Source organism: Vigna angularis, chromosome 3 (assembly GCF_016808095.1).
Source record: "Vigna angularis cultivar LongXiaoDou No.4 chromosome 3, ASM1680809v1, whole genome shotgun sequence".
In the NCBI taxonomy this organism is placed as follows: domain Eukaryota; kingdom Viridiplantae; phylum Streptophyta; class Magnoliopsida; order Fabales; family Fabaceae; genus Vigna; species Vigna angularis.
This window is the reverse complement of record NC_068972.1, coordinates 1-117,843: the sequence shown is the minus strand read 5'-3', so window position 1 is coordinate 117,843 and position 117,843 is coordinate 1. Positions and strand designations below refer to the sequence as shown.

Below are 117,843 nucleotides of genomic sequence, written 5' to 3'. Positions count from 1 at the left end.
TTTATCATTGTTTGTTTTTTATTCTTTACTTAATTTGACATGTTTAATGAAGTTTTTTTTGGTTATTAATTAAAATATAATAGTTAAATTACACATATTTACTTGTTGGATTTAATTTGGTGAACCAATCAAATTTTTAGTATAAGCTAATTTGATTTTCTGGTTAATATTAAAACAAACAATTTTAGGTATTTCATTATGTATTTTCATATATTTTATCTTGCATCCAATAAATTTTGTATTTATGTGAAATTTAGAATGTAGATTTTGTATTTTTGATGCACAATTCTAAATTTATTTATTTTTTATATCTTTTTAACTCTAAAAATTTAATTCTTTTTAATAATTTCATCAATTATTTATTATTTTTAAACATCTTCAATATCTTAAAATGTGTTTTTAGTAAAAGTTTATTTATTTATTATAATATTTTTTAAAATAGTTACAAAAATAATTAACTTTTTTATCATAAACAATTATTTTAATTTACAAAATAATTAAATTTAGTTTAAAGTAATTATTATTTGAAAATGTAAAATTGAATATATATATATATATATATATATATATATATATATATATATGTATATGTAGAAAAAATGAATTATCTTTTTATGAGTGTAAATAGATAAGATATGATTAAGAAAGTTATAAAAATTGTTTATTTTTATAATTTTTTTATAAAAATTATTTTAGGATTTATTAATATGTTTATTTTAATAATTAAAATTTATTTTATAATTTAATAACAATATATTTTCTTATACCAATTAATTGTATCATAAATAAAAATTCAAATGGAATAATTAATTCGAGTGATAAATTGTTTGGCTTTTATTTATCTTCTTATAGTAGTATTTCCCCATCACTAATAGTTCTTTTCTCCCTAGTCTCGTTTAATTTGACATTTGATATTGGAATGTATAATTTAGAACACAATTTATATTCTGAATTATACATTGTAAAAATTATTTTTTATTTTATATTTTAAAATATGTCATCTTAAGAATAAAATAATTATATTTCACACATTACATAAAAATTTATAAAATGCATGTTAAAATTGGCAAGATGAAAAAAAATTACCACATTAAAAATGACAACTACAAATAATTTAAAACAACAACATAGTATCAATTTCAAGAACCACAGTCCCATAAAGTTTTGGGCGCGTGTTTGAGAGAGATAAAAGGGATTTCAAGTCTTTGCTTAATACAGTTGAGAATAGAGGAAAACTGAGGGGTCAGTGCAAGATGGAGTTGGATGCTGATGATTTCTTCAGAGACGAGGAAGACCAGGCCGAAGCTCAAGATTCGCTCCTTGTAAATTGCTTTCTCTCTCTCTCTCTCTCTTCTTTTTTCCCTTTCTTTTATGTTCTGTTCTGTTGAAATGTCAACTAAGAAGAAACCCTTTTACCAGGAAGGTGAATTGAGCAAAGAATATGTGGTTTACCTGGTTGATGCTTCACCTAAAATGTTCAACACTCTTTTTACCACGGTTACTTTTCTTCTCCATTTATTACTATTCATTTATTTCCTTTATTCTTTTAGCTTTCTTGCCTATGAGAAACTGACTATCCATGGCTATAGCAGCAAGAACACCAGAAACTTGAATCTCATTTTCACATTGCCATCTCTTGTATATCACAAACATTAAAGACTCAGATCATTACCAGATCTTACGACCAAGTTGCCATATGCTTCTTCAATACTGTAAGTTTTAAGTTTTTGCTCACCCCTTCTTGCTTCTTGCGCAGTAGAGTGGGGAAAAACCTTAAGTAAGGCAGCATTGTCACAAAATTTGGTTTTATTCTTGTGGTATAAATTACAAATTAGAAGACCAGGTTTCTGATTTTCAGTTTTATAAATCTTAAAGGCCAATTAGAGTTATTTTTTCTCCTTGTTACCTCAGTAATATGTGATGGCAATAATGAAATCCTTCATTGCGCATATTACAAAGGTTAAACTCTAATTCAGTGTACCTAGTTTTGCAATCTCTTATTTAGTTTTGTTATTTCAGAGGGAGAAGAAAAATTTACAAGATTTAAAGAGTGTTTTTGTATTTAATGTTCCTGAAAGAGAGTTTCTAGACAGGCCAACAGCAAGGCTCATAAAAGAATTTGACCAGTTGGAAGGTAAGATTTTGGGCTTTCCAGTTCTGGTGGTGGATATAGAGAATCATTTTGGTGGACCTTATTTATACTAAACTATCTTGTAGTAATTTTCTTTTCATAAGAGATGCCATTGAACTTGGTGTAGTATTCTTGTTAAATTTGTAATTTTTTGTCACATCAAGCACAGACTAGATGATTAAAGATTTGGCTTGCTGACTAACTGGTTTTCAAACTTACGTGAATGATATTGTACAAACATGGGCAAAGGATTGTTTACCTGATGCAAATTTCCTTCTTTTGAAGTTTTGTTACTTCTGAAGCTGCTTGTTCCTGTTATACTTTTTTTTAATCTGTAACCAGGGTTTGAAATTTTTTTGGATAAATATAATAGTGTTGTTCTGACTCTGATGACTGGCAGAGTAAATTAGAGAGAGGATGCGACTTAGAAGAAAAAGTAAAGCAGTGAATTTAATTAAACCTATGATTACATTGGTTATGTCTGCTAATAACTCATAATACACACACATTATAAGTGTATATGTTTTATCTTTTTCAATCCTTATAAGCTTTATGTAATGCTTTTGTAAGTTTCTGAACTGCTATGTAGTGTATGATGTGGAGTATGCATTTAGTAGGATTAATTTCTGATTCAGATTCTGTCTTGTTTTGTGTATTATGTAATATATAATTCTGAGGCTATTGTTTGTTTCAATCTTCTCTAGAGTCATTTTCGAAATACATAGGAAGTCAGCATGGAATTGTGTCTGATACTCGAGAAAATTCTCTGTACAATGCTATCTGGGCAGCTCAGGCACTTCTTTGTAAAGGGTATTATATTGGCTATGGACACACACTACACAGATTTTTTTCACGTTATTATTGGTTACTGATAATTGGAAACATTTATACCAGGTCAGCAAAGACAGTTGACAAACGCATACTTCTGTTCACAAATGATGATGATCCTTTTGGTAGTATCAAAGGGGCTGCAAAATCAGATATGATAAGAATGACCCTGCAGAGAGCTAAAGTACCCATTAACATATGCTTTTGTTTATAGCATAGATGGTAAAACCATAAGGTTTGAAGAATGCTAGTGGTTCATAATTACTTTTTTTGGTTTGTTAAGGATGCACAGGATCTTGGAATTTCTATTGAAATTCTTCCCTTGAGTTGCCCCGATGCAGTGTTCAAAATATCTCAATTCTATGCTGTATGTTTGCACATTTATGATATATATTTGTTATGCTTCCCCCTCCCCAGATTTCTTCTGTAAAGTGATCCTGATTATATCATTTTTCCATGCTTACTTGTCAATTGTATGCCTTTTAGGATTTGATTGGGTTGGAAGGAGATGATCTTGTTGACTTTATGCCAGAAGCAGGAAAGAAGTAAGACCTATTATTTATGATATTCTCTGACTTATTCCTCTCGTGTCATTGAAATTGGGCATTGTAGTTTTACTGGTATGCTTCTGAAACATTGAGTTTCAGGCACATAAATTGTTGCTTAGTTGGGGTAGTGAACTTGAACTTTTTTCCTGTATTTTGTTCATATTAATAGTTTACTTTTCATAAGCTTATAAATTACAGATATGTCAGCAAATGGTCTTAAGCAGTTGCACAATTCTGGTTCTGATTTCTGTTTTGTTTTGCAATGCATCTGTGTTGGAGTTGGGTTATTGTAATAAGTTATGCTGAATATATAAAATAAAAAGGTAACCTAACATCATTAAGAGGAGAGTAAAGGGCCCTGGATGAATCAAGGCAACAACCAGGAGGGTACATTTCCTACCGGTTGTTGTTTTATTTTCAGTCAGTGTTAGAAACTTGTATACATTCTTTTCAATTCAATTTAAGGTTTAGTCTTAAGGGGTGGGGGGATGGGGGTAATTTAGGTTGAGTTTTAGTTTTGGGAGGTTCTTGTGCGGGAGGGTCCTGAAATTCAACAACATTGTAATGATCCGATTGTGACTTATATATCAAATATAAGTCAAAGAGGGGATATATTGTGATAGGATAGAAGTTGGTAATGGAAGCTTGGAGCAGAGTTATGGGATCCATGACATTGGACTCAGGTTGAGAGGAACACAACCAACTTACAACCCATTACCATGCCCTGATCCAACGCTGAGCACATTTCTCTAGTAAACTATGGATCCACTTGGATTGAAACAACTGCGTACAGTAGGGGCAACAGGATAGAGGAGTGTGTAACCTATCATACCAGTGGTACATATATGGAGGGACACAGACATGTGTTTTCTATGTGCCCAACAGTTTGGAGATTTTCTCTGGTGTTTGGAATGACAATTTAGAGTATGGTGGAAGAAGAAGAGAACTATTACAAGGAGAATATAGGGGACAAAGGAGCAGAAAAAAGAGAGGATATAGAAATGTAGTTAGTGGTGATGGAGCACCACCTATTGGATTTAGTACTCAATGGGGGGCTTTACTCAGCCAAACACTCTGAGTTGTAAGGAGTAGTGGCAAAGAAGACTGTAGTAGTGATGGTTGACAGTGGACCATTCCTAGCTTCACCTCAAATGACTTAGCTATGGTTCTGAAGATACTCATTGAGTGGACTCTTGAATTTACTGTCAGATTGAGTGATGGACATTAGAAGTCAAGTGGGCTTTGTAAGCAACTAGAGGGGATTGTAGTGGTTGAAGAATTTCACCTACTTCCTTGTGTCAGCATGGAAATTCTATTGGGAATTTCATGGCTGGTGACATTGGGAGACATGAAGGTAAATTGGAAGGCTCTCTCTCAAAATAATGATGACCTTTAATCAGCACAGTAGACATGGCTGAATGGGTTTCCTTCTTAAGATAGGAACCAGGTATCTCCAAAAGCCTTACTGAAGCAGCATGAGCTAATTTTTCAAGGGCTTTAGATTTCCTTCTTAATGTTTCCTGATTCAATAAGATAAGTTTTCAGGGTTCTCCTTCCATATATTCTCCTTCAATATATTTTCCCGTTTCTTTCTGTTCATTTTTGTTCCCTGTTAAAAACCTTGCTTTCTTATAAACACCAACATATTTTTATTAAGATTGTGATGTTGAGCAACTAATAGTTAAAAGATATATTAACATTAGAAGTTATTGTTTATTTAAGCACAATTCAATTTAAGTCTCGTTTTTTTCTATTTTTGTGTTTCAAATTCAGATTGGAGGATATGAAAAGTCAGTTAAGGAAACGCATGTTTACGAAACGCATCGTCAAAAGACTTAAATTCACCATAGTTAATGGGATATCCATAGAACTTAATTCTTATGCTTTAGTTCGTCACACTGAGCCAGGTAAGAATTTCATGTTACTTTCTATCTTATAAAAGCTATTATTTTGTCTTGTGTAACCTCTGCAAGATTTTGCATTGGTCCTTTCTAAGTTTTTAACTTGGAAATTCATACCATATAAACTTACTGCTTTAGAAGCTATTTTTTTCATAATTCATTTCATTGTTCTAGTGTTTTGTTATGTCCCATGTGACCTTGCAAGCTTTTCCATTGGTTCCTTTAGTTTTTAACTTGGAAAATTATAGCTTATACATATTCAGCTTATCTTAAATTAATGACACTCCATGCTTTTGATGTGTAGGAGCTGTCACATGGCTTGATTCTGTTACTAATCGTCCTTTGAAGGTGATTAATTTTATAATCTAAATTTGAAAATAGTCTATTTTCCATGGAATGATATAATGTTACAATTTAAATTCGAGAATTTACTCATCTTGTTCTTTTTGTAGAATTTATATAACAATGAAATGATGTTCTCTATTGAAATTGGACATGATCCTTGTATCCATAACTATTGTATATGATTGCCAAGAAAGATATAAATGAGTCTATCATGGAAACTGGATCAGAAGACTTAAAGAAGATGAAGTTTACAGAGATAAAAGAGACAACACCATATATTTCCGTCAATGAAAAGTATTACAGAAACAATAACTCTGACTCTTCGAGGGTCCAGCATCCTCCCACATATATTTTTTTCCTCCCCTTTTTGTCTAGATCCCAAAAGTATTTATACAAACCTCTCTTATTCTTTATCTAGCTCTACTGACATGGTGACTGACTCCTAACTACTTGTAATTCCGTCACATAGCTCAAGTACCATTTCCCTTATTTCTTCTTTCACAAACCTTTGTAGTAGGAGGACGTATCCTATCAGTCTACATACTAAAATTTATTTGTAGACTATTGTCATTACTTTGGAGAAAGAATGTGTTAGGTTTCTTGATGACAAGAAGCCGAAAAACGTTCAGTTTCCACCCACAAACAACAGTGTTGACAATCTCAGCACTGGAAAACAATCTTATTAATCCAACACACACAGTACATGATTACAACCAAGGGAAAATGTTTCCCTTCACACAGGATGTCTCTAGACTTGTCCAGCCTCTTCAATTTACAGAAAACTAGTCTTCTAAAAGACACCATCCTACCTATATATAGTCTTCCCACTAAGGGGACTACAACCACCCAAACCACCTAACAACCTATGTTTTATTTTTAATCACCTTCCTCCTAACATAGACCCTCCTATTCCTATCAGAATGTGTATGGACTTTTTTGACTTCCTGGTAGTTTCTTACTGCAAATAAATTGCAGCTTCATTTTTCTTATTGTTAGTGTTCTAAATTAGTTTTTTCTTTACACATACCTCTACCCACAATTTTGTGGCCATCATCAACCTCAACCGAATCTGGACTTGTATCCATTACTGGTAACTGGAGTTTGATCACAAATTCTGTAGAAATAAAGTTGAGTTGCCCCACAGTCAATTAATACCACGTCAAACCGTGCAGTGATAATTGTGTTTCCTACTGCTCCTCCTTTGCAATTCCTTGCTCTGTATCCCACTCTTGCTCTTCTTGTCCTTCTAATAACATCATGACTTTGAGTTGCTTGTTATTACAAACATGATTTAAACAATATTTTTCATCACAATGAAAACACTTTCCCTTTTTAATATTTTCTTGAAGTTCTGATTGCATCGGCACTCTAAAATTTCCTCTGCTAGTATCCATTCTTTTGTTCCTCTGCTGCCTTAGCTACAGCTATATTTTCCGCTTCTATAGTGTGGGCTTTATTTATCATTTCTGAAAGATTTTCTGTTTTGTACAATTTCAATTCTCCTTTAATCTCCTCCAGCAACCTATTTGGAAAAAATTCTCATCAAATACTGTTCATCCAAGCCCTTAATAATTCTTGCAAATCATTCAAATCGAGTGATGAATTCATTAACTGACTTCTCCTACTTTAGAGCCCAGGATGACTCAAAGGATCTCCCATCAGGACTGGTCGAAACCTCTGGATGAGTGCATTCTTTAAACCAACCTAAAATTGGCTTGCAATGCTTATTTCCTACCACTAAAACCAAGTTAAAGCAATTCCTTCCATTTTCTCTGTTTCTTGCTATTAGAAGGTGGGTTTAAGCCTAACTCAACCCCGCAAAACCGGCTTGTAGGGTGAGGTTTGCACCCATTTATAAAGTATGAATTGGCCTTATCTCTAGTCGATGTGGGACTTCCAACACACCCCCTTCACGCCGAGGTATAGACATCTTGTGCGTGATAGTAGAAATTGGGTGGTCCGATAACGGCCCGATAGCGGGTGGAATAGAAGAATAGAATCTCCACATAGAACTCGCTAAGATAGGCTCTAACCATGGCTCTGATATCATATTAGAAGGTGGGTTTAAGCCTAACTCAACCCCACAAAACCGGCTTGTAGGGTGAGGTTTGCACCCACTTATAAAGTATGAATTGGCCTTATCTCTAGTCGATGTGGGACTTCCAACACTTGCGTTCCTCTCAATCAGAAATATCTTTCCACTTTACCTATCCATCCCATAGCATCTTCTCCCTCCGAAACTGGAATATTCAGCTTCCTTCACTTATTGCAACTCTTAATTCCCACATGCTCTTGACCTACTAGCTCCTCTTGTGCAATCTCAGTTGAAACCCCCTGACTCGTACTTAACTGCATTCATTTTTTCTGTTTCCCTCACTCTCTAATCTGTCAACAATCATTTTCAATCAGGCCATGCGTAAATTCTATTGCGCAAGACTGGCTTCCCAATTTGCATCCATTTGTGTCCATCTTGCATCTGAGATTTTTTTGAAGCTCTTTGGTAACTGAAACCCGTTTTCTATGGTCTCCAATTGTTAAATAGTGGACTTTAAGTCTAACTCAACCCCACAAAACCGACTTGTAAGGTGAGGTTTATGCCCACTTATATACTCTAAATTGGTCTTATCTTTAATTGATGTGAGACTTACAACACCCCTCTCACGCCGAGGTATATATATCTCGAGTGTGGAACCAGACATTAAAAGATAATCCGATAGTGGGTGGAACAATATGTCCAACAAACACAAATCTCGTTAGGTATAGACTCTAACAATGACTCTGATACTATATTAAGAAGTGAAACTTTAAGCCTAACTCAGGTATAGACTCTAACACCGGTTTGTGAGGTAAGGTTTGTACCAATTTATATATTCTAAATTGGTCTTATCTCTAATTGATGTGGGACTTCCAACACCAATGCTCTCAGTCTTGTAGTCAACATTAATACCCAGAGCCCAGAAAGAGCTATGACACCAGTTTATAGAAACTGTGTCAGAAGACTTAAGGAAGATGAAGTTTACAGAGATAAAAGAGACAAAACTGTAAATTTCCTTCAATGGAAAGTAGTATAGAAAGAACAAATGTGGCTCTTCGAGGGTCAAGTATCCTCTCAGTATTTTTCCTCCCTTTTTCTCTATACCCCTAAAAGTATTTTTACAAACCTCTCTTATTCTTTAGCTAACTTTACTGGCATGGTAACGGACTCCCAACTAATTGTAATTACATTATATAGCTCTATTCCCACTTCCCTTATTTTTCTCTCATTAAACTTTGTAATAGGAGGTTGTATCCTATTAGTCTTTGTAAAATTTATTTGTAGAATATAATCACTACTTTCGAGAAAGAATGTCTATAGACTTTTTCTATGACTTCCTGGTAGTTTCATGAAAATCAAGCTACTGCAATTAAATTTCCGCCTTATTTTTCTTGTTGCTAGTGTTCTATAATCATTCCCTTTTTTTTATATGATTTTATCTATGGAATAACAACGTTGTTGAATTCCCATTGGTTATATTCTTTTTGTCAAACCATAATGCTTAGTGCTCTTAGAGCTGTATAAGACAATTGTAAACTGGTTTGATGGTGCAGATTGAAAGAACTTTCATATGTGCTGATACTGGTGCAGTGGTGGAAAAACCTACTAGACAGTTTTTACCTTATAAAAAGTATGCATTTTATACTTCCATTTATTTTTAATTTTTATGTTTGGATAATTTTCTTCACTTCAATTTTTTCTATTTGGATTTGATTTGAGAAAGAATATTAACTGTACTATATGGGGCATTGCTATCGTTGCTGAGAATAGGAGTTTTTGGAATCTGAATCATAGCCAATTACTTGTTCTGGGACAAATCTGTCATTGAAGGAGGATATGAGATGGTTTTGTTTAGTTTCTGAAAATATAGGGGTGAATAATATCATTGTAATGAAAATAAGGTGGCCTTTTCTGTAAAGCTAAGTGAAAATATACTACCAATTGAAAAATGAAAAATAGAAAAGGGATCAAACGATATCGAGGTCTACCTAATCCTAGTTGGTTGTGAAAAAGTTGGTGTTTTTTTACTTAATTTCTGGAAATTATCTTCTTGTGGTTCTTTTGTTTTTAAACTATTTAAAATTGAGACCATAATTTTAGAAAAGGTGGAAGTTTTTTTGTAGTTTGAAATGGATGCAGAGTTGCAGCTTTGAAAGGGGATTAGATAAACCAATCACATTGACTTGACATTTCTATATGCATGCCTGTAAAAATACTTCAGATGCCCTTATTCTATTTCTTGAGGCCCTGTTGTTTCCTTTTCTTTCTAATTATAATTTTATTTATTTTTTCAGCCAGAATATTACATTTTCGATGGAGCAACTATCTGAAATTAAAAGAATTTCAACTGGACAGCTTAATCTTTTAGGGTTCAAGCCACTGAGTAGCTTGAGAGATTATTACAACTTGAAGCCATCGAGTTTCCTTTATCCTAGTCATGAGGTTACTGGTTTTTGTCTCATATGAACTGTTTATGGCATCTTTAGTTATGGATAATGTTGGATTTTAAATGTAACTTTTGTGCTTGGTTTTTGTGAACTCTGTGACTTTATGACAGAAAGAGTACACAAGCTGAGCATATATATGCTCTAAAGAGGTTAAAAAAAAACATAACATTTTAGGTTCCTGGGTTTGAAACCTAACTAAGAACACTAACAATAGGTAGAAATAGTAATGAAAGAATGATTTTTTCTATTATTCACAGTAAAAGAACTCTCTTTACAAAGAATGGTTGGAAGCATAACCTCCCTGGTTAGGAGCATAACCTCTTTCTGCAGGCTAAAATCCTGTCTTACAACAAATTCACTCAATAATCCCCCTATACAGAACCCACTCCCTATTTATAAAGTTTCTCTTCCCCTTCTCACTAACTAACTAACTAACTAACTAACTAACTAACTAACTGTCAAATAACTCTTCCCTCCTAACCGCCCTCTCATTTTCTTTTCCTTCTATCCTAAACCCATTATAACCTAGCACCTTATATCCTATCATAACAGAAAACAGAAAAGTTAACATCCAGTTGAATAACTGAATGTTTAACATGTACATCTCTAGAAGGGGTTGTTGAATTTGACTCTTAGCATGTATTTGTCTTTGTTCTAGACGTCCAAATTATTATGGGGTGTGTTTAGATCTCATCTGCAAGAGATATGATCAATGTAGTCCTTGTAGGATTTAAGCAAGTTCTCACTTTTCAGAAATTGGGCTTAAGGCTGATCAGCCTCACAAATTTGGTTAGTAAGGTAACAACTGCTCGAGCTTTATCAGGGCTACGTTGGTCATATCCCTATTTGATGTGTGATTTCTGTAGAATGGGATGTTTTTTCATTGGACATAGATCATGTGCGTTCTTCATCTTGCCATTGGGAATCTTGTTTTGATGCAAGTTGTTTTTATGACTTTGCTACCAATTAATTGCTCTCATCAAATGGATGCATACAGTGTCCCTTTTACAGATAAAAAAGTATTTTTATCTAGTAGTCTATTGGTATTTTTCGAAATGGTGGCATGTATAATAGTTGCACCAAATCAATCTTACATGCTTCTCTAGTTTGTATGTTTATCCCTTTTTCTATTTCATAGTATTCTTCTGTGATGCCTTTTTGCTTTGCAGGGTACAGACAGCAGCATGTGCATCTTCATTGCTCTTCATAGGTCCATGATACAACTCAACCGGTATCCTTGATTCATTGTCTTTAAGGATTTTTTTAATTGCACTTTCATGTCTACATCAACATCTTTATTCTTTGTTTTTGGCGATTATGAGAATTTAATATCTTAAATAATGTAGTCTGATTCTAAGTGCGTTCCAATTGGGTATCTGCATTTTCTTTTTCTTAAAATGTTACTTGTTATCAAATTAGAGTTTGAAGTGGTAGCATTTTGAATCAAATTCTACATTGAGAAATCTTTGGTATTTATGAGGCAGTTGCATGAATGTTAATTGGAAAAGGGAAAGAGAGGGATTTGTCAAAGCTGCAACTGAAATCTAGTTAGGTAGTGTGTGACAAAAACAAGTGACAAATATTATATATTAACTAAGCATCCTCTTGTAATACTACTAAGTTTTATTACATGATTGATATAGTAGTTTGTATGGTTGTAACATGACTGATGTTAAATGACACTTGCATATGCTAATAATTACCAATCAAAGTAATTATCTGATTTTTCTTTCAGTTTTGCTGTTGCTTTTAGTGGTAGTTCTTCTCGCCCTCAATTAGTTGCTCTCATTGCACAGGTACAATATGTTCAATGCTAGAAATTTGGCATTATAATGAATGATTGCTTTCTTGGCTTAAAAGCTGATGTGACGTAGCTGTTTGATGGCTTTGTCTCTAAACTTCTGAATAATTTTAGAGCTCCATTTTGTTGTATAATTGTCTTGCATTCTTTTCTGTACTCATATTTTCCTGATCATTGATCTTTATACTTATGCTCAAGATTTCTTTTAACCGGATCATGTGACACGAGATCCGAATTTGGTTTCACACACAATTCAAGCTGTGTTTTTTGTTAGAATTGTGATTGTGAGTGCGATATGAATGATACAACACTGAGAAAACCTAGTTCAATCACGGAAAACTAATTTGTAAGAGAACTTTCTAGGCTTTATAATTTTTATTTGTTATCTTTAATCGAGACTGAATCACCACCTTTAAGGCTGACAATTAGCGCTGCACCAAGAGAGTCCCAACTGAGATGGGCTAGTGATGACCACCGTCAAGGTGATTTTCCAACATTTCCCGTCATGCCCAGGCTACAAGCTTGTAGTGTTGCGCATACTTGTAAAACTAACTTAACCCTATAAAAGTAACTTATAAAGTGAGAATTACCCATGTTTTGTAGCCTATATTTAAGCCATATTTCTAGCTAGGACTAAATCACCATCCTCAAGGTTGCAATTAAGACAACCCTAGAGAGTCCACAAATAGGATGGGCTAGGGTTTATGGCAATTAAGACGACTTTACAATACCTTTGCAAAGTTGTAACTTCTGAAGAAGTTGTTTCACTCACGAGGTCACATGTGGTGAGGGTCATGGCGTGGTAGTATGCCTTTTCATTGGAACTCTAGAAAACATTTTGCTGTATACTCCTTCATGAAATGAGATTACTTTTTTAAAACCATATTTGTCAGAAATAAATTGCTTGTCCTTATGGACAATCTGCCCTATGTCTGGCCTTCATATGTCAATTAGGTTACCAATCAACCTGTAATATCCTTAGGATCAAAATAGGATGTGGTGGTTAGGTACAAGCTTCCATCTGTGTATATGATTTGGCTCATTCTAAATATTCAGAACATACATGGCCTGCCTTTGCTGAGCTACTTCAATTCAAAGAAAATCTCTGTTGTTTGAGGCATTCAATGCCATCATGATCATCACATGCAATCATTATGTTATCAATATAAACAATTGAGTAAATGCAAAGATTGGAAGAACATATACAAAGCACAGTGGTCCGCTTCACTTTGAATCGTTCCAAACTCCTGAATTAACACAATTTTAACCTATTCTAAAAGGATCTCAATAAAATTTTTGCAATCAATACAATCTAACCGTAATCTCAGCTATTCATTTAATGTGCTTGTATGGAATTCTTACCTCATGTATGATTATTAGGAAGAAGTTATTCAATCAGGTAGTCAGATTGAGCCACCCGGAATGCACATGATTTATCTTCCATATTCTGATGACATCAGACTTGTTGAAGAGGTAGAAAATTGCAATATTTTGACTTTGTTTAAACTTTAAATGTCTAAAACAGTGAAAATTTTAAATATGAAACTGTTATCTTGGTGGGTATGATTTTTACAGCGTTATTCTGATACAAGCGGGATGGTGACTAAAGCAAGTAGTGATCAAATAAAAAGGGCAGCTGATTTAATTAAGCGTGTTGACTTGAAAGATTTTTCTGTATGCCAATTTACCAACCCTGGTAAGCCTCTTCTCCCTTCCTCTGGCTTACTCCCTCTCCTTGCTGTTTGGCAATTCTGCATATACATCTAGTAAGCTTCATTGGTTTTATAGTAATTTATTCTCTCATCTAGAAACACTCACCTTGACTGAATTATAGACAGTTTACTTAAAGATACAGGATTAAGCATGCTGGTGATTTCTATATGAAGGCTGGTTGACAACGAATAAAAGTAGCAGTGTTACTCAAGATTTCTCCAAATATAATATTCATTAGCTTATGTTTTTTAAATGTTACCAGACTTTCAATATAAATGATGTAATGATGTATATATTGAAGAGTTTATTCCTGAACCTGATATATTGCATCAAAAGGTTATTCTTATTTGGTGGGGTTGTTTACCTTGATCAAATGAAGCCACTTTTCTATATCTTAAAAACCTATTTTTTTTGGAAAGATCAGTTTGTTCAATGAATCATAAAGTTGTTTTTGGTAATCTTTTTATCTCACCCGCTTTTCTTACTTGGGCCTCAGTTGGTTTCTCCTTGCATGACCAAAGGCAAAAATCTCTCATCCTTTTTAACCCATCCCATCTACCCCAACATTTTCATCTCTTCCAACTCTGATAGATTATTATTATTATTTTTTTTGAAAAGCATTGCATTTATACACTTCATTCCATTAGCTTTACCCAATAATTAGACCTTTTGTTGATATTTTACTCAATGAAATCAATAAATTGTGGAAATATATTAACTTCATAATAACGTTTTACTGTTTTTTGTCTGTTTACTTATTTTTGATTTTATTCCTTGATAGTGTATGATGATTAGCTACTTGCAGTATGTGTCTTGTTCTACTTCTAATTATTATTCCCATTTGACACAAGAAAAGATATAGTGATTCCTGATGGTAAAAAATAAGCTTTTTTCATCTTCAGCCTTGCAAAGACACTATGCTGTACTGCAGGCATTAGCATTGGAAGAGGATGATGTTCCAGAAATGAAAGATGAAACATTACCTGACGAAGAAGGCTTGGCCAGGTAAGCTCTAGTTATTCATAATAAATTGAGCATTTTGTTGAGTCTAAATAGCAGACCGTAAAATGAAACTGAAAGAAAGTATATCTGTTCTGTCCTCTTTGACCTTTCATCTATTTGCTGATGAAGAGTTTAGTTTGAATTGATAATCCTCCTGCTTGTGTGTTACCTGCAGACCAGGAGTGGTGAGGGCAGTGGAAGAATTCAAAACCTCGGTATATGGGGAAAATTATGATGAGGAGAATGAGCATGGCATTGGGAAGCCAACTGAAGCCTCAAAGAAACGAAAAGCAATGGTAGAGTTTGCAACTACAGAGTGTAAACAATATGACTGGGGCGAGCTTGCTGACACTGGAAAGGTAATCCTTGGAAGTTTTTTCATGCAGTGCATATTTGTGGAAATTTTGATCAAATTTTGGATAAGCAGGTGTGCTTAAGCCTCAGCCAATTTTACATCGAACATACCTAGTTACCTACCTTCGAAATCCAAGCAATGATTTTGTCGTAGGTGTTTCAGTTGCAATACAAGCTATGGAATAAACAGGCAAACTGTACTGGACAAACCATATAGTTATACCTAAACTAGCTTTCAGTTATACCTAAACTGACAAACTTCTATTGATAACAATCGCAAAAATTACATTAACATAATTTTTATTTGTAATGATCAAATACTTCAAATAAGGAAATAAAAATATGTTGAAATGAGTAGGAAGATTTTAAGGATTTTTTTGCTAATCATTAGTAAAGATATTGGGGATATTTTTATTCTGATAATCCTCTATTTACAACACCCCCCTCAAGGTTGTTGTTTCCTTATTTGATATTTTTTTGTCAAAGAATTTGTCTTCTTCCTCACTGGGTTTGTTCAATCCCATTTTGGGGCTTCATCATTTGGATCTTGAGCATCCTCCACAGACAAATATGGTAATGGTAAAAATGAAAGCTCTTTTTGCTTCAACTGTTTGCTCCCATGAAGTGGGCAGCTGAAAAGAAAAATATTCTGATTCATTAAAGGTGACATTTCCATTTATATTCACCTTCTCTAAATTTCTAAAAACTTCTAAAACTTTTACAAATTAATTTGCTTTCTAATTTCTTTAAGCTTTCTAAGTTACCCCCTTTGTATATCTTCTTTATTCTTCCTAAATCTTGTTCTTCTTATATTCCATGATGCTTATAAGGTCCTCATCGGTATAAGATTCAAGAAACTTAGTCATTGATTCAATCATTATTCTAAAATTGATCAAGTTTCTCCTTATAGGCTTTCATACAAGACATTAAAGAAAAAAAAACACAAAACAAAGACATAATAGAGAGAACTCATTTAGCAGAAGAACCAAAAAAATTATATTACTCAAATCAGAGCCAAAGGAGATGTCACCTTCACTTGGAATGGGTTTAAGAGGTCTTGACAACCCTATCAGTGGCAATGGCGAGTGAGCGTTGCCAGAGGTACGTGTTCTACACAAGTTGAACGGTGTAACTGGCAGTGTTGTTATTACAATGTGATGTGAGGTGCACCTTTCTAACCCACTACTAACCACAGTAACGAACAGAGGATTTGGCTGCTATTAATATGATGAAATTTGGACATGGTGTTGGTTGCTATATTGGGGGGCGAGATATGACCGTGACTTAAGATTGATGTACTGTTAAATAGAAACGAGGAGTGACTACTTGTAATAAAGCACAGGCTAATATGAGTTGACTAGAACTTAGATTACCAAACCCTGGACACAATCTTCCTATAGATGGAGAGCCACTTGCCTGGCCTTTTCTAGCCTCTTCTTCCTGCTTACCTAGCTTTTGTCTTAGTGACTGTTCTTTTCTAGGTCTTTTACTAATAAAATGAAACAGTTCCTTTCACCAATTCCAGTGGAAATAGGGCTCCCAATATTTGGAGCTTTGCTACCAATTTGATCTGTGTAAGGAAATAACAAATTATTTTATTAAAGATTAAATATATTTTTTGTCTCTAAACTATTAACTAAAATTGTATTTTATTCCTGTTCCAAAGTATATACCAATTTCGTTCCTACACTTTATAAAAAAATGTTTCTACACTTCATAAAAAAATGTCTTCGGCACTAGAGTCTTCCTCACCTCCCTTTAACTCTCTATCTCTCTCCTCACTACAACTCTCTTTTTGGTGGTGACTTGATTGAGGGCGGGTGTTTAGGGTTTAGGATGCCTTGTGTCTGGTCTGCACCTCCAACGACAAGGTGATTATGACTCAAAGTTGTAACGAAGTTTTAATTATGGCTCAAAGTTACCATACCTTATACGGACAAAGATGTTAGTCACACTTCAAATTTGAGTTTCTGGTATCAGATGGCTATCAGTTTAGGGGGTTGTAATAATGGCTTAAAATTTTCATTTGCAGTGCTGCTCTTTCTTTTAACTTTCAAAATTGCTGATGTGGAATCATTTGATATTTTTTTGCAGTTAAAGGATTTGACTGTGGTGGAGTTGAAATATTATCTTACCGCACATAATCTTCCTGTTTCCGGAAAGAAGGAGGCTATAATTAGCCGAATATTAAGTCACATGGGAAAATGAGGAAGGGGCCAAAGTTTTCATTAATGATTTTGCAACGTGGATAACTAGAACCTAAGACTCTTGGCCACAAGGTCTGCTAAAGTTAATGTTTTGATATCTTATTCGTGAACCTATGTGGATAAAGGGGTTAGCTATACATGGTATTAGGGTATGTAGTAGCATGGTTTACCGGTTGAAGACATAGTCTGTGTTAGACATCCAACCCTGTTTTGGTTAAATTGCTAGCATTCCAGTTATGATTCATAACCCAATTAGCGTAATTATAGACCAGGAAATGACAAAAAATCTGGCTATTAGTGAATTTTTCCGTTGTCTGATTTATAATAGCAATATTTTATACTCATTTTGCTTGTGAAGAGGTTCAGAGATCTCTAAAAGATGAATAAACATAAAAAGGGGGTACATTGCGATATTGTTGATATGGATGGATTACTTAGTGGGATTGAAGTTTTAAAACGTGTTTTCTGTTCATGCTCTGCATTATACTTTGTCTACCATTCTCCTCCTTGTGAGTGTAAGCCATTATTGCTGAATAAAATCTATCCATTGTCTTAAAAAGAAAGACAAAATAGAAAAATCTACCAAAAAGAAAGCTTTACAACGATTGGATCAAAATTGTGAAGATCAAGTACAGATATATGAATTGACCTGTCTGGTTAATAAAAACAAATTAGTGGACAAATTAAAAATAGAAAAGAAATATTACTGGATAAAATCCCTAATGTACACAAAATAATAGTCAAAAGTTTTTTATTTGTCTTTCACCTAAAACCATTAATAACCAGAAAACACGATAAAATATATTTAATTTTTTTTATAACTTTCTAATTACCACATCTAATATTGACTATTTTTTTTATAAAACTTTTATAAATATATGTTTGTATGTGTGTTGAATTGAGATTTTCACTTAATTACTTTTTATTTAGTTAATTAGAATACGAGACTTTATTCGAAATTAATTAAATTCTATATAGCTTATCCAATTAAAAAATGTCAAAAAAATAAAATATAAGATAAAGAAATAAACACCTTTATGAAAATTTTAAAAAGCATATATTAATTTTATCTATAAATAATACGAAGTGATCTATGAGGATAATATTTCATAATTTTCATTTTTATTTTAATAACACCCAAAAAAAGTAGCTTTTGGCTGGAAAAGTTCTATTTGTCCATCAAACGAGTTCTACACAGTTCAATGATATTACATCCTTATCAAGTGACAGATAGACTCAAGGCAGCTTGACTTCATAACCCAGTCAGCACCATTATAGACAAGGAAAATGCAAATCAAAATGGTGGCTATTACAAAGTGTATTTCTCCTTTGCCCAATTTATAACATCAGTGGGTTATACTCATTTTGCTCAAGACGTTCAGAGCTACATGGAACTACAGCTAAGTATTAAAGAATTAAAGGTCAGGCTTCTGTCTCAACTCTACTAACCACTGAAATAGTAATCGACAAGAAACTTTTGTTTCAAAAAAGGACTTGGCCTTGTGTGGCTTTGGTAGGTGTTGGGTATTTGGAGTGTTTAAATTAAAATGTAAATAACAAGGAAAAATATAACTAACAGGGTAAAATACAAATGACAGAAAAGCAAATAAAATTCTTATTCTTTTCATTTCTCTTGTTTCAAGCAACCCCTGGATGAACTACATAATATAATCTAAAGACTTGGATATACAGATAAGGAAAAGATCTCCAGCTAAAAAGAAAAGGACGGTAGTATCCCTTTACCCTGTACATGTAAAAATATAAGATAAATTATGTCATTTTGCACACACACCCGAGGTTTAATGAAATTATGTTCCGTATGTATTTACATGGCTACATCTCTCTATCCTTATAACTGCATAAAAAAATATCAAGTGACATGTGTTAATGGGTAGTATATAACTTTGTTTTGTTATATAAATTGAGAGAGATTTATTTGGGGAGAGACAAATGAAAATTTGTTAAACCTTAGGATGTGAGTGTATTCCTGAAATAGGGAATGCAGCCAAATAGTCCTTCTTCTAAATAAAGAGAATGATGGTTGACATAAAAGATATGTACTGTGGGCATTTTCGTTAAGGTTCTGCTCTAAGTAGTGGTGGTTACTGCTCAACGACATTTGATGGGTCTTTTTTGGGGGTCGATGGTTTTAACTCCGACATGGAATTAAGGAAGAGGCAAACTACAGAGCAATCATCAACCTTAGAAGTGGGAAGCTTGGTTTTCCATGCCTGAACAGCTGCGTCAACCAGTATTCGAGCCGCTGAAGAGCGTGGACTAGACGACACAATGGACACAACTTCTTCGTTTGATAAAACATCCCATACCTAAAGAGATTTGAAAGTATGTGCATGATAACACAAGAATGTGGATCATATATATTTGTGTTTGACAAAAGAAAAAAGGAGGTAAGCGTTACCCCATCTGTGGCTAACACAACAAATTGATCCCTGTGATTGAGGCGGTGATAAGAGAGATCAGGAACAGAGATGAGTCCAAAGTCCTTGAGACAAAAATCTCCAAAAGATCTTGACATGGCAAGCCCGGGGGAGTCAACATTGGGAAGCCATAATCTATAAATCCCCGGTTCATTTTGAAGGGCGAACACTCTTCCCTTACAAATCCTTATCCTCTCTGCTTCCCCTGATGAATAAAAAACAGTAAGACAAGAAAAATATCCAGCATTGTATTGGACACAAATAAAGACGTGGGTAAGAGAGAGGTACTTGGAAGATCAGGCTTAAGGTCAGTGGTCAGCTGAATGGCAATAAGGGAACCATTGCGGTCATGAGTAGCCAATACAGCTCTGGAGTCACCCACATTAGCAATAAGAAGGTCGTGGCCCTTAAAGGATGGAGGGAGGGAGGGATGAATGAACGAAAATTGAAGAAGGTGGCAGATAATGTGAAGTGATGGGATGGGATGGGATGGGATGCGATGTGATACTCACCTGCTTGAGCAAGGTAACAGCCGTGGAGCCACTAGAGGAGCAATCGATTTGATTGTGAATTCTGAGGTCTCTGTCCATGATCTTCGAAGCTCTGATAAAAGATTGTCTGAGCGTCGCAATTTCAGTTGGGGCAATGGTACAAGGTTCCAAGTCGTTGTTCATGGATGTGTTAAAGAAATTGCGATAACTGTAGGTGCTGTCAGGATTTGAGGAATTCCACTGAGCCATGAGCTTTAAAGGAAAGGAATCCCTGAGTTTCTTTGCAACCAAATGACCATAAGGTCCGTGGCCATCGAAGACACCGCATAAAACGGTGCCGTCGTTCGAACAGAAGTTCTCCCAAACAAGCATTGCATCCTGGTTGATCCCTCCGTAGCCTTTTCTGCAGTACAAGGAAGCAATCTGCGATGAACCGTTCAAGAACAATCTCCCAGGAACTCTGTGAACCCGCATTTCAATCCTATGATCCGACAATTCTGTTGGACTCCACAAGCGGTCATCACATGCATCCGATGGTGCCCCCGCGACGGAGAGGCAAGATCCCATTCCCACAGATTCCGAGCCAACACACCACTTCTCCAGGCTACTTCCTTCCTAATCCTAACGAACGAAGCAAGAGAAACAAGTCAATGCAGCGTGAATCTCCTCAGCATTTGATGCCATCCCCTACTGCTACTCTCTCCCTCCCTTTTACAATTATAGGAATTGAACGAAGATAAAGATCCTTATCCAGCTAAAACTACAAAGTTAGTTACATAGTTGGTTAGTTTGTTGTATCTTTCTCGGATAATTCTTCTTTTTTTTTTACTATTTTTTTCTTTTTCTAATTTCCAATATATAATTTATATTATAATTGAAATTCATAATAACTAGTCAAATTTAAAATAAAAAAAAAACTAAGTCTTTTTATATGTTTGTGGTCATGAATGTCAAGAATGTGAATCCCAACAAACATTTTAAGAAAAAAAATATTAAACAAGGTTAGTAGGAGAACCAGTAAAATCTAAAATTCTTTACAAAACTATAAATAATTATAAGTGAAATTTGTGAAAGGAGAGACACTTCTTTAATTACTATATTAAAGGTATCTTTTTATTCTGCGACTAATTAGGTAAAGAAAATAGACATTTACCATTTTTTTATATTTATTTATATGTTTTAATCTTTTAATGTGGTGTTCAAATATAGTAGTGTCAAAAAGTCGATAAGTTTAGCACTTAGCTGTAGGGGATGGCGTTCAAGTGTTAGGTTTGTGCGAAGAATGGCACTCAACGGCAAGGATGTGTCGCTCACCGCCAATATTTATAGTTTTCTCTCTTTACTTTTTCTCTCTTTGACTTTTTTTATTTCCCTTAAGGATTGGATGATACTTTATGATATGTTTAATATGCTTTATGAAATGTTATTAAGGATTTTGAATGAGGTTGATGTATGTATCAAGGTGTGATTGAATAAGAATTTCTAAAGAGAAATTTTAAGTGGTTATATTAAGTATTGTTTGTACAAATGTAGGAAGCTCAATCTTATGGGTTTTTTAACACTCTAATGGTAATTTATTTTCAATTAGAGAGAAGTGATGTTTGTGGTAAGAGTAGCAGAAAGTCCTAGTCTAAGTGTTCCATTATGGTCTAAGAAGCGAAATAGATTAATCTTGTGTGTGGTAAGGTGAAACTCATTGATCATGACTCTGCAGAGCAATAATGGTCACCACAAATAACTCGACATTCATATTTTATCCGGATGGTCAGGTCTAGGTTAATGATATGTTTAGGATGTTTGTTTAATTTGATATGAAATGTGATGTATGATGAATTCCGATATTTTTTCTGTTATTTTTAACATTATCTTACCCTTTTGTGTTTTTTGTTTTTCTTTTTTATGCATGTTTGGTATCTTTTACAATGATTATCTGGTTGGTATGAGTAGATACAGATGATATATTGGTGGAGTAAGCATTGGAAATGATGGAACAAATACGTAATTTACTTAGAATAAATCTTTTGTATAGTTATCTATTGAGAAAAACTTTATGTACGTCTCTTCCTCTTTTGGATTTATAAATATAAAAAATATGTATGGTTATCTAAATAACTATATGATATTTTATATATTTTCTTAACTCATTTTTGTGATAATCCTTATTAGTATTTATATTATTTAAATAAGATATTACTTCTAATAATATTTTGTTTAATTACTTATGTTATTTATAATTATATTTTCCCTATGTACATTTTGTAAACGTATCTTATTTAATATTATTTATCTAGACTATTATATGAAAAGATTATTTTTTTAGTATATACATTTTGTTTTTAATTCTATCCTTTAAAAATAAATATTTTATCAATTTTAATTTTTAAATAACCGACTTTTTAAATTTAACCGTTTTTCTCGATTTAATCATTTTTTTCTTCTAAAACTTAACTATTTTTTAAACGAAAATAGCCCTTCATAATACTAAAATTATCCACCAAAAAAATAAAAAAAGGTTACCTATAATAAAATTGTAAAGCTTATTTAAATTTAGTTGTATAATTATAATAATAAATATATTATTTTTTGTTATCATAAAAAATAATAAAATTAAAATTATTTTTTATGTTATATATAATTATTTAATGTTATATATAATTAATTTTTGTCAGTATAGTGTCTCCAATCTCTTCCCTTTTAACTTTCCGATATTATTTCTAGTTTGCTTAGTGATCTGAATCTACCTCTTCTTACTTGATTATTCAATGTTATTTATTATTCAGCTTATTTCTTAATCTAATTTTGAATATGATTCCTTTTGGCAAATAAATATAAACTACATTTATATTTTTTTTTACCTATCACTTTTACAATTTGAAGATATTATTATTTTTTAATTACACTCTTAATATAATTAAATGGAGAAAAAAAGACAAGTTATGATAAAAGAAAGAAAATGAAATGATAAATAAATATGTATGTTTTAATTTTTTTTTATCTTTTTAATTAGAATTAAATATGTTTTTAATTCGAAAGAATTTTATTTTTCGTCATCTTTCAAAATATACTTTAATCTTTTTTCTATAATAAATTATAATTATAATTTTTCGTGACTTTAAATTTAATCTGATATGGCTAAATTTAATCTGACGTGGCTAAAGTGCCACGTCACTTTTTTTTTTTTCTGAAACTTGGTGTTCGCGTTTTCAGGCTGTGAGACTTTTCTCTCTTATTTATGTCCATCATCCTCTTCAATGCCTGCTACCACCACCTTTCTACGAATCGCGATTTCAAGAAGGGAAAATAGGTTTCAAGAAGGGAAAATAGGTTTTCTCTTAGCAGCGTGAACTTGTGCCATGGCGGAAGAGGAAGAAACTCTTTCTGTGTTGCATGACGAAAAAGCCCTACCCGGATGCACCTCCAAAGCGCCGCCTTCTCCGAACAACTAGAATCACTAGTTCTTCACTCAGCGCCACCCGCAAGTCAAGATTCTAGATGTTCGTCACCACCAAAACCATAATTGCCAAGAAATCCTCTTTTTCTCAAGGTTAGGTGGTCTGCAAGCAAGGAGCAACAGAGAAATTGGGGAAAAGAAAAATGGTCTAAGGTTTTTTCTCGAGTTATGAAAAGAGATATGGGGTTTATTATGGTTTGTGATTACATGATGTATATGGAAGGAGAGGAACCCCTTTGCAAGACCCGTCAATACAGATGCTCAGAACTAAAAAATTAATCAGTTGTTAACAAATTTGTATCAAAAGATAAAATTGGTTCATCCTTGATGTTATGTCATATTTGGTCATTGAATCAGTTCAAGATTAAATCTTTTTTTCTATTTTTTCCTGTTTTTCTCTCTCTTTCTGCATCATCTAAAGTTTCATTTTTTTTTAAATAACTGGGTATGCCTTGAACGATATAGAGAGACTTGATTTGTGAAACTGTACAATGGATATAGGAGTGTGAGTACTGGTTTGTTTTTTCTTTTTTGTTAGAATTTCTTGTTTTTTTTTTCTGGGTGGGTACAAATCAGAGTATGCAAATGTCAATCGAATCCTCGTTTCCCAGATTAGCACTTTTGAGATGGTGTTTTGTCGGAAAATTTAATAATGGTTGAGTTTAAAATTGCTGGGTCAGATGTATAGTATCTGTCTGCAACTAAAAGGTTTGAAAATCAATGGCATAAATGCATAATGCCTCCCCTGGTTTATCACTTCTCTTTCATTTTCTTATTTTACGCCTTTTATCTCTCTTATTTTGCTTTCGTTTTCTTTGTCCTTTTTTGGATTAATTTTCTGATATAACCAATCCCTTTGAAAGTAACTCCTGCAAAAGTGATTCATGAGGACATCAGACTTTCTTAAAACAGTAGAGGTTTTCTCAGTCTTCAAAAGTTTCGTTTTATGGTAAATATTAAGAACCGTCTAAAATTATGTTTAATATGTAAATATCAATAAAATAAGTTTAACATAATATTCACTTCCAATATATTCTATTAAAGAAATGTTGAACTTCAAAATTCAATGCTACATTATACGTAAACAAATACACGCAGCTGGGATGTTTACCAAATAATGGATGTAAGAGGGGTTATCCTCCAAACAAAATTTTTGGTGCTATTCTCCAAACAGAATTAAACTTCCACCTAAATAACCCGTGAAATAAAGGTTTGCATTACAAACCAGTACAAGTTGGGGTGAAACTCTAATTCTAAATAGAAAACTAAACACAGAGAATAAGCTTCCGTGTATCAGGTAAATCAAAGGTTTCTTAAGAGTACAAAAGAAACACAGGAAATAAACAGTCTCCAAAAAATACTCTGTTCAACAGACACACAAGCTATTCTCACCAGCACCTTGTTCTTTTTGCCAGCTGATAACAGGAGAACTTTCCCATCCACTATATCCGCAGCTTCAATCCTCTTACCTTCACTGTCCCCTCTGCTATTATTTAAGTAAAGCCCCCTTGCTTCAACAACCTCTTTGCCGCAAACTTACTCTCGAATAAACCAGAAGAGACCGAAAGATCCACCAATGACAGATTCAAAACCGCTTCATAAGCCAAAGACTTTGGAGACAACCAAATAGCACCATCCTCAGACTTTCCAAACTTGGTACCATCACTCTTCAAATGAAGAGGAAATGTTAAGCCATATGCATCTTTCACGTACAATATCTTCCTAATCAATTCAGTCCCAGCAGTTATATTACCCCACTGATCACTACCCCCAATCTGAACATACAACATTTCTCTCAAGCATTGTATCGAACAGGTTCCGTGCATCTCTGGTAGCGTCACCGAACCAAACACGGTGGCGCACCTCCTCCCAGCCCAAGGCATCGTCAGCGACACCGCACGTCGCCAGGGTCATCGCCGGCCATCGCGAAAGCTCTCCTCTCCTGGCTTTTCTTTGCGCGCGAGAGGGAGACACCCTTCTCCTCCGTGACGCGTCCTCACCGTCACTAGCAAGGTCAGCCACCACTGACGCCTCCAGCGAGGAAATCCCGCCCTTCACGACGACTCAACCTCTCAACCACAAACCCTAACAGCTTGACGCATCCTCAACCGTTAGTGGAAGACGCTGTCGGCAACTTCCCAAAGACGCATGACCTTTGCTTCCCTTCCTCTCAACAACGACTCGATGGTCATCACCTCCGTTGCTGACGATGGGTTCTCTTTCCCTTTATTCTCTATTTTGATTGGATCGGTATGAGTTTATAAGGTATGTGTACTAATAATGACCTCTTTGTGGTTGCAAATGTAGAAGATGGTGCGAAACAAGGATTAAATGGTCTGATGACGATTAAAATAACATAGGTTTGAGATGAATAAGAGAGAAGTCTCACGGCCTAAACAGCCAGTCACTTTTAAAAAAAAGAAAAAACGATGAAAAATTATATTTTTGTTAAGGAAAAAAATTAAAATATATCAAAAAGTTAAAAAAGAAAAAGGCTAAAAACAAATTCTGTTTAGAGATTAAAAACATATTTAACTCTTTTAATTATTATTATTAAAATTTAAGAATAACCTAAATGATTTTTTAATAATTTGAACACTGGAGTACAACACAGATTTTCACTCAAATGCATATTTTTTATTTATCAAATTAGAAAAGGAGAATTTATTTCCATACATTTAAATTAGTATGGAATATCAAAGCTAGGCCTTTAAAGTAAGATTTTTGGTGGGGAGCTGGGTTTTGAGGAAATGTCTTTGAGGAAATAAATCTACATATTTCAGTGTGGTGCCATAAACAAATATGTATATGCTTTCTATATTGTATTGAATTGAATGTCCACTCCACTACAGGGGTTGGGGCCTTGTCTGTACGATAAAGATGTCTTTTCCAACAAGACATCCTTCCACATCCTGTGGGCAACCGAACTTTCTCTCCAGGAAAAACCCAACTGCACAAAGGCGTTGACCAAGTTGTCTACGGAAAGCCGAGTCAACTGTCAGTGGTTTCTTGCTGTAATCAACGGTCAAACGGATAACCTCCCCATCTGCAGGCCCTGCACCTCGTACCAGCAATTCCTCACTCAAGTTAGCAAAAGCTAGGGTTTGCACTTGCCCGTCAAATTTACCCGATGATAAACGCCATGGTGTACCCCTTGTTCCAGAAGCCAGAGTTTCACCAAGGCCAGAAGCAATCTCAGCCTCCACACAATTATTATCCTGATTTGTTGGGCTCACAGTATGCAGTACAAATGATAGATCTGGTGAAAGCATTTCTTGGATCAGAACTGCCATTGAAGCTTCCATCTGAGGAACACCAGCAGCACGCCGGCTCAACACTGCTCTCCGAGTGTACAGTGAAGCCCATACTTTGCTAACGGCATTTGCAAAAACTGTTGGATTGGAAGGACTAACATTGGGTATTGATTCATAAAGTCCAGCTGCTGACATTCCAGCTAAGTCCTCAACGTTGGCACTGGATCGAACAATTAAATGTGCATTGCTTGGGAATATTTTCCCAATGCTTTCAATGATGTCTTTTGGTAGGTTGAGGGAAAAAATTAATTCCTGGAGTTGATGGCACAGATCATCAAGTTCACCACCCTCTTTTGCTGTTTCTATCTTTTCCAGGATAGACCTGAATGCTTCGGTGGAGTTACTCCTCTCTAGCTCCAATTCCATCGATCCAAATGGTAAAACTGCCCCAGAAGGAACTCGAAACGAGGCGGGAACTCCCTGATCACTGTAAACTGTAATTCAAAAATCAGACTTCAGAAATGTGATTTACCAAAAAAATAGTTGTTAGTTATTAAATTGTTAACTTGTCTATGATTCTGATAACCGCAATTAACACCGCATGTAAATCTTCCAAATCGTCACAATCAATAATCTTCTAAGATCTCATTTAATTGACAATGTATGGTTCAACATAAGCACTTCAATCTATTTGAATATAAGAACATAAAGCAAAGCCGTAAGGGAGAGAAAAATTCAGAGACATGAGTTTTGCAGAAAAATGCAGCTGATATATTCACTAATGAGTCTTAACACAATGCACATTTGCATGCATACACATCAGTATTTGCCCATCCCCAATTACTGGATAAAAATATTAAACCTTTTTTATGAAGTAGAAGAATTCGTTTAGAGGAAAAGAGTAAAGAGTCAGACTAGAAAACATCCTCCAGAATATAGGGGAAAAAAATATAACATCAATTTAAAGATGAACAAGATTTAAAGCATTGTTTCAGTACAGTTCTCTAATGGTCTTGAGCTGACCAGTTTCAAAACATCTTGAGCTGGAATATCTTTCTTCATGACTATTAGTGAACCAGAGAGGGCGTCTTAAACAGGGACAATGTATTATTCCATAATGAATATATCATCAGAAAGATAAAATATGGCACTACTTGAGTTAAAGTTACTCGTTCCAATATCAATGGTCAGACATAGTTATGCAACTCGTTGCTTTTATTGAATCTTAACTTTTTGTTTGTGGTGCCAACATAGTAATATAATAGCACTACCATTTTCAGTTAAAAAAATCTCACCTTTATCAGAAACTTCAGACAGTGATGATAAGCGACCACATGCAGCAGCCTTTGCACCTGATGTCTGTATTTCTGCATCAGGAAGCAAGATAACTCCGCCAGAAGAAGCACCCTTGATCTGAAAAGAATAATTATTCATCAGAGGTAAATTTTATGAAGATTTAAGACAATGGTAATTGAATAAATGCCAGGCTTATAAAAATCATTTCTGTGAATAATAAGAGTTAGATTGATATGACATGTGGTAAGCAAGAAAGAGGTGATACTTCTGAGTTCTGAGAACAAGGCAAAGACAAGCAAAGGTCTGCAGTAGTCTGACTGGTCATCAAGGGATTAAGGGGACAGTTTAGATGGAGGAAAAAGGGAGTACAGCTGTGGCAGGGTAAGTTGTAAGTGTTTCTTACAACAAGACTCGTAGGTTGGGACTGGAACATCAGTTGTTAGATTCAAGGACTATTTTCTTACTTTTAAAACTTTTTTCAAATTAACATTTTGAAACAATGTATTTTGTTTTGTTCTAAAAAAGTTCCTTAAACTGTTTTGAAAGATAGTTTTTATAAAAAAAATGTCCAGTTTTCAGAAGAGAGTAAATAGTTTTTCATAAGAATACCTCATTCATTTTTACCAACCTGTAATTTATCTCTAAAATATCAACAAAACCCAAAAAAAGTGAATAATTTATCATCCTCTACCTGATCAAAATTGGAGATTCTATTAGAAGAAAAAGAAGGAACTTCAACTCCAGAAACATAGTCATCAGAAGAACTTCTAATGGAAGAATTGTCATTCGTGTCCACTAAAGAGGATAACTTCAGATTAACACCAGCGGTTGATGCTTCCAACCTGAAAAGTTAAATTGAAGCAGGAAAAGAGAAAATTGAAACCATTATACCATTAGATCTTGCTCAAAAGATCATGTCAAATACAAAAATATATGGTTCAGTTTTGAAAACAATTAATAATGGATGTGAAAATTGTCTGAAAATATAACCTTATATATGACCCAATCAGCCTTTGTATATCAGCAACATTTTCTTCATCTTCACATGTGACAAAGACGACTTTTTCCTGTAATAAAGAATAGGAGTACGAATGTCATATTGTAGATATTCAAACATCAAAATCATTAATCGGATACTTAAAAAAAAGACTGGCCTGCCGTGCCCTAACACCAAGATGAGACAAGTGAGGAAGTTCTTGCTGAAGTATAACTCCCACTATGTTCCTCCCAGCAGCTGTTACCTGCCAGTGTAATGAACTTATAAATATTAATATTTTAATATTTACATATACTCTCAAATACAAATATATATGTAGCTACCTCTTCGTCACCATCAGCTTTGTTAACTACTAGGATAATAGGTCCTTCCACTGATGGTAGTGAACCAGGAACAATTCTTTCAACCTAGCTCAAAGAAACCCAATTTCGTGTTAGTCAAGAATGAGAGGATATCACTACCCTAGTTAGTATCCATTTATTTTATTTTTTTTCTTGTTTTTCCCCAACTTGCAGTCTTCTGTTTGATAATTAATAGTATGAAATTACTTGATCTCGTGGATTTCTTTATTGTCTTAAACCATGTGTCCGGTTCCTATTAGTGCTTTATCGCTTTCATGGACTTTATCATCCAGAGAGTGAAGTTTGAGATGTTTTTACCCATGATGGGTGATGAAAGACTATGGAATGAAGGATCTGGAGAGATATGATATCTGTCTTTCGATTCAATTACTTCAACACAAATATGCTATACGCTGCAAGTGGTCTTTGCAGTAAAAAAATATCTTGATGGTCAAGTACTGATGTATGAAAGAACATACACCATAATATTTGTGACATGAAGTTATGCTGGATTACCATTTAAGCTCTATGTTGCAGATGTTCTAGTAGAAGGATAAATTCCCTTTTAAGATATTTACGCAAGGGATGAATTACTTCTGTAAATGCAATAAGGATTTTCTATAAAAGTTTTCTCTCTCATACTCAGAAGAACACAGTAAATATTATAATAACATTGTCCATAATATTTCCAAAAGCAACTTGGTAGTGGTACCTGAACCAATTTTCCCAAAGCATCTCCTGGAACAAGAACATCCCAACCTTGAGAACCAAGGGTACTTCTAACAGCTTTTAGAAGAAGCGTAGATAGTTTTGAAACCTGGAAAATCACACTTAAAATGTACAGCAGAAAAGTCAGATAATAAGTATCTTCATAATATACTCCTTGAGTTTGGTAATGAAATCTGTAGTTGAGGAATAAACATGAAGAAAAATCACAGATAATGGTGAAAAAGCTTTAGACCGTATTTCCTGAAACTTTCTCTGACCAAATTTGCAAAGGACAATGTACCCGAAAGAGAAATATGAAGGACAATGCATTAACATACCCAGCTCGAATCTCAGCTTCTGTATATGTGCTGACACTGTTTTCAGGTATTCCAAGAGCTTTACCTAGTATCTGCAACATTTAAAATGACAAGTTTGTGTATTTCAAGATATATGCATTTAAAATGAAGAGGAGTCCAACTGTGAAAACTAAACAGTACCAGCATCACGAGACATAAATTATTTAACTTTGAGACGAAGGAAGAACTACAATCAAAATTTCTATCTCTAAATTGAATTTCACTCATGTTCTGATTCCTTTCTGGCTAAAGGTTGTATAATAATTATTTCAAAAATATTTATAGGTCACACATCACAACTATTAAGGGTGTTATTAAGACTAACAAACTGTGCTTATTTAATTATTTATTTTTTTCACTGAAAGGACTTTTTAAATTTGTGCACTCACTGGTCTTCGTTGCATCTTGGCTTCATTTTATATCATATTTCTTTAGTATCCTTTTGCATCAGGCATTGAAATTGCAGGCCACTAAAATCATCATCATAATAATACTTTCTAACCTGGACTTTCTGTGGGAATATCTTAAGAAGTTCTTCAGTATATTCATCAGTTAGCCTCTTTGATCTATCAAGTGTAGCTTTCAGTCTCAATGTCCAAATTGTCTTGCCATCTTCATTTCCTGAAATAAAAGGAGTACATTTAACATGAAAATTATTCAACACTGTCTACAATGATTTTTAAAAACAATAGAGAAGGGACCCAAGAGAAGGCCTTCATGTTACCTTCTCTTTCATGAAGGCCTCTTTTACTCCAGGCAATGAGTTCATTTTCAATAGCACCACACTCTTCTGGCTTCCAACCAGATAACTTCAGCTGGTGGATTCCAATTATAAGGGCTCCAAGTGGATCAGTCCACAAGTTTACATTTTTTGACTGCACATTTGCTGCCAGCCAACTAGCACCTCCCATAACTTCAAGCTCGTTGAGAAATCTATTAATGTGTTTAGAAGTTAATGTGATACCAATAGAAAGATCTTGTTATACAATCTACAAGTAGCTGTTGGCTGGAAAATTTCCATATGTCCATCAAAGAAGTTCTACGCAGTTCAATGATACTACATCCTTATCAAGTAGCTTGACTTCACTGCATCATTATATTTTACCCTTATTTTTTGCCCTTTTAAAGTATTTAGATGATTTACGGTCTAATAAACATCTATCTTAGTGCAGAGTATTATGCACTATATTCTAGTATCATCTACTACTGTCTAAGTAGTTAAAAGTACTCCATGCCCTTCATAACATGTGTCCTTCGTATATTTCATAAAAAGTCATTCAACTTATTAGTATCTGACAATTTTACAAAATTTAATAAGAACAAGGTAGGACAAAAACCTGCTTAAAAGAACAAATGAGTAATCCTCAAGGCCAATCTCACAGAGGCGCCACTGTACCTCCCCAAAAAAGATGAGAATCAAAAGATGTTCCATCATTCTTTATAAAGAAAATCAGATGCAAAGTCTGGCTAAATGATTGAATTAAACTAGTGTCACCTTTTGACGCATAGCTATTGCAGAATCTGGAGCATCATTCCTGAGGCCACTTTCAAGACCCTTTACAATATTTTCTCTCAGAACATTTAAAGATTCCATTGTTTTAAATAAAAGTTTAATTACATCTTCTGTTGCAGCAGTTGATACTGCTACAGTATCCATATTCTGGAAAATTTACAAAACATTGTCCCTTATCAGTAGATGCCACTATCAGAACAACTGAGAACCACAGTCATATAAATAGGATAAATGCTACAGTACAAGCACCATTATATAGACTGGTCAGATTACTTCTGCATACTATCAATTTACACTCCTAAATCTTATGATAAGCCTTGAAAGAACCACACTACAAAAGTTAGCCATTACAGTAGAAGAGTCCAAGACCTTATCCCATACCTCCAATGTGGACTAGAGTACCATAACTTACTATTGGATCCCAACATCCCATCATGGTCTACTACCCAGGGCCTTTTGATTCTCAGGCAAAAACTAAAATGTCAGTATTAGTACACGCATTGTTCATTTGCAGTTGAAATACATGGTGTAAAGTTTTGATTAAAGTTGATAGGAACCTAATATCGTTTATTACAAAGTGAGGAAGTACTCCCCAATTTACAAATTTCAACACAAACACTGCAGAGTTCAGAGGGTCTGCACCTCCCGCCAATGCCCAAAAGATCCTATTTCCTCACTAATTGACATGTCCTTCCCTTGCATATTCTTTTTCTTATTTATATGAAAAATAACTTATTTTTCTAACTACTTAATTACATCCTTAGTCCTCCATCAATTGTGCACTTTTGTCCCCCAATGGTTTCTCCTGCTTAAAATCATGTCCCTCCACCCTAGCTTCATTGAATATTTAAGTCATTCCTTATGCTGTTCATTGCTATCATAAAAACAATCAAGTATTGTCAACATGACAATTGAGTTAATACAGTTAGAGCTCCATTTTAGGTTATTTGGGTAATGTGCAGGTTGTCGCATCAACTAATTTTGTTAAATATTAGATGAAATCAAGATGAAAGGACCTGATTGTGAATGGAAGAAAGCTTGAGAGCCACTTATCACAATTGAAGCCCAAGAGACCAAAGCCCAACAATTGTAAAAATGGAATTAATCATTTCCCGAGTATCTCATCTCCCAACAAGCTAACTCACTAACAACTACTTATTCTACCATGATTTAGCTGACATCTTATTCCATAATTAGTTTATTCTAGTGGCAAACATTGACACCAAATCAAGAAATATAAATGCAAGAAAATCAAAACAGGCAAATTTACCTTTTTGCACTCCAAGAATGAATTAAGTGCTGAAATGCCATATTCATCCATAGATTCATGAATTGATTCTAGCTGTTCAGCAAGACTGCGTGCAACATGACGAAGCCATCCGTGAAAGCATCAAATTATGATTTTCCAGTAATAGTATAATACAAGTTTAAATGATTTGAATATATCCTTGAAATTTAGTACACTATGTTCAATCAAAAGTGTACAATCCTGATTTTTCAGTCACTAATTAACACAAACCCAAATTATTTGAAAATATCCTGGAAATGTAGTATACTTCATTGCTGGCTCCCCTCAGCCACCCTGACCCCCAACCCCTGTCAAACTACTGCAGGATTCACAAGAGATGACAAGCCTTCGCACAAGAAGCTTTAGTCTAGTGACCTTGCTAGGAACAGGCCTACAGGTTCTATAGTCTAAAGCAGCTTCTCTACATGTGAAGTGTACGACACTCCCCATGCTCTATAATGTAGGAGATTAATTCATTTAATCACCATTTTTTTATTGGAGCCTCTACTGCAAGTTGCTTCCAACGAAATTGAACATGGGAACTCATAAAATGAGAAACTATTACATAGTGTTAATCGGTTGATTTTCTGACTTAAGGAAAATCAGATTACTTCATAATGAATGCTTTGCTGCCAACAGTAAAAGTTCATGCAGTTTCATGATCAGTCTATTGGTTAACAGCCTAATTGTGTATTCTAATGATGGGGGAGTTTTCAAGAGAAAACTACATAATGTTTAAATTATAAAAAGACAAATTGACGTGAAGACGAAGCCAAAACTTCTGCATATTCATATCAAACCTGCCAGCATTGAAGAAGTCTTTGAGTTCTAGATGAAATATTTTGAATTCCTTTACAAACGGTTCACTGTATTCTCCAGGGTTTTTCGTGATTTTAGCAAGCATAGCTTCTGTAGCAACCAAATCTTCAGGCCCAGCATTTCGGTGAAGCTTGTTTTGTATTGTATGCTTAATTTGTAACTGGACAATAAACAATACAGATAACAGTTGACCTATTATTAACATTGAAAAGCAATGAGATTTCATACTTTATGTACTATGAGGAGAACAACCTTGAGGTCATGTGGGATGTCATTTCGATGAGCAATATCTCTAATTCGAGTAAGAGGTACAGATGCAGTGAATTCTGCCTTGAAAGATGGCAGACATGGATGAATCTTTCGGATGACTAGAACTTCCTGTGTGTTAATGAAAATATGGTAAATGAAATAAATAAGGGTTAAACTTTTCTGAACAGAAGGATATAAAAAAGGTGGCAAATGTAAAGAAATATTATATCAAGTTTTCAACAACACTTTTAAACAATAATTTCCAATTCCCGGACGTTTAACATTGAATGTATGTCAGACAATTTAAAGGAAATGGCTGAACTAAGCAAATAATTTAAATTAGAACAACTGCTACAAAAGTTTAAAACAAAAAAGACAAGGAAAATATTAAGAAGATATGAAACTAATTGACTGAATTTTGAACTATAATGCTATCTTCAAAAAATATAAATAAGGGTTTGTTTGAATAAACTTCTCCATAAATGCTTTTAAGAGAAGAAAACAAGAAAATTGAAATAAATTTCTACAGAAGTTGAGACTAACTTAAGTACAAGTAAAAAGACAGATTTAAAAAAAAAAAGATAAGAGATAATTTATGCATAAATTTATTTGAACTTCTAGAAAAGTTTATATAACTTTTTCATCTCATTTTTTTCTCCTATGTTTATCTAAACAAGCCTTAAGGCCAAAACACACTATATACTGCAATGTAGAACCTATGACATAAATAACCACCCTCGTATAACTTTTGTTAAACATCAGCAACATCTATAATGCAATCAGGACCACATGATCCAATGTCAAAAGTAATAATAGATCACCTGTGGAGATATATCCTTCCGAGTAGTGTGTCGCTCTAGTTCCCGAAATATAAGCCTTGAAATCTCAGCATGCCTATTGGGGCGGTGGTGACCTCCATCTTCAAAACAAGATATTTGCCCCGTGTTTATCCACTGCACAGATAATGTAAGAAGGGCTCAGAAGATGGTAAAAGAAGAGCATCGATGATTGAATGAAAAAGAAAGAACAAGACCTTGAGATAGATAGCTGAGTACAAGAGAGCCTCCAAGCGATCTTCGCCTTGCAGACCTTCAGCTATAATATCACGTACGATATCAAGCTTCAAAGTGAAAATTATGGATAAAGTTAATATGCTGATTAAGAAGTAAAGGTACTGGTTTCTAAAGAAGGCACTGAGGGAAGAGAGTATTATTATGAACTGAAGTACCTTTCTCCACCAATTCCTAGCGTTTTGGTCGGCTTGAACCAATTTGAGAGGCAAGCCATGAAGACCTGAAGTGTCCCATTTGCTCTGTGTTTCATGGGTTCGATGCTCGTTGGATCGCATGAAAGAAATAGGTTTACCTTGCCACTGACCTACAAAGGGACTTGGCTCTGCCTCTTCAGAAACAGAAGAAGCAGCAGCATCGTATGCATTACCTACCTCCTCCTGTAGTTGTGGTTGTTCATCCAAAGGGTGCAGCTCCAAATTTTCTTGGGTTGCGTCCCATGTAGCGACGGTGGCAAAATGACCTGCCACGGGCAACTTCAAGTCTCTGTTTTCCCCCGCTTCCCAGACCAAAGTCGAGTCCTTTTTTACAGTGACGAATTTAAACTGAATGTGATCGGTCCCTTTAAATTCCAAGTGACACACCCATCCATTTTCGGTCCAGTTCAAGGGAACACTCTTGTTCCATGATCCTAATTCCTTGGCGGATCCTCGGATGACAACGTGATCGCCAAATTGAACTTGGTGATCTAATCGAACTTGCAGACGAACTTTGCGGTCCATGGAGACGGAAGAAGGATTGTCGTTTCCTTCTTCTTGTTCTTGGTCCCTGGCATTGATGGAAGTAGTCAGTCGGAAGGAGTAAGCAATAAAAATGAAGCATTAGAGAGAGAGAGAGAGAGAGAGAGAGAGAGAGAGAGAGAATGACCTGGTTTGAGTTTGAGGGGAGGAGAGAGCGGAGAGGGACGGAGGCAACCGGTGATGTAGAGAGCGCAGCGGAGGGAGCGAGGGAAGAATGAATCTGAGATGGGTTTTGTAGGAAGAAGTGGAAGTGGAGGGATGGGCACACACACAGAAGCATGGGCGGATGGTAGACGCATACACACGCAGAGAATCCATTACGTAACACTAACTTCTATTCTTCTTCTTCTTCTTCCTTCTCTTCTTCCTCTATACTCAACTCCCAGCCAAGATCAAGAAGATGATATTTTGGAATGTGAGCATTACACACGTGCATACCCATTCCCTCTCAACTCCTTAACACGTGCCTCCAAACACTTTATTAAATTTCCCTAAATATCCTTCCCTTCCACGGCTCAAACATATCTCCTTATCATCAACACTGCAACTGGTGTCCCAAGAAGACAACACGAGATGGGATGGGAGCTAAATTTATTCTAAATCTTCATTACAAATATTCCTACCACATAAATAAATGCTTTTAATATTAAATAAGAAAATAATAAAGGTTTCCAACATGTTCTAATACCATAAACATGATAAAACTATCTACTTTTATTAGATTGGTCCCTTGTGTCTTGCTATATCTTCAAGAAACTAATTGTCATGTATTAAAAAAATTAATATATTTTAAAGACATTACAGAAAAATTAAGGAGATAATCCAGATTTGAACATAGAGATTAAATTAATAATGAATACAATTTATTTTGGTAAAAATGTTAAGTGCTAATAGTTTTATTGTTTTATTGAAATATATTTATTTTATTTTTTAGTTCTCTTTTTGAATTTCTTTTAAGTTTTTTTTCATCCTTTCCCCTCTTCTTTCACTACCTCCTTCTCTTTTCTCCTTCTCTCCCACACCACTTTCCATCCCTTTTTCTAGTCCTCCCCTACACACCAAACGATATTACCTTCATGTTACAATTTTAAATAAAATTATGATTTAATTAAGTAAAAACATATTAAATATTTATCTTCAAATATCACATTATTAATTGGAGTTATATTAAAATGAATATCCCGTAGAGAGAGAGAGAGAACAAATTGATTAATAATGAGTTTTATATGAGGTTTCAAAAATGTTTAATTGATTTGTAATGATGTCTTGACTATCTTCAAGATGTTAGAAATACTAAGTTTTAACTAATTATGACTGCCTTGAAGATGTTAGAAATACTAAGTTTTAACTAATTATTGAATTATTATGTAAAATGTTTGTTTTCATTTTAATTGATTAAAAATAACAGTAACAATTTTTTAAAATAAATGAATTTTGTCTTCATTTCGCAATGTAAGAGTGCAATTCAAAACTTTGATTGGTAAAATATGAAAGGTCAAGATGCATTCTTGGAAAGCAAATGATCTTAATATGTGAAAATAAAAAACAATAAGCCTTCAAGAATCTGGTTTTTGGTTTAACATTTATAATTTGTACTTATATTTTAATTTAAAAAATTACTTACAATTTAAGATACTATTTAGTATAAGAGTCTTAAACAAAAGCTTCACATCCTCCACCGAAATTTCTTTATAAATCTCACATGATAAACTTAAAGAATCTGACTGCGACAAGCTCAAATTACAATACAAACGCTTTTTAGATAATAGTTATTTAAAAAATCAATTTTAAAACAATTTCTAATTAGTAAATAATATATAAATTACGCTGATAACATATCAAAACTAAATTTGAACAGTTCTCCTATATCATACTGAATTCTATTGAGATGAGCTGTATAAACAACAATAATTAAAACTAAATTAATATTTTACAATAAACTAACGTTAAGAAAAAAATTAAGTGACACAAAATTTAAAGAATATTTAACAAACGGTGAAACTAGAGAGCAATGCATAATTTACCCTTGATGTATCGAAAAAGAGAAGGATTTTGATGCGTTTCTCTCGTAACCAGGTAGATTTTGTTCACCTAATACCATCCAATCAAGTGTTATAGTACATGAGCATGACAAGCAAGGTTTCTATTGCACCGTAGCGAACTGCTTTGTTGAGAATCTAAGTAAACAACATTACAACTGAAATTTAAACCTCCCTGCCTTAATATGGAAAATGCAAATGAACCTCATAGAAGCAGACAGATACCATGGATACTAAAGCTAAACAAACAACGTTAAGGTTGCACAGCCTCCAAAAGTTTCTCATAAACTTGTCTAGCAGTCAAATCCTCCACCTGAAACAGTCGTCAAATGTGAAAATAATTACAAAGTGACAATCTTATAGGAGGGAAACAAGAATAATTAAATCACTGGAATTGATACGATTATTCAGAATAGAATCGTTTGGAAAGAAGCCCAAATTCATATCAATGTGAATGCTTCGATTTGTTATACTTGATAATAATGTAACTCACCACAAGTAGCTTTGATTTGTTATTCCATCCTCTCTGAAGAGTCATCTGACTCAATCTCAAACCCAAAACCTATGTAAAAAATGTGTAGCGGAAAGTTGTCAGTGCTACAGTTGTCTTCGACCAAAGGGAAAGATTGAGCAAAGAGACAAAATAACATAAAAGGGTCAACAAAAAGTCCTGAGAGTTTAAGGAGGATCATGTGTAGTGTAGACAATAGGCAGCCCTGAAGAAAGGCCACCTTTACAACCAGATCCCGTGACCACAGAGTCACAAGGTAACAACCAAAACTCACACCCAATAAAAAGAGAAACAAAGAGGGTTTTAAAAATACCTTTCCCATAAATTCCAAAAGTTCGTTGTTGGCCTCTCCACGGGCAGCAGGAGCAGCAACAGTGACTCGAACATCATCAGCATTTACTCCTGATACAGCAAAAACAATCTAAATCTAATCCTCAAGATTCAACCGGGATTTTATTACGAAATTATATGACATTCCACAGCAAATGTACTGCAAGCATTGCATTATATAGAATAAGTTACAACTCTATGTTACAATGTGAACGAAAAGGTTTTTCGCATTTATTCTTAAATTTCTCATTTTACCTAACCTTTCTTTATACTTTTTGTTCCAATTTCATTTACTCTTCTCAATTAAGGCCTCCAAAACATCACTGTTCATAATACCATAATGTTTCTTAATCCATCCATGAAAATATGAGAGGGTAGGAAGCATAGAAATATGGAAGCACATGGGGTTTTGAAAAAGATAATGAATGAGAGATTTGCATATGCAGTCCGAAAAGCAGAGAAAGGGTAATGACAGAGAAAGTGGGATGTGGAGCGTGTGTAGATGAAATTACAAGGGAAGAGAAAGGGTACTGGTGATTGCTGAACGTTGTGCACGATCTTCAACTTCTATAGCAACCTGGACAAGTCCTCCTTCAAGCTGCGATATACAAGGTGGAACGGGGGCATCCTGTGGGTTGGTTTCGGCAGCAACAGTGCTGAGGGCACCATCAAGGACGTAGATGAGAGAGGAAGATTCGAAATCGTGGTCAGCGCGATAACAAACGAAAAGACCACAGCCCATACAGTTCATGCGGTATTGTTTCTCCAATTTGCCCTCGCCTCTCTTTAGGAGAACTTTTCCGGCGTGGTGAACGTTGAATCGGGCGAGATGTTTGGTTTTGTCGAGTACATAAGATTTGTCGGTTTTCCTTTTGGGCATTTTCTGCAATTGGGTATCTTCGCGTGGAAGAAAGAGGAATTGAGACAGGGATATGAAACGGAGAAATTGAGAAATTGAGAAATTGAGAAATTGAGAAATTGAGAAATTGAGAAATTGAGAATGGAAGAAACGAACCAGTGATGAGGACATGGGAAGCGCAGTGTTTACAGTAATAAACGAAGAGATCGGAGTGTGGACCCTCCGGAGCCGCATCCTCGCTTGAGTACGTGTGCGTTGTTCTCTTCGGCATCTCTCTTCCGCTAACCACCGCCGCCGCCGCCGCCTTAGCCTTCGTAACTAAGAGTTAATAATGAATTTCCTGGGCCTTGCCCGCCAATTTTATTTGGGCCAGGCCTTGCCCACTAATTATATATTATTCTCTTTGCTGGAGGCCGCCAAAAACATTTCAAGATTTATCAGATTTCAGTCTTGTATGTAACTGAAATAATAAATGCGTGTAATGTTTCAATGAATTGAAATAATCTTTGTTGTAAGTAAATCTTGTCGTCCTTCCTACGTTTTTTTACTAAAGTAATGTATTTTTTTTAATTTACCAAAATATATAACTTTTAACAATATTACATATACGAGTAAGTCAAAGTTACAATAAAATATTATAATAAAATTATATTAAAATGGTATGATTTTATTATAAAAAAATTATGTTAATATGATAAACTAAAATTATATCACTTTAACACGATTTTAGTAAAATGTATTGAGTTAAAGTTGTGTTACACTAAAATGACTTTACTTTTAAAATGTTTTATATTAAAATCGTATCATTTTATCATAATTATTTCGCAATATAGTCATAAAAAAAAGAATTTCATATTGATGTAATGGATCTTTTTTGGACACCAAAAGTCACTATTATTTTTTAGAGATGGTAAATGTGAGGATGGGACAAATGGGTTGACTATTTCATTATATTGTTGTTATATTCAATATAAAACTGTATTCACATCCATCCTTATATATAATAAGATATAGAGTTTTTTTTTTGGTTACGTTAGTGCTTGCTTGTCTACCTCTTTAACATTTAAAATATTAATAAAATAATTTTAAAAAATAATAAATAAAACATAAAATCATGTATATAATGTTAAAAGAATGTATATTTTCTTTTTTCATATCAAAAGTATTACAAATAGAAATTATAATCATATGAATATTAAATCATAATTAAATAAAAATCAAATAATCATTAAGTTAAGCTACCATGTAATATAAAGTTTTTAAATTATCTAATAGAATAAAGATATTTTAGTGATTAAAAGTGAGATGATAAAATAACGAGGATGAATTTATATGTATATATTTAGTACAATCTCCGTAGTTAAATATTCAATAATTTATAAAATTGGATATATTCAAACAACGCGCAAATATATGTATGACCTTTATATACATGAAAATACATGTATGACCTTTATATACATGAAAATACTTAATTTAATCTCACAAAATCGGTTTGTAAGGTGAGATTTGCACACTTATCTTTAGTCAATGTGAAACTTTCAAGATATCTTCTCACGTCGATATATAGACATTAATGAATGGTCCGATAACAGCTTGATAAGAGGTGGAAGAATATACCTAACAAACAACAAATATTGTTAGAATATACTTTAAATATAGCTTTGATACTATGTTAAGAAAATAACTTTAAGTTTAATTCAATTCACACAACTGGCTTCTTAACACTCTCAATTACATCATTTTATATGATCTTTATAACAAATATTAATTTCTTTTAAAGTTAAAAATTGAAATTAGTTTTTTTTTTCAAAATTTTGGACCAATTTTAACTTTCTATTTTTAAAATTGTTTAATTTAATCTTTTTAACCAAATTTTATTAAGTTTATTTAATATTTGAATAAAATTAGATAACTAAATTAGATAAAAAAATTTAAAATGTATTATTTCTAATTTGTAGTAAAAAATAAAAATATATTTAACCTTTCATTAATATATTTTCATATAAAAAATACACTAACAGTTAGTTAGAAATTATTGTCGGAAAAATATGTTTAAAAACTACGTTTGTATCAAGGGAACTAATGATGAAATATCCTTTCACAAGTAGAACATATCATGAAATGGAACAAAATTTCTATTCCATTATTTATCATAAAAAGAAACAGATGAATTGTAAACTTTTAATAATATACTATCCTTATGTTAATTAGTTAAATAATAATTTAGTAACATAAAATTTACAAAGATAAAAATTTCTCTTCAATTAAATACATCCCAAATAACACGGAAAAAATCTTCCATCGCCACCTCTCATCAATCCAAGTGTGATTTTCAAAATAATAATCATTAAAGTCAACAAATCATGATATAAATGTCATTGAATAAAAGTTTTTCTGTTTTTTTAGACTTTCAACTTAAAAGACAAAGTTTTATTTAAATTTTAAGTAAATAGTTATAATAATTTTAATTCTGATTGAGAAACATATTTAACCTTAGATAAATTACCATGAGTTTTTAAATTTATAAAGAAAAAGTAAAGGGCAACAAATAAAAGATTTTTTTCAAACTTAATTGTATATTAAGATTGACTTTCTCTTTAACAAACTATACAGCCAATTAATAAAGATCAAATACGTGTTTAAATATCATAATTATTGACAAAGTTTAAACAAAATTAGTATATTAAAAGAATTTAAAAAACAGTGAAATTAATTTTTTTTTTTGTATTAAGACTGTGAATTTTTTCTTATTGTATTAAACATTATATCTGACAATACTTATTGTTATTTACTATTAAATTCTTAACCGAGGTTGAATACTTTTTTTTAAAGAAGTCGTATTTTTCAACAAAAACAGTTTAAAAATAAAATATGAATGAAAGGGTTAATTAAACTAATATTTATAGATATTGAGGTTTATTTAACAATTAAGTATAAAACTAATTATATGTATTCATTAGATATCAATCACTAAAGTAAATAAGTAAAATGGTTTACAAAATAAAGCTGGATTAACTTAATGTAAATTGAAAACACACGTGCATTGCAAGTGTAAAAGTACAAAATGAAAATCTTGTTTAATTAGTAAGTGTATTTTCTTATATATTTTAATTTTACTTTCTATTTAGGTAATGTATGGTTTTGAAAATAAAATAAAAATATGAATTTTCTTATTTCCAAAGTATATTACTTTTCTTTACTATATTCTGACATAATCTTATAAATTTATCGTCATTAATTGTTATATAAAGTAATTTTTAATAATTCGTAGAAAATTTAAGCACGTGTAATTTTTTTATAATTACCTTTTATTTAATAATAGTTTATTAATGTATAAATTCAATTTAAAAGTATTATGCTTATTAAAGTCAACTAATACAGAGGATCTTTGTTGGAGAATTTATATATATAGACACACACAATTAATGTCTAATTTAACAAATGATTTTTTAAATTTTAATATATTTTATATATTAGACACTTCTAATTTTTTTTATATATTTATATAAAGGTTGTAGTACCTTAAAATATTTATATGATAGTTAATATTATATAAGAAAAATATTACTATATGTTTATATTAACAAAATTAATGAAGAAATACTGTTCAAAATTTAACAAAAAACATATGTGAAAAAAATGGTTATATAAGTATTTTATTAACAAATAAATACATTATTTTCATATAAAAATATAGGTTTAGTTAATTTCAAAGTCTTTATAAATTTAGGTATATTTTCAATTAATCTTCATAATTTTTATATTTTCCAAACTATTATCGTTTAATTTGTTTGTTTATGTGACTACGATGTCAGCTATTCATTTTGATTAACTATCTCTATTCCTTAAAGAATATGAGATCGAGGTACTATAAAATAGTATTTCCTCTAATCCAAAGTGAAAAGTGAATTTTATTATTTTTAATAAAATCTTATTGAATAACAAGAAACCTTAACACTATAATTCAATACATTTTTAATTAAAATAATAAAAATAATTTGTTATTCTACATTAACAATAATATCATTTTATATTAACCAAAAAAATTATACGTGAAAACAAAAAAAAAAACAAGATAACATAACAAAATAAAATTTATCACAAAAAATTAAATAGTATAAACTCGATTTACATATATGAAAACTTATTAAAACAAAAAGATTTAATACAAATTAAAAATACTCAAATTTGCAGGAACATAAACCTTAATTAAGACAAAAATATATCATGTTTTGATTTTTTTTTTCTTTCAGTTTTTACAGTATTTGTTTTTGAAAGAAAAAAGGCACTAAATGTGAAAAACAATTAGAGAACTTTTTTTAGTCTAAATAACAAATATATCGATTGTAATTAACTATATTACATGAAGTACTTTAAAAAAATAGTTAAATATGTGAAGATATTTAAAGAGTTTTATCAAAACATTAAATAAAAAGATGAATGTAATGGAATTATATTATGAAAAAATAACTCTGACTTTATTTAGTAATAAATAATTAAGCATATATATATATATATATATATATATATATATATATATATATATATATATATATATATATATATATATATATATATATATATATATATATATATATATATATATATATATATAAGAGAATGCATTTTTACCATGTATTAATTATTGGAATGTACATGGAGTGAATAGTGAATAGATAATCTTAGAATGGAATGCAATGTAGGAGTAGGCAGCCAAACACATAAGGTTGTAAGTTTGAAACAAACATAAAGATCCATAGAAATTAACAACTGAGATACTCTGCACACACTTCTACCACTCCTTTCAATCTCCAATGTTTCTTTTGTCCTTGCATTCCACACCATATACATTATCTTTTATATATACTTCATTTATACATCATTCACAATTTTATTTCAACCACAGACACTGTCTATCATTATAATTATTACTATATTTTATACACTTCTAAGAGGTAATTAGAGGGACTACCTCTCTTATTTGCTTCTTCTCCCAAACGTACTCTTTTCAATATCATATCATGTATTGCTGCTGCAGGATCTTCAATTATTTTTCCCTTTTCTCTTCAGAGCTCCAACACCAAGTCTGCATTATAATCAAAAGTCTCGGTCATTGTATACGTATATATTTGAGAAGTAATTAATGGTATTTGTAATTAATTGCACACTTACAATCGGCATCTGTTTTGATCCAGTGCTCCTTATTGTCAGATGAATCTTCACAGCCAAGAGCAAAGTGGAATGGATTTGGTTGGATCTTATAATATTGTCGCATGATGTTTTCCTTTGACAGTGTTCTTTTCGGGTGTATCAGTATATCTTCCTCTCCATGCACCACCTCGTTCATTGTTTTCTTCTTGTTCTCGTTCTTTTGGTATTTATCACACTTGTGTGCACCCGTACAATTTTCAGGGTGAACTTTTCTGTGAAACATATGCAGAATCTGCGACCAACAACTAAATATTAATTTTTACCGCGAGTCCCAGCTAAAAGCTGTTGCTTAAGAAAGTATAGAGGAAATACAGCATAATAACATACGTGTGAAGAAGAGAAAGAAGAATGTGAAAGTGCACCTTATGCAGTTTTCTCTCAGCCGAAGCAGAATCAACAGGTTGTGCAGCAGCAGTGGCCGAGGAGGAGCTTCGGGAAGAAGTGTGAAGCATTCTTTTCTTGAGCTTTTTTTTCATGAGATGCATGGCAGATTTGTCTGCTTCCCTCTCACCTCTCTTGTTATCATCCTTATTATTTCCTCCAATGCTCTCCTCCGCCAGCTTGGTTCGCTGGAACAGCTCGCCGAGGGACGTTCTGTGCTCCTTCTGCTTTGCCACAGCCACGGTTGTGGTTTCTGACAACTCAATTGCCGATCCAAACAGATATCCCTGAAGTGGGCAAACGGCACTTCCATTCCCATTTGATTCTCCACCTTCCAACAACGGCTTCCCGCTCAGCGTTATTATGCTTCCATGGCTGCTTCTCCCATTGCTCACATGGCTGTTTCTCCCACACGACGACTCATCATCCGCTCCCAGAACTTTCTCCAGCTCATCGTTTATCAGCTTCAGTTCGTTCTCAGTCACTTCGTCTTCCTTTTCAGTTATGTTCTCCACAGATATGGCAAATGTCGGCGTCGTCGATGGATCGCTAACGACTTGGTCCGAACCCAGAGTTCCAATTGCCAGGAACCCGTGGAAGAGCTCGTACATGGCACCCGCCGAATCTTCCTCGTACTCATCGTCTTCGACAGCAGCGAAAGATTTTCTTATGGTCTGCTCTTTCTGACTTTGTTTGACATGTTTGTAATTCCCGAAGCTTCCTTTGGGATTGGGGTAGTTGTGTTCATCATCACAAGTCCCTTAACAAAAAAACGAGATGAAATAATTAATTAAAGTAGAACTGAAAATTATAGCCGAATGATACAACATACGATGAAAGTTACCGATGAGCAAGTCTTTAAAGGGTTCGGCGGTATTCTGACGAAATTTTCTGTGCATCCACCCAAGTAACTGGAGCAAAGAAATGCATGAAGTGGCTAAGAAAAGAATAAGAAATTCATATAGCTAGAATTCATATTGATGTTTACTCACCTTCATCGTTTGTTTGGGGAGAGAAAGAAATGATGTATTCCACAAGATTTTCCACGGAGGTTGCTGAGTATGTGTATGTGGAGTTTGGAAGAGAGATAAAAGGAGAAAAACAAAGAGATAGATACAAGATTGTTTGTTATTCTATGTCAAGATTCACGTAACATTATGGGTTGTGGGGTCCTAAACAAATTTAATCCGATCATGTGGAAGGTGGACATAACTGTGAGGCTCTCATAATAATTCATATATCTATCAATGTTTGGTCATATATAAGTAAAATTCAGTTTGCGATTGATTTCTGTTGAGCCCAGTAGTGACCAAATGCCTCCCCTTTTCCATTTTAACTTCACAATGCATGCATATATATATTTATGTGTCTCAGACCCACCCAACCCATGCATTATTATTTCTATCATATAATTAAGGAACTGAATCAATCTCTCTCTCTCTCTCTCTCTCTCTTCCTTCCGACACATAACTTTTAACACTATCTGCCTAGCTCCATCTTCTTCACCTTCAACTACTTACCCACTTAAACCACCCAACATCAACTTTTCAAAACTACCATTACTTCTCTTTTTAAACATCTACCATTCCTATTCATCTACTCCTTATCCTTATGTTCTTTTCTAAACATTTTTTTTTAATTCAGCAATAGCTTAATATAATACTTAATATTTAAATTACATCTTCTCCTAACAATATATATTATCACCTTAAGAAACCTCATGATCTTATCTTAAATATAAAAACCTAATTTGTTTAAATTTCCACACATAAATATATTACTGACTTTAATTTTTTTTAAATGTGAAACTATAATCTTTGATTCTCTTATTAAATTTCAATTGATATGTTAATTAGTGTAGCATATTTATTCGTATCTTAAAATTATTATTTATAAAAAAGTACAGCACTACAATAAAGTAAAATTTACGTTTTAAACGCTATAAAATTTTATGAATATTACGTAATTTATGTGAATTTTCAATTCGAAAATTGTGTATTAGAGATTAAGTGTGTTCCTTTGTGAAGTTGTAGCACAAATATTTTGGAAATCAGATCTCAAAAGTTGGAGAAGAGTAAAAAATAAAGCATTTTTAAAATATATATATATATATATATATATATATATATTTGATAGCTTATGTAATTTCTTAAAGTATACTAAATTTTAATTGACAAAAATATTCTCATATAAGGATATTTGATTTAGATTTTTTTTATTTTTTATTTTAACTTAAAATTAAAAATTATTAAAATATTCTGTGTATAAAGTATGTCTTTTTGATGAATATAATTTTTTTATCAACTAAAATTAGGTATAAGAGGTTATATAAATTACCAAACCATATATATATATATATATATATATATATATGTATATATATAATTTATAGTGTATTATTATTAAAATGTTTTCGTAGAAAACAGATATAAACTTCTATAATTGGTAAATTAAAATGGCTATCATACGTTTTATTATATAAATAAAATTTATTTTGTATATAAAAAATATATTATCAAGTAGTTATAATTTAAGTTTATTTTAAAAGTAATTTTATTGAATACGGTTGTTACTATGATAAGATGAAGTTGAAACCATTGTTAATTTACTGTAACGTAATTAATGAAAGTATGAGAGATGGATGAAGATCATAATTGGAGATCTTAAATCACCTTTTAATTTCTTCTTTATATCACTTACCGACAAGATGGTCACAATGAATTAATGACAGCAGATATTTGCTTAATTGTGTCCTGAGAAGGGGTTCATGATGTCTTTGCAAATAATTTGATTGACCCATATGCTTTGTCATTATAATTAATGTTACTGTTTTTGTAAGTTTGCAAGCTTAAAAATATATTTGTGCTTCAAAGTAATCTTAAAATATCCAAAGTCCCATGAAAACAAAAATTAATATATAAATGAAGGAAATAAAGTCTTTATTTTGAAAATGCTTAGTGTGACATCCGGGCACTGAGACGAGGGCGGAGAGTGACGCCGGTGCAAGAGGCATGGTGCAGGGGTACAGACTTGGAGCGCCTCCTGGCATGCTTCGAGTGGAAGGGGTACATGGACGAATCGAACATATACCGGAATGAGAGGGATCTAGAGATTGTGTAGGTATGAGACTATACAGTTGAAGGATAGCTTAAAGGAATTGATTTGACTACTCATATCACCAAATGCATTTGCTTTTCGGTAGCCTAACTTATAAGAACTCCATGGTTAAGTGTGCTTAGCCTAGAATAATTCTAGAAAAAGGGAAGATAGAGGGACGATTATAAATTTATTTAAAGTGTAAAAATTAAAATTAATAATTTATAATTTCAAATAATTTGATATGATATTTATGTTTTATATTTTTTTATTTATTTTTTAATAAATTTTTATATAATGACAAATGATTGATAAATTTTAGAATATCAAAATATATATATATATATATATATATATATGAAATATCAAAATTTTTAATAATATCTAATATTTATTTTAAACATCAACCAAACGAAACACTAAACCCTTATAATGTTAGCTAAAATATGTCTCAACAAAATTTGTTTTGAAAAATAACATAAACTAGTATTTTTTGAATTTTTTAATTGTTCAATTTAATATTCAAATAATAAAATCAAAATTCAATAAACTTATTATTTTATTCAAATAAAATATTTAAAATATTAAAAAATAAATTAAAACAATTCAAATTTAATGTATTTTAATTTTTTTAAATTTGTGAAACTTTATATTAAAATTCAAAGTTAGAAAATACGAGAACAACTTTTTATATTTTAAATTTTAGTTTGTATAAATTATTTATTTAATTTTTAGCAAATATGTTATTTTAAAATAAAATAAGCAAAGTAAGTGTTAGTTTATTGAAAGTATAGAGATTGAAGGGTGACATTTATTAATAAAATAAGGAATGTTAAGAAACTAGAGACTCGAACAGATATTCTATCAGAAAATAGGAGAGATATGCTTCTTTCTTAATCTAAATTTGTGAGTGTGAATTTTCTAGCATGGGAGATGATAAATAGTTTATCCATATATTTATATGATAGCAACTTGTCATAATGAGTAAAAAAAAAAGAGATTATAGTGAATATTAATTTTAAAGAACGAGTTTGAATTTCAAAGTGTATAACTATACTTATAAATACACATAAGATGGGGGTGACATAGATTTGTACTTGAGAAGGGTGAATTAAATATGAATCGATATTCAATAAATTTATCCAATTTTAATGATAGAAAAAAAAATTAAATGATACTAATCTCTTTTAATATTTATTTTTCTATCAACGTATATTTAGTGGGTATTCATAATTAAACTGTTAAAAAAAATAACAAAAAGTTATTCAAAAGATTGATAATTAATTAAAACTATTTTTTTAAAATTAATTTATATATTTTTTAATAGGAGACTGAAACTGTGAAACTAGTTCAAATAAACTAAATTTAATTATTTAAAATTTATTAAGTTATCTATTAATTTTTTTGTTATACGTTGTAAGAAAGAAGAAATATATAAGGAAGAATATTCAAATTTATTGTATTGAAGTTTTAGATGAGAGATGATATTAATTTTTTATATAGGTTAAACTTGTTTGAAATTCAAGTGTGAGTCAAATATTGGATAGAAATGAGTAACTAGTATAAAGATGAAAGACCCATTAATCTATAGTCTTAAGGTTTTTGGTAAAGAGTAGTGTGGATCCTTTATATAATTGGACTTACATCTCATTGGTGTTTGTATTTCCTCTGTGAACCTCCTCCTTGATAGACCCAACAGTGGTATATTTAGGTAAGCAAGTTCCGTTAAGATGAACGACGATTGGAAAAGACTACTCGTGATTGTGGTTGGTTGGAAATGCTTCCGTTACAAGGAACTCACCTTGAGGGGGAGATTGTTGGGAATCCAAGTGTTTGGATAGAATTAACCCATAGCCTTAAGATTTTTGATAAAAAGTGGTGTCAATCCTTTATATAGTTAAACTCAGATCTCATTGATGTTTGTATCTTACATGTGAACCTCCTTTTTGATAGACTCAACAGAACTCATGTAATACTATTGCTGAATCTTCCAACAAATATTTTTCTAAAATGCCATCACATATCCTAAATTTGTGAAACACAAATTTTTACAAAGTCTAAGAATTATTTTTGTAAGTTTAACTTTTGCATTGAATCTAAGTTGATTATCGAGACAAATTTTTAATTATGATGTCGTAAATAAATCTTTAGAAAGAAATTTACAATTTTCTTTTATATATATATATATATATATAAACTCTCATAATATTAACTAATGTTCTATTATTTTTGTTTTACAATGAACGTCAAACACTTGTAACTCGTCACTTTCATCATAAACATTTTTTTATAAAATTTTCCAAAAATATTGAGAGAAATAGGTAAACAAATATACCTTTTCTTTATGTTGTAAACTGTAACTGAACTAAATACATATATAAATGTGCAACTTTAGGAGTTGAATAATAAAATAATAAATTCTATTATTAAAATAATAAAAATGATTTTAGGTAAAGTTTTGGAAGAAGGAATTCCATGAAAAAGGTGATGTGGTAGAATAGAATAGGGAAGCATGGGTTGGGTAGCTTCATTCTATTCAATTGTATGCTATTGTTTACATATGATTGAAGTGTAGTGAAATGCCCTAAAATTCGCTCCAACTTTATGCAGAGAAAAACATGTATGCATATTAAAGACAACCATAATAAACATCCGCAAAACATCATTTAACTCCTAATTTCTTAACCTGTACCTATCAGTCAACGCTCATTTTCAAACCAGACATTAATATTTCCACATATACTACCTAAGCTCTCCATATATTTGCTTTAACCTCCACGTACAAGGTTGTCACATTTTTTTTACCAGAGAGGTATAATTTATTTCTTTTATTATTAAAATAGACAAAATTTTAAAAATTTATGAATAATAAAGAATTTTTTTCTCCCAAACGCGTGTTTTATTTAATCTGTTTTTCATTGACTAAAGTTTTGCTTTCAGACATTTTTCTTTTTCTTTTATTAAAATTGTGCTTAGATACATAATTTTAATTTATTTAATATATTTATTTTAAATTATGCTTCTAATATTCCCTTTTTATGAAACATTTATGAAATTTATTTTCCTTCCCTTTTTAACTCATTCATCCACACAGGTGGAAGAAGTCTTTCATTCCTTCTCTTGTGATTCAAAACACAGGTTTTTATATTTATTTCATTCTTAATCCAAAATACAAAGGGCCGATAAAAGAATCCAAATTCGATCAAGATAACACAATAATCGCTCAGAAAAAAGTCTACCACAAGTCCCTAGCAATGCTATTAATTTGATCATGCATGTTATAGAAGACTAATAATTCTGTTGACATCCATTTCCCCATGGAATCTGCACTTTGGCTTAAGGAGATACCACTTAAAACAGGTATTAAATTTTCCAACTTGACTGTAATTCTACCAGAACACAGGTGAGTGCTATAAGGTTTAGGTTCAGTATGATAAAAAAAAAGGTTACCGAGGTTCTCTTAAGAATAGTCGAACAAAAATTTCCATAAAGCAGGAGTTTCTTCTCAATCTAAACAAGTTAATAGAAGAAAATGACCATGACCAACAAAATACACAAGAACCACCACCTCAAGCAATTGGAAGCTCACCACAGTCGCTGATGGTCACGTTTTTTCTAGGACGGTCACCCCTATCTGTCTCCTGGGATTCGATCAACCTAACAATGTCCATGCCTTCCAAAACTTGGCCAAATACAACATGTCTCTGATCCAACCATGGTGTCTGCCAATTCATCAAATCAATTGATTATATCAAAACCAAGGAACAGAAACAATTTCAGATAAGTAGACATTAAGAGTTTTCTAACATTCCATCATATTAGTAAAATTTTAGATTGTTGACACCATGTGGTTCTTTTAATTATAATTTATAATCAATGCTGTCAGGATCACCAGCTAAACCGTGAATAGATCGATTTCAAGACCTTATAAATCTGCTCCCTAGCTGGATCATTACTAAAATCCATCAGTGGGACCGTTGTAGTAGGATTGGAGCAAGATTGTGGGATCAGACTTCATTCTGATCGTGCGAAGCCAATTCGCCTGAATGCATTTTAACCTTTCTTTCATCCCTGAATCAGTTTGTTCTCTCTCAGTATCAGACCTAAGAACCTTACACGGTCCACCCCATTCTCTCTGTCTCTTGGTCACTCCCTCCCATCTCTCTCAATCTCTAGGTTCTGATTTATGAATTTGTTTGCTGCTGTGCAATCAGACTTGCTACGAGTGTGCGTCCTGTCTATCCTGCAATCAGATCTCTAAGTCTCTCAAGTCTCAACCCTCTCTCTCTCTGCTGTGTATCAGCTGCACCTATTGATGAATTTGGTGTTCAAATGCTTGGGAAAGTGCCGATGAGATTAAACAGATGCAGCTGAGGACGCGTAGGAGCATGATTTTTCAGCAAACCTCATGTAATATCTAAGTGACTACTGCGACTAGTTTTGGATGTTAGGGATTTAAGGTTATGAAATTTCAGTTTTAAGTCTGCTTTGGTGTTGTCATTTATAATTTTCTTTTCCATTTAGGTATCAGTATAGATGTATAACTTTACATTTTGGTAGGATCCCACGATCCTACATTTTATGATCTTGCATCCCCCTCTTGATCCTAAGTAGAATGGTAACCTTGACAACCTTGATTATAATACATCTAAAATTGCTATTTTCTATATTTGGGTTTTACACAGATGAAATAAATTATTTTTAACATAATTTCACAGAATAATATGCAAAAATTATACGTAAAAATTGCCAACAAAGTTAGAAGTTGATACGAGTTGCAGAACAACCGTGTTTGTTTTGTAAAGGCAGGAATCTTAAAAGTTAAAAAAAGTCTTCGTGTTAGAAATGTAGCACAGCTGTTCATTGAAAGACAGCATTATGGCTCAAACTTATCTGCCTAGGCGTGATGGGTTGGTGTTTCATTAGAAGAAGAACATGAATAATTTGAAATATAGAAGAGCAATATACCTTGACAGTGCATATAAAAAACTGACTCCCATTTGTGTTGGGACCTGCATTTGCCATGCTAACAACTCCGGGTCCAGTATGAGACACTGGAGATATTGTAGATATGAGTATCATTAATATATATTTACAATATCAATAATATGCGGGGAGATGGAGGAATCTAATTAGAAGAAGTTGCAGGGGCATTTGTTTAATAATAAGAATAAGAAAAGGTTGGAAAAAGAAAGGCAGGTGAAATTATTTGGTGTTTAGAAATTGAAAGCAGGAAGGGGAAATGAATGTAAAGTGGGAAGTAAGGAAGTGAGGAACTGACAAATAAAATTCTCATCTTTGAAAGTGCGACCATATATACTCTTGCCTCCAGTTCCCTGAAATATATGATAGTTAGAAAATAAATAGAATGGGAAAATGGGAAAGAGAATAAAGATAGAGAGATCGGGAGATAGATAGATAGATACATACATTTCCTTTGTCAAAATCGCCCCCTTGAATCATGAAATCCTTGATAACACGATGGAAGGCAGAGCCCTTATACCCAAAGCCCTTCTCTCCGGTGCAGAGGGCACGGAAGTTCTCGGCTGTTTGGGGAACATCGTCGCCGTACAGTCCAATGACAACCCTTCCGACAAGCTTCCCAACTGGATTTCCGATACTAATGTCGAAGAATACTTTCTGAGTCACTTTAGCCTGAACACTTGCGTCCTCCCCCGAAGAAGAACTCGCCCGAACCCTCAAACCCCTTCCAACTTCCCTTTCTTTCACACTCAATGTCACTCCATGACAACCGCCAAACCCAGACGCCGGCGTCCTAAACTTGAGATTATTACAATTAGGGTTAGGGAGGTGCAAACCTTTGATATCTCCAAAATTTGACTGACAACACAAACACAAACGAATCACATCGTAAATAATAAATACTAATAATAAGAAGAATAAGAATGTTGATTTGATCTAAGAGAATAGTAGGGATTACCAGTCTGAATGTGGTAGTCGAAGATGCAAATGCAGCTGCCATGGATTGAGTCTGCAACTGCCACTGCCACTTCCAATCTAACAACAGATATATTACTATCTCAAACTCTACTCCGTCACCACACGAATTACTATCCTATCCCTCCAATCCAATTCATCCCATCCTCTTAAAAAAACTATAATATTACTTCTACAACTTTACAATTTTAATTAATTTTAAGATTAAATATGTTTTTAATTTTCAAATTATTTCTAAAAATTGTATTTAAGATTAAATACTAAAATCAAACACATTAGCAATTATATCAACCATTGAATTTCAAACAAAATTAATGATCTTAAAACTTACAAAAGTTATAATTTTATTCATTGTATTAAAATCGAAATACTGTTAATTATTATAGAAAAATTATTATTTATCCGACCAAATATATCCAATTTACCCTCTGCAAATATATAATTTCATTTTTGTTTAATGGCTTAGTTTTAAAAACTTTTATTCTAGTCCTGTTAATCCAATATTCTATTTTTGTTCCTTTCAGTTATCGTCGTTGAAATTCTTTTGAAAAGAAAATAATTAATAACCTGTTTGATTGATAAATACATGTATGAAGTTTTTGAATTATTAGTGTAACTGTATGTTTAGATTTTGACAACTAATAGTTAAAAGATAATTGAAAAACTAAAGAATATTCAAATATTCAATCTCTCCCTTGACCAATTTACAGAGTCATGCAGTCATACGCTCACTCTGTAATATCATCATCCACACAATTAAATTCATTGGATACTGTACTGTCTCTATAGTGCATACATTATTTCCTGTATTGCATTAGCAATCTGTATACACTTGAAAACAAATACTCAAATCATGTTCATTCTGCTTGGTAATGTTATGCCTGCCCTCTTCAGAAGTTCAACAGAAGCCTCTTTTGCCTTCAAAATAACTTCTTCCTGTCATCATGGACAATACAAATTAAACTTCTCCGGCCACGAGTAATGAAAAAAGACGAAACACTAGGCCAATTGAAACATAATTGATAAGAACTCTATATGTTTTTTTTTTGTACGTTTGTCAAGTTCAAGAAGAAAGTAAAGGAAAAGGAGTTGTAAGAAATACTTATCTCAAGGCATGCAAAGTAGGAGATAGCGGAAGCCTTTCTTATGTTTTATAGTTTCTTTAAAAAGAATAAAACAATTCTTTAAAACATAAAAAAAAAAATCAAGAGCAATTATATGTTAAAAATGATTAGATTTATAATAAATTAAATTTGGTTTTAATTAATTAAAATGATTTTTGTATATTTATCCATTTTTCACTCACCCAGATGAATGGAGTTTTAATTTTTCATTTTCCATTTATCTTTTTTTTTTCATTCTATTTTCTTTCTTTCCTTCTTCAAGTAAAGTGTTAGTTCATTAAGTCAATTAATATTATTGAATGGATTCTCAATCTAATATAGAATCGATTCACATTCTACATAAGAAAAACTATCCAAGATAATACCTCGTCCACGTGTATAATCTTCTTGTTCTTCATTATCCACACGCCATTGCACATGACAGATATCACATTTTCTGATCGCATGGAATACACTATGCTGGAAATGCTGCACATTGTGTAAACAGTAAATGTATTAACTTGAAAAGGTCTTTGAATGGTGTGATAGTAGCCAGCCAAGATTGCAACAGAAAGGAACTTTCGCTGCATGGCGTTACAATGGTTTTATGTAATGCATGATCATCACATTATTTCATAAGCGCACAAGATCACAATCTAGGATGTGCAGATAACACACGAGAATCAATTCTATCCCACGCGATGAAATCATGAAAAGTAGAATTATTTATTACCTCGCCTTCGTCATAAAAAAAAATTGATTGCTTCTGATAAAACTAATCCAAACACCGGTCAGCTAATTCAAAAGAATTCAATAAAAGGTCTGTATAATTAACAGAAGTACCAATTATGTAATGGGTTCGTACCAGTCATGAACAGGAACCATAGGCCAAGAGGAAGGATTGACTACAACAATGTCCGCCTATTGAATGACAATCACAAAACTGTCAGCTTCGGTCCCATCAAGAAAATATAAAAAAGAGGAATGATATTAAACACTCAATAATAATCATTTTTTTCTTCCCTTATCACATCATACCACCCATAATTTCGATATTTTTCTCTTTTTTCATTCTTTCACTAGATGTCTATTAACATCTGGCGACTCCAGGTATTATTTCTCTAGCAAATAATCTACTTTACCATCAACAGAAGATTTGGTGTTAAACAAAGTTAGAAAGATATTGCAGAAGCATTGACCAGGGAGGTCAATATAACATTTGTCCAATTGAATGTAATAAGTTTCCCGCAAGATTTTTATATTTTCTTTCCTTACGTTGTTTTCTTTTTCACCTTAGTCCATATGATATTTTAAAAATTTCCTATTTATTTTCATTGTTAACTAGTTTGCAAAAACGAAATGTGGTAATTATCAACAGATATAAAAAATGTCATGTTTCAACTGTGCTTTATGCAAATACAAAGAACTATCCCCACACCACAACTCTCTACTTCGAATTCAAAGGTCTACAGTATAATCTGTGTCCAACAAAAGAGAATCCCGCATTTAGTCCCAATTAAAAGGGGAAGATTTCAACAAAAAGAAAAAAGTTAGCCGGGGAAGAAAAAATCATAATAATTACACTTTACGAATGACGTGAACCAATACCAACCTTTTTCCCAACCTCAAGAGAACCTAGTTCGTCATCCCACAATACCGACTTTGCACCATTAACTGTAACCATTCTAAGAATAGTTTCAGCGGGCAATGCTGTTGGATCTGTGGTTCCATTAGCATAAACTTCCCGTCCTTTATTAATTAGAGAAGCTAGGTACATTTCATCAACTGCAAATACAATTTAGAAATGAAAATTTCAATCCACTCAAAGTGTACATTTTCCATGCGGCTAGAGACTCCCACTATTTCACGTTCAGGTGAGGGTTTGGTGTTCATAATCTTAGATGAACCTGCCCTGCCTTAGGAGGGTAGGTTGCTTCTGTGGTCTATTTAATACTATATTGAAAATAAAAGTTCTTCACATAAGTAAATACAAATTCTTCACATAACAAATTGAATTTGCATACTTGAGCTTGTTGAATCTTGTGCAATTAAATTTGCATACTTCCTTCTGTGGTCTATTAAATGCGGAATTGTTGAATCTAGTGCAATTATAAAGCAAGTAAAAAAGAATTCAAAAGTTTAGAGTTCAGATGAACCGATGCTCATGCGATTGTTTGATGGGGCCCCATCAGTTCCCAGAGAGACACAAACGCCAGCATCAAGCATCTCCCTTACAGGTGCAAATCCAAGCATTCGCATTGCAGCAGCAGGACAGTGGGACACTTTGACCCCTGATCTTGAAAGAAGAGATATCTGAAAAAATATTATGCAGGAATAATTACTGTTTATCACACTAACTCGAGGAATAAACAGTCATGGGTGTTTTCTTGCATACCAGCATCACCCAAAATTGAACTCACCACATGTTAGATAATAATAGAAACTTAAGAACTGAATTAGGTTTTGTTGAAAGGGTATAATCATGTTTAAAGGGGCAAAAATTTACCTCGTTATTATCAAGCCAAACTGAGTGAGCTGCTAGCAGATTGCTTTGAAGGAAATCTATCTTGTCCAAGTATGTAACAGTTCCGTGATCTACTTTGTGAACATCCCTGACTAGTTGGTTCTCATACGGTATCTCTGCAACATGCTAACAGTTTTGTATGTCAGGTGAGGACATTGGCGCATAAGTATTGTGCTGGCTAGTTTAATACACCACTTTCTAGTATGAATAAAAAATAAGTGGTATTGATTTAGAACTCCTCCCATTATTATATAGGCCATTTTGAATAATCAAATTAATATTGTTGATGAAAACAGCCCCACCCAACTCGATCTAAAGTTAGAGAATGAAGTTTTGGTTATGTTGTTCTTGTTTTTCCGCAAAATGTTTGTAGAAAAGAAAAGGAGTGGGTACCATGTGTATTCCAGTTTTTAGTTGTGTTGCAGCATCTCTTGTTTCGATAAGCAAGCGAGGAGTAGAGTTCATGATTTGTCGTATTCCGAACCAGATTCTGATGCGACCATGGGCTGTGTTGTGGTACTTGTCATAATTGTCCTTTTGAGACTGCATATCAGAAGAAAGTAAGAGTAAAGTCATTTGTGAAAAGAAATGGATTCGTAAAGACTTTGTTGGAGATATACTTTTCTCCTTTTTTGTAATATCTAGTTTGTTTCTTTTTGGTTAATAGTTTCTGAACAACTATATGTATTTATTGTAGTAACAGTTGTAGTTAGTTCCTAGTACTACTGAACAAGCATGCATTATGCAATACTCCTTTGTCCATATACACGGGCCTCGGTAAGCAGTTCACTCACTTTTGTAATTTTCACTAATCATAATACTTGTCGGTTTCAATATGTTATTCATAGCTAGTTGATACTCTTTCTTAGCTTCTGCTAAATCTATCCTTTTTTATCCTGTGTTTTCCATAGATCCTAACTTCTAATTCTGAACCGTACCAAACACATCGTACCACGTTGTCCTCTCAATACTCACTCTATGCAGACTCACTCTAAGTCTGGTATCGTTCAAATCAGGGTTATTCCATCTCTCCTTGTTGCCAATGTAGAACCAAAGAGTGTCAAAATTGCCTTACAGGATACAAAGTGGTTTGGTGCTATGCAAGATGAACTTCTTGCTCTTGAATAGAAGAATACCCAGTCTTTAGTTCCTCTTCCTCCTAATTTTTATACTATTGGTTGTAAACGGGTGTTCTGTGTTATGGGAAACCCAAATGGGATTAGTTGCCAGGGGTTTCAATTTACAATATGGTTTCAACTTTAATGAGAGTCTATCTTCAGTTATAAAACCTGACTCCTTTTGCAATATTCTATTTTCTGTTGTTGCTTACAAGCGGTCTTTGTTTCAGTTACATGTTAACAATGTCTTTCTTGATGAAGAGGTTTACATGACTAAACCTCCAGGTTTTTGAAGATAAAGATACTTCTTTGGTTTGTCAGCTTCACAAAACTATCTTACTGCAATTTGATTTCAGAGATGGTAAGTGTGCTTGGTTTTAAAGACGGAAAATGCGATCTATTCTTATTTACATATTCTCAGCAAAAATTGTACTGTCCAATTACTTGTTTATATTGATGGCATCGTAATAACAGGAAACTTCACATCCCTAGTTCAGCATCTTATTCATAATTTGGACTGTCTTTTCTCTCACTAGGGGCCTCAGATTATTTTCTTGGCATTGAAGTGCGCTCATACTCCAATCCAATGACACTCCTGTTATGGCACAAACAAAATATATCAAGGATTTTCTTGTCCAGACAAAGCCTATATCTTCTCCTGTGTTTTTTGGTTTAAACTCTCAAAACAGGGTGCAGATTTTCTTCTTATCCCATCTTTCTCTAGGTATGTTGTTGGTGCTCTTCTAGCCAAGCATCTCGTTGTGCAGATCAATGGACCGTTTACTAACCAAGCCGCTTTTACCAACAAGAGTTCTTTTTCTTAGATCCAAGCTCAATGTGGTTGAGTTGCCTATTGTTTCACATCCACCTTGAGCTTGTGGGGAGTGTTAGAGATAAACTTCTCTATGGTTTTAGTAATATCTCAACTATTTCTTTTAGTTAACAGTTTCTGAACAGCTACTGTTATTATTGTAGTTTGTTACAACCATCCATCCATTGTGCAATATATATATATATATATATATATATATATTGGCTTTGGTAAGAAGTTGGTTCACTTTTGTAATCATCACTGAATAATAAATCATATTAGTTGGGAGTTTGAATAGAGAGAGACCTGAATGCATTGATCCGTGGTACGAGTGGCCCAGGATGGAGGCAAACCGTGGCCAGAGTCCATGGTGGACTGGGTTAAACAAGCTCGCAGACCCAGTAAACTGACTGCTCTAGCCATTTCAGACACATGTTGACCCCCAGCTTCAGCAAAACAGGTTACGCCGGAGTGAATGAGCTCGATCCCGCAAAGCAAAGTAGAGAGGTAAGAATCGTGTTGGGTCATGTTGGATTCGTAGGGCCAGATGCGGTGATGCAACCAGGTCATCAAGTCCACATCATCGGCTATGCCTCTAGCGAGTTGTTGGGAACTATGGACGTGGGTGTTAATAAATCCTGTCACTCTACTGCTTTAGATTATTTAAATTTTCATTTCATTTCATAGCAATATCAAACAGAAAAAAGGAAAGAGAGAGCGAGAACCAGGGAGTAAGATGTGGCCGGTGAGATCGAGGATGTGGTGGGCCACATCAGAAAATTCAGCAAGAATTTGTGCAGATTGTCCAATAGCTTTGATTCTATCTCCTTCGATCACGATTCCCCCGTCCCTAAACACTCGCTGCTCCTCGTCCATGGTTATGATCATACCACCGTGCAGCACACTCACCACCTCCCTCTCTCTCTCCATCTCCACCGCCCCTTTCTCCTCTCTTGGTTACTTTACTCTACAAATGTATACTTATTTTATACTTTTTCTTCTTGAATCAGTATCTTCAAAGTCAAGGCGGGGGGTTATCTAATAATTTAAGGACTAAAATATATTAATTACCATATACACAAATATTATGGTATTAGTGAGAGAAAAATAGAAACATGTTTTGTAAATTAAATTAAAATAAGAATTTAAAATAGTAAATAAAAGTCCTATATCGAAAGGGTTAGAGGTAATATAATTTTTTTGACAAAAATAAAAAGAATTAAATTGTAGATGAGTTCAGTTTAAAACTAAACTATCATCAATTAAGAGGAAAATAAGGATTAATATTACAGGAGACGAAAAGAAAAGAAATAGTTTGAGGTATGTGGGTGGAGGATGTGGTGTCTTCCTTCATGACCTCCTCCGAGGCATGGAGGCAGCATTACCGGCAAAGAAATCATCAATCAAAAGCTCAATGTCGTCTGGGTGGTACTTGATATACTTGTCGATGTGTCTGGTTGATTCAAGATGTTGTTTGAATCTTCCAACGAAGGAGCGGTAGGCGGGGATGACCAAAGAGGAGATGGAAACTCTGAGTTCCGACTGCAGTTGTTGATCGCTCACCATCCAACAACTCTGACACTTGTGTATCTCTTCAAACATCCGATTGAAGCATTTGAACCTTTCCTTCACGAGCTGTTTGGAGACCTTATTCCCAGTCCCCTGCTGTAGCCCCTCCGGCTTCAGGCACTGCAGCACCTTAGTCCACGTTTCCCTCTGATAACACTTGTGGTACAACCTCAGACCCGACTGCCTCCTCCTGCACCAGTTGTCACCCATCAGCTCGTGAAGCTCCTCACACCCTTTCACCTTCTGCACTACGTATCTCCCGTTGTTCATCAGAAAAAAATACCTCAGAGCATCGTCCCTGTACAACTGTGATTTCCTTTCCACATTTGCATCCAAAAGATCCATTATGCTCATCAACTGCACTGCAAAACCCGAATTCTTCCGCTTCTCTACATCTTCCACTTCGTTCACCTCCTTCTCATTTATCCTTTCTCCTTGTTCAAACACTTCCTCCAACGTATCCTTGTACTCGCATGCATATTTTAGATAGTTCATTACATACCGAGTCAAGGGGTGCACTGCACCGTTCGGAACAGGAATCCTTTCGTTGTCGTTCTTGATCGAGTTCTTCAGATCACAAAACATGGCCATAATAGCCTCTACTATCATGTCCCTTGCGGTGCCTGCCTCATACGCCAGCTCCTTAGCTCCCGACTCCAGGTAGGAACCTCCGATAACGTCTTCCCTCAGGGTCTCGTACATATCTAGAAATTTGAAAAGTTTCTCAGTGGTCCATTTTGTTAGAACAGCACACTGTGCAAAGTTGAGCAAATGGACGATGACTTGTCGTGCAAGATCGCAGAACAAGTTTTGAGAAATGGAGGGATGATCGGGGAAGATGGATTTATAAAGTTTTCTTTCAGACTTGAAAAGCACGGTGGTGCAGTGCCAAACCACTTGATTCCACGTTGCAATTTCAGCTTCAAGGGATTCCCATGACATTTTACACAAATCTTCCATCCTGGTGTTCCCGAATCCAAATGTTTGGAGCGTGGTTCTGAAAGCAGTTCGCCTGAAACTAGCAAAAACCAAGTAGCACTCGATGTGGTAGCCGGCTGAGATCATGGCAGTGGCGATCTTGTTCAAAGTAGAAATCTTTTGCGGAGAGAAATCAAAGGGGTCTTGGGTGTGGTGATCTTGCTGTGGTGGTCTAGGGGAGGGAGACTCGGGAACAGAAGAAAGGTATGAAGGAGAATTAAAAGAGAAGGATTTGTTGGGTGGTTTAGATTTGGGGTCGTCGTGTAGAAGATGAGAAAGATGTTTCTCTAGTAGGGACATTGCTTTTTCTAGGACGAAGGCGATCTGGTCCAACTCCTCCTGGAAGGCAATCACAGTAGAAGAGGAGGAAGAAGAAGATGATAAGGAAGCCGAAGCAGCGGAGATGCGATCCACCATGGCTAGGAATTGCAAGAGGGACATGTCCTCGTCTTCTGCCTCCTCATCCTCCCAAACAAAATTGCTCCTCCCGCTGCTGTATCTATCCACCATACGCTCCAACTCTTTGGCCAGCTCAGGGACGCCATCTGCAGGAGAAACATCTTCCACCTCATTCATTCGTGATGACATCTCCATCGCCTCTTCACATTAACGTTCAATTTCAGTGTTTATTGTTATCATATGAATTGCACAGGGGGTTCGGGCGGGAAAACCCCAGATTCCACCTCACGGGATGAACCAAGTAATTCATCTTTCCTCATTATTTTCTTCATTTCACTGCAATCTCCTAATGTAACTTTCTATTCTCTTCTATTCTATATTTTGTTTCCTTTTACTTTTTAGCTATTTTGGTGGAGCTGCCTCGCTAGCTCTGTCTTGACCGCTGATCCAAATGGGAACAAGGCACGGCATTCCGTTTTTTCGGCTTCGCTTCTGTCCAATCTATTCTTTTCTCATCTATATCTTTCCCTCGTTTTCCTCTCAACACTTTCACTTCTTTTATTTTAATATACGTATCTTAGTTATTTTATTACCCTACACAATTATCTTCACATATTTCCTCTTTTTTTTTATCCCAAAGGAAATTTTATTATATGCTTCACTTATTTGAATTGGAATTTTTAAATTCCATAAACTTGGAATTTTAATTTCTCGAGTATCGTTGTATCAACCCAGTTCCCCAAATATCAGAGTTATGTAGGTCTTAACTCTCTAATTATCTCACCAGTCAACGTCACTTAATTTGATGGAAGCGTTAAAATAACAGAATCTATTAAAATATGGGAAATTAGGAGCGCATACTTAAAACACCCAAAGACCAAAATAAAATTAAAGGTAGTTTTTAAGAAAATAATAATTCTGAAATGAGAAAATTTAGGATATTTCTGGTTTTAATAAAAGTATTTAATAATACATAGGATCCAACCCAGCCCAATTAAATCGAAAGCCCCTGGGTGTTTCTTCTGGCAGTGGCGGAAGTGTGAAAGTGGAACCACTAACTTAACTTGTACGCGCATAACCAAAGGACCCAACTCTCTTCTTTCTTCTTCTTCTCCTTACAACCACTTTGTTACGCAAATTCATTCTTTCTTTCTTCCTTCCAACTGTACAATCTGTTTGGTTTTGTCTAGGATTGAATTGGAAGATGAGGCTTTGACTGATTGGTTGATTGACTGTGTCTGCGCGTCACTGAAGAGGAAACTGGAATGGGTTGCTTTTCTTGTTTCGATTCGAGGGAAGACGAGAAGCTGAATCCCAACCCTCACCAGGAAAACCATCATCATCTTCATCATCATCACGATCATGATCTTAATCCCCCTATCCCCTCTCGTATTTCCAGACTGCCCTCTGCCTCTGGTAAGTTCTTTTTCCTCTTCTTATTTTTTATGCAAAATATTTAATCCCAATACTCTGCTTGATCTGATCTGACGAACCAGATTGAAATCAGATCCCATGTTAGTTTTTGCTACCTTCCCCGACTCATCCCATCACATCACATCACGCATCATTTTCTCTATATCCTAATTTCTTATTGAATTCTAGTATTCGGCACACACTTCTTTCTTCTTAATATGATTTTGCTTAATTTCCATTGTATAGCCGGAGCAGACAAGCTACGCTCATCTAGCAATGGCAATGGTAACAATGGTGACTCCAAAAGGGAATTGGCTGCTCTCAAGGACGGACCTGCTGTACAAATTGCCGCACAGACTTTCACTTTCCGTGAACTGGCAGCCGCCACCAAAAATTTCAGGCCCCAATCCTTTTTGGGGGAAGGTGGTTTCGGAAGGGTTTACAAGGGCCGCCTTGAAACCACTGGTCAGGTAATCTTTCTTTCTGTTCTGTTAATCCTCTGTCCACCTTGTTATATTCAATACTTAGGTCACCTTTCACTTCTCACTAACTCCTCACTTGTTTTCCTTTACCTCTACAGGCTGTGGCTGTTAAACAGTTAGACAGAAACGGTCTTCAGGGCAACCGGGAATTCCTCGTGGAGGTTCTCATGCTCAGTCTTCTACACCACCCTAATCTTGTCAATCTCATTGGATACTGTGCGGACGGGGACCAACGCCTCTTAGTTTATGAGTTTATGCCATTGGGATCATTGGAAGACCACCTTCATGGTATTCTTCTTTTCTACTCCTCCCATTTCAATCGTTACAATTTTTTTTTTTTAATTTTAGTTCAGTATTTGATGGCTAGTATTCTCTGTTAGAAATATCCGGGTCACCAAGCTCAGTGGCTAATGCTTTTCCAAACTGTGAAATTCTCATTAGTATCTGTGCTGTCTTTATGCGATAGTACTAATACTTGGGAGGATAAGATTATATGTATGGTTTAGGATTTCTTACCAAAGACGTACGCACCCATGTTACATGATCTAACTCCTGTAATCAAATTATGCTTTAATCTAAATTACCACTGTATATTTTCCAATACAGCAAAGTATAATTTGATGCTTTAAATCGATTATCTGTACTGAAATTAAAACCAGTAGTAGTCAGTGCATTATAGGACATACTTGGCTTTTCTATCTTAGAATCTTGTTTCTCTTTGCAAGGTAACCTTGGATATGTTCTTGTGCATTTGTCCTCTATAGTATGTGTTTAATTTTCTTTCATACGTATTTATAAAGAAAAATTCTCTTTTGGTGATTTGAACTACACACATTTTTTTTTTTGTGTGGAGCTTATTATGGTGATAAAGAATTGTGCGTAGAGATAGAGTTTTGCCCTTTCACAGGAACACAGATGCTGCTATGATCATCATATTATGTGCTCTGGGTTATTATTTCCCATGCTTTACCTCTATAAAGTATAGAGGTTGTAGCTGTTAAAAATTGTTGATTTTCCATTTCACTGTCGTGAAAGTTTATAAATCCCACATTAGAATCTCATACTTTCAATGTGGGACTCAAATCTTAGACCTTGCAATTGGATCTTAACATCGGACCATGCTCTGCAGCCCTGGTAACACTTACTAGGCTAAGGCGAACATTGCAGTGTCGATATCACTACCCATACCAATTTGGTGGAACCCACTGAGGTTCTGCCATGTTGTTAGGGTTTTGATAGACCAACAAATCTCCAATATTTCAAATGCCTAAATTGTTATTATTGTTCAGTTATGGTTCCTCTCTTTTTGTTGAAGAGGCAACCTAGAACAGGGAGCTAAATCTTGTCCAAATAAGGAAATAAGATAAGTCAATAATCCTATCTAGAATAAGAAAACACTAAGATATTATTTAAGTAATTCACTCATTCAATAAGATATCATTCTTGTAAAATAAACACTTCACAAACTCAATAGATTTCTGCTTAAGTTGTTTTATCTATTTCTATCGTTTAAATGTTTTACGTAGAGCATTATGTATCATGTATAGGAAATGATATTTTGTTTTTCAAGATGTATGCTTAAGTTGTTTTATCTATTTCTAGTTAAAAAAAATCATAGATCACTATTTATCATCTATATGAAATGATATATATAGGGAAGAATTTTATTTTATTTTTGTCTTGGAATCTTATGATTTGATACAAATTATGATTCATTATTTAAAAATTAGCTTTCAAATTCATGAGTGGAATCTCAATTAGATAACCTTGTTTGAGTGTATTTTCCTTATTTATTTGCTGCTGTGTCCGTTGTTTTCTGGTTCTGCCTTCCTTTAAGTACACTGGGTCTAAAAACCAGTTGACAATTTAGGATTTGGAACCTAAACATTAACTTTACTTCTAGGTTGAAGGAAAATAATATAAAGGAAGGTAAATATTTAATATTCATTATGGTCTCAAATTGCGAGATATCATAGAATAGCAGACTGTGTCTAAATGACTAATGAAACTTTCACACTATAAATTTAACGAGAAGGATGGAGGAAAGCATCTTCTACACATTCAAGGTGCTGCTTTGGCCTCTTCAAGAGAGACATAGATAAAAGAATTAAGTTGTCACACTAGAGTTTATTTTTCACCATGGACCATGGATATGCTATAAAGTGGTTCTGGCTGTTCAAATATGAAGCCTTTTGTAATAAAGCCAAGCCATCCAAGTGTTTGGACTATCTTTCCATGTTATTGCTAACTATGGAAAAGGAATGTGATACATGTGATGATCTGATAACCATTATATAGTCTGCTAGAAATGTTTCCATTTTGCTTTGTGATCATCTTATATGCCTTCTAATTATTGATTAGCATCTCGGAACTTTGGTTAGAGAGGAGAATAAATGGCTCGTCTTTTACATCACCGCTTTCTTAGACAATGTAATTCTGTTGATTTAAAAAAAAATGTTATTTATGGACTTGAGTGCAGATCTTCCCCCGGAGAAGGAACCATTGGATTGGAACACTAGGATGAAAATAGCTGCTGGGGCAGCAAAAGGATTGGAATACCTTCACGACAAGGCAAATCCTCCTGTCATTTATAGAGATTTCAAATCGTCTAATATATTACTTGACGAAGATTATCATCCAAAGCTTTCAGACTTTGGGCTTGCAAAGCTCGGACCAGTTGGTGACAAATCACACGTGTCCACCCGTGTCATGGGAACTTATGGCTATTGTGCCCCAGAATATGCTATGACTGGACAGCTGACTGTGAAGTCTGATGTATATAGTTTTGGGGTAGTCTTCTTGGAGCTGATTACTGGGCGTAAAGCCATTGACAGCACTCGACCCCATGGAGAACAAAACCTTGTCACATGGGTGGGTAGTCGTCCAATCCTTCGTTGTCTTTATTAGTTTGGCTTGCATTACATTAACTTATGCATAGTTAACAGCAGGGTAGTAATGTAATGATGGTTTTATGTATGTTGGATCAGGCACGTCCACTGTTCAATGACCGCAGAAAGTTTCCAAAGTTAGCAGATCCAGAGCTACATGGACGGTATCCCATGCGGGGTCTTTACCAAGCTCTAGCAGTGGCATCAATGTGCATTCAGGAACAGGCCGCAGCGCGTCCTCTCATTGGGGATGTGGTGACAGCCCTTTCTTTTCTAGCGAACCAGGCATATGACCATAAGGGAGGTGGTGATGATAAAAGGAACAGAGATGATCAGGGTGGAAGAATATTGAAAAATGACCAAGGTGGAGGATCTGGAAGGAGATGGGATTTGGAAGGGTGTGAGAAAGATGAGTCCCCACGTGAAACTGCAAGGATGTTAAACAACAGGGATCTTGATAGAGAACGTGCGGTGGCTGAAGCAAAGATGTGGGGAGAGAATTGGAGAGAGAAAAGACGACAAAGTGCGCAGGGCAGTTTTGATGGTTCTAACGCCTAGGCTCTCTTCACATTGTACTATTCACATCACCCTCTTCTGTGTCGCTTGGCTAAGCATGCCCACGCAATGCCAGCCACTGAAAGCCATTCACCGGATTCTACTCCTTTTAGAATCTGTTTTGCGGCCATTCCTTACCGTCCATGCCTCCGACCAAAATCTTTCCGAAATCACTTAGCTTTCTTTTATGTATCTTTCATTTACCTCCTGCTCACGAATACATTGGAGTTGGACTTGGAAAGTGTATATTATTTGTTACAAGTAGGAGGTTAAGGTATTTTTGATAATGGTGCAAGGACAGAAATGTTTTTTCCAACTCATTTACTCTTTCTTAGCTAAAATACGAGAATCCAAGTTTCCCTCTTATGTCTCTGCTCTTCCCTGCTCTAAGCAATAAACTTTTATACCACTAGAATGCAATTTTCTTTATTTAACAAGGAAAATTTATTTAAAAGGAGTTATGAGTAATGATTCATAGACAATCAATATCTTTTTAATATCTAAAACTTTTGTTGTATTTAAATATTTTTAATTGTTTATGATTGATTATATAAAAATTATTCGATATGCACAATGTGAGAAAGGAGAAAAGACTCCACACTTTTTAAAGTGAAAAACTTTTTTTAACGTCGTTATTTCTCATTCTTTTCGTTGTTTCTCGTCATCTCTAACTCTTTTAACGATGATTCACATACAAACATTGTTTTTTGTTTTTGTGCTCAAACTTTTAACGATTATTCAATTATATAATCATCGTTAAATGTCAAATCTTGATTTTTCCACGACGGTCTCCAAATAATCATCATTGAAAACTTTTTCTTGATTACAAAATTGCTACCACGACTTTTCTTACAACAATAATTTTACATTTTTCATTGATTGATGATGTAGAAAGTGATTTTGTTATTAATATCATGATCTTTCTATGATTTAATAATAATAAGTAAACTAAAAAATATAAAATTATATGTATAGTGCAACAAAAATAATATATCTTGTCTTTCTAACTCACATTCTTAGTTTCTTTCTCATTGAAAGATTAAAAAATGTTACTTAATTGGATATTATAATAGAAAAAAAAAGTTATAAAGATGAAATTTTATTCCAAAAGATAATAAAGTGATTTTAAAGATGAATTAACATTTTTATTAAATCTCAATTGGAGGATACCAAGTCAAAGTTAATTTAAATATATATTTTTTCTTAATCCTTATAAATATTTTTTAAAAATAAAATTATGACGTTAAAATATAATATGATAAAATATAATGAATACAAGATAGAAGGAAACATATTAGGAATTAGTTAGAAGTTGATTAGGAATTAGTTAGAAGTTGATTAGCGGGTTGTGTTGCCTTTATAGAAGGTAGAGATTGTGTAACAGGATAACTTTTGAATAATTCTTTATGTATAGACATGAGGTTGTTCCTTTGAGAGTTAGGTGTTGTAACAGTGTATTTTTTGATTCCAGAATAATACAGTTTTGTTTCTCAGTTATCTGGTTGTGTGTGTTGTTTTAAGTGATAAATAGGTTTTTTGATCAAAGAAGTCTATCAATTTGACAAACTTAAGGTATGATGATTGAAATTGTGAAAATGAAATGTAATTCAAAAATTGAAAGAAATGAAAAATGATTCCAAAAACAATTTCTAATTCCTCCATATTGGAAATTTATTTTAATATATTTAATAATTTCAAAAATAATTTAAATACATATTTTTCTTTTAATCCTGTATTATGTATTTTAAAGAAAAAAAATATGAGAAAACTACTCCTAGTAAGTAATTGAGCTGAAAATGTTGTTTCAATAAATTCGATTAAAACACTTCTATGATGAAATAATCATTTTACACAAAATGACGAAATTTCTCTCAACAAGAAATATATAACAAACATTAAAACTATATTTATGAAATAAGAAAGAAATAATAATAATGTGATGGTAAGGAAAGATAAAAAAACGTGTTGTGCATGAATTGAAAGATTATTGCACATGTAATGAAATATGATAAATAGAGGGTAAGTGGTAGAGATAGAGTTATAAGAGAGAATGGAAGAGAAATACAAATACCCAAGTCTGGAAATATCGGAGAAGACCCCAAAATCCGGTGTTTGGTATGTTATATTGAATCGTCCATCACGACGGAACGCTCTCTCCCATGATTTCTTCATCCACTTCCCCAAGGCCCTCTGTGCCCTCGATCACGACCCCGACGTTAAGGTCATCGTCTTATCGGCCGCTGGCAACCACTTCTGCTCCGGCATCGACCTCTCCATTTTGGGATCAACCGCATCCAATTCGGGTTCCGGCGAGGCCCTCCGCCGACAGATCATGGCGATGCAAGATGCCGTCACTGCCCTTGAACGGTGCCGGAAGCCTGTGATTGCGAGTATCCACGGAGCGTGCATCGGTGGTGGAATTGACATCGTCACTGCGTGTGACATCAGGATGTGCACGAAGGAGGCGTTTTTTTCCGTTAAAGAAGTGGATTTGGCCCTGGCGGCTGATCTGGGAACTCTTCAGAGGCTACCCCTTATTGTGGGGTTCGGCAACGCCATGGAACTGGCTTTGACCGGTCGCACCTTCACCGGTGAGGAGGCTAAGGAATTAGGTCTCGTTTCTCGCGTTTTCGACTCCAAACATCACCTCGATCAGGCCGTCATGGATCTCGCTCAAGGTTCCTTCCTCCCCTTCAATCTTCAATGAAATATCTGTCTAACCTAACCAAATGCAGCACCACTCATTCATCCATTCCTTCCTTCTTTCCATTTGCACTAATGACTAATACTTACACTATTTGCATACGACTCAGTAGTAATTCTTATTCTTAAAAGTAATTGACTTATTGTTGGACTTAATCACTTGAATTTCAACTATGGACAGCAATTGCCATCAAGTCTCCCCTTGCTGTTGTTGGGACAAAAATGGTGCTGCTTAAAAGTAGGGACTTAACCGTGGATCAGGGGTTGGATTATGTGGCAACCTTGAATTCTGCCAGATTGTTATCCTCTGACTTAACTGAAGCAGTGACGGCACAGAAACAGAAACGCAAGCCAGTATTTTCCAAGCTCTGAATCATGGTATGATGCATTTGGATTTGAACACCACTTATCATATTTATACTACTCAACTCATCCATATTGCAGCTTACACTATACCCTGTCCATTCTCTGTCATATTGCTCGCATTCTTCATATATGTTTGGTTTCAAATTCTCTTATGAGTACATGAAAAATGTATTACCACATCATCTCATTTCTGTGTCTGCATAGCACTGCAATTAACCTCAAATTAATTCACTTTATACTCTTTGTGGGACTTCACAATTACATGCCTCCCCTTATAATGAAACACAAAAAGCTAATTTAGCCAAAGAAAACTTATTTGCCTGCCTTTGAAGTTGTGACAGCCTAAAAGGTTTGTCTTCTTCCCTTAACCGAGTGTGAAAAAAGTTTATCTATTTTAATTAACTTTTTTATTTGATACTTAAAGTTTTTTATTTTTTAAATATTTTTTTTCTCATTTAATTTTTTGGTCGTGACTATTATTCTTGTTTTGATATGTTATCAATATTATTTTATATTAATTACACAACTTTTTATTTCTTAAGAGGAAAGAAAATTAGATGATGAATAAAATAACAATTACATCCAATTAATAAAAGAAAATTGAACTGTAACTCAATTGAAAATATAAAAATTATGAGTATCTAATGACAAAAGATTAATAAATACTATATTAAAAATGGTGTTGAAACCAATTATATATATATATATATATATATATATATATATATATATATATGATCATATTATATAAGTGTAATCTTTACAAAATATTATGTTGTTTTTAATTTTATAGAAAATTGTAAATTCTATTGAACCCCTAAATTTTGTTAAGTTAAAAAAAATTATATTTTTTAATTGAACCCCTAAATGAAATTGGGTGAGTGATCATTTAATGTGGCAATGTAAATACAACATTACAAAACTAAACAATAAGAAAAATGAAGTTTTAGAACATTTGTTTTAGAATTTTTATAAAAATAATTAGGACTGTAGAGATCTATTTTTATTGTATCCAAGATTGTAGTGTTGTGTTTGAGACTGCAAAATCAAATGTTCATGTTATTTCCCTTGATGGTAAAATCAGATGAAAGGGATTCAATGGAAAAAAAAATGTAAAAATGTTTGTATGTTTCCATTGAAATATGTTCATATAGCATCAATAAACTTGTCCATAACACTGAAATATATTCCTAATTGCCACTTATAATAAGTCATGTTTTTTGGCAGTTTAATATTATCAAATTTACCAAATCCACTTTTAGCTTTCCAAATCTTACATTTAGTCATTGTATGACAATCCTTTATCTCTTATGAATTTACGAGAATTTTCATCACCATCTAAGGATTGCAAGTCATCGTCAACGTCTACTCCAAAATCATCCAAACTTCAATAGTCCAAATAGAAATCGGCCACCATCATAATCAAACTTTTCAAATGTTCTCCAAATTTCCAATTGTAGCGAATAGAAATCGGCCACCACCATAATCAAACTTTTCAAATGTTCTCCAAATTTCCAATTGTAGCGAATACAGAATGTTTTTTTAACTCGGAAGAAACCTTCTTTTATTTAACCAACCTTGGCTTCAAAATAATGCAAATACATATTAAATTCCACCAAAACACTCTATCACATAATCACGTCATCTTACCAAGGGCCAACTTTGTACCATTCTAAAGAAAATTGTAACAAAATTGAGTTCAAATAAAATATGGGGAAAAAATTGAATATATAATCTAAATATAAACCAAAAAATAATAGGAATTCAAGTAAAAATATCTAAATTTAAAAAGAATTTCAAATTTAATTTTGTCACTATTTATTTCTTGTGTAAAAGCACGGAAAGGTAACAATAATGAAGGTTAGTAATGGAAATAAGTTGAGACAGCGTCTACTTGCTACCTCGTACCTCCATGTTATTCTTTCCTAAGTATCCTAAAAAAAAAGTACCTGTGAGTTTTTTATTATTACAAATAGATAGTTTTATATTATATATGCATAAATATATATATATATATATATATATATATATATATATTTTAAATTTCAAATAAAATTATTTAAAACATCTTGAAAATATTAATTTAGATAAACTAATTACTTTTTAACTATAATTTTATCTGTACTTGATAAAATGTTAGTACAGATAAATTGATCTTTCTAAAAAAAAATTAAATAAGTTGTGAAAAATATAAATTTTAAAATATAAATTTTTTACAAAATAATTTCAGTGTCATAGGTCAATATAAAAAATAAAAATATGTGAAGTGAAATTTTAAATGATTTTTCTACCCTCTATATTTTTTACACTAATAATTGTATTTTCATCCTTAAACTTTTTTTAAAAGATATTCAAATATAATTTACTAGTAAGTGGTACAAGTATTATACTATCTATATCTAGATATATATTATTTGTAAAAAATTAAAATTAAAATTTAATTTATATTTTATTAAATTTAATTTAATTACAATTAAAATTAATTTATATTTTATTAAGTTAAATTTAATTAAAATTAAATTTTAATTTATATTATATTATATATTTTTATAATTTTATTTTAAAAATTTATAAAATATTAATTTTTAAATATTCATAAATATTTTTAGGTTTTAAAATATTCAATGGATAACGAAACTGGATTAGATACTCATACTTATGTATCAAGTAAGAATAATCAATTTATATATATATATATATATATATATATATATATATATATATATATATATATATATATATATATATATATATATATATATATATATATATATATATTAATACGTTTGAAAAATATAAAAACTTATAACCACGGATAAAATAAAAGATTTTAGTATATGTCTAATTTGTTTTGGTTATCTTGTCCTATTGATCAACCTAGTAGACTAGAAAAAGATGGATTTGTCAACTTAATTTTTTTGTTTAAATTAAACTATGTATATTATATATAGATATAACAAAATTAAAAAAAAAATCTGTCATTCCAATAACAAAATTTTAAAAGAAAAAAAAATGACAGTGAACCCACTTTGACTAACTATGCAAGGTAGGCCTTCACTCTTTGTCAAAAGTAAATAGGTCAGATTAATTTATTATGTTTATCCTAAGGTAATATGATAATGAAAATAATGATCGGTTAAGTAAACAGTTTAAGAAAATGCAAAATAAAATAAATGAATACTTATATATATATATATAGATGTAGATATAAATATATGATAATAAGTTTATTCTTCTAGATAGTTAAATAACGAAATAGTAGGTTTTGTATGTAAACTTTTATCTCTTTATGTAAACTTTTATCTCTTTTACAAAGTTGTTCTTAACTTAGTAAATTCATCTTTTGATTATTGTTATAAAATATTCTTCTTCGAAAAGTCATCTTCTACGTATGACCTTTGGGAAGTTGTTAGTCACTGAGAAACAAAGAGATATCATTTGTTATTTGTATTGCGTATATCCTAGTAGACATGAGAATTACCTTAAATGTTTTTCACAAACATAAGTTAGAAAATTAATACAATTTTTTTTATTTAAATTTTAAAATTTGTTTTTTAAAAGTTGAAATGGTTTATATTTTCAAACTGTAGTATTCCACCACACGTGAATACAAAAGGCAGAAAACTCAAATTCTTTCACATAACAAAGAAGAGAAATATTTTTTTGGTAACCCACCAATTACTTGATAACCTTCTTTTAGGATGTGTTTATTCTAAGTGCTAAATTTGAAAGACTGAGAAATGATGGAAACGAAGGAAAAGAGAGAGAAAAGATAAGTTATTTATATTAAATAGATTTTTTTAATGATTTGATTGATACAATATATTCAAAAATAAAAAAATGATATTTATGAAATGATTAAATTATTTTATTATAATAAGTAATTTTAATTAATATAGTTTTAATATTAATTTATAAATTTACTTTTACTATTATTATTATTTTAATTCTCTAATACTAACAGTAGTAATATCATAAATTATATGTTGTTATTTATTTTAATTTTATAATAATTATAATTATTATAATTTTTAATTTTTATTATTAATAACTTATTTTTTTATATAAATGTATTATTATTATTATTTATTAATGAATATTTTTATTAATATTAATATATTATTTTTAAATTTTTTATTATTAATAAAAAATTTATTAAATTATTATTATTATTCTTGTATTTTTTTTTTTACTTATTAGTATTATTATATTGTGTTATATAATTAACTATGGTAAGTTATATAAGTAACAATAACTGATTTTATGTATAACGTAACATGTAATGTAATTTGTAAATTTGAAATTTGGAGATTTTAGCGTGTAACTTGAATGGATAAATGTGTAATATAATAAAGTCACCTTTTTTTCTTTCTTCTTGTCATTGACAAATACGAAAAGTGTATACTGCATTTATTCTTTCTGTTCAGAATCCATCTTTTTAAACAAACAGCATTCATAACTATATGGTCATTAAAAAATTAATTTTTTGTATAAAGAAAAAAATAATAATTATAGAATGGATATACAAATTTATTGGACGTGGAAGTATAATGAGGTGGCAATAGATATGTAAATGGAGCAAGATTTGTTCTAAAAGTAATAAAAGACAAGGTTCTTTTAAAAAAAAAAGTTCAGCATAACTCAGTGAATTTTGTTTTTTAAAATTAAGGATTAAATATTATTTTCTTAACTTTTAAAAATTAATCTATTGTTAAAATTTTGAATTAATTTAATTTTTTATTTTTAAAATTGTATGAATTTAATTTTTGTAATTAAATTTTATTAAGATATTTAAGGTTGAATTGTGTTCTTAATTAATATTAAAAAAATATCATATAAACAACTTAAATATAAATATATTTAAATTATTAAATAAATTTTACAAAATTTAATTAAAAAATTTAATTTTTAAAATTATAAAATTTAATTTAATTAAAATTAAAAAAAAAATCTAATTTTAATTAAAGTTAAAAAAAACATATTTCATCATAAAATTAAAATAAAAATAACATCAAAGAAGGAGTTAGAATGAGGTGTGGGACCAAAAGGAGGTTATTGAGAGTAAATAACTTGGAATTCACGTCAGGGAACACGTTTTGTTGACCAAAAAATAAAATGAAAGTCTTATTTTTCTTTGTTCCCTTCAGGAATCATGGTCTGGTCTTCTATTCTCGAAACTACTCTGAACTTGATATTTTGTTTTCTTTTGTAAACGGTCAAACATTTCGGGGGTGATTTCGCCCACACTATTATATCTCCAATTATACACTCTCATTGACCATACAAAACCATGCCAATGCAAATTTAGTTCAGACGTTAAAAACATTTATTTAATTATATATTTGTTAATTAAATGCAGGATGTGTTGGAATGTAGGAGAAGGATTAGGTTTGATAAAGAAATTGTGTCGAAAAGCGGGAGAGAAAAGGAAAAAGCCAAGAAGGAAAGAAGGAAAGAAAGAAAGAAAGAAACAGTAATAAGAGTTTGTTAATTGGATTTGGAATTTCGGAGCTCAGCTCAGCTCAACTTGTTATGCAGTTACCTCCTTCACTGACTTACCATTCATTCATCAGACGCAGGGATAGATAGATAGAGAGAGAGAGCGAAGCCACGGTTCTCTGATCCATTCCTTTGCGTAAAAGATGAAGAGGTCTCTGAGAAAGTTGGGAGTTCTGACGTTAGAGAAGCATCACCACCACCGTGACCGCTCTAACATTCTGCCTTTGTCCCAGTTAGAGGACCTCGCTCAGGCTACCCAGGTTTTTCTTTTCTTTCCTTTCAATTTTAATTTTAGGGTTCAATTTCTAATTCATATTCATACTCAACTCTTTTTCCACTTCAGGACATGGAAGACATGAGAGACTGCTACGATAGCTTGCTTTCCGCGGCTGCCGCGGCTGCCAATAGTGCTTATGGTATCTCCTGTTCCTGTTCCTTTCTATTTTTTATTTATTTATTTTAAGACAGATCAATTATGGAAACTTTCTTCTCTTCCAGAATTCTCAGAATCCTTGGGAGAATTGGGCTCTTGCCTTCTTCAGAACACCGCCTTGCATGACGATGAAGAAAGCGGTACTATGCTCTTATCTCTCCTACACTACAAAACTCACTCATCATACCCAACTACCAACTAACTTTCTCTTTCTCTTCCTATTTTCCATTTGATGCGCTCATGCAGGCAAAGTTCTCATAATGCTCGGTAAAATGCAGTTTCAACTCCAGAAGCTCATTGATAAATATGTCAGTCCCTACTCATTCACTACTAACCTAAATCTTCAACAATCTCTCTCTTTGCTTTTCTAATCCTTTTTCCCTTTTTGTAATTTCAGCGCTCTCATATTACCCAGACAATTACCGTTCCCTCGGATTCTCTTCTGAATGAACTTCGAATTGTTGAGGTTTCTTCTATCTAATCCAATCTTTATCTCCTCCATTCATATTTGGACTACCCTTCTGTATTTGCTTCCTATTATTACCACCCTTTTTAACTCCCTTACAGTACGCCCATCAACACAATTATTTCAATTATTCAAACAAGATTCCTAGCTTCTTTTTTTATTCCGACAAATTTAATATGTTAGTTTTATCTTAGTGGGTACTCCCACCTCCGACCACCTTTCTCTACCTTACCTCCAACCCAACCTTATTTCCCCAACAACATTCCTCGCTTATTTGTCAACTTTACCATATCTTGCTCTATCCTTTTTGCAAATGATTATTTATTATTTTTTTTCCTTCACGTTGAAACAGGAGATGAAGCGACATTGTGACGAAAAAAGGTTTGGCGTGTTGTATTGGATATAATTGTCTTTGAATGTGATTCGCGCCTTATCTTTTCGGTCTATAATCTGCAGAGTTGCATACGAGTCCATGTTAACAAGATATAGAGAAAGAGGTAGGTCTAGAAGCGGAAGAGCAGAGACTATTTCCTTGCAGCAGTTACAAATTGCTCGTGATGAATATGATGAGGAGGCCACCTTATTTGTTTTCCGCTTGAAATCTCTGAAGCAAGGTCAATCGTGGAGCCTTCTAACACAGGCAGCACGTCACCATGCAGCTCAGGTTTTACTTATTCCCAATATTTACTTTTCAGTGTGGGAGAATTATTCATTTTTAATGTTTCTTTCCTTTGATACTGCCTCCTTTATCCCCCGAAACAGTTGTGTTTCTTCAAGACAGCAGTTAAATCTCTTGAGACAGCAGAGCCGCACGTAAAATTAGTAACAGAACAACATCACATTGATTACCACTTCATTGGTATTGAAGGGGAGGATGAGGATGATGACGAAGATGAAGATGAAAATGAAGATGGTGACAGCCATGATGAGAATGATGATGGGGAGCTGAGTTTTGACTATACACAAAATGAACACGAGCAAGATGTTTCTACATTAGACAACTCAAAGAAGGTGACTACCTTTCGAAACTAGAAAAATTAGTAATGTTTTTTAACGTCTTTTGAATATTTCAATCACATTGAGAAATGAACACGAGCAAGATGTTTCTACATTAGACAACTCAAACTACCTTTCGAAACTAGAAAAAGTAGTAATTTTTTTAACGTCTTTTTCATATTTCAATCACATTGAGAAATGAACATTACCATGATTGAGCAACCATTCCAGCAAACCTGCATCAATATGAGTAGGAATTCATTGAGAACACAAGTAGTGATAGATGTCGGGTGTGATGATGGGAAGTAGGCCCCCTATCCACCTTACATCCCACCTAAACCTCTCACGGAATTTCGTATTCCTCCTGCTATACACTCCCCATATTCTCTCCCCTCTCTTTATTTTCATTCCTAGCAGTTGTGGTTTTAAAGCCTAAGTGATGTTCTTATGTGCAGGAACTTTTCATCTGTAATATTGTTTTCAAATGTAATTGTGTGAACAACTAATTCAGTTTGGATGAAAACTGGAAGGGTGGATTAAGAACTAAGAAAATCCAGAATATAACCTGGAATATCAATATCTCTTGTCTATCCATATAGTTTATATGAAAGTTGTACACTAACCTTATGATTTTCAATTTTTTGGATCATATCCATACTTCTGATTTTAATTTTTGTCTATAAAAAGCTTAGATTGGCCTAATTACTCTCTTTTTGAAATGTTGAGTCATGCATGCTTCTTCAACCCATAAAAGCAAAGGGAAGGAAAAACAAAAACCTCACTGGATTTAGGACTGGAAATACTACACAGGTTGATATATATGACCCAAGTGGAGGCCTCTTGATGCATTTGAAACGAGATTAGTTAATTTCCTTATAATCTAAAATTTTTGAACTCTTATAAATATGCGTGTTGTTTATTGTGTAGGAAAACTTGGATAAGCTTCGCAGGAATTCATTCTCCTTTAGGGTTAGGTCAGCGAGCCAATCTGCCCCACTTTTAGCTGATAATAAATGTGATTCTAGAGAAAGGCTGAGTAAGATGCGGCCCACTTTATCACGGAAGTTCAATTCATATGTGCTGCCTACACCAGTTGATGCAAAGAGTTCCGTATCTCCGACGTCAAGTAAGCAAGTACCTTCCAAAATAAAGGCAAATTTAGATGAGCCTATGAAGAATTTGTATCATTCATCCCCACTGGAACAGAAAAAATATGGAAAAACTTTTGGAGATGGGGCATTTTCTGGTCCGAATGTTAGGACTGTGCAGTCTGTAGTCAAGGAGAGTAATACCAATACTGCTACCACTAGATTGCCACCTCCTTCAATTGATGGTAATTTATCCTCAAATCATGACTTTGTTACTGCTTACTCTAAAAAGATTAAAAGACAAGCCTTTTCTGGTCCATTGGTAAGTAATGCTTGGCCAACCAAGCCTGTTTCTATAGAGAGTGTCCAGTTGTTTTCTGGACCTCTTTTACGGACATCAATTCCTCAGTTTCCATCATCATCATCTCCAAAAGTATCTCCTAGTGCTTCTCCCCCTCTTTCATCTTCACCAAAAATAAATGAGCTTCATGAACTTCCTAGGCCTCCAACCATTTCCGCATCCAATTCTAAGCTTTTAGGTTTGGTGGGTCATTCAGGTCCATTGGTGTCCCGAGGTCCCCAGCTTTCTGCTCGAAATAATTTGGTTACATCAAATGCAGCATCTCCATTGCCAATGCCTCCTTCAGCAATGGCTCGAAGTTTCTCCATACCTTCTAGCAGTGCTAAAGTTACAGCATTAGATGGGTCAAGACCTCCAGAAGACCCTAACAGATCATCAATATCCGAGTATGTTGATTCTCCTCCTCCGTTGTACATTGCTTCATCTACTAGTTAGCCATCATGAGACGGCTGTCAGACTGTTGCTCGGGTTGCCTTGTCTGGAGGTAATATTTAAAATGGACTATTTTTGTTTAATTACTTGTTTTTTGTTTTCACGGTTAAAGTAAGTATTTGTTATTAATTATTGAATGTAATTGAAGTTTCATGTTAAATTGAAAAGTCTACTTGGTTTCAAGAGAAATAATATGGACACGAGGGTTATCACTCAATCCCATATATTAAGTTCATGGAAAGCCCTATATTTATTATGCTCTTTCATAGACACCTCTTCACATACTAGAAATGTGAATTGGCATTGAATCTATTCGAAGTGCAAGCACGGGATCTTTAAGCTGTTTGAATTGGTAGAAAGGATTTAAATTAAATGACATTAATTATGTTGTTTGAATTTCTTAAAACCAAATGCTAGCGGGCACCTCTAGGGTGTTTGATTAAAGAAGGAAAAGTATAAATATTTAATGAACTCAAAAACATGTATTATACAGAAATTTTGAAAACGTAATAACATTTTGTACTTGATTTGTCAAGTATTTATAAGCCTTTAATAGGGTGAAAAGTAGATGTTCCTTAACCATTGTTCAAAGGGTACTATTTACCAATACGCTTCTTAAAACTAAAAATAATGGAATGGAACATGACGGATTCTATGTCATCCTATTCAACCAATACTCTGAATTTTCTTCACCCTCTTGATTCCCCTCCTCCCAAACTTTGGGTTGGACGAGGCCTCTGAAACAACAGAATAGAATCTCTATTCAAATTAGTTACTCCCAGTCCATTCTTTTTCATCCCAATTTGTAGAAGCCTGCATGGTATGTTTTTACACATTTAAAACCAAAATTGGCTTACTATGCTCGTAGTATAAATAATCCTATAAGCAAAATTTGTTTAACCCAGTTTATTTCTTGATTTCAGGGATGTACATGCTTATATTAATAATATTCAATGACCCAGGTATGGCACTTAAGCAGATTAACTGTTTTTAAGAAGGTATGCTCTATTCAATATCGTGAGGGTCAAGTTTTGTTTCTCATAGTTTGGTACGGTTGCAAATCTGTAAATATTCCTTTATAATTCTTTTTCTGTCGTTATTATTGTTAATTCACCCAGCAATGGGGGCGATTATTCAATTTTTAATTTTTAGTGAAATAAATGACTATGTATTGAGCTGTGGAATTTTTCTTTTAAGCAAGCTATTTAATGCGAGAAAGTTCACTTTAGGGCGAAAAGTGACAAATCATTCTAAATCTTACTACAATACCCTCTTAATCTTTTTAATTACAACACTATTCAATTTTAAGGAACCATTGGAGTATTCACATTCAATTTATATTTTTTCACTAGAAACTTTGGTCAAAAGCTCTCTTGAAACCCCGGTAATGCCACTGCCAATTGCTATGTTTGGATTCTTTATTCTTTATTTAAGGTTATTTTGGAGAAACTACATGTGTAAATTGTTTTACTCATTTCTTTCTCCCAATAAATACATGTGTAAAATAGTGTAAGGGTTAAGGTATGCTAGGGGGGAAATATGTTATTGAAATTTTAACTATAAGAAAAAAAATTACAGTCCCTAGAATTAAATGCAAAGATATTTTTTAAATAGCATCAATAAATGGAACTATGGAAGTTGGAATCTGTTAATATTTGAGTTTTTCATATTAAAGGAAAACTAAGTCTCCAATAGTCACACATTGATCTTAGGCACCAAATTGTGTTGCGTAAAACATCTCACGCTCTACTACATGATCACGCTGTCAAAGGTCCTGCACTGAATAATAATTTTTTGGAAGAACACAAACTTCTTAATGAGTAACGATTTCAAAATTTTAATCCAGATTGCTTATCTCTTTACTTATTTATTTTGTTTTGCCTTATGGGTAGTAGAATGAAAAAGTTTGTAGGATTTGGTGCAACAATTTAACGTATCAATTTCCTTGTTAGTAATATTGTCACATCAATAGGGGCTTATACAATGAAAATATAACATGTATGCAATCCTGAATGAGAACGGGACAGGTATAACTAGCGTTTTCGGTTAAAAAATGTCTCATTATTTATCTTTTTTTATACTTACAATATTCATAGATATTCACGATAATGTTTTATTTTGTTTCTCCATTTTAAATTAAATTATTTAAAACAAGTTTTCCAAATATAAATTAAATAACAAAATTAATGTAAATTGTAATATAAACAAATTTAATGAAAAAAAAAATTAATTACAATAATTTTTTTAAAAGAATTAGTATTTTAAAAAATAGCATCAATCTCGTGATTCTAAATAAAAAATATAATTTTATAAAATTAAATTTTGAATAATTAATCAATAGTTAATATTTCTATTACTAATAATTTTATTTATTAAAAAATATTTGAATAGAAATTATTAACAATATTTAAATATTAATATTATTTAAATATTAAAAAGTAGTTATGGTTATTGTTTACTTAAGAATCAGCAATTCACGTTTTTTCCATTATCAATGATATTTAAAAATATTATTTTTCAATTTTTCTTTCATAATTTAGCAAATATTTAATGTATATGAAAGTTTTGTAACATTTTCATCGTTAATTTCTTTCTATAATTATTTGATAATAATATGTGACTACTTATAAAAATTTAACCAGTACAGCCTATAAAAACTTTCAATACAATACATAAATTTAATTAATTTAATTACAAAGTGATATTTCAATTGTTTTATAATGTACTTATATACTTCAATCATCAAAATAGAACTAACATTGTGTTCACTTTCAGGAATTCACTGAAAGTAATTAATGTTTCTTTTAATTGATTTGAGAGTAATTAATTTAAAGTGATTATTTGCGTGAGAGAGATGATGATCATCACCAACATGAGCCGATGAGAAGCAAAAAACCAGCTCAGCAAGTGGGAATTTACAAAAGTGGCCCTCTGCTTTTTTTTAGACAATGAATCTTTTCTTGGTTTTTTAGAATTCATTCCATTGACGTTAACCATTTTAGCTTTTGAAGAATCGATTCATATTTGTAGAAACGATTCATATTTGTAGAATCGATTATGTGTTGGTGATCTTGTCGAAGAACTGATTTCATGTTTGCAAGATCGTTTTTGTGGTGTTACTGATGTTGGAGAACGAATTCCCATATGATGAGAACCGATTTTGTTTGGTTGAGAAACAGTTTTGGCTGCGTTGTTCACGTCAGAACTGATTTTGGATTGCATGGAATGGACGGAAACAAGTGGACTCGGAAATGGATTCTTGGACTGGTTTTCTTGGAGGACAGATATGTAACTTCCTTTATTTATTAAAACATTTTGTCCATTAAATCTTTCACAAATTTTAATAAATTTTTACTTTAAATTCATTTATTTTCACTTCTACATTCCTAAAAATAAACAACACCACGGTAGTTTTCCTATCTCCTCTTTCACACTGTATCAAATTCATCTTAGATGTACAAAGCCTGTACAAAATACCAATACAAAATTTATAGCATAATTAATTTTATTGATGAATCTTAAGCATTGTTTTCTTTTTTCAACACCTCAATAATTTCTTCTAAAAATATAATAAAGTTCTCTTCCTCAAAAAAACATGAAATAGATACATTGAAAATAGATGCTAATTATTAAATGCATATTAATATAAAGGAAATAATTCTTTTTATTTTCATAAATACAATAAAGAAAATATGTCAGTGATTCCTTAATACAAATTAAATGTATCTATCATCAAATTAACTTGAGTAGTAAATTTAAAATAAAATAAAAAATTCAAATCATCTTTATCTCATTCTTCTTCAACGAATGAGGAATTTAAAGTAGGAATTGTTAATTTATTATCTTTAGTGTAATTTTAGTTGAATAATTATAACGTAATAAGGAAATGGAGGAAAATGATATAAAATTAGTAACGGTTATTGAATTTTAAAAGGAAAAAGAAAAGAGTGGACCAAAATGGTGAGTGACAAGCATTGACATTGAAGCAGTACTAGTAGAAGTACTGACCGACTAACCAGGAGTGAACAGACATCAATTTGCAAAGGGTAAAGGGGAAAGAGAGATGGAGCGGAAATGGAGCAGTGAATCTGGGAATGTGATGTCGTCGCCATCACACTCACGTAATGGCCATTCTCGTTCTTCCTCCCTCACCCTCACTGCAACTGGAATTTCAACCGTCAAAAGGACTCAGAATGTTGCTGCCAAAGCCGCTGCTCAGCGCCTCGCTCAGGTCATGGCTTCTCAAACTGCCGACGACGACGAAGACGACGACGACGGCGAAGATCTAGGTTTTCGCTACACTGCTCCCCCGCCTCTATCTCTCTCCAGGAACTCTGCTAAGTCCACTGCCGCTCTCAGATCGCCATCTCCTGCCGCGGTCCGATTCTTCCCATTCCACTCCACAGTTATCCCATCCATCATTAACTGACTTCCTTTCCTTATTCACCTCCTAACTTAATCAGGTACCTCGAAACCTCCCGGAAGAATCAATGTATCTTCGCGCACCAGCACCAGCACCAGCACCAACTCCACCTGCTACTAACAGACCACCGCTAAGCCTCAAGACTCCAGCTCCTGTTCCTTCCTTAGACCCTCCCATCCTTAATAGTAAGCCCAAAGATAAAAGGTAAATTCTCATTCCCTTCGCATTTCTTCCCGTTTACGTCATATCTTATTCTATAACTAATAGATTCATACATTGCGTACCCCTTCTCACATTGTTTTTTCATACTGCCGCTTCCTTTTATGTGAGTGTGTGTATAATAATGCCTGCCTGTCCACTCCCTAAACTACAATTACAATTCCGGATTCCATTAAATTTACAGGTTTCCGTTTGATACTGGATTCGTTCTACCAAAAGATTCAGGACATCAGCGTGAGGCTTCTGTACTTCGCGATGAGGTTAATTACCTCTCTTTCCAATTTTTTTTTTCATGTTTCTAACTTTCAATGAAACAGAATTCAACGTGTTAATTTCTGAGGCCCACGCCCTTCTAAATTCACTTAAACAAATCTCTGCTCTACCTGCAGGTTGATATGCTGCAGGAAGAGAATGAAATTATTCTAGACAAGGTACTACGGTCGACTTTGTTTTGAACTCACATCATTCGTAAGTATTCAAGCGTTTCTACCATGCAGCTTAGACTCGAGGAAGAGAGATGCAAGGAATCAGAGGCCAGAATTAGGGAGCTTGAGAAGCAGGTGCTTTCTTTTTTTAATTTTTGGTATACAGTACTCTAGTTTCCACACTTGATAATGGCCTTCTGAGTTGTTGTCTCCTTGTTCTTGGTTGATACATTAAGAGTCCCTAATTCATACTTGCTTATTACACTGCTTCTGATTAAGAATTCCCTGTTGCTTTTGATTTCAGATTCTGTCTATTGTTTAGCATAAATCACCATTTTTACCACGCTGGATTGGGTTGTATTTGTGCACCTAGTTGGTTATTGTAATCTACTAAGCTTTACTGGAAGAATGTGACCTTAGTAGTAACTACCTTTAGTCCATGTTTTAAGAGTTTCTCTCTAGTTAATTGAACTTTCCTTTTTAGTTTTGAAATTTTATTACTTGGCTTAGATATTTATGTTTATACATGAGCGTATGTGTCAACGAGATTTCTTTCATGTGCAGTTTATAATTTTTCATCTGACTTTGTAGGTTGCTTCCCTCGGAGAAGGTGTATCTTTGGAAGCCAAACTCTTGAGCAGGTGTGTGAGTTAAAGTTAAAACTGTTGCAAATGGGTTTTCATTCGCTTAGTACGGTGTATGACATTCCCTTATTACTGAATTGCAGAAAGGAAGCAGCATTGCGTCAAAGAGAGGTAGTGTGGTGGTAATAAATTGAACTCTTGAGTTGCATGTTGTACAAACTCTGAACATAGTTGATTTATACCATCAAGGGGAATCAAGATATTGTTTAGCAAAATAGTTTGGTATTCGATTTCTTGCTTAATCCCCTTGTGAAGAATTCTTTCAGCAAAGCTTTTTATTTCACAGGCTGCACTTAAGAATGCCAAAGGCTCAAAGGATGGAGTTGATAAGGAAATCACATCTCTACAGGCTGAAATTGAGGTGAATATGCCACTTTTTTAACATTCTCAACACAGGCTGCTATATGTGTTTAATTTTTTTCTTCTGAAACAGAATGCAAAAGTTGAGACTGAGGCTGCAGTGAAACAGCTTAATGGAGCTGAATCTGAAGTAAAAGCTCTTCGATCAATGACTCAAAGAATGATATTAACTCAGAAAGAAATGGTACATATTTCCACGGTAGTAGGAGTTCATTGGTATTTGTGAATTACTTAGAAAACTTGTTATATATAATTACTTTCTTGTCAGGAAGAAGTTGTTCTAAAGAGGTGTTGGCTTGCTCGTTATTGGGGTTTAGCTGCAAAATATGGTACGCTACTGTCTGTTTTAACTTTTCTTTTCTTTTGGGAGAAGCATTATTGTATTTCTTGTGGACATGACTATTGAGTCATTTTATTATCAATTTGTTCTATATGTCAATCACTTTTGACAGAACCTGAATAAGCTTTCACAGCTCTTTATTATAGTTCTTTCAGAATTTATGCATGTTAGTATTATCATTAATCAATAGAGTGATGTTAAGTTAACACATTGGTATGTAGCTACAAAATAAACCAAGCTATATCGTCCTTTTTTTGCTTTTCTTCTGGTGAGAGGCAAAAACATCTCAACTGCACTGGAATACATTACTGAAGCTTTTAATGAGTTTTATAATTTTTGTATGATTGCATGCATATTGAACTATACTTTGTCTATATATCAAGTTTGAATTCAGCTGATCTAGATAAGTGAGTAATTCCATGTAGTGTAACTTCTTCCATGGTTATAGGCATCTGTGCAGATGTTGCAGTTTCGAAGTATGAACTTTGGTCATCCTTAGCCCCTCTTCCATTTGAGGTCGTTGTTTCTGCTGGACAAAAGGCAAAGGAGGAATGCTGGGAAAAAGGCATGAAATAAAGATTTGGACTGTACAGTTCATATTAGTTTGCTGCATAGTAGGGCAAATCTATGCTCTATGTTATATATTTTCTTTACAGTGATGATTTTCATTACGTGAATTCCAGAGATGATTGTTATGATTTTAAACAGGTGATGATGATGCAATCGAGAAGAGGAGCAAACTTGTTCCTGACTTAAATGATCTTACTGGCGAAGGAAATATCGAAAGTATGCTTTCTGTTGAAATGGGATTGAAAGAGCTTGCTTCTTTAAAGGTTTTCAGAAATATTTTACATGACTTAAATATATTGTTATGGGAAATTCAGTCATCTTAGTAACTTTTGTTACCTTTCTCTATAAGGTTGAGGATGCAATTGTGCAAGCATTAGCTCAACAGCGGCGTCCAAATTCTGCTCGACAATTAGTATCAGGTATGTATTGTTACTGCTATCACTATTCTTGTTATCTTGTGCTTACATAACTCTTGAATGATAGATTGAAGAGAAGCATTTTAAAAACCACTAAAACACATTTTGCTGAAAGATTAACACAAGTTAGCTCTTGAATAAATGTCATTAGATTGACATATTTTGTATCATCATTAGATCGAACACTCTTAATAAACTTTCCATATTGATTTTAAAAAGAGGGAGGAAATAGACAAATATTCAACAAACCTTATATTTATTCTTCAAAAGACAATCACGTCACACAAGTACAGTCATCAATTGATCTCACAAACCACATAGCCCCGTGTGTAGAGTCATTAATAGGTCACCACACATAAGAATGCACAAGTTCAAAAGTGCATGACTTTTATTGCGACCAGGAGGAAATGTTGCATTATGGTGTTTTTGAATGAAGAAATAAGGACTTAGCATGGTGAAGCTTCAGAGTTTGCTTGTTGACTAGAAGACAACACCATTTTCCAAGTACACCATCAATCTTCATACGCTAAAAGAAGTAGCACCTACTCTGCTCTCTAGCAGGTCCAATCTTCTTTCCCCCAAGAAGGTCCTAGAAGACACAATGAAAACGGAAAATGGTCAATACACAATTGAAATTTTGTGTGAGCCAATGTATATGGATAAGATTGCTAGTCAATTCGGGAACATGCAAAACTTTGTGCAAGAATTGGGATGACTAGAGTTTCAGAAAATCATAAGAACCATAAAAAAATCAGGAATACTATTTGGGAAAATATTGATCTGCTGCTAACTTAAGACCATTCTTGTTAAGTAGCCAATAAAAGCTTTATATTTACAGCACAACATCAATAAGAAACTGTAACATCTAATTATATAGTAATTATTGAAATATAACATTTAATTAAAGACTATGACAGCCTAACAGAAAGATTTGTGTTGTGCAATTGTAATTTCTAACTAAAAATAATTATCACAACATAAAGGGTATGAAATTTCGCAATTTGCCAAAAAGTAGCTAATGTTTAGCCATAGTGTTGGTTAAGATATCAACCTCTTTAAGAGCTGCATAAATATACGGAAGAGGGGTAACTTGGCTAGCTAAGGCTTCTCTTATATAATGACAATCTATTTCTATATATTTGGTGCATTTATGAAACATGAGATTTGTTGCAACTTGAGTGGAACTTGTATTATCAACATAAAGAATAGGATCAGATAGAAAAAAAGCCAAACCTCCAGTAAAAGATTGTGCGACCACATTCTCAGATCATGTAGATGACATAGCAAAATATCTAGGTTCAGTCGAAGATTTGTATTTTGTTTCTTACATTCCCATGAAGTATGCATCTCCTAAAAAATATGCACCACCATGCAGTAGAATTTGGCAACCAACCCAATCAACACCATTGTAAGCCTAGGTTGTAAAGATTTCCTCTAAGGAAAAAATCCCGCACATCATGGTGAGGAGTAGGCTATTCAAGGAAGAGTGGTTACAAAAGTTGGGGCTAGGATAAAAGAAAAGAATTCAAGAAGAAAATAATGAATACGAAATAAGGATAACCAAAAGAAAGATTAAGGAGCTTGTGGAGTTGCTAATAAAATCCAGTTACATAATTAGATTAGAGAATCGATTGTTCTTGGGTGGAAATTTGGTGACTTGGAGAAGTAAGAAACAAATGTATGAATTTTTTGAATTCCATCGTATTTCCAATCATTGGAAAAAAGGTTGTTATGTTGGCCATAAGGTTTGAAGCTTTTGGAATCAAAATATCTTGGTTGAGAAAATTGGGCAAATTTCAAGATCTAAATTCACATTTTAAGATGGTATTAGAATCCTTCCTTAATCCGTTAAAAAATGGTCATCCACCATCCTATTCATGTACCATAGAGCTGGACATGACGGGGTGCATTGGGAAAAACCCAAGTTCCACATTGGATAAAGATAGGACCAAAATACAATATATACGTTGGGGAAACCCACACTTTGTAAATTTTGTAGGATTAAATTGGGTCTAAACCCATGTTCTAAGAAAGAATAAGAACTAAGAGTCCCCAAGCACAAAAAGCCAGAGAGCATCATGTTCTGTACCATTTCAGGGTGAGGGTGTTTGGGTTTAGTGAAGGTATAGAAATTGGCAAGAAAGTAGCACTAGAGACACCCATTGTAAGCAACCCTTGTTTATTTCCAGGTAGTGTGGGGCACAGACAGAAATAATGTGTACTAGCGGTAACCATTACCAGTTTATGTCTCAGTCATTAGTCAAGGGAATTCTCGTTGTTGATGTTCTCTTAGTTCTCACTTCTTGAGAGCTTATGGGTATTGGAGTATAGTTTTGCTCCTGTTATAAATAAACCTTTCTTTTCTGTCAAGTTTTGACTACCGTCCTCTGTAACTATTTTTGTTCCAGATTGTTAGGATCAGATGCATTCTGTCCGAGTCTCTCTAGAATATATAGCTAATTTCATCATTCTTGTACTTTGGCTTTTTTTTCCCCTATAATACAATGCAGTTTCTTTTTATTCTATTTATAAACATTAAATCTGTCATATTAAAATCCGGCATTCTTATGTACTAATAACATTCTGTACATTTTTTACCATTGCCAGATATTAAATCACCGGGGGACCCTAAGTTCATGGAAGCCTTTGGTAAGTTTTCTCCCCCCTACTATTAGCTGAAATAGCTACGCATTGCCCCTTTTGTGCAAAAATGCAAATGACAAGTTAAAGCCATGCTAAATATCTTAGTTTTTATGTAGAGTTAAGTCCAGAGGAGTCTGAAGATGTTCTTTTCAAGGAGGTATTCTGTTCTCTTATGAACTATTTATGCTCTTTATCACATTATCAGCTTCTTGAAATGTTTGTATATTACACTGTATTTTATTTCTTCGCTATGAGAAGGCATGCTTTTCTAGATTCTAGATTACACCATTCTTTGATTTTAATTTTTGTAGCATGTACTTTTTAATTATTCACCTCCTCATAATGTTAGTGGCTTGCATCTAGTTTGGATCTGTAAGCAGTGAAGATGACATTTACTCTCACGGTCTCTGTTTTACTAGAAATGTGTGCTTTGTATTAGTGAAACATGCTGCCTTCTATGTGAATTTACTCTTCGTGGACAGGCTTGGCTGACATATTTTTGGAGAAGAGCCAAGGTTCATGGTATAGAGGAGGACAGAGCCAAAGAACGTCTTCAGTTTTGGATTGGTCGGAGTGGGCATTCACCTACATCACATGATGCTGTTGATGGTAGCGTTTAGAATTTTTGTTTTAATTAATTACTATGTAGTACACGTGGATGTTTCAATCTAGTATTTTACTATTTGGTTTCTGAAGGGGAAAAATCTCATGCACATTGAAAATTATCACTGTTAGAAATAGCAAAAGAGCAATTTAACATGGCCTAACAGCTCTTGCCTTCATCAACGGGAATATCTTAAAAGTATTTATTATCTCAAGTAAGATTGCAAGTTTTGTGGATTAACTTCAGAGTACCCTTCTCATTACAAGACCCAATCTTCGGGTTGGGTGATATCTTCTTTCTTTACATGACCCTTTATAGAAAAGGACCATGACTTCGTTCATTAACGACACTAGTGAGTTTTACTTATCCAACTAACTTACCCCTCCTTATGGTAGTGAAGTTCTCCAAGAGTTAAGGACATTCCAATAGCTTTTGCAATGTACCTCTAAATTTCCACTCACTTTACATTAGTTTGGAAATTTGAATTGTTCTCCTATAGTTTCGTAGAAAATTGTCCTGTTATTGTCACCGGTAAAATATTTCTTGAGTCAATGCCTTGCTACTAATCACGTGGTACATGTTGAATTACACTCATTACATGCAACAAGTCTCAGCTGGTAGGCCTAGAGTCTAGATTGGTTAATGACAAGGTAGGGGGAGAGTCTTCTTTGTTTACGTGTTTATAATGGAGCGTGCTTATTTCGGACACATCAAAATGCTCATTGTGCTTGAAAATTTGATGTATTGCAGTTCCAATTGTCTATCTAGTGTGTTTTCATGTCCCATACCATGAACCGAAAACATAGCTAACTGTTCCTTTCTCGTGCCTTCTGTTTTTTATACCCAATTATTTTTCGTGCCTTTTCTCCTATTGTGTCAGTCTTCACGTAAGCACATAATAAATATGCTTTGATTTTTCCTCCATTGACAATGTTGGCTAAGGGATCAATTCTTGCTTAGTATTATTGAGAAAATTAGCTCTCTATTACATACGTGGATTTTTCAAATTCCAGTTGAGCAAGGACTTTCGGAGCTGAGGAAACTGGGGATTGAACATCGACTATGGGAAGCATCCAGAAAGGAGGTTGATCAAGAATTAACTATTGCACGAAAGTGGACTTAACTGTAAAGGTGTGCTTAATTTGCTTGAGAGATTTGCTGATTTATGCATATGAATTGTGAATTTTATCTTCTGGAGAGTGTCACCTTCCACTGTGTTTAAATGAGTTTATTCTTTCTGTTAGCTCCAGGTATAGTGACTGTTATTGTGACTGATTGAATTTAGGAACGGATGAAGTAATCGCTCTCCTTTTCCACTTTTGATGGCATAATTAGCAGTGATAACCTGTCAGAATAATAATCAAAGAAAACCTCATCTATAGGTGAAGGGTATTAGAAAATAATACGACAAAAAGGTAAGAAAGATGTAAACATGAAACTAATATTATATCTTATTTCACTTGCTAAAATCAAGAGTACAGGGCTTAAAAGCCGACAGTTCACGTAACAAACCAAGAAAAGAGCATCAAGTGAATGCTTTACATATCATATCTCCTCCACTGCCACCACTTGCCCCCACCCCTTCTGCACAAGCTTTTCTATCTATAAGAGCTTCCAGATGTTTCTCCTCACAGACATACAAATTAGTATAAGAAAAGCTTGGTTGGTTAATGGTTGGGTAATAAACCATTTTTCCTTTTTCTCCACCTTCCATTCCTTTTCTTAACCTATTATAGAAGCATACATCGACGCTGGGGATTTCATTTTAGTTTATCAAAACTAGTTTTAATTCCGTGCGTAGCGGGTTGATGTTTGTTTATATCTTTATTAAAAAGGATTTAGAAATTGTGAAAAATAAATAATTATTTATAATTAAGTTTTAAATATAATCAACATGAAAAATGATTTTTAGCTTTAGAATGTCAATATGTATTTAAAAATATAAATAATAGACTTTATAAAAATATATATACACGTACAAAAATATAAAGAAGATTATCTAATTATATAAAAGATATACATAAACATATAACCATGTAGAGTAGATTTGTTAAGAATATAAATCATTGTATGAATAAATTGATTTAATGTGTATTGTTAGACTTATATAATTAATGCATTGATAAAGTCGTTTAATGTGTTGTTAGAATTATCTAATCAATATCACTTGTTTATTATGTATTGTTAAACTTGTCTAATCAATACATAGACAAATTTGTCTAATATATATTCTAAGACTCGTATAATCATAGAATGGAAAGGGTCATCTACTTTGTATTAATAGACTCGTCAAATAAGTACATGAATAAAGTTTCCTAATGTATGTTGTTATATTTGTCTAATTGGGGTGTTGTTATGTGTTGTGAATTTAGTAGAAGCGGGGGTACACTAGAAATATTTGTTTTCGCAGACGAGTTGTAAAATTTATAATTTCACGGGGGTGCGTCAGTAGAAAAATAATTAAATGATTTAATTGTGAAAATTTATTTATTTAATTATTTGTGAATTTTTAATTAATTGTTGGGTAATGAATTTGGTTGACTTATAAAGGTTATTGTGAAATATGTATGGTTGTGATGGTATGAATGTAGGAGCAAGTGTTTTATTATTTCCTTGGAATTTTGTCGAACGAATAATGTTCGTATTGCGATACAATAGATTATTAGGTCTTTGTGGAGATAGAGATTGAGTGTCACCCTACCTTGCGCACAAGGAATGAGAGGGTTGGATGTCTCGTCCAATGACTTTGACTCGTGTTGAGTATAGTGCTTGGTGGGTGCGTCTAACTAAAGTTTTTACTCATAAGTCCTTGAAGATTCGGGGAGATAAGTCTGAAGTTGCGATAGAAGACAGCTCGAATCGTCCTATTTTGGTAAACAGATTTGGTATGAAAAAATTCAAAGAAACAACATAGGCTTGTATATATACTCTGACTCATGTAATATTTTTTTATATAATTCTCATTAGTGTGTGGACAATTCCGTCTAATATATATTGTTAGACTTATGTAGATTTTTTTGCTATATTTGTCTTATTAGTGTATGGATAAACTCGTCTAATGTGTATTGTCAAACTCGTTTAATATGTATTGTTAGATTTGTCTAATTGGTACATTTACATACTTGTATTACTAGACTCTTTTAATAAATGTATATTCATACTTCTGTAATGAGTATCTTAAAAATACATAGTAAAATCTCTAAAAATATAAAGGATATGTATAAATATGTGCAGTAGAGTCGTTAAATATATAAAGTAGTGTATGAATAATCTGGTGTAATGTGTAATGTTAAATTCGTGTAATATGTGTTGTTAGACTCGTCTAATCAATATATAGACACACTTGTCTAATGTTTAAGCATATAATGGATAGAGTCATCTAATGTGTATTAATAAACTTGTATAATATTGGTATAAATAGACTTATCTAATGTATATTGTTAGAGTTGTCTAATTCTTGTATAGATAAAACTAAGAATGAAAACATAGCATAAAAATATATTTTTATTTTTAGGACAAATAAGTTTAAAATTAAAATAAAAAGATAAATGACTAAAATAACTTTTTAGTATATTGGTTTAAAAACAAGTAAAATGGATAAAATAGTGAAATAATTTTGGAGAAATTTTTTATATGACATGGTAAACAAATTATATATATATATATATATAAAGAATTAATACTTTATATACTTTTATTCTTTAGTTATTTATTAAATGATGATGTAATTAGAAATTATAAAAAGGTAAAATTAAGAATAAAAAATATTATAAAAATGTATTTCCATTTTTAAGACAAATAAATTTAAAATTAAAATAGATAAAAGAATAAAATAGCTTATATGCACATGTGTCAAAAAAATAAATATAAATAAAAAAGGTAAATTAACCATGTCAAATGACCAATAATTTTTACTAATTAATTAGGTATGAATAACTCTCTAATGTGTATTGTAAGATTCATTTGGCTAGGAAATGGACAAACTTGTCTAATGTATATTAATAAAGTTCTCTAATTTTGTGTGTAAAATGTCTTGTTTAATGTATATGGTTAAAGTCATCTAATAAATATGAGTTATTTGTATAATTAATACATCAATAGACTCATATAATTTTTTGATATACTCATCTAATCAATGTATTTCTAGACTTATTTAATAATTTTTTTATTGTCCAATCCATGTATGAAATGAGACATATAATATTTTTTTGTTATAATCATCTAATCAGTGTATGAACAGTCTTGTCTAATGTTTATTGTTAAACTCGTGTAAATAAAACATAATCTAAAAAGATAAGATTCTTAGGTGTAAAAGTCGATTATACATAAAGAAATGGGTTAGCACCTTACAACGCTTACTTTTAATTAAATATGGGTAGTTGGTATAATTTTTAAAATGTTTAACTTTTTCCAAAAATAATAAAAAATAAGTACAAAAAGAATTAGAAATATCTTTTTGGTTTGACAATAATTAATCATAGCTTCTACATATTCGAAATGAGAAATCATGATTATCTATTAAGAAACTATTTGAAAATAATTTTGGAAAATAATTTAATTGTTTAAAAGTGAATCAACAAATAATGATCTCACTCTTAGTCTTACGTGTTTCCATTCATAATAAAAAAATAAAGAATCAAATAGTTCTTAAAGAAAAAGTTATTTCTTTGAAAATATTGATGATTTTAGTTTTCAAAAATTTTGTATTTTTTTATGATTGAAAAAAATAAAAGTATTAATTAATAAAACGCTACAGTACCCATGTCTTTAAAAACATATTCTAATCACTTTAAATTAGCGTGTCTAAGGATAAAATTATAAAAGGAAAGATATTAGAAATTATAAAAAAGATAAATTAATAATGAAAAAATAGTGTAAAAAAATAATATTTTAAATATAAAATATTTTTTAATAATAAATATATTGAAAGTGTATAAGAAAACATAAAAAAGTAATTATTTATGTATTTTGAAAATGAAGTAACTTTTAAAAGAATTTTTAAGGATGGATATCATGGATTAAATTGATTAATAAAATAATTCCATCTTTAAACATAGCTCATATTTTAAATTTGTGAGGTTAATAGTACTATTTAATAACTAAAATAATAATATATTAAATATTAAATAATAGAATTGAAATATATTTTCACTTTACAGCAAATCAGTTCAATATAAGTTAAAATAACTCTTTAGAGAGACAATTTTTGATATGACAGTAACAATATGTATTATTAATAAACATATATTATTGTTTTAAATAATATTCTTTTAAAAAATAAAATTAAAATATATATTTTTTTAAATTTAACTTTTTTAAATGATCAAATAATTACAAAGCATAAAAAGATAAAAATAAAAATAAAAATTAGTATAAAAGAAATAATTAAGTGCTTTATATATAAATTATTTTTTAATAATTTAATAAATAATTAGAAATTATAAAATGATAAAATTAAGAATGAAAAAAATAATATAGAAAAATTTAATACTTTAAATATAATTTATTATTTATTAATAAACATATTCATATACGTTAAAAATACTTTTACAGTTGAAATGTCTTTATTAATATATATTAAAAAAGTAATTCTTTTTTATTTTAAAAAACAACAAATTTTTAAAATAGCTTTTAGATATGTGTATATCGTTTATTATATTAATTAATAAAAATACATATCATTTATTATATTAATTAATAATAGAATTCTAACTTTAGTCATAATTAAAGTTTTAGAAAAAGATATAAAGATTTAAGAAATGAAAAAATAGTAATACTATTTAAATACTAAAATAATAATTTATTCAGAAATAAAATAAATAAAAAAAGTAAAATAACTCTTAAAGACTTGTGACAGAAAAAATAAATACGAATAAAAAAGTAAATTAAGTTGAAATAGTAAAAGAGTAAATTAAATTAAAATATATTTTCATTTTTAAGATAAATCATTTTAAAAATAAAATAATAAAATAACTTGTATATACAATAAAATAAATATAAATAGAAAAATTAATAACATCAAATAAATTTTCTAATATCTTCTTTATCTTTTATAAGTTATTATTTTAAAATCCTATATATATTTTGTAATACAAAAGGTACTTGTATTAATAAAATATAATTTTTTTATAACTTTCATAATTTGTAAAAAATATAAATATAAATTCAAAAAGTAGAAAACTATACACTATGTTAATAAAAGATACTCATTTAAATATATTTTCTACTATATCTTATCATTATTTAATTGGTATTTTACTTATGTTGATTATAGGATAAAATTAAAAGTTATTATTTTAACTCTTTATTTTATTATACCTTATTATTTTATCCTAATATTATTATATATATATATATGTATATATATATTAATGTAATTTTTCTTTTTAAAAATAATAATTACTACTTTTTTAATATTATTTTAAATTATATTAAGAATAATGATACTTTGACAACAACTTTCTAATAATATTTTAATATCATTATAAGTCATTCTATGATTGGTACAAAATTACGTTACAATCAATAATAATAATCATAAACACTAACATAGACCAATCACAAAATGACACATAAAATGATGTTAAAATATTATAAAAAAAATGTTGTTAAAAGTATCGTTATCCTTATCTTAATTCGTCCCACGAATTTGGGGTTATACGATCTGCGCATAAACCGAGGTTAGATGTGTGCTCTGATGCAGCCGAAAATGGTCCATAAAGAAGTGCTTGTGGCTCCTCATGCTCTTCATGATGATCATCATCTTCTAAACTCGAAAGTTTGTGGAGAGCTACTCCAGCAAATAGAAAACAATACCTAGACAAAGATGGCCAAATATTAAAGAAGACCCTGTGAACCATAGGAACAAATAAATTATGAACCATTCATGAAAATGAAAATGAATCTAAATATGAAATGTCATCCCTGGGAAAGATTCGTATATTAACATAGCAGTAAGAGAGAGAGGAGCAGTAGTACAAATGTGTGTAAAATCCTAAAATGGCAGTAATAAACCACAAAAATAATGGCATATCCATAAAGGAAAACAAAGGGGGAACAAGTGTGGCAGTCATCCTCTAGATGACATCCTGTGATAAATAACAGTAACCCAATTATCTACAGGACTTCAACTGTTATGTACACTGCATTCTGATTGCTCTTGCGCTATAATTTATCAGCGATTCTCCCTAAAGCATCTGCAAGCTTATCAAGCACGGCAACCAAATTACTACCATTGATTTTCCGCTGCTCACGATCCAACTGGAAATTTATATTCTGCGCTTCAAGTTGAGCACTTAGCATCTTGCCATTTCTTTCTAAGACATCAATTAAATGAATTTGCAAAGTTTCCTCCCCTCCGTCAGTTGATAATCGCTTCCTTTTCCGCTCTCCTTGAGAGGTAGAACCCATTTCTGGATTTGGAGTAGACTGTTTCTCGTTAGTCACACCTACGGAAAAAGAGAACGTTTAAACAAATTAAATGTATAGTCAAAAATCAGTTAAGTCCTCAATGTTATCATTGTTAAACCAGTAACTTTATTTCTAAGTTTATTATAAGAAGCTAAAGCTAAAAGGTTTAAAATCACACAATCGGTGCTTGTGGCTGGGAGGCAGTTATCTGATCATCTTAGGCTATTTCACGGAGCTCAAGGAACGATTTTATCCAGGAATTTGCTAATTATGAATAGCATGCCTCTGAAACATTAACAGTTCAAGAGTACCATATGAGGCATGTAAAGAATTTGGACCTTTCAAAAAATTTCTCGGCAGAATTTAATATCCAATGACTTGTGGAGGAGCGAAGGAGTTATAAAGTGCATTATTGTGCGATTATACAAGTTGACATCATTTACCTATACGTGACGAACCTTGATCTAATTCATATTGTACATATGCATGATTTATATGCCAGCTTTCCAAAAAAAAATCTGAACCATCCTAAGTAAGCAATCATACGTTGGATGATTATCCCCCAAAAAGTGGACACGAGTAAATGATACTTAGCACAAGAAATAATTATATATTGGCATTATTGAAATTCCAAATTCAGAAATAGGAAACTGAAAAGCAACCAATCAACTCTATTCTAAGGCTGTTGCAGGAATCAGAAACAGCAGCAGAAACAAAAGCAGTGGTCTAGATATTGAACAAGGTAGCTGTAGCAAGGTGCATTAATTGTCTAGGTAATGTGAACCAAGTCACAGTTAAATCATGACGTTTTACGCTTTTAAGTAGAAAGACTTGTGTCCTGACTATCAGCTAAGCATAGTGGTGAGTGTTCAATTTAACAATTGGTATCATAGTTAAGATCATGAGTTTAATTCTAAATGGAATAATTGTTCAGGGAGAGATTATTGCAAGTTGTACAATTATTCCATGGCATAGGATTGGATAGGTGAACCGAGTCACAATCAAATAGTTTGATTCCAATTAGAAAAATTGTTGAGGGAGAGATTGTTGCAGGATATATCAATTGTATTGTGAAATAGGTTACTTAGGTAAAGTGGAATCAAATTGTGACATTCGATTGTTACATTCTTAAGTAGTATCATGCATGATTGTTTACCACTCAATCCAACAGTAGCAAGCTGCGACACATGAATTTTAGTTGATTGACTCAAGGTCTAAAAGCCTCGTGTTCATTATATTTTGGAGATAAAGTAAAGGTCATTGAAGTAACTTCCATGTGTTCGGGTTTGTCATTAAGTGCGGTATAACTTACTTAAACATGCATTAGTAATTAGAATTAGAGCCCACACGTCATAATTGGTTAAATGAGAAAGTTGTCCTAAGAACTACACATAGAAGCCTAATCAAATTAAATATTAAGACTGTTTTGAAAAAAAAATAAGTACTTCAAACAAACAAAAAATAGATAGCAAGATGAATTATAAACTTCTACAAGTTAAAATCAACTTATACATCAGTTTTGAAAAAAAAAACTAGATGAGGAAACTTCTAGAGAAGTTAAAATGAGTTTAACTTGTGAAAAAGTTGGAAACATTTAACGTTTTTATTTTCTTCTATAAATAATTTATTAAAAAGTTCTCCAAACACAGTTCGAATTTAACTAAACATAATTCCACGACTAAATGATATTACTAACAATATCATTTGATTTGAGTCTTAAATCTTAAGAAGGTACATGTGATTTTCAATCAATTATGACATACATTATGAACTCAGCATGTTTGCGAAATGGATATTCTCATTTGAAAATGACTTAATTTCACTGTTAGTCTCATACCTGAATCTATGTGTGACTTTGGTCCTCTATTTATTTTAATTGCTCACATTTAGTCATCATTGTTTTTAGGCTAAGTCTCTCACTTCAAAATTTCTATTCAATAATTAACCGAAATGTAATAGAGGCATAACATGGCATTAATTTCCAGTGGCAATGTTTTGATTCCCCTGTTTTCATCTCCTTTCCTACATATTTCAGATATCCAAATCACTTCCCTTAGAAACACCAACAACATCTTGGGACTCTCAAGGTTGGCTTAAAGGTAAAGTTGGAAGAGAAGGTGGGAGATGTTGTGCGTTCATCTCTCCCTACTAACAAAACACTACTAACTAATATTGCCGATCTAAAATAAACAACAACATCGGGTCCATCTTCACCATCAAGCGTCAAATTCCACCACTTTAGAACATGTGCAGCCTCCTGAAATTTGTCAGTTAACTTCCCAATTGATACAAGTTGGTCTAAAACATATTGGTAGTTAACTTCTCAATGGATGCAAGTTGGTCAAAAACATAGTTATGGATGGGTTCAAAAGCATCTCAATGTCCTTTTCCTTGTCAAGGTTCTTGTTGCACTTTTTAGCATGTCGGAGATCTTGTCTGTAGCAATGCTGACAATGCTAATCGGCCAACCACCAAGCTGGTGCTTTGACATTAAGGAGCGGTTTGTAGGTGGAGTCTTGAACCATACAATTATTTATATTGCTAGAAATAATTTTTGATGGAGAAAACTGAAGGGAAAGGTTGAGATTAATCTAAGGGCTACAAATTTTGGTGCATGGTAGACCATCTATCATGTTATGACTAGAAGTCATCTAAAATCAACTGATGAACTTAGCTATCTCATTTAGCTTCTCCAAAAGCTAAAGTGCATAAGTTGGTTTGAACTTACGAAAGAAACTCGATTCACTTTACATTCTTTATTCTCTTCCACGTGCTTATGGAGAATATCAATCAAACAAGTCTAAAAGTCAGCTATTTTAAAATAAGCTTAGATTTCACTAATTAAGTTGTATCCGTAAAAAATAAGCTGATTAAAAACTAGGGAGAGAAAAATGATTCCTATACTAAACCAAAATTATATTTAAGCCTTTAGGAAATCAGAAGCAATAACACAAATGTGATAAAGCAGTTGTGAAAGCTGTGTGGTATTATATTGAACATTACCTTCCCCTTGGCATCCACGGAGGAGTGGTTGATATTGCTTTTACGTAAAGGAGAAGAAAATATGCTGGCAATGGTCCAGACAGCAATCAAACAATGTGACGTGCTTATAGTTTTTCCATGTTTAAAAGAGACAGACGTGTAACAGTAGCACAGCAATATCATTGGTAGAAGAAAAAGACAAGAAGCGAGCAAGCAAGTAAAGAAGATAGATGACAAAGTGGCAAAAACAAGATAGTAGAGTATGAGTGGAGTGCAGAAAAGGCAAAAGGAATAAAATCACGTACGAGAAATTAGAAAACATGGAATGGAATAAAATTTAAACCTGATATAGGAATGGGAGCAGGGAAGTCCCTGTTGGAGGGCGGAAAAATGTCCTTCTTCTCGGGACTGGCAGAGACTTCATCTTGTTCGAAATCTGAAAACAAACCATCCTCAACAGGGACGCTCCGATTACTATCGTAGAGGTGAGGCTCCTCAGGCTCAGCAGGGGCAGAGGCAGGGGCAGGGGCTGAGGCTGAGGAAGGGGCAGGTGCATACCCTCTTTTGGTGTCCATGTCCATGCGCATGTCCTTGCACACCGTTACTGTCATTGAAGGAGGCGATGAAAGAGCGAGAGCCAACGCCGGACCTTGGGAGCCTGAATCGAGAATATCATAAACTTCCTTGTCAAAAAATCCGGGCAATTTCCGGTCTCTCCTTAAATCGTTTCTCATGACCCAAAAGGAATCCGACTCCTCTCTTATCTGAGATTCCCATTCTTTGATCTTCTTGTAGTCTCCGGCCAAATTGCTCCACCTTTTCCGGCACTGAACCGGACCTCTGTTGACTCCATGCTTTCTGCAGTAGGAAGAGACCGATGCCCATTTGGGCTCCACCTGACCCGACCCTAATGGCAATCCGGCCGTTCGGCCCCTCCTGAACTTGTTTTCAGCGTCTCTCTTTCCCTGTATCAGAACCAGAATTTCTTGCCTCGTCCACCGAGGCAGTCTCGGCGCTTTCCCTCCCTCGTCTCCACCCTCACCCCGAACATCCACGCAATCAACTGGGTTCGGATTCCTATTCGAATTCGTATTCGTATTCTGACCCAGGGACAATTCCTGCTCTAAAGCCATCAACTGGCCCGACCCTCTTTTTCTTTTTCTTTTTCTTCGGCACGTGTCTCCTTTTCGGATGTCCGTTACGCCGTTAGGAGAGTAGGTCACCTCATCTCTCCGTAACTAAGCACCAAGGCACAGAAATGGAGGAAATAGGCGTGTTGGTTTTGCGGCTTTTCAGACTGCAGCAGTATTTGTTTGTTATTTTTTCAATATTTATATGTGCCTGTATACTACACTAAACAAACAGCTTATTGACCCTTGACTACCAAATAAAAGCTTATTGACCCTAACCATTTTAAAAGGGTCTATATTATTATTTATAGCAATTGCCTCCTATATATTAAATTTAATCTCTACTTTTTTTTTCTTTTCTATTCTTTTATTTTTCCTCTTCATGCTACTTTTAGTTTAATATTTATTTTGGTTCCTTTATTAGTTGTTTTATTTAAAATTGTCCTTTTATTTTTTAGATATTTTAAACGTCTTTTTTTTAAATGATTTAATTTGATTTCTTTTTCTAACGACGTCTAAAGCGCACGTAATGTTGAATTAAATTTACTCAACCTTAATTAATTGCATCACTATCATGAATGTCAATAATATGCTTAGAATATTTTTTTTAAGTGTTTTTGACCTATATGAAGATTGAGAAAATTATAAGAAAGAATATGATTTTAAAAGAAATGTAAAGATTACACACATTTATCTAACAAACTTGTATGTTTAAAATAGTTTTTTTATTAATGAGAATTCAAGAGGAGAAATGTGTTATTTCATATGAAGTGGTTGATCTTAATGGAATAATATCAAACCAAAGATCAAATAGGATCAATAATTCATCTTTAAAATCACTTTTGCTATTCTCCTTATTGAAATTATTGTAAATAGAATTGAAAACCTAGTTCTTTTAACCTTCAACTAAGGGAGTGAAAAAGTATTATAAATATGAACATTTGTCCATGGGAGACTTCAACTAGAAGGTTTAGTTTGTTATGGGAAATGAAAAATGAATATTTAATCACTTAAACCTTAATTAGAGACCCGTTTTAATATATTTGATAATCTCACATTGTGTAAGAACGACAACTAAAAATAATTTAAATATTTTTCATCTTTCAATCCACACAAAAATTGTATGGAACTTCGAAGTTCAAAATAAACAATAGCTTAACATTTTTAATTATTTATAATAATTATAAAAAGATTATATGTTTTGGTGTATATTTTTTTAATTTTTACTTTTTAAGTATTTTTTAAAACTCATTTTTAAAAGCTGAAGACTTTGGAGAGGCGTGTATCTTTCAAGATATGACTTTAATTTATCTATTTTAATCTTAACTTGACAAAGAATATGGGCCAAGATATCTGACCATAATAACATAAGATGAAACCACACTTTGAACATAGTTAACATACCTAAGTAGTGTATTAAAACTGACATGCATGATCCAGCCAAAATTAGGCCTAAGTTTGTCCAATAATAAATTTAGATTCTACTAATATATTTAATTGATATTATAGTAGAGAAGATTGATATTATTATATTTATTTATTGTATTTATAACCTTTATTTTGGTTATTATTCCTTGTAACAAAAATACACTTAGACAGAAGATTCGGTAGTTATTTTTGTAATTTTTATTTTGATTGTTATTTTTTGTAACTCAAATATTTTTAATTATTAGAAGATACACTATTTGTAACTTAGTTATCTATAAATAAAATATTGACTCCCACATTTACAAAATCAATTTTAATCTAAAAAATAATTGTAAACTTTTGAGTCAATAAAAAATTTAATTTCTTTTTTCAATTTAAACCAGATAGTTTATTTTGCCGAACACAACTTATAATGAAATAAACTATCTACACAATAAAATAATTAAATTACTGTATAAGTTAATAATATTTTTTATTTAAATATCATTACAATAATGAATTTTTTGTACAATAAGTTAAGGAAAAAAGTAAACATACATATGCTGGCATCTCTTTCCACTTAGAATACGTGTTTTTACAAATTTAAATAAACAAAATAAAGTTGTCTCCCTTCTTTCCTTAATATCTATCGATTCGGATAATATTTTGTAAAAATATTTTATTGACAATATTTTAACATCTGATTTATATTAATGTTTTTCATTATCATTATTATTAATTATAAAATAATTTTAAATCAATGATTTATATTAATATTTATCATTATCATTATTATTAATTATAAAATAATTTTAAATCAATTACATAATAACAGAATTATAAAAAATATTGAAATATCATGTTCTCGTATTTATTTTTATATATTTTTTATTGATGTTTTTATCCTCATCCAAACAAAATAAATAAAAAACTGACGCAGACGGAATACTGGATACTTAAAAAAAGGAGTGCATTACACTACTCCAATTTTATTAACTTGTCACCTTAAGAAAAATAAAGTTATTACTATTTAAAAAACTGAAATATCGTACAGACAAAAATAAAATATAATCTGATAAATTAGAACATGGCATTGCGAGGATTGAGTACGGTGGCGGTGACTGCGTCAGTATACCTCCCAGGTCCACGATGCAGAGTTCACAACACTCCAAGGTTATGTTGTGGGGCTCGGTTTCCTTCTTCCGGCCGCAGATTCTCTGCACGGTGTGAAGCTGTTGGAGAAAAGCAACAAGGTTCCGTGGACGAAACCATCGTATATGACGGTATATATGGCCCGTGGACGATTGACGACTCCGATGTTCGAGAGGTGTTCATCCTGTCCTCATTCTCTTTCATGCAGAGTAGATAGCTAAGCTTCCCTTCTTTATAATTTCATTTTACTTCGATTCAATCTCCAATGTTCTTATTGGTTGAGTTTGATGTGGATTCATCAATTTGTTAGATCCAGCTATTATTAACATAATTTGATTGGACTTCTGAACCAGAATGCGTAGTGAGGTTGTAAGCAATTATAATTTATTATTGTTGTTATTATTATTACGCCATGGCAGGTAATTTTGTACAGATCGGGATTGGTAACAACTGCTACATCGTTTGTGGTCGCTGCTTCTGCTGCCCTTTTACCAGATAACTCCTCCTTAAGTACCACTCTGAAGCAGAATCTTGATCTATTTTATGTCCTTGGATCTAGTGGGTTGGGTTTATCGTTACTCCTGATTCATATCTATGTTTCTGAGATCAAGCGCTTCCTACAAGCACTGTGGGTGCTCGGTGTTCTTGGATCGGCTACAGCCTACTTCACCCTTGCTCAACCAGCTAATAAAAATTTAATACTATATGTCGTCGACAACCCATCCGCTATCTGGTTTGTCGGTCCTCTTTTTGCTGCCCTTACAGGACTTGTCTTCAAGGAAGGTAATGCGTCATCTAACTTATCTTTCCTCATTACATATCAAATTGAAAAAGAAGCATTCTCTTGATTCTTTAAAGTTATCCTGTGTTCTTTAAACAGGACTCTGCTATGGCAAGCTAGAAGCTGGACTTCTTACGTTTGTTATTCCTACAGTTCTTCTGGGGCATTTGGTATTATTCTTTTCCACTCTAATCTGATCTATTAAGCAGATTACCCATCATTTTACATGCCTGTGGCCACGGTTCCTTTGAATTTGGCTAACAATGGCATTGGTTACTGAGATTTAAACTCCAATTTTTTTGTCTTCCAACCTTTTTTTTGCAATGCTATTATTTCTTAGGATCAATGCAAAAAAAAAGTACGAAATAGGCGTGTTTTTTTTTCTAAATTAATTCTTTTAAGAAATTATGTATTTGGATAAGTAGTGTTTATAAATACAATTTTTATAAACATCTTACTTGAATTTGTTTTTCTTTTAATTTAGTTTACTAAAGCAATTCTATTTTGTATTTTAGGTGAGCAGTATTTACAAATAAAATTGAAAAAAAAAAATCTTACTCAAGTAAAAGTTTTTTGGAACAGTGTTGAAGGGTTTACTAAAAAGTTATTGCTATCTAAGAAGGTAATACAGAAAGGGGTTATTTACATATGGCACAACAGATTTGAATGATACTAGTTATAGAAGGAGAGTGGTACAGTGGAAGTCGCAACCAAACCAGATAAGAGAGCAACAAAGAGGGCACTGTTGTACGTTCTTGGTTCAGTTTGCATAGAGTTGTTTCTGAAATCATTATATGTTTCATTAAGGAAAGGACCACCAACTCTAGTGCTCCAAATGCTACATTAGGATTGGGGTAAGGTCAGTGAAACCACTTGAATCCATCCTTGCAATCAGTTTACCATTAACAGGAACAGAAGATCCTGTGATGTACGTAATTGGGGTTGAGTTCCATAGCCCACAAAGATAGCTCATCTTCGTAGGATTTTCACCTAACACATAATCAGCCTGAAATTGTTAGCCCATAAATGTAAAATAGAGTCACATTCATCCTATACTGATTATAGGTGTTGATTGACTAAGAAATTGTGAAGCTAAATACAGTGATGATTAAAAGGATGGAAGATTTCTCTCATTTTGTAAGACTTGCATACCTGAGAAAGGCAAATTTGCGAAGATCTACTGGCTTATACAATTTCCCACTACAATATAGTGTCGGTTTGAGATGTCAGCATGTAGTCGCTGTAAATAATAGCTAAGAATGCAGAAGCCACTGAATGTTGCAAAGAGTTTCATGGTACCACTCATAACAGTCCACCTGTTACATGGTGATTGTTGGTCCATCCAATGGGGGAATTAATATTAGATATATTCTTTGCCATCTTTTTGCATTATTAACATGAAATTTTAGGTACCCTGTAGTCTGAATTAACTAAAAAAATAGGCAGACACAAATCCTAATTTTATTCCTTCTTATTTCACAAGATGCACTATCTCAATATCCCTAATATGAGGGTGAATCTATAAATATAAATTTTCACCGACATTACGAAGGAAGCGTCTCTCTGGCTTATAGCCTAAACCCTAAGAAAAAGAGAGAGTACAAAATAGGTGTAGTTTTTTTTTTCTAAATTAATTCTTTTAGAAATTATGTATTTGGATAAGTAGTATTTATAAATACAATTTTATAAAACAATCTTACTCGAATTAGTTTTTCTTTTCATTTAGTTTACTAAAGCAAATCTATTAAGAAATTTTGTATTTTGGGCAAGCAGTAGTTACAAATTAAATTGAAAAAAAATCTTAGTGTGAAGTAAAAATTTAGTTTTTTTTTTTAATTTTTCTTAAAAGATCATGGTGGACAGAAATACTATCTACATTTTAGTGTAACATGTTATTTTGAGATTCGACACTACTATTTGGAAGTCTTTTTATATTATTTAGGATATAAAATCTCTTAATATTTTATTCTAGTTGTACAAGACTTCGTGGTCGGAAAAAAGAGAGTATAAAACTCATCAATATGAAACTTTAAAGAAAAAAGTTGTAATATTTGCCCATATAATTTTTATAAAAAATTCTTATTTTGGTAATTTAGGGGAAAAATTGCATATTTTGCTTATGACATTTCTAAAGACATATCTTGCATGCAATTTCTTTTATACGGAGTACACTATTTGCAGACTGGTTTGATGGATGACGGAGTCAAGCTTACTTTACTTGCTTCGTGGATGACTCTTTTCGTGATATTTGCTGCAAGGAAATTCACCCAACCCATCAAGGTAGACTTACTCTTACTTTTGAGGATTTGTGTTCATAGAAGCTTATATATTCTGTTCATGTACAAAAATTTCCTGATCTTGAACTCCGGTTTAACTTCAAGGATGACATCGGGGACAAGTCCGTTTTCAATTTCAATTCCCTCCGTGATGACGAAAGGAAAACCTTGCTTGAGAAATTAGAACAGCAAAGAAATCAGAATTAAATGCAACGGCTCCAATTCACCTTGCGATGAATTGCTTTGAATGGTTATGGAAAAATCTTTTCGAAGACAATGACACGCCAAGCTCTCTCATGACGGCCACAAATTATCTCATTTAAAAGGAAATAGTTCCATCCCCTTCCCCAGATCAGCAAAAACAAAATCACTTTCCCTTATGTCTTCTTCCTTTATCTTTGCAAAAGTTACATGGTATTTTGCCGAATACATCAAGGCTAATTGGGCTCTTCAAATGATAATGCATCATTCTTCATTGGCAGCCTTTTTTCTGCAACTTTTTCTTTATTTTTGAGTTCCGAAATACATAATTTGAAAACATTATGAAATATAAAAATTGTATTCTTAACTATATATATTCTGAAATGTAAATATTTTATTTCAAAATTAGAATTCGAAATATAAATTTTTTATTTTAAATTGTACATTCCAGAATACGAGATTAAAAGATAAAAATGCATTATGATTTATATAATTTGGAGTACAAAAATTTGCATTCAAAGTACAAATTTTGTAATTTGGAGGGTGTAATCTGGATTGTATTTCAGAATACATTTATATTTTAGATTGTGCCTTTTAAAATAAAAAACAAAAAATTGCATTTAGGATTGGATAATTCGGAGCCTATGTTTTAATAGGGAGAGGGGAGTGTCGGTGGACGGAGAAGAAAGGGGAGGGGACACTGACGGAGGAGAAGAATGGGGAGGAGGGTCGATGGTGGTAGTAGAAGAAGGATTAATTGTAAAGTTATAATTGGAGAATGAGGAGAAATTCATTATCTTATAATTGGGGAGCGTTGGAGTTTCTTGTGACTATTATAAAGACTGGATAAAATTTTATCAATTTTGGGATGATTGAAAGTTAACTGACAAGAAAATCCTAGTCCCTATGTCTTGAAGCTGTCTTTTTATTTATAGGTTTCAAATTATATATTCCTAAGCCCAAAATATAATAACTGTAACATATAATGTCTTCTAAATTATAAGAACATGTTAATAAAATAAAAACGTCTTAAAAGTCTTGTAATTTTAATTGTATTTTTAAAACTTTCCAATAAACAAACTAAACTAGATATTACATGTGTTTATGTTAGTCGAAGATTAATTTATCTATTTTATAAGTTGGATTCAAATTCTGAGTTGGACCAGAAACAATCCAAAATAGTATAACTTCATACATGGAAACACTAATTAATCCCAAAATTTTAAAAGTCGATTATACAATTATGTTTGGATAAAATGTAAATTTTTTATGAGTTAAATATTATTTTAATCTTTTAATTTTTTTAAAAAATTATAATTAGTTTATTTTTAAAACTTTAACTTATTATAATCTTTCAATTTTATAATTATGTGAATTTAATTTTTTTAATTAAATTTATTTCACAGTATTTATTAATTTCTTAACTAACAGAAAAACAAATTTAGACAATTTTTATTTTTTTTTACTTTTATGTTAGTTAAAAAATTTACTAAACACATTTGAAAATTCAAATACAATTAATAAAATTTAGTTAGAAAAATTACATTCACGTACTTATAAAATTGAAAAAGTAAATTATATCAAAGTTTTAAAAATTAATTAATTAATTTTTAGACAAAAACATTCATTTGAGTTTTTATTTATTCATAGTTAGAAAAAGAGTGGTTTGAAAAAGAAAGGGAAGCAAAAGAAAAAAGAAAGTTTACTTGTTTGTTCCAATCTTAATGCGGAGTAGGTGAGCCAACCTGTTGTGGTTGGTTTTTGCTAAGATTTGATATAAACACAAACACTTGGTGTTGGAATGCCCTAATGTAACTGGGGATCTGATAGGTTGGTGAGTTGTGGCGATGGCTTTTGCGGTTGCGCCTAAGATAATTTCGCTCTCACTTTTTAACAGAGCAAGGAAAGAGGGTCTTGAAGCTGGGTTTGGGAAAAGGGATTTTGGGGTAACGGATCGCCATGGTACCCTGACCCTGAAGTGTGCTATCGAGCGAAGCAGCAACGGCAGCGATGGAAAGAAAGGAGGCGTATCTAATTCGAATTACGTAGTGCCGCTGGACAATTCCTCTCCTTTCTCTAACTCATCCTGCATAACTCGTCCTTTGGCAGAGATACTCCGAGACCTCAATAAAAGAATCCCCGATACTATCGTCAAAGCTCATGTCCCTGGCGATCCCTCTGCTTCCACCTTCATCCCATGGTACTTTGCTGCGTTATGATATTTGGTTAATATTTTTTTTTTCCTTGCTATCCAATTTTCATAACAATATCTCTGGATTCCAATGCCTCTCATTCCAAGTGCTGACACATATCATTTGTGACTTTCACTTAACAACAAAGCCGCCAAGGAGAAAACAAAAAGATAAAGAAAAACACTGCAGAGTTCTTTTCCTGAATTTATGGCCATCTATTTAAGTTATACTATCTTTTTCTGTTCTTTGGTAGGTATCATGCCAACAGGATGTTGAGCTTCTACGCCCCAGGTTCGTGCTTGGAGTTATCCACTTATTACTATTCGTATTAGTGTCTCTTTGTCCTAACATCTTCCATCACTCTAAATGTAAATTAGACTCCAACGGATCTATACATCTTTTAAATTTCAAAACTATTTTTGCAGGATGGTGTGGCGAGATACGTGATGTCATTTTCTCTGACAATGGCAGTGTAACCGTGGTATATCGTCTTACCGTACGTGGATCTGATGGAGAGGCAAGTCTTTAACATCTGTTTCTAATTCTACTCTTTTCTCCCTTTTACTTTGGTGCATTTTATTGTTCCTTCTCATTATTTGTTTTTCTGCAAATTAACGAGTCATTCTCTATGCTTGTAATAGTTACTAGAATGAGGACCTTACTAGGTATGGTTGTCAAAATCACGGTCCTACGTAGGATTGGAGGGGGTTGGGGAGAGGTAAATTTTGTAATAAATAACATACACGTCTTTGTTGCTTTCTATTTTCCATCTCTCCTGTCTTTGTTGCTATATTCCTTTCATCACAAATTTTCGTATTCTTCAATAAAGATATAATTTTGATCATCATCCTTAGCAGGTAAACTCGAGCATGTTGGTCTTGCATGTTTGGGCAATTAACAAATTTTGCTAAAGAATATAGATGCCGGACAAAACAGTTAATGTAACGTAGGCATCACCCCTTAGACATTACTTGTAGTTCTTTTATGCATTACATAACCAACCAAAGAGCAAGCTGGTCTAAGATTCATTTCTCGCATTTAATTCTTGTATTTCCTAAGCAACCAGGGAATCTTAATTCTTGACGCTAGAGAATACAATCCAACCTAATGACCACAAACCAAAGCTCGAATTCAAGACCATGAACAAAAACAACAATTTCATTTAGTAAGTTTGGCTACATGGATTATATGACACCATTGGGCTCGTCTAAAACCAAATTGTCCATTAGATCACTTTCAATGATATCCTTAGTCCCCCGTACCATTTTCACAGGGTTAAAAATCATGCAGTCTACTCTCTAGTGCTTTGAGTGGCCTTCTTTGCACATAATGAACCATCTTAACTGATTTATTTTAATCATTCTTTTCGTCAACATATGTTACTAATAATATCCTTAGTCCCCCTTACCATTTTCATACGGATAAAAGTCATGCAGTCTACTCTCTCATTGGTGCTTTGAGTGGCCTTCTATGCACACACTAAACCATCTTAACTGATTTTTCTTAATCATCTTTTCTTCAATATATGTTACTAATATTTCCCTGTATACGTTCATCCCTTATCCTCTTGCATCATGAAGCATTGTCTTAACCTTCTTGATTTTGCTCCTTCCTCTTTTTTCTCATGCACTTTTAAAATCCATGATTCACCACCAGAGTGTAACAGCAGGATAAAACTTTTTTTGAGCTTATTAAGTATTTTGTAGTCCCAAATAATCCAATGCCTTTCTCCATTTTAGCCACTCATCTTGTATCTTGTGTGTATCATATTCATTAATTTTCAATCATCTTGTAATACAGATTTTAGATACAAAACTTAGAAACTAGTGATATGATATCTTCCATTTGTAAAGTCGGTAACTTGAGATATGACCATACTTTGTTTTACTCTTAAGTAAAACCCTTTAATTTCAGAATCTCTTTCCAAAGCTCAAGTTAACAGTTAACGTCTTCCCTTAATTCATTAATTAGAATTGTATCATCTGCAAATAGTATGGATTTACAGATAATCTTTTGTTTGTTCCTGCAAACAACAAAAGTCATGGCTAAGCTCCAATGTTAACTTTTCCTTAAGTAAAGTTATTATAATCTTTCCTGTAGGAGTTATCACGCTCTCAAGTCTTGTATAGCTTGTGTATAAGCCACGTGAACATCATCTCTTCCACAGCCTTTTACAATTAAAGCCATGTTAATCTCTTCGCTTTTTCACTTTTCCCTAAGTTTCTATAGAAGATAGATAGCTTCTATTGTAGTCCTTTTAGACATAAAACCTAATTAGTTTTCAACGAAGCCTAATCACTTTTTTTCACATAATTTCATAGCATGTTCACATCACAAGTTTTATCATTCCCTTGTAGTAACCTCTCCAAAGGAGGTTAGCAGTACCTTGTGATTCCCTGTCACTTCTAATAATTTTTAATTGTCAAAAATGTTATCATCCTTGAACTGCCACTTGTTGATTCTTGTTTTTTTTTCTATAATTTTTGGTTATACCTTTATGATACTTGGAAAGAACATTAAGGATCAATACCCTATCTTATGTAGCAAGACTTTCTTATAGATTCATATGGCAATCTTTTCAAGTTCTTTTAACTGAGCTTTTCCAGAAAGAAATCAATTTGCATCTTTTAGGTTCCACTCCTATAAGCGATCAGAGGTTCCTTCTATTCTTTAAAATAAGTGTTTTAATCTTGAAATTGAGAAGTTTTTATTCGTATTTAGCCCTCGAAAACCAAAACTACCATGATCTCCTATTTTGTCTATTTAGATTTTACGTATGAGAATATATTTTTTTTCTCGTGGAGAACTCTAAATCAACCCCTCTTAATCTCTCTAAAACTTTTCTTTCGAAAGTGTGTCTAATCTCCTATTTGTGATGTATAGATATTATTGAAAGTGTGTTATGCAATCTGTTAGAATAAGTATTAAATCTGGGTAGAAATTAGTTGTGTTGGAAATTACTAGGAGTTGTACCTAAACTAGGTTTCTAGTTTAGTCTTTTTGATCTTCCATCTTCTCATTGTATCATATTTCTGCCGTTATATATATGAGATCATAAGAGGGGTTTTACAAGTCCTTTAAAATCTATTTTCTCTCTTATTGATCTTAAGTCAATCATTAATTAGTTTTGAAGATAAAACCATGTCCTCGTTCCTTTTTATAGCCACCACACTTGTTTTTCCCTATAGTTTTCTCTTTTCAATCTATCAGTTTCTTGAAGACACCTGATGTTAATCTTTCTTTCAATCATATATTGTCCACCACCTCCAAAGAATGAACTATCGAAGTACTAATATTCTAACTACGAAACCTAATGAAGCACTTCTGGACCAGCTTCTTTACCCACATCTGTCCAGAAAAAAAATGTAAGGATCCTTGCTCATTTAATTCTAAATTCAGGTGCTGAGTGGCTCTGGCTTATTTAACACCATACTCAAGCCATACATATTTTTCTAGCCTCTTAATCCTAAATTTTGAAATTTGAAACATTATAATCACCGCTGAAATACGAAGGCAAATTGAGGCAATTTATTGGTAAGCTTAGACTTCTTTGACGAGGGCCGTCTTGCTTCTGGAGGTCAAAGAGAGAGTTTCCCTTTTTCATTAACTGAACAATTAGTAACACCAGAAGTCTCTAAACACTGTATTTTCTCCGTGATGACAGGCATATCGTGAATCAACTGGGACAATTTCACCCAGTCATGGCTCCATCGGCGATCCAGTTTCTGCTGCTGAGGAAATTGCTTTCTGCAAAGCTTGTGCCCGGTTTGGTCTTGGCTTGTATTTGTATCATGAAGATTAAACGACAAATTCTAAGCTTCCAAATTTTTGTTTTGGTTGGATGTGTTGTTGTATTGGTATTTTATTAATGTGAATAGAAGTAGACGACAATAGGTGGAAAACTCGAAGCCATATCTTTGTTGGTATGGCGATACGAATGCTTATGAGAAAAAGTTTCTTTTATTGCTAAGGTACATTTATGGCTTTAAGTTTTGTAAGTTATGGTGACCTAAAGCGTTCAATTAACAAATTAACGATTATTATTTGCTCTTATTATTAAGTTTATTTAGAATATATCAGGGAATCTTTCTTGACTTAATATAAGAAAAACAAATCATGTCTAGGGAACTGATATAAATCAAATTTAGCAATTCTGCTTTTATTTAATATTATTGCTTTAAAAATAATTTATTGATTGAACTTGATTACCAAGTAATTATGTTTCAAGATAATTAAGAACATGTATTTTTTTTTATTTTATAAAATTAAGATTATTACACAAATTTTACTAATATTCTCAATAAATGAAATGAACACTTTTCTATGATTAAAATCGTTATGAACAATTACAAAAGAGTAAATAAATGCTTTTGGTATTTGCAAGGTTACTTAGTCCAACAATTTTATACACGTGATTGCATGTATTTGCTTCGATCTTCAAGTTTTCCAATGTAATTAAAAGTCAAAGAAACAATACAATAAAATATACAACTGTAGGAGAATATGGCTACCTTTGCCCAATCTAGAGAAAATGGATTTCTTAAAATGAATATTTTTCTTTCTGACAAAGAAATGAGAAAGCCCACTGTAGACCAAAGTGTAACTATAAAAAAAACGAGTTAATACTAATATCCTATTTTACAGTGGCCACGAGTATATGTTTATACTATATTACAGAATCAACTATAACAAAAACACTGAATGATTAGGAATTAATTTTTTAAGTTTTTAGATTAATTCTATATAAATCTGTAATAACTGATTACATTATAATAGAATGATCAATTTAAAAAATCATTGAGAAAAAGTAATTAAATTCTGATATTTATGATATAGGTAAAAATTTCAATATATTTTCTAGAACAAATAAAATAATGTCCTTTATTCGCAGAAAAAGATGAAAACGATCACCCAATAAGTAGTTTATCATTCAATATATATCAACAAAAGAATTATACATTGGGTGTGATTGATGAATGTGACAACCACATTACAAGAATCAGAAGCATATCCAGTAATCTATAAGCTATACAATATAATACAATCAACTAATTAATTAATCTGCACCAACTGCATTAGCCAATTGAAAAAAAAAAACCATGACATTCATTAAGTAAAGAATTAGAAATTAGTTATTAAACAACATATGTTCGTGTTCGACACATTGGCTTCGAAATAATAATTGCTGGATTCAGGTATGTTCAGTGAAAAAGACTAGAGAGGAAATAACTTTTATAGGAATGAGAATGCATTTTCTTCAAAGAGGCATGGATATATAAATGAGGATTTGGGTATTTAATTATTAGATTTTTTTTTTGAATTAATGGACATGAATATAACATTTCTAATTACTTATGTTATTAGTGGAAACTTTAAAATATTTTTTTTAATTCTGAAACACTTTTTTTCTCATGATTTTAGGATTTAGGGTTTAGGGTTTTTAAGGGTTCAGGATTTTTGGTTTAGGGTTGAGGGTTTTGGTTGAGGGTTTAGGGTTGAGGGTTTTAGGGGTTAGGGTTTTTCGGTTTTTTAGGGTTTAGGATTTTAGGGTTTAGGATTTTAGGGTTTAGGGTTTTGGTTGAGGGTTTAGGGGTTAGGGTTTTTTAGGGTTTACGATTTAAAATTTTGGGGTTTGGGGTTTAGGGTTTTGGGGTTTTTAGGGTTTAGGGGTTAAGGTTCAGGGTTAGGGGTTTTTTTGGGGTTTAGGGTTTTGGGGTTTAGGGTTTATAGGGTTTTGGGTTTAGGGTTTTGGGTTTAGGGTTTTTTAGGGTTTAGGGTTTAGGGTTTTTTAGGGTTTAGGATTTAGGGTTTAGGGTTTTTTAGGGTTTAGGGTTTTTTAGTGTTTAGGGTTTTTTAGGGTTTAGGGTTTTGGGTTTAGGGTTTTGGGTTTAGGGTTTTGGGTTTAGGGTTTTTAGGGTGTTTAGGGTTTAGGGTTTTTAGGGTGTTTAGGGTTTGGGTTTAGGGTTTAGGATTTTGGGTTTAGGGTTTAGGGTTTTTTAGGGTTTAGGGTTGAGGGTTTTTTAGGGTTTAGGGTTTTGAGTTTTGGGGTTTGGGGTTTGGGGTTTGGGGTTTGGGGTTAGGGTTTTGGGGTTAGGGTTTTGGGGTTAGGGTTTAGGGGTTTAGGGTTTTGGGTTTTTAGGGTTTAGGGCTTAGGGTTTAGGGTTTACGGTTTAGGGTTTTGGGTTTTGGGTTTTGGGTTTTGGGTTTTGGGTTTAGGGTTTAGGGTTTAGGGTTTAGGGTTTAGGGTTTTTTTAGGGTTTAGGGTTTTTTTAGGGTTTAGGGTTTAGGGGGTTTAGGGTTTAGGGTTTTTAGGGTTTAGGGTTTAGGGTTTTTAGGGTTTAGGGTTTTTAGGGTTTAGGGTTTAGGGTTTAGGGTTTAGGGTTTTGGGTTTAGGGTTTTGGGTTTAGGGTTTTGGGTTTAGGGTTTTGGGTTTAGGGTTTAGGGTTTTGGGTTTAGGGTTTTGGGTTTAGGGTTTAGGGTTTAGGGTTTAGGGTTTAGGGTTTTGGGTTTAGGGTTTTGGGTTTAGGGTTTTGGGTTTAGGGTTTAGGGTTTAGGGTTTAGGGTTTTGGGTTTAGGGTTTAGGGTTTAGGGTTTAGGGTTTAGGGTTTTGGGTTTAGGGTTTTGGGTTTAGGGTTTTGGGTTTAGGGTTTAGGGTTTAGGGTTTAGGGTTTTTAGGGTTTAGGGTTTAGGGTTTAGGGTTAGGGGTTTAGGGTTTAGGGTTTAGGGTTAGGGTTTAGGGTTAGGGGTTTAGGGTTAGGGGTTTAGGGTTAGGG

General features: G+C 32.8%; 13 protein-coding genes and 1 non-coding gene across 22 annotated transcripts; 7 read left to right on the top strand and 7 right to left on the bottom strand.

Moving 5' to 3' along the window:
* The first annotated feature begins 1,142 nt into the window (after positions 1-1,142).
* On the top strand, positions 1,143-17,760 carry LOC108326270 (ATP-dependent DNA helicase 2 subunit KU70). Of its 3 annotated transcripts, none has more exons than XM_017559664.2 (19): positions 1,146-1,322; positions 1,420-1,497; positions 1,593-1,712; positions 2,020-2,134; positions 2,836-2,941; positions 3,026-3,143; positions 3,243-3,326; positions 3,446-3,504; positions 5,281-5,414; positions 5,713-5,756; positions 9,342-9,418; positions 10,083-10,230; positions 11,405-11,466; positions 11,971-12,031; positions 13,417-13,509; positions 13,612-13,732; positions 14,652-14,754; positions 14,927-15,110; positions 17,200-17,760. In XM_017559664.2, the coding sequence occupies exons 1-19, from the start codon at positions 1,254-1,256 to the stop codon at positions 17,311-17,313; spliced, it is 1,890 nt and encodes a 629-aa protein (XP_017415153.1). In that variant the 5' UTR covers positions 1,146-1,253; the 3' UTR covers positions 17,314-17,760. The 3 variants fall into 3 exon arrangements, 2 of the variants coding, with proteins under 2 accessions (XP_017415153.1, XP_017415152.1); XM_017559663.2 differs by having other exon boundaries at positions 1,590-1,712; XR_008247725.1 differs by lacking the exon at positions 17,200-17,760 and having other exon boundaries at positions 1,143-1,322; positions 1,590-1,712; positions 14,681-14,754; positions 14,927-15,065.
* Positions 17,761-18,966: 1,206 nt separating this feature from the next.
* Positions 18,967-20,944, bottom strand: LOC108325448 (probable protein phosphatase 2C 33). 2 transcript variants are annotated; one of them, XM_052874013.1, is made up of 4 exons: positions 20,263-20,944; positions 20,039-20,156; positions 19,732-19,955; positions 18,967-19,639 (listed from the first exon to the last, which is right to left on the bottom strand). In XM_052874013.1, exons 1-4 carry the CDS (start codon positions 20,806-20,808, stop codon positions 19,415-19,417), a joined length of 1,113 nt encoding a protein of 370 aa, XP_052729973.1. In that variant the 5' UTR covers positions 20,809-20,944; the 3' UTR covers positions 18,967-19,414. The 2 variants fall into 2 exon arrangements, with proteins under 2 accessions (XP_052729973.1, XP_017414012.1); XM_017558523.2 differs by having other exon boundaries at positions 18,967-19,955.
* A 3,797-nt stretch (positions 20,945-24,741) lies between these two features.
* On the bottom strand, positions 24,742-38,480 carry LOC108324853 (phosphoglucan, water dikinase, chloroplastic). Its single transcript, XM_052874651.1, has 20 exons — positions 38,348-38,480; positions 36,451-36,942; positions 35,742-36,351; positions 35,547-35,633; positions 35,335-35,466; positions 34,517-34,642; positions 34,246-34,424; positions 33,428-33,512; positions 32,140-32,304; positions 31,982-32,034; positions 31,369-31,577; positions 31,147-31,265; positions 30,627-30,697; positions 30,293-30,410; positions 29,563-29,646; positions 29,397-29,483; positions 29,233-29,309; positions 28,934-29,084; positions 28,242-28,359; positions 24,742-27,440 (listed from the first exon to the last, which is right to left on the bottom strand). The coding sequence occupies exons 2-20, from the start codon at positions 36,639-36,641 to the stop codon at positions 26,539-26,541; spliced, it is 3,564 nt and encodes a 1,187-aa protein (XP_052730611.1). The 5' UTR covers positions 36,642-36,942; positions 38,348-38,480; the 3' UTR covers positions 24,742-26,538.
* On the bottom strand, positions 38,356-40,390 carry LOC108325033 (UPF0235 protein At5g63440). Its single transcript, XM_017558012.2, has 5 exons — positions 40,219-40,390; positions 39,735-40,100; positions 39,187-39,275; positions 38,856-38,924; positions 38,356-38,675 (listed from the first exon to the last, which is right to left on the bottom strand). The coding sequence occupies exons 1-5, from the start codon at positions 40,331-40,333 to the stop codon at positions 38,616-38,618; spliced, it is 699 nt and encodes a 232-aa protein (XP_017413501.1). The 5' UTR covers positions 40,334-40,390; the 3' UTR covers positions 38,356-38,615.
* A 4,381-nt stretch (positions 40,391-44,771) lies between these two features.
* LOC108325485 (protein LAZY 1) lies at positions 44,772-46,800 on the bottom strand. Its single transcript, XM_017558565.2, has 5 exons — positions 46,650-46,800; positions 46,502-46,568; positions 45,639-46,417; positions 45,238-45,508; positions 44,772-45,151 (listed from the first exon to the last, which is right to left on the bottom strand). The coding sequence occupies exons 1-5, from the start codon at positions 46,653-46,655 to the stop codon at positions 45,132-45,134; spliced, it is 1,143 nt and encodes a 380-aa protein (XP_017414054.1). The 5' UTR covers positions 46,656-46,800; the 3' UTR covers positions 44,772-45,131.
* Positions 46,801-52,063: 5,263 nt separating this feature from the next.
* Positions 52,064-54,849, bottom strand: LOC108326603 (photosynthetic NDH subunit of lumenal location 5, chloroplastic). Its single transcript, XM_017560195.2, has 5 exons — positions 54,695-54,849; positions 54,184-54,594; positions 54,035-54,089; positions 53,722-53,807; positions 52,064-52,475 (listed from the first exon to the last, which is right to left on the bottom strand). The coding sequence occupies exons 1-5, from the start codon at positions 54,734-54,736 to the stop codon at positions 52,323-52,325; spliced, it is 747 nt and encodes a 248-aa protein (XP_017415684.1). The 5' UTR covers positions 54,737-54,849; the 3' UTR covers positions 52,064-52,322.
* A 518-nt stretch (positions 54,850-55,367) lies between these two features.
* Positions 55,368-63,741, bottom strand: LOC108325211 (uncharacterized). 3 transcript variants are annotated; one of them, XM_017558237.2, is made up of 9 exons: positions 60,993-61,258; positions 60,574-60,913; positions 58,732-58,881; positions 58,321-58,464; positions 57,971-58,127; positions 57,427-57,599; positions 56,680-56,735; positions 56,201-56,303; positions 55,368-55,647 (listed from the first exon to the last, which is right to left on the bottom strand). In XM_017558237.2, the coding sequence occupies exons 2-9, from the start codon at positions 60,835-60,837 to the stop codon at positions 55,558-55,560; spliced, it is 1,137 nt and encodes a 378-aa protein (XP_017413726.1). In that variant the 5' UTR covers positions 60,838-60,913; positions 60,993-61,258; the 3' UTR covers positions 55,368-55,557. The 3 variants fall into 3 exon arrangements, 2 of the variants coding, with proteins under 2 accessions (XP_017413726.1, XP_017413725.1); XM_017558236.2 differs by having other exon boundaries at positions 60,574-60,905; positions 60,993-61,256; XR_008247742.1 differs by lacking the exons at positions 55,368-55,647; positions 56,201-56,303; positions 56,680-56,735; ... (2 more) ...; positions 58,321-58,464; positions 58,732-58,881 and having other exon boundaries at positions 60,774-60,913; positions 60,993-63,741.
* Positions 63,742-64,168: 427 nt separating this feature from the next.
* Positions 64,169-68,917, top strand: LOC108325210 (serine/threonine-protein kinase PBS1-like). Its single transcript, XM_017558235.2, has 6 exons — positions 64,169-64,279; positions 64,404-64,629; positions 64,873-65,096; positions 65,207-65,396; positions 67,588-67,979; positions 68,096-68,917. Exons 2-6 carry the CDS (start codon positions 64,479-64,481, stop codon positions 68,552-68,554), a joined length of 1,416 nt encoding a protein of 471 aa, XP_017413724.1. The 5' UTR covers positions 64,169-64,279; positions 64,404-64,478; the 3' UTR covers positions 68,555-68,917.
* A 1,656-nt stretch (positions 68,918-70,573) lies between these two features.
* LOC108325212 (delta(3,5)-Delta(2,4)-dienoyl-CoA isomerase, peroxisomal) lies at positions 70,574-71,931 on the top strand. Its single transcript, XM_017558239.2, has 2 exons — positions 70,574-71,229; positions 71,436-71,931. Exons 1-2 carry the CDS (start codon positions 70,602-70,604, stop codon positions 71,624-71,626), a joined length of 819 nt encoding a protein of 272 aa, XP_017413728.1. The 5' UTR covers positions 70,574-70,601; the 3' UTR covers positions 71,627-71,931.
* Positions 71,932-76,843: 4,912 nt separating this feature from the next.
* Positions 76,844-82,091, top strand: LOC108325207 (uncharacterized protein At2g33490). Its single transcript, XR_008247741.1, has 12 exons — positions 76,844-77,093; positions 77,194-77,379; positions 77,463-77,535; positions 77,618-77,692; positions 77,799-77,860; positions 77,950-78,018; positions 78,371-78,399; positions 78,475-78,682; positions 78,781-79,029; positions 79,741-79,824; positions 79,942-80,947; positions 81,819-82,091. It is a non-coding gene; the product is annotated as an uncharacterized protein At2g33490 (transcript).
* A 2,737-nt stretch (positions 82,092-84,828) lies between these two features.
* LOC108326653 (coiled-coil domain-containing protein SCD2) lies at positions 84,829-92,855 on the top strand. Of its 2 annotated transcripts, XM_017560257.2 has the most exons (17): positions 84,835-85,273; positions 85,359-85,522; positions 85,722-85,797; positions 85,927-85,968; positions 86,035-86,097; positions 86,554-86,603; positions 86,690-86,717; positions 86,893-86,967; positions 87,040-87,150; positions 87,235-87,295; positions 87,755-87,871; positions 88,015-88,139; positions 88,226-88,295; positions 90,900-90,941; positions 91,052-91,092; positions 91,418-91,544; positions 92,553-92,855. In XM_017560257.2, the coding sequence occupies exons 1-17, from the start codon at positions 84,959-84,961 to the stop codon at positions 92,660-92,662; spliced, it is 1,617 nt and encodes a 538-aa protein (XP_017415746.1). In that variant the 5' UTR covers positions 84,835-84,958; the 3' UTR covers positions 92,663-92,855. The 2 variants fall into 2 exon arrangements, with proteins under 2 accessions (XP_052730960.1, XP_017415746.1); XM_052875000.1 differs by lacking the exon at positions 92,553-92,855 and having other exon boundaries at positions 84,829-85,273; positions 91,041-91,092; positions 91,418-91,479.
* Positions 92,856-98,450: 5,595 nt separating this feature from the next.
* Positions 98,451-103,250, bottom strand: LOC108324014 (trihelix transcription factor ASR3). Of its 2 annotated transcripts, XM_052875109.1 has the most exons (3): positions 102,275-103,250; positions 101,953-102,016; positions 98,845-98,987 (listed from the first exon to the last, which is right to left on the bottom strand). In XM_052875109.1, exons 1-3 carry the CDS (start codon positions 103,062-103,064, stop codon positions 98,978-98,980), a joined length of 864 nt encoding a protein of 287 aa, XP_052731069.1. In that variant the 5' UTR covers positions 103,065-103,250; the 3' UTR covers positions 98,845-98,977. The 2 variants fall into 2 exon arrangements, with proteins under 2 accessions (XP_017412283.1, XP_052731069.1); XM_017556794.2 differs by lacking the exon at positions 101,953-102,016 and having other exon boundaries at positions 98,451-98,987.
* Positions 103,251-105,458: 2,208 nt separating this feature from the next.
* LOC108324112 (uncharacterized) lies at positions 105,459-109,158 on the top strand. 2 transcript variants are annotated; one of them, XM_017556944.2, is made up of 5 exons: positions 105,459-105,795; positions 106,040-106,403; positions 106,501-106,571; positions 108,583-108,681; positions 108,783-109,158. In XM_017556944.2, exons 1-5 carry the CDS (start codon positions 105,556-105,558, stop codon positions 108,882-108,884), a joined length of 876 nt encoding a protein of 291 aa, XP_017412433.1. In that variant the 5' UTR covers positions 105,459-105,555; the 3' UTR covers positions 108,885-109,158. The 2 variants fall into 2 exon arrangements, with proteins under 2 accessions (XP_017412433.1, XP_052730631.1); XM_052874671.1 differs by having other exon boundaries at positions 105,577-105,829.
* Positions 109,159-110,561: 1,403 nt separating this feature from the next.
* On the top strand, positions 110,562-115,123 carry LOC108326455 (DNA repair RAD52-like protein 2, chloroplastic). Its single transcript, XM_017559973.2, has 4 exons — positions 110,562-111,078; positions 111,324-111,361; positions 111,496-111,587; positions 114,735-115,123. The coding sequence occupies exons 1-4, from the start codon at positions 110,726-110,728 to the stop codon at positions 114,870-114,872; spliced, it is 621 nt and encodes a 206-aa protein (XP_017415462.1). The 5' UTR covers positions 110,562-110,725; the 3' UTR covers positions 114,873-115,123.
* Positions 115,124-117,843: the final 2,720 nt, after the last annotated feature.

Excerpts from the sequence above, each read along its gene's own strand:
- LOC108324014 (XM_017556794.2), bottom strand. The coding sequence starts at position 103,064 with ATGGCTTTAGAGCAGGAATTGTCCCTGGGTCAGAATACGAATACGAAT. Across the intron at positions 98,988-102,274 it reads TGCTCCCATTCCTATATCAG|GTGTGACTAACGAGAAACAG; the intron begins GTTTAAATTTTA and ends CTTTTTCCGTAG.
- LOC108325212 (XM_017558239.2), top strand. The coding sequence starts at position 70,602 with ATGGAAGAGAAATACAAATACCCAAGTCTGGAAATATCGGAGAAGACC. Across the intron at positions 71,230-71,435 it reads CGTCATGGATCTCGCTCAAG|CAATTGCCATCAAGTCTCCC; the intron begins GTTCCTTCCTCC and ends AACTATGGACAG.
- LOC108326455 (XM_017559973.2), top strand. The coding sequence starts at position 110,726 with ATGGCTTTTGCGGTTGCGCCTAAGATAATTTCGCTCTCACTTTTTAAC. Across the intron at positions 111,079-111,323 it reads GCTTCCACCTTCATCCCATG|GTATCATGCCAACAGGATGT; the intron begins GTACTTTGCTGC and ends GTTCTTTGGTAG. Across the intron at positions 111,588-114,734 it reads TACGTGGATCTGATGGAGAG|GCATATCGTGAATCAACTGG; the intron begins GCAAGTCTTTAA and ends CCGTGATGACAG.
- LOC108325448 (XM_017558523.2), bottom strand. The coding sequence starts at position 20,808 with ATGGGATCTTGCCTCTCCGTCGCGGGGGCACCATCGGATGCATGTGAT. Across the intron at positions 20,157-20,262 it reads CTGTTACCTTGCTCAAGCAG|GGCCACGACCTTCTTATTGC; the intron begins GTGAGTATCACA and ends CCATCCTTTAAG. Across the intron at positions 19,956-20,038 it reads CCTTAAGCCTGATCTTCCAA|GGGAAGCAGAGAGGATAAGG; the intron begins GTACCTCTCTCT and ends TTTATTCATCAG.
- LOC108326270 (XM_017559663.2), top strand. The coding sequence starts at position 1,254 with ATGGAGTTGGATGCTGATGATTTCTTCAGAGACGAGGAAGACCAGGCC. Across the intron at positions 2,135-2,835 it reads AGAATTTGACCAGTTGGAAG|AGTCATTTTCGAAATACATA; the intron begins GTAAGATTTTGG and ends AATCTTCTCTAG. Across the intron at positions 5,757-9,341 it reads TTACTAATCGTCCTTTGAAG|ATTGAAAGAACTTTCATATG; the intron begins GTGATTAATTTT and ends TTGATGGTGCAG.
- LOC108326603 (XM_017560195.2), bottom strand. The coding sequence starts at position 54,736 with ATGGCAGCTGCATTTGCATCTTCGACTACCACATTCAGACTG. Across the intron at positions 54,595-54,694 it reads CGACTACCACATTCAGACTG|TCAAATTTTGGAGATATCAA; the intron begins GTAATCCCTACT and ends TTGTGTTGTCAG. Across the intron at positions 52,476-53,721 it reads TTTTTATATGCACTGTCAAG|ACACCATGGTTGGATCAGAG; the intron begins GTATATTGCTCT and ends ATGAATTGGCAG.
- LOC108324853 (XM_052874651.1), bottom strand. The coding sequence starts at position 36,641 with ATGGATTCTCTGCGTGTGTATGCGTCTACCATCCGCCCATGCTTCTGT. Across the intron at positions 33,513-34,245 it reads GACTTCTTCAATGCTGGCAG|TCTTGCTGAACAGCTAGAAT; the intron begins GTTTGATATGAA and ends TGTTGCACGCAG. Across the intron at positions 31,578-31,981 it reads TCATTTGTTCTTTTAAGCAG|ATTTCTCAACGAGCTTGAAG; the intron begins GTTTTTGTCCTA and ends ACACATTAATAG.
- LOC108325211 (XM_017558236.2), bottom strand. The coding sequence starts at position 61,197 with ATGGAGAGAGAGAGGGAGGTGGTGAGTGTGCTGCACGGTGGTATGATC. Across the intron at positions 60,906-60,992 it reads CGGCCACATCTTACTCCCTG|GATTTATTAACACCCACGTC; the intron begins GTTCTCGCTCTC and ends GTAGAGTGACAG. Across the intron at positions 57,600-57,970 it reads AAACAATCGCATGAGCATCG|TTGATGAAATGTACCTAGCT; the intron begins GTTCATCTGAAC and ends TTGTATTTGCAG.
- LOC108324112 (XM_017556944.2), top strand. The coding sequence starts at position 105,556 with ATGGCATTGCGAGGATTGAGTACGGTGGCGGTGACTGCGTCAGTATAC. Across the intron at positions 105,796-106,039 it reads ACGACTCCGATGTTCGAGAG|GTAATTTTGTACAGATCGGG; the intron begins GTGTTCATCCTG and ends ACGCCATGGCAG. Across the intron at positions 108,682-108,782 it reads AATTCACCCAACCCATCAAG|GATGACATCGGGGACAAGTC; the intron begins GTAGACTTACTC and ends TTTAACTTCAAG.
- LOC108325485 (XM_017558565.2), bottom strand. Across the intron at positions 45,509-45,638 it reads CTGAGAGAAAACTGCATAAG|ATTCTGCATATGTTTCACAG; the intron begins GTGCACTTTCAC and ends TGTTGGTCGCAG. Across the intron at positions 45,152-45,237 it reads GATCAAAACAGATGCCGATT|ACTTGGTGTTGGAGCTCTGA; the intron begins GTAAGTGTGCAA and ends ATTATAATGCAG.
- LOC108326653 (XM_017560257.2), top strand. The coding sequence starts at position 84,959 with ATGGAGCGGAAATGGAGCAGTGAATCTGGGAATGTGATGTCGTCGCCA. Across the intron at positions 85,969-86,034 it reads ATGAAATTATTCTAGACAAG|CTTAGACTCGAGGAAGAGAG; the intron begins GTACTACGGTCG and ends TCTACCATGCAG. Across the intron at positions 86,968-87,039 it reads CTCTACAGGCTGAAATTGAG|AATGCAAAAGTTGAGACTGA; the intron begins GTGAATATGCCA and ends CTTCTGAAACAG.
- LOC108325033 (XM_017558012.2), bottom strand. The coding sequence starts at position 40,333 with ATGCCGAAGAGAACAACGCACACGTACTCAAGCGAGGATGCGGCTCCG. Across the intron at positions 40,101-40,218 it reads TTCCCATGTCCTCATCACTG|ATACCCAATTGCAGAAAATG; the intron begins GTTCGTTTCTTC and ends TTCCACGCGAAG. Across the intron at positions 39,276-39,734 it reads ACAACGTTCAGCAATCACCA|GAGTAAATGCTGATGATGTT; the intron begins GTACCCTTTCTC and ends TTGCTGTATCAG.
- LOC108325210 (XM_017558235.2), top strand. The coding sequence starts at position 64,479 with ATGGGTTGCTTTTCTTGTTTCGATTCGAGGGAAGACGAGAAGCTGAAT. Across the intron at positions 64,630-64,872 it reads CAGACTGCCCTCTGCCTCTG|CCGGAGCAGACAAGCTACGC; the intron begins GTAAGTTCTTTT and ends TCCATTGTATAG. Across the intron at positions 65,397-67,587 it reads ATTGGAAGACCACCTTCATG|ATCTTCCCCCGGAGAAGGAA; the intron begins GTATTCTTCTTT and ends ACTTGAGTGCAG.